The sequence below is a fragment of the Talpa europaea genome, assembly GCF_964194135.1.
Source record: "Talpa europaea genome assembly, chromosome: 9".
NCBI lineage: Eukaryota > Metazoa > Chordata > Mammalia > Eulipotyphla > Talpidae > Talpa > Talpa europaea.
This window is the reverse complement of record NC_140076.1, coordinates 8784155-8924010: the sequence shown is the minus strand read 5'-3', so window position 1 is coordinate 8924010 and position 139856 is coordinate 8784155. Positions and strand designations below refer to the sequence as shown.

The 139856-nt window shown below is 54.6% G+C and overlaps 5 protein-coding genes across 5 annotated transcripts in view; 1 reads left to right on the top strand and 4 right to left on the bottom strand.

Annotated features, from left to right (window-relative positions):
- RCC2 (regulator of chromosome condensation 2) overlaps nt 1-10780 on the top strand; it is a gene marked incomplete at both ends in the record, with an annotated part of 17573 nt that extends 6793 nt beyond the window's left edge. Inside the window, 10 exons of the mRNA XM_084242127.1 lie at nt 1065-1208; nt 3711-3842; nt 4140-4228; nt 5360-5474; nt 6982-7148; nt 8430-8610; nt 8853-8958; nt 9502-9574; nt 10058-10135; nt 10676-10780. Coding sequence (XP_084098253.1) covers nt 1065-1208; nt 3711-3842; nt 4140-4228; nt 5360-5474; nt 6982-7148; nt 8430-8610; nt 8853-8958; nt 9502-9574; nt 10058-10135; nt 10676-10780 — 1190 coding nt within the window. The remainder of the gene's footprint in view (nt 1-1064; nt 1209-3710; nt 3843-4139; nt 4229-5359; nt 5475-6981; nt 7149-8429; nt 8611-8852; nt 8959-9501; nt 9575-10057; nt 10136-10675) is intronic.
- Nucleotides 10781-15883: 5103 nt separating this feature from the next.
- On the bottom strand, nt 15884-31467 carry PADI6 (peptidyl arginine deiminase 6; the record flags this gene model as incomplete). The annotated part of the gene is made up of 16 exons (XM_084243414.1): nt 15884-16117; nt 16681-16842; nt 17884-17954; nt 19122-19245; nt 19373-19529; nt 19974-20128; nt 20330-20437; nt 21558-21669; nt 23038-23141; nt 23405-23598; nt 25414-25539; nt 26333-26447; nt 26905-26972; nt 28848-28920; nt 30499-30682; nt 31376-31467. The coding sequence occupies 16 exons, from the start codon at nt 31465-31467 to the stop codon at nt 15884-15886; spliced, it is 2079 nt and encodes a 692-aa protein (XP_084099540.1).
- Nucleotides 31468-33683: 2216 nt separating this feature from the next.
- Nucleotides 33684-55031, bottom strand: PADI4 (peptidyl arginine deiminase 4). Its single transcript, XM_084242875.1, has 16 exons — nt 54907-55031; nt 49018-49198; nt 48385-48451; nt 46752-46819; nt 45421-45538; nt 44415-44540; nt 43453-43631; nt 43209-43312; nt 42057-42168; nt 41317-41424; nt 38989-39143; nt 37582-37723; nt 37249-37351; nt 36381-36451; nt 35428-35565; nt 33684-34155 (listed from the first exon to the last, which is right to left on the bottom strand). Exons 1-16 carry the CDS (start codon nt 54996-54998, stop codon nt 33922-33924), a joined length of 1998 nt encoding a protein of 665 aa, XP_084099001.1. The 5' UTR covers nt 54999-55031; the 3' UTR covers nt 33684-33921.
- A 19614-nt stretch (nt 55032-74645) lies between these two features.
- Nucleotides 74646-100138, bottom strand: PADI3 (peptidyl arginine deiminase 3; the record flags this gene model as incomplete). Its single annotated transcript, XM_084243126.1, has 16 exons — nt 74646-74978; nt 76404-76529; nt 77724-77803; nt 80371-80470; nt 80577-80721; nt 82178-82329; nt 83428-83535; nt 84822-84933; nt 85032-85135; nt 85314-85492; nt 86769-86894; nt 87929-88046; nt 88941-89002; nt 91995-92067; nt 93376-93562; nt 100047-100138. 16 exons carry the CDS (start codon nt 100136-100138, stop codon nt 74745-74747), a joined length of 1998 nt encoding a protein of 665 aa, XP_084099252.1. The 3' UTR covers nt 74646-74744.
- Nucleotides 100139-104199: 4061 nt separating this feature from the next.
- PADI1 (peptidyl arginine deiminase 1) lies at nt 104200-136916 on the bottom strand (the record flags this gene model as incomplete). Its single annotated transcript, XM_084243127.1, has 16 exons — nt 104200-104433; nt 106148-106273; nt 107132-107211; nt 108170-108263; nt 109150-109294; nt 114246-114397; nt 115725-115832; nt 116445-116568; nt 117596-117699; nt 117848-118020; nt 119652-119777; nt 119906-120023; nt 121324-121385; nt 121893-121965; nt 123203-123383; nt 136825-136916. The coding sequence occupies 16 exons, from the start codon at nt 136914-136916 to the stop codon at nt 104200-104202; spliced, it is 1992 nt and encodes a 663-aa protein (XP_084099253.1).
- Nucleotides 136917-139856: the final 2940 nt, after the last annotated feature.

The following is a 139856-nucleotide window of genomic DNA, read 5'->3' as shown; positions in this document are numbered from 1 at the left end:
GCCCTCTGCTGGTGGGCGTCCCCAGGTGGGGTGGACCTTGAGCAGTTTCCCACTGGAGCTGGCAGGGCTGGGAGTCAGCTCGTGTGGAGATCAACTGCGCATGATCGATTGGGCAGCGGCCAGCATCTCATAGCAGGCCCTGCGGGCTGAGAAACACTCGCTCTGTCGTCGAGAAACCTGCTTTGAAAATCTTAAGTGAGAAATTTGCCATGCCCAGTCGACTGATAGGGTGGCATGGGATCTTGAAGGCGGCAGCTGTAGCTTTCCTCCCACACGCCTTCTTAACATCACTGGGTGCTAACTGTGCTGGGCAGTTGTGAGGCCCTAAGCTAAAGATGCAGGCTTCAAAGGCCCAGCTCTGATGCTCCAGCTCTGACGTACGGTGCTGTGAGGACTCCCTGGGTGCAGTGGCCAGGAGGACACAAGTTAACGGGGGAACGCAGGCAAGGAGGACTTCCCAGAGGAGGGGGTCCTTGACCGGAGAGTTGAAGAATAAGCAGGGGCCAGGCAAGGGTATTCTGGGGGAGCAAATAAATGGCCAAAGACAAGGGCCCATGACCTGGGCAACAATGGGACCCTGAGAAAGAGGCAGCAAAGTGGCTGGAAATGGGCCAGAGAGGTGAGGGCAGAGGGCCAGTGGCTCTGGAGGATGGTGAGGAGACCTCAGAATGGGGTGCGCAGAGAGGAGGCGGATGGGGCAGATACTGGGTCTGTTGCCAGCATTCCCGGCCTGGACCCTTCTTCCTTTGGGCCGCTTGCCTGTAGGCATGCTCAGTACTCGTGGGTCCGAGGTCCTCCTGGGTCAGGGCCAGAGATGGAGGTGGAACCACGTCGGTGTCCAGATGGCCACTGACTAGTTCTGTGCCAGCTCTGGGGGCAGTTTCTGAGCTGCGATTTTCTCTGGCAGCCTCCTGGCGCCGGGAGAAGAGGCACCCCCAGGACTTCTGTGGCTGCATCACCGCGTAGTGATCCCTTTGGGGCAGTGAGATTTTGGGGGTGCGGTGTGCTTCACCTGCCATCACTGGTCTGTGGGTGTTTGATTTGCATTCTTACTCTCTTTGCAGCTGCTTACCGCAATCTTGGTCAGAATTTGTGGGGGCCTCACAGGTATGGGTGCCTGTCGGGGGTCCGGGTGCGGACAGTGGTTTCGGGTTCGTGTGCTGCCCACAGCCTCCTCATCACCACAGAAGGGAAGCTGTGGAGCTGGGGTAAGTACCGCTCTCTGGCCAAGATGCTCGGTGACACTTGGAGCTGGTCCCAGGGCTGACTTCCTCTTCAAGAAGATGAGGCTGCACCCCGAGGAGGCAGTGCTCCCTGAGATTTGCAGCCCAGTTTCTTCCCAACATCCAGCTCGCTTCATCTGTAACCTGCATATAAATCACCTTCTCCCCCTTCCCTGCCTTTTCTTGTCTGTGTGTGGCTCCCTGACACTTGATTCCTCTTACAGAAAAGTAACCTCATGCTGGACATTCTGGCTGAATCTGGACCTGATATCCAGGTGCCTGGAACTGAATTCCTATTTTAGGTTTAGGCGTGCTGTCCCCCCATCAGAGTCCCCTTCCTTCTTGGCACCCCGGTGTGACGTAAGGCCTCTGTTCTTGCCGCTTCAAATGCCACGGGCTTTTACCAGGGCAGCATGGTGACGTCAGCCCTGCATCTGCAGCCCGGTTCCTGGGCATCGCAGGCTCTGGGTTCTGTGGTTCATTGCCTGTTCTGTCCGTTTCTTACAGTTTCCCAGAGAGTTGAGTTTACTTTTTCTGAGTTGATTGACTTTTTTCTCTTCTGCTGGGTTTCTGCCCTGGGGACTCAGGAGGCCCCCCCCATCCCTACCTTTGTAGTCCCCTGCAACAGGGCTTCCAGACATGGCCTCCCGGCCCTGTTCCCGATCATCAGCATGGGCATTGGCGAAGGCGCCGTTTATCCCCAAGCCCTTCTGGTAGCTCCTGGACTCTCCCCCAGCTGGGCAGCTTGGCATCTGTCCCCGCCCTTTGTTCTGGTCCTTTGGCTAGCTCTTAGTCCATATGACTGCGTTTTTATTTCGGTCTGTTTGAACCATTTTTTGCAGTTTCACGAGCTGCTCTACCAAAGTCCAAATATATTAACATCTGTTGTCTTCTCTGCACTCTGCTAATTTTGTAATTCCGTTGAAAAAAGCTAACAACTGTGTCTGGCCCAAATTTATACTTTATAGTCTCTTGATGACATGCTGACATTGCCATGAATTTCATTTTCCCCCGGTTGGCATAGAGGTGTGTCCCTCCCCCCAAACACCCCTCCTACTAATGTTCCAACGCTGAACAGGCATTCTGTGTCAGCTTCTGAGCTTCAAATATCTTATTTCTGATCTCTTTACTGGGTTTCACTTACGTGGTACTTCTAAAAATGTCCCCTGGGCTGACCCCACGGGCAGGGAGTGATTCTGAAGCCTTTGTGTCTGACCGGGCCCTGTGGCAGATGAACGCCCATGGGCAGACCTGGTGCTAGAGGGGTGCTGTGCTGGCAGGCATGTCACAAAGACACTCTTGGCCACTCTGAACGGCGGGGGCATTGTCCTGTCTGTAGCAGGAGTGTGTGGAGGGGCCTGCACTGCCGGCCAGTCAGGCCTCGAATGCGCTGAGACCCCACTTAGCACTGCCCTACGTTGTGAGTGCCGTTCCTAGGGGGTTGGGGCAGCTTCTGTTAGAAGCTGTGCCTGCCTCCTGCCAGTGTGCAGTAGCCATGGCCACCTCCAAGGACAGGTGCCCTGTGTCCCAGAGGCCCATTCCTTCCTGGCCTTCTCAAGGCCTCTCCCTGAGGCCTGATGCTTGTTCTGGTGCCACTCTCCACATTCTTTGGCCCAAAAGGTGAAAGCTTTCGCTTGGGGAAGGGGATGAAATGTCCCCAGAAGTTGCCCTGACCCTCTGGCCCCATAAAATTGCCTAAAATCTGCAGATGTTAGATTGTAGGTGAGGCTCTTCGCTAGAAGGGGGACCTGTTAAAGGCCATTGAGTTGTTCTGTTTCGGAACTCGTGTAGCCTATGGTGAAATCTAGGTGTGGTTTTGGGGAGTGCGGCCTCCTCAGCCCACCCTACTCTCCATGCCTGCTCAGGCGCGGAAGAGCTTTGCCAGGGCGGTCTGCCGTGTGCTCGCTGGGTGTGTGTGGCTCGGGGTCCCGTGAGGCTGGAGCGTAGGCGGTGGGTGGCACTGCTGTGTGAGTGCGGCTCAGTGGGCAGAGAAAGGAGAGGGGTGATGGCAGGTGCCAAATGGTCCACGATAGACACCCAGAGCACTGAGGTAATTAAACTCTTGTGAGGCAGGTGTCGAAAATGGTTACTGTCTTAAAATACCTCGGAGCGAAGGGAGTGAGGGAATCGTCTGGCAGGTGCTGAGAAGTGAGAGCAGAGCAGTGAGTTTCCACCTGTGCACCGTCCGGCGGCTCGGTGTCCCCCTGGTGGCAGAAGCTGCAGAAAGTGCTGCTGGCCCAGAAAAGAGGGCCAGGGCAGGTGAAGTGGGCAGTGCCTGCGCAGTGGGCTTGGCCCGGCGCCTGACACCTTGCCCTGGTGCGGCTGGGCAGGCCTCCAGAGCCTGCTGAGAACTTGGAAGCCTGAGCTGTCGCCCTGGGGAACACCTGCCTGCAGACCCATACCTTCCCCAGGCAGGGTGCCCCTACTGCCCCAAAGCTGCTCTGGCCACCTCTCTCTGTCCCACTGTTTCTTGCTTTTGATTTGCAGGTCGAAACGAGAAGGGACAGCTTGGTCACGGCGACACCAAGAGAGTGGAAGCCCCCAAGCCCATTGAGGGGCTCAGCCACGAGGTGATTGTGTCTGCCGCCTGTGGGCGGAACCACACTCTGGCCTTGACAGGTAAGGAATGGCTGGTATGTCCACATTTGGCCAGGGGGTGGGGTGGGCTGGCACCCCGTAACTAGGTCACCTCAGGAGGGATGTCTCTGAGAGCCCAGTGGGTGCTGCTGAGGCGCCTTATCCTGGCCAGGGAGCAGGTTGGGCTTGTGTGCGGTTTGTGCCGTGAAGTAGCTTTGCTTCCAGTTTTCCGCTGCCCCTCTTGCATCCTTCCTGGCAAAGAAGCTGTTTTTATTTTGGTGTCTTTAATTCCTAATCTCAGTATTATCTTCCTGTGTGATTTTGTTCTTTTCCTTCCAGAAACGGGCTCTGTGTTTGCGTTTGGAGAGAACAAGATGGGGCAGCTGGGCCTCGGCAATCAGACAGATGCCGTCCCGAGCCCCGCGCAGGTACCTGGTGCCCTGCTCTGGCTTGAGCCTCCTTCCTCTTTGCTTTCCTGTTGTGTTTTCTGGACTGAGCCTGTACTGCTCACTGTCTTGAGTTAGTCCTTGTGAAAAAGCCTCGATGCTGTCAATGGAGCACGTTGTGTGTGTGGTCACAGTTGGAGACTATCCTGAAAGTTTCTGACTGAATTAAGTTGTTAGGGAGGCCTTCTTTTAAACCTGTTCTATCCCATAGGAAGTGAGAAGTGTTATGGATGTGATTTGTCTTTGCAAATTCTTCAAGTGTTGACTTTGTATGAAATCACCTGCCAGGTGCTTTGAACACAAATCAGAGTTAGATAGACCCTGGAGTTCCTGAGAGCAGGGTGGGAGTTATCCCTACATGAGGAGCCACAAACAGAGCAGAGGGTGGCAGAAACCTGCAAGTAATTAGGTAATGGGGGGCGGTGCTGGGTCCCTTGGTCCTAAAGGAGACGGGGTTGAGGGCCTACTGCCAGCCGCATGCTCGCCGGACCTGTGTTGGCAGCAGGAGGGAGGCCTGGTTGCGTGCATTGGCAGGTTTTCTCAGCACTGAGGTTTGTTTCCAAATCTCATGTTCAGTTACGTGAGAAGGGCCTTTTCTGTCTTCCCGCTAACTTCCTAATTTTGAACTGTTTTATTTCTTGTTCACACCTCCCATTAAGACCAATTAGTCAGGCATCTCTACAGCAGTACAGGAGACTATAAAACAGTTTACTCTGCTATTTGGCAGTGACACTTACAAAAGCTTTTCTTCTGAAGGTGGGGCTAACATCAGCATTCATGAGTAAAGTGAGATTTGTCTAGTTTGTTTTCTTTCGCCCTAGGGCCCATGCCCGTCAAGTGGTCAGTGTCTGCTGGGCCCTAGCTAGCGTGGTGGTAGTCAGTGAAGACAGCTGCGACACCAAGAGCTTACCTGCCCTTGCGCTCCGCTTGGTACTGGAAGCCTGGGGTCCCAGGGCTGTGTCTTTACTGTATTCTGAGTTTTTGCCCTCAGAATCGTTGAGTCAGAGATTTCCTTTCTAACCTAGTAATTGTTTCACACTAATCTACAGGGAGGCAGAGACTTTCTATCAATCTTTTTAAAACGTCTGAAAGTCTGCTGTTTTTTCTTTTCAGATAATGTACAACGGCCAGCCAATTACCAAAATGGCCTGCGGGGCTGAATTCAGTATGATAATGGACTGCAAGGGGAACCTCTACTCCTTTGGGTGCCCTGAATATGGTCAGCTGGGTATGGAAATAGACTTTTTAAAAGCTCTGTGATCTTAACTGTGTGTTTAGAACCAGGAGTCAGTGTGGGGCCGCAGGCCTGAGAAGGGGGCCGGGGCTGATGGCAGGTACAGTGCTGGGGCCGCTGAGGGGGCCTCAGGGCCCAAGTCTGACAAAAGGGTCTTTCCTGATTTGGGAATTTATATAAAAGGATTTTAAAGTTAGCAAAAAATCAAACTATCTCCATTCACTTTGGCATTGGAGGACTTGCCGTCACTGGGGAGCTGCCGCGGCTCCTTCCCTGCCCCCACGCGGCCATCTGGGTGCAGACCAGCAGCGCCCGCGTAGGAAGGGAAAAGCCCCAAGGCCCTTCTCAGCCAGTGGAAAATGTCTCCCGATCAGATTTTACAAGGTCTCCATTTTCTTTTCCCATCTGACACCGAAGTGGTTTTTTCCTTCCTGGCGCCTGCCCACCAGCCAGCCCCTCTCGGGAGGCGGCGGCGCGGGGGCGCCCTCTGCTGGCGCGCGCGCCCGGATCCGGCCCCCGCATCTGGGCGGCGCGTCACGGGCGCAGATGGCGGCTGTATAAATAGCCGGGCACCTCCGGCCGGCCCGCGGGCGACGGTGACTCGGAGGCTAAATATACCTCCAGTCAGGAGCGAGCAAGGGAGAGCGGCCCCTTACGTGCGTGTGGCGCTGGTTGCCAGGGAGTTGCCAGACTGTTGCGGAAACCGTTGCCATAGCCACGGGCCAGGCCTCCCGGCCCCCCCGGCGGAAGTGCGTGCTGGCCCTTCCGGAGCAGCCGCGCCCCCAGCGCCCCCCGAGCTGCCGCCTCGGCCTCCCCGGGGGCGGCGAGCTTCCAGGTGCTCGCGGGCGCCGGCGCGGCTGCACCCCGCTCGCCGTTTAAGCACTTGCAGTTTGGTTTGCTTTTTCTCCAGTGTGGAGCAGCTGTTCCTGCCAGCTTGTCTTAAGACCTGCCTCAGCCTCGTCTACATCCAGAGACCCTTCAGCTTGGGGCGTGAATTGGGGGGGGGGGTGGGGGGAGGAGGGTCACGGCAGGGGGCAGCACCCCTCCCCCTGCTCCCGGCCCTCTGGGCCAGGCAGGGAGGGGGTGTGCTCTTTGAGTCTATGCTGCAGCAGCATTTAGGCGCTGTGAGTCATAAAAACGCAGGTCTGAGGTTGTGTTGCACTTTTCTGGGCCCATCCAGGGGCTCCTTGAGGCCCCCCAGGCAGGACGCAGACCCTCCTTTGATCAGTTGCTCGCGTGTAAGAAGTGCCTATACATGGTGACCCTGTTGGAACACAGACATTTGAATTTTGACAAGATATTTTTTGTATAGACCACCATGGGTGTTTGTCATCCTGTTTGTTTTTTAAAATAACTGGCTTCTACCCCCACCCTTGGTGTCCTGGCTCGTTGTGGGGTGGGCTCAGATTGGAGAGTGCTGCCTGGTGGATAGATTCCTGCCAGGCCTCATGGGCCTGGGGGCTCCCGTGCCGCTGCTGACCTGTGCCTTTGGTGGCTCTAGGACACAACTCGGATGGGAAGTTCATCGCCCGGGCACAGCGCATCGAGTATGACTGTGAGCTGGTGCCTCGGCGAGTGGCCATCTTCATCGAGAAGACAAAGGATGGGCAGATCCTGCCAGTCCCCAACGTGGTCGTGCGTGATGTGGCCTGTGGTGCTAACCACACGGTAAATGTGGGGACTCCTGACCTCTGCCCGCCTCCTGGGCCTCGCCTTACCCGGCTGGTGGGGGGCAGCAGGCTCCAGCGCCATAACCCTTGGCTTCCTCAGGAGTGGGCCCCGAGCCCCACTGAGTTGGCAGCCAGGCAGGGTTCTCAGGGTCACGGCTCTCTCCACGTAGCCAAGCGGACGGGCGAGTGGGGTCAGGATCACGTGGTGTCTGCTTCTGGCTTTTGTCCGGCACCATCATGGCGTCTCTCCAGGCAGAGACTCCATCCCATGCCAGGGGCTGAGTCACTCTTCACTGTTGATGTGGTTTCCTGAAAGGTCCCTTTCGATAAACAGCAGGACTCGAGCCGCTGTGTCTCCACTGGGGCATGCCCACATGTGCTGTGCCCTGAGAACAGTCGCACCAACCTGGGCTCACTTCTTGGTCCCAAGGACGATGGGCTGATGTGCGGCCCCACTCAGGCCGCCTGTTGACCTGGACTAGGACAGTGTGGTCAGGGGAGCGGTCAGGTGCTGCTTAGGACCCCCAGGCCGGTTGTTGACATCGGTTGTGCAGTCTCATGGTTCGTGTGTGAAACATCAAAGATGCCGAACAGATGTTCAGTTGTGGCAGCCACCAGCTGGAGGTGACCTGGGTCAGCCGAGCCTTCCAACCAGGCAGGCCTCCAGCCTTCCTGGGCCCCGTCAGTGTAGCTTGGGGCGAGGGAACGCTTTGCTCAGGTCTCTGGGCACATGATTCTCATTGGAGGGTCTTTTTTTTTTAATAGACTTTTTTGCATTTGTTTTATGCTGAATTTATTCCTGGCCATGTTTCTGTTTCTTTTGTGTATCTCCTCCCCTGGTTTAGGGACTCTGCTCTTCTCCAGTGAGGACCCCCTGTGTGCAGGGAGCGTGAGCAGGGTTTGGTGTTTGGCCTGATACTTCCACTCACTCCACCCGTGTACCTCGGGAGGGACGCACGTTGCCCCTGCACCGGGGCGTCCTGCAGACATGCCCTTGTTGGCCCTGAGCTCTTGCGTGTGTGCCTTTGGGTGAACTTGAAGGTTTTGAATTTTTCTGGGTCAAGTGAATAGCGAACCTTGTTAAGTGGCCACCTAGGGCCCCCGACAGGAGGCACAGCTCTTGCTTCTGATGAAGGAAGGGCCCAGGCATGACTTAAATGAACTAGTAGGGATAGAAGGTGGCATCCCTGGCGGCCTGTGTCATCTCCCAGGCTCCTGCCGTGTGTCTCGTGGGACCCAGTCGTCAGGCCTGTCCCAGCACTGTGTTCTGTCCCCACAGCTGGTCCTGGACTCCCAGAAACGTGTCTTCTCCTGGGGCTTCGGGGGCTATGGCCGGCTGGGCCACGCCGAGCAGAAGGACGAGATGGTACCCCGCCTGGTGAAGCTGTTCGACTTCCCAGGGCGCGGGGCATCGCAGATCTACGCTGGCTACACCTGCTCCTTTGCCGTCAGCGAAGTGGGTTAGTGTTCTCCCGTCCGGCCTTGGGAGAAAGGTATCCCTGGTGGGTGCCTGCTCACGATAGATAGCCCCCGGGATCTTGCTCCTGTGCCAAGACTAGGGCCTGGATTTGGCTGACTCCCCAGGCACCTCCTGGAAAGAGACCTGCACAGTGGGCTCGTCCTGCCTTCGTCGTCCATGATGCCGGAGGTGGAGCCAGCTCTTGAGGTGTCTGGTCACAGTGGGAACGTTTGTCTTTCCTAGGGGGTCTGTTTTTCTGGGGGGCCACCAACACATCCCGTGAATCTACCATGTACCCGAAGGCTGTCCAGGACCTCTGCGGTTGGAGAATCCGGAGCCTGGCTTGTGGGTATGTGGCTGAGACTTGGGGGTCAGGAGGGGCTGGTGGGCCCAGGAAGGCTTTTGTTCTTGGACACTCACGCTGTTGGTTCAAGTCCATACGCAGGCGGGAGCAGACACAGGGGAGAGACACTGTCTTTAAGTCAGTGATTTTCAATTTATATGAGGCCACCTATTGAGGTCTAGTACTTTCTGGGCAAGGAATTTGATTGTTAATTAGCTGCCTGGTTGTGGACGGGAGTGGGGCTTTAATCCGAATTTTTAGCCCTACCCCCTTTGGGAGGAACTTGTGTTCATCCTGGGATGGTCTTCTCCCAATGTGTGTTGACCTCAGGACCCCTAGATCCTAGTGGGTATGTGTGTGTGTGGGGGGGGGTGGGTCCTGGCCCTGCTGTGTTATTTGGAAATGAGAGCATCGAGGAGCCTGTAGTGGGATGTAGTTGACTTTAATAGCCAGTAAGTGGCTCTATGCTCCTTAGCAGGGAGCCCAGGTCATGAGGGGGGACAGGGCTGGGGCTGCTGGCCGTGGCCATGACCATTTGCCTGTTCGCAGGAAGAGCAGCATCATCGTGGCTGCAGATGAGAGCACCATCAGCTGGGGCCCATCACCCACCTTCGGGGAGCTGGTAAGCCTGCTCAGTGCGGAGAGGGTGGAACCCCACCGAACCCTCAGGGCCTGCCTCCTAGAAATACGCCCAAGGAAGATAGGGCCCCACCAGTGTCCTCCCACTCACCCCCGTTGCATTAAAGACCTATGTGCCTTAATCTTGAGTCACGTCAGCTTTCAAAGATAACTCTGTGCCCATCACGTGATGTGTGAGTCCTCTGTCCACGTTGCAAAATAAAGTTGCCCAGTTCAGATTCCCTGTTTTGCATCTGTAGACCATGATGGGAAAGGGGCTGTGTGTCCCTCCTCCCGGCTCCGCGGGGTTGAAGCAGGAACAGCCTGTCCCATGATACCATGTGGCCCGCGCTGAGGGTGCCAGAATCTTCCTCGCTCTTCTTGGCCCCGTCTGGTAGACGGTGTTCCCTCTGCTCCAGACTGGGGGAAGGGCTGTTGTCCCTTCTCAGCCTGCAGCACGGTGACCCTGCCTCCGCTTGCTTCCCAGGGTTATGGGGACCACAAGCCCAAGTCTTCCACCGCAGCCCAAGAGGTGAAGACGCTGGACGGCGTGTTCACGGAGCAGGTGAGCGGGGCTCTGGCCTGTGCCAGCCTCCTGAGCAGCTTTTCTGCCACCTCGTGCTGGACTTCTGGTAGGGGAGGTGGCAGGAGCAGGTGCTGAGGCGTGTGCAGGCGGGGCCCCACCCTGAGTGACCCTGGCCACTGAGTCCAGCCACGTGGGTTTACGTGTCGAGCGCCTTGCTCACACCTGCCTTGCAGGGCCTGCACACCACTAGGCCGCTAGGTGGGGTCCCTGCTGCTCCATCTACCAGGCTGCCAGCCCATCTGTGGTGGTGCAGACGGGGGTGGGTGCCCTCTGGCAGGCACCCACTGACCCTGTGGGGGAATCAGGGAACAGGCACCCCGCCCACCCCGCTACAGTGTGGGAGCTGGTGCGCTGGGCCTCCTTCCGTCTCTGCTCCCTGTGGCAGCCTGTGCGGGGCACATGGAGACCAGTGGTCTCAGTGAGGGGCTGAATACGCTTTGTAGGTCGGCCCCGTGCACACTCCACATTGGGCCAAAGCAGCAGTGCGCCCTGCATACCAGCACTGGTTTGTTTCCCCAGGTTGCCATGGGCTACTCGCACTCCTTGGTGATAGCGAGAGATGAGAGTGAGACCGAGAAGGAGAAGATCAAGAAACTGCCAGAGTATAACCCCCGAACCCTCTGACTCGCCTGGGTCTCCGCACTCCACCTCTGCGGCAGCTGTCATTCCATGCACTGGGACGGGAAATCGAGCGCGGAATCTAAAAAGCAAAGGTTGACCGAAGGTGCATTTTTGTTAGCCTCCCTGAGGTTCCGTTTTATAAGTGATCCAACATCAACTACCTTCTCTGTATGCTTTCCAAAGTGTTTTTTTTTTCTCTTAACTTTTCATTAAAATATTTGCTCATAGTCGACTTACCATTCCTACAAAAGAGGCAAAACTTTGAGCAATCTAGGCTTTTTAAAGTTGTTTTTCTTTTTTCCCTGCTCCCACACACACTTCTCAAAGCCCCTCTCTCCAGTTGTAATTAACGTCGTGATCCGAGTGGGTGTTACCTGGGATAGGAGCCACCGCTTTCTCAGAAAAGCAAGTGGCCCTTGGGTACCGGCAGCATCCAGGCAAAGACTCCATCCAGAATCACGCCCGCATGCTACGGAAGCATCTGGGGCCCTTCTCCCCGCTCTCTCCTGTGGCCGGCCGAGGCTGGCCAGCGTTCTTTCTCCCCTTGGCTGCGCGGAAGCCCTACTGCCTTTTGGCTGCAACATCAGTAGAATCTGCCGTTTCTCCCTGCCGGTGGGGGCTCTGGGGTCTGTGTTTAGCCGTTCACATCTACTTTAGCTGTCAAAGAAGTCCAAATGGAAATCAGGTGATCGTGGAACCAGTGGGCACCGGAGGAGTGAGCAGAGGTGGGGACGCTGTTTCTGGTGCAAGATCGGCTTTAAGGCTCCTCTGACCAGCCAGGGCCACCTCGCTGGCACCCGCCAGCAGAGATTGATCAGCCAGCAGCAAGAAGTGCATTCTGGAGTCCTTGCAGAGGAGGAGCAGCCCTTTCTGTACCAGCCTCTGTTGCCTTGTGCTTCTGTCTATTCCCTTCACCAGCTGGATCCTGCTCGAACGGCCTGTTCTGTTCCGAGACATGGGCTCCTGCTCCGTTCACCCAGCGTTCTAGTCGCATTTGCTTGGCTCTGGTACCAAATAGTTGGGATTACCGAAGACGTTCCCTTCCCCGCGCGTCAGCACAGACCATGTGACTGCCCCCCATCACCCCCAACAAGTGCCCTCTGCCCAGCTCGTCCCGGTCGCGCTGCTCTGCGTGAGTTATGAGGTGCCTTTCCCTCCTCTCACTTGGACCCAAGAGAGGGACAGCTCTGGCTGGGGCTCTTGGTTTCGAGAGGGTCTGGACTGGTTTGGGTGCTTTAAAATAGATTTTTTAGTTCCGTGGTGCTTACGGGGGAGATGGGGGTAGAACTTCAGTGTGAGATTTGGGTGGATGGGAAGGTTAAAGGTTAAATATTGGTCTTTTTTGCTTTGCTATTGTTACCACTTGTCACTGTCTCGATGTTAAAATGCCAAAAATGATCTAGTCGTTGCTTTTTCCCCTTACTCCCGTCACTCCTTGCAGTGGCTTCTGCCTTTGCAGAGCATTGAACAGGATCTGACCCGGCCAGTCCCGAGGCCGCATGTAAGGAGATTGGCCGAAGCTTTAGTCTGATGTCACGCTCATCTCTCCCGTTCAGTCAGTAGTCCAGGAAGGAAGCTTCTGCCAAACTAACCTGATTGGTCCAAATCACCCCCAAACCACCATCTCTGATTCAGTGTGGAGCCCCTCGGTTTCCCTGGCTGAGTCTCGTGGAAGGGAGCTTGGGCACACCCACCCCAGTGCCCTGGCCACCTGTCTCCTGGGCTCACAGGGGGTGGCGGGAGCTGCGGCTGAGTCCTGGCCCTCGCCAGAGCTGTCCTGGCCATCCACGGTCTGCCGTCTGCCTGGGGATTAGCCTGAAGCCCATGGCCAGCCAATTCTAGAAGCCCCTGGCCAGGGACTGGAGCAGGAAGGGAGCATCCTTCCAAGTGAGGCCTGTCCTCGCACAGCCATTCCTTTCGGCTTTGAATTTTAAATGACCTACAAGGGAGAGAACTCTAGGACAAGGAGTTGGGTGCTCCTGCACTCCGAGAGAAAGGTACAGAGTGGCCCCGGGCAGGATGGGTGTTTGCTGCTGACCCTCTGGGCAGCCGACGTCTTCCAGCTGAGGTAGAGGCTTGGAGGAAAGGGGATGGAAGAGGAGGAGGTGATTTGGTGAAGGTGCCTGGTTTAGTGCTGTAATTGTCTTATTTTTTTTTTATATATATATTCTTGGAGTAAACATTTTAAATAAACGACATCATTGTTTACTCTGTTTTGGCTTTGTTTCTTTTTCCATTGGAGGAATGACGGGCACACCCTGCCACTGGCTGCTCATGCACCCCAAAAAGGGCTGTTGAGAGAAGAATGGTTCCGGGGAGGAGGGCCAGTGGTATGTAACTGCTAGGGGGTGGGGTTGGTTGACCTCACTTGCCCAAGTCACGCTGGCTTTGAAGAGGATTCACCAGATCAGGCATGGGAGAGTCCAGACCAGTGGTGCGTATTCTCAGCCAGCCCAACTCTTCAAAGATCCCAGGGGTCACTGATGTGACTTCAGGCCAGCGCTGACCCTTATGGACAGTGTGGATGATTGACCACCAGGGGGTGCCAGAGGCCAGGCTTGTGTTGAGGCTCCCCAGGTGTGGGCTGCTGCTCCCCAGTGGCGCCTGTGAGCCCAGGCTGCTCTGCCCGCTTCCCTGAGCTTTAGCCCACACGGGCCACTGGCCATGTGAAGCCGCACACACCACATGGATCACTGCTTGGCAATGCCGGTAGCTTTGACACTCAGCCTCCTTCTAGAAGGAAACTGCTTCCCAGTCTAGAGCCTCCATAGCCACAGTCAAAATGTAAACTGCATCCTTGGAATTTCCCAAGAGCTGATGGCAAACCAGGTCCTGGCCTGAGTGCCCAGCTGGGTGGGGGACATCGAGTGCCAGCTGCCAGACTTGGCTGCATTTAGAGATGTGCCGTGGGCTCCCCGACACCGGGTGCCAGGAGGTAGAGGCCTTTAGGAAATAGGAAGAGAAGGCAAACGTCCAGTCATGGCCTTGGTGTGGCCGCGGTGGCAGGTCGATGGACTGTGTGCTTGGAACCACTCTGCCGGAGTCCCCAGGAATGAGGAACCCTTTCAGGAACTTGCTCCTGGTGCAGGGCAGACCCCCTGCTGGGGAGAGGGACCTTCGGGCTTGAAGCTGGCCCCCAGCCAGCCCCCCAACATGAGCTGCTTGGGCACCCAGTACAGCATAGGTAGGCAGGGCCGGAAGGGTGTCAGGCCTGCAGCCCAGGGGAAGCAGTGGCCGGTGTTGGGGTCCACTTCCTGGGAGACAGCCCCCCTCAGTATAACTTTGGGGAGTTATTTATTCGCAAGGCCATTGCTGTCCTGTGCTTGGCAGGCCTCTGAGCCAGCATTGCCAGCAGCACAGGCTTGCCCTGGAGAGGTGCGGGGGAACGGGGGCAGGGGAGCATGCAGCAGGGAGGTTCTTATGACAGTTGGAGAGGCTGAGAACAGAATGTGGTCACCTGGGGGAAAGGCAAGGGAGGGGTGTGAGCCAGGAGAAGTTTGGAACCTGAAACTCTCAACTGCCCAGAGTTGCCTCCATCCCACGCCACCCAACGGGGTCCACTGAGCGCCCTCAAGCCTGTACACTGGTCTTGGGGAAACAGTTTATAGTACTGCTATAAACATAGGGGTGCAGGTGCCCTTTTGAATTAATGATTCTATGTCCTTTGGGTAAATACCTAGGAGTGGAATTGCTGGATCATATGGAAGCTCCATCTTTAGCAGGCTGAGGAATCTCCACACAGCTCTCTATAGTGGTTGGACCAGTTATGAGTCTGCAATTCTTGATGCAGGGACTTGCTTGTGTCAATGAGGAAACAGGCCCAGAATCCTCATGATCTAGCCTGTTTTTCTTGATGGGTACAGGGACTATTTCCCTCTCCTGAAAGGCAGTAGAGCACATACGATGTCAAATGACCATTGGCCTTGGCACAGGAGAGACAGTGGGGTCAGCGGGGAGCTGGGAAGTGTGTGGCCAGAGTGGCTTCAGCTGAGCCCAGGTTGGGTAGAGCCGATGACTCAGCGGCAGGAACCACTTGTCACTGTCTCGATGTTAAAATGCCAAAAATGATCTAGTCGTTGCTTTTTCCCCTTACTCACCCCCCATCACTCCTTGCAGTGGCTTCTGCCTTTGCAGAGCGTTGAACAGGATCTGACCCGGCCAGTCCCGAGGCCGCATGTAAGGAGATTGGCCGAAGATTTAGTCTGATGTCACGCTCATCTCTCCCGTTCAGTCAGTAGTCCAGGAAGGAAGCTTCTGCCAAACTAACCTGATTGGTCCAAATCACCCCCAAACCACCATCTCTGATTCAGTGTGGAGCCCCTCGGTTTCCCTGGCTGAGTCTCGTGGAAGGGAGCTTGGGCACACCCACCCCAGTGCCCTGGCCACCTGTCTCCTGGGCTCACCGGGGGTGGCGGGAGCTGCGGCTGAGTCCTGGCCCTCGCCGGAGCCTCTCCAGCCATCTGCGATCTGTCACCTCAGCTGTTGGCGTCTAATTGGGAGAAATTTACACTGGGCGGACCAAGCAAACCCAACTGTGTCAGCTTACAACTCGACAAGCAGGGCTGTCTGCAGACCCCCGCGGCAGGTGCCCGCCGGCGTCACTGTCCCGAGGACAGCGGGGGAGAAGGGTCTCCAAGTGGTCAGGGCCCAGGGCTGGCCTGGATGCTAGTTAGGGCGCTAGTCTAGACCCAGCTTATCTCAGAGGCTTAGTCTAGAAAACCACTTCCTACTACAAAGTCCAAGATAAGGGGCAGAAAATCAGGTCAGCATGATCCCTGCCCTCCCCAGGGGACAGCCTGACCCCAGGAATCCCAGCGGCTCAACTTAGCCGTCGCGCCACCCCCCAAACAAGGACGCCGCCGCTTAAATGCACTCAGGACACTAGAGCTTTAATGGGTATTAGTGACCACTTCTCAGGGGAGGGCAGCTTTCCAGCTTTTTCCAAGGGGTTCAGGGAAGTCACATTTGCCACCCCCTGGCTGAGGGACAGTGTGGTGAAGGAGGTCAAGAAGGGTCTCTGGCACCCCCAAGCCGCAGGAGGGATCAGAACTCCCTTGCATGGTGTCACGGGCCATTCCTGCCGGGCGGGTGTGCCAGTGCCTGGCTCTAAGGCACCATCCGCCACCACTTGAAGGCAAAGGGCACCCGGCGGATGTTGGCACAGGCGCAGAAGTCCCCGATGTCGGTTAGGTAGCAGTCAAAGTCGTCGATGAAGGTGCACGTGAAGTCTAGGGGCTCCAGTAACTGGCAGATCTTCTCCTCCAAGCAGCAGGCACCCTTGATCTGGGGCCCAAAAGGCTTGGGGATGCCCAGGTTCTTGTCCAACACGATCATCTGCATCTGTCAGAACAGGGTGGGGGAGGCCAGGCTCCCAGAGCACGCCCAAGGGCCACACTGTCTGCAAGGGGGGTCCCTTGTACACTTACAACCCCCCACCCCAACATTCACCTGTTCCACCCCAACATTCACCTGTTCCAAATAGGCGTAAAATGTTTAAGTGAGCACCTCTATGTCCTGGGCAGGGAGCTTATGGACAAGACCCCCATCTCGGGGCTTGTCCCAAAGCCGCAAGGCCAGCAGATGGCCCAGCACGCTGGACTCTCATGCAGGGTGTCCCATCTGAGATGGGCCTTATATTTGGGCATGAGCTAGTGGAGGCCCCTCAAGCACCTGGCCCAGGCCCAGCCCACAGTGACTGGTATGTGCCCCCCGATCCTGGACAGCTCACCTGCTTTAGAGGGGTCCTCCCTCACTGAGTCGGGGAGGACCCCCCATCCCACCTACTCTCAGGCAGTGTTATCTGCCATATCCCTGCCTCTCCTGTCCACCATGTGGGTCGAGGGACCAGCCAGAGTTGGCGGAACAGCCCCCACCCCTGCCAGGGGACACCTTGTACCCCTCACCAGGTTGGGGAAATAGGGCCTGGCAAAGAGCTTCCCGGTCTGCTGGCTGGAGGGCACATTGGTCAGCTGCTCCAAGCAGAAGAGCTGCGGGATGTCCACGATGTCCCTTTCCACCAGGCCCAGCTCCCGCTTCAGCAGCTCCCGGTTCAGGTTGATGCACTTCTGTGGCGGGGAGAAGCGACCATCAGGCTGGGAGGGCGATGCCTTCCAGCTAAATAGGCAGCGGCGTGAGCATCTCCCAATCGCCCACCATGCGCCCAGAGTCACGTGCCATACCAGCCCCTGACAAAATGGGCACAAGACAAAGGCAGGTCTGAAAGGCCAAGACCAGCAAAGGCTTGTCAGGACCGGGGCAGCCACTGGCCTCAAGTCCACTGGAACACGTGGCCACTTTGCCCTCTGTCTGGCCAGGGTGGGGGAGCTGAACAGTTGCGTGGGGGCCAAGAAAAAGCCCTTAGCCCTGAGCGCTCGGCCTTCTGGGACCAGCTGGTGCCCCCAACATGCCTGTTTTCCTCAGGATCTTGACTAGGGTTCACAACCCCCACTCCCAGGACACCTGTCCCTGGGGATTGAGATGCCATTGGCCCGACGCCCAGTCGGCAAGCTGCCTGCCAGGCCCCCAGGCCTCCCTAGTTTTTGTAAAGGTCAGGACAGGACACCAGTGTCCTCAGCGAGGAGCCAAAGGGCCAGGGGGCAAAGGGTTTTGCATGGACCTTGCGACCTTGGGCAGGTCATTGCCTCCTGGGCCTCCTTTTCTAGAAGCTGAGAACCTTCTCTGGGAGCTTTTCTGCGTCTCAGCCAAGGGCTCTCAGCTTAAGAGCTTCCAGGGGATCCTGGAGCTGGGTGGTCCTGAGCCCCGAGCTGCCAGGTCCGGGTCTATTCTCAGCCTGGTGCTCAGAGCCTTTTAGGGACATCTGGATGGGGGGCTCCTGGGCCAGGAGGACACTAGACTGAGCCCCAGTTTCTGCTCATAGACCCCAGACAACTTGAGAAGCACAGCAAGTGCAAGCTTTGGAGTCACACAGTTCAAATGGACCCCACCTTGTTCTCAGTACTCATACAGGTATTTCGAGGACTCTGACAGGAGCTTTGCAGGATGCTTGGGCCTTTGCTTAGGCCATTTCTTAGACCGGTCAGGTGCTCAGTCTAGATGCTCTGCCTGCCCCGCTTTGTGGAGAAGGCCCCCATGTCCCTGGTCACTACCTCCACATAGTCGTTCTGCTTTCTCATGTCTTCATCAGCCAGAAGTTGATTGATGGTGTAGGCCTCCCTCCCTGCAGGAAGGAGAGGGCGGGCAGCTTGTAGGTCAGGGAGGCGGCAGTGTCCAAGGCTGGGCAGACAAGGCCCCTGGCCATGGTCCAATTGGTATATTCTGGAAGCATGACTGACAGGTGGTCTGGCCAGTCTCCAGGGACCCATGTGGGCCCATGACAACCCAGGCAGGACTTTTCACTGCCACTAGTCACTCTGTCCCTGGTACGAGGGGGGACAGGCTTGAGAGAGGCAGTTTGGAACAAGTTAGCAAAGTGGCTTCAGCCCCCGCTCACCTGGGCACCTTCACATCATATGTATCACCTGTGATCTTGATCAGCTTATTTAAACAAAATTTATTTGCATGCACTAATAAACAGAGCCAGAAAAACAAAAACAAAAACAGATGCCCGTAAAAGAAGGGGCAAACAGCAGTGTATTCAAGGAAAGATAACTAGGAAGTCATGGTTCTCGTAATTATGCGACATAAAACCTCTTGGGGTGTGGGGAGGGGTGTGAAAACAGATGACACCACAGACACAGGTTTGACCAGGTCATTGATTGTGCTGGTCAACTGTGACCCGGTCTGTAGCCCAGGGAGCCTGACTCAAGTCATCGGCCAAGGTAACAGGCAGATGTCGCCTTCCTAGTGTTTCCAGGACCCCAAGCATCCCATATCCCGGCCCTAAAGTTTAATTCAGGAGGGCCAGAGTGGGGCTGAAATTCTTCATTGCTAGAAGAAACTTGGTGAGCCAGAGCTGCTGGTCTTCTAGCCTCACTTTGAGTAGTGAAGGCCTAGAGAACACCCCTCCCTTTCTGGGTTCCCACAAGGTTTAGAACAAGACTGCGAAGTTTCGCTGTCCACATAGGTTTTCCTGAGAGGTGACCAGAAGATCCCTCGGGTGCTTAATCCAGCACCCCCCCCAAAAAAATCCAGACCCTAGGAATAGTGTGGAACTGACCATGTGCAAATTAGCTCCCCTTTGTACACATTCTAGCAGCTTCTGGGCCATCCCAGAACTTCTGGCCATTCTGCCTCTGCTGTCCCAGTGTGGCCCAGATAGCTCTGTTGTAAAACAAGACATTCTATGATCTTACCCTCCCCTGGGGTCCTTTGTATCAGGAGGAGGAAATAAGAACCCTTTCTAGAAAAGTCATCTGGCCTCTGCTCTCATGAGCGCTTCCCTTACCATTAGAAAGAAGCTGGTCATCTCGGACCTCTTCAAACAGGACTGTGTCTCCGTAGCCCTCCTTCTGTTTCTCCTGGAACAGTTTGTAGCAGGAGCTGGGGCTGGCCAGGAGCAGCCGGAAGCCCTGGGAAACAGAACTAAGGTGACCTGCTGACTTCTCATTCCTGGCCCCAGCCAGAGGCTCCTTTGCAGGTCTCCAAAGAAGGTGGGAGACAAACATGCTCCCCCCTCCTCCCCTCCCCCCCACAGACCTTCTCGCCCTCATGCTTGTCCCGCGTGGGGAGGAAGCACAGGAACTCGTCCACGTGGCCCACCATGAGCCAGTCTGAGAAGAGCTCCACCGGGGCCTGGACTCGCTGAGCGTACAGGAAGCCCCGGAGGGCCTTGCTCATGTCTCGGCCTTCTTTGCTGAAGGAAGGAAGGCGAGGACGGCCCCTGAGCCCGCAGGGCCCAGGCTGACCACCAGCCTCGGCCACTGTCCGATCACCTTCAAGGGACTGGCTGCTATAACTGCAGGGCTCAAGGGCCGGTCCATAGGGTCTGGGGCGGTTACTAAGAATCCCTCACTCTGGCCTGAACCCTGGGACACAAGTACTTCCGGGCTCTAGATGAATGGCCGCCAAGAAGTCCGGCCGCACGTCTTGTGACAATAGCACCTGGTGGGTCTGAAGACCAGATGAAGGGAGCGTGATTCCGCTGACCCTGGAGCCTTGTCTACCAGACAGGACAGCTGGCTGCAAGGTTCAGCTAGCCTTGCTTGAGGGTCCAGAGCAGGTGCCTCTGACAGGTGAGCTACTACGGGCCTTCCTTTAGTTTTAAGACATCTGGCCGCCACCTGGCCTCATGCCTCACCTGGGGTAAAAGCTGCTGCCAATCAGGATCCTGCCTAGGGGATACTCTTTCCCCTTCACCTTGACGGGTGGGGACACCATCAGGTTCCCAATGGAATCCATGCTGGCCACCCTGTGGTCCTTGGTGAGCCGGGTCACGTAGCCAACCCCAGGGCTCTGGAAGGAGACCCAGCCCAGGCAGGTATTGAGGGGGGCTGCAATTTCCAGTTTTACCCCTGATCCAGACTTTGAGGAGATTGCCAGCCCCCTGCCCCCAGAGGCCCCTTGGGCCTTCTCCCTTGGTGCCCCATCACGCCTGCCAGGCACCAGGCCCAGGAGGCTGGACCCAGTTCAAATCAGCCAAACCAAGCCCCACACCAGCGAGTATTTCATGGGGAAATCTTCCAGTTTGAGGACCCGAGGGGTGTCGAGGAGAAAGGAAATCGTCTTGTGGGGGGCCTGGGTATAGCAGAAGGCCATCTCGTCCTGGAGGGGACAGGAGAACACGCCATGATGTGATGTTTACTCGCTCCACCTGCCGCTCTCCCACCTGTGCCAGCCAGCCACCCTCCTGCACACACACCCCTCCCTCCTTCCTGCGGCTCCTGCTCGACCCCCAGCTCAGCTCAGGATCATCCCCTCTCTTGGGGGCTTTCTGTTCTACTTTTTAAGTCTTGAATCATTCGAATCCTTCCTGCTCTCTCTCCTGCACCTAATCTACGAGCAAAGCTTGCTGGGGTTCTCCCAGACACACTCGCAGTGGACGCCTCGCTGGTGCCATTCATGGGAAGCCCCCACAATTTCTTCCCCGACTACTGATACCCTCCAACTGGGTTTTCTTCTATGTTAGCCCCTCCCTAAGACCTGGTCTTTATTTCTCAACCAGAGGGATCTTTTTAAGAACTCAAACCAGAAAATTCCCCCAACCTTGATTTGTAGCTTCCAATGTCACCCCATCTTTAGATTCCATTCCTCATGGTGGCTGAACAGGTCCCTGGTTGATGACCTAGCTCTTGCCGCCTCTGACCTTGTTCACTCTGCCCTGGCCACCCCAGCAGCCCCCACTCCCTTCCACAGTCCAGTCTCCAGCCAGCGGTCCCTCTGCCCTGGGGCCCCTCCTAATATCACCCCTAATCTTTTTACCATCAGCTCTTTGTTTCCCTGAATTCGGAGACTTCCCTGACCACCCAAGACCACTGGTTTTGTCTAGTAACTCACAATACCACCTCATTGCTTGCTTTCCGCAAGAGTTCTGGGTCTCAGGATGGGAGCGGGGGTGGTGTCCATCCCTACTCTTATTGCTAACACTTAGAACGTGTCCAGTTGCAAGTATCACAGCTATTTGTGAAGCACTTAGTGCCTGCTGAGCTGGACCCTGGCAGGCCGGGCTGGGCCCTGGAGCAGATCCTGGGTGCTAACAGCTGACGCTGAAGGTACTGGGCCCTTGTGCACCTGGGGCCTGGCTTAGGCCTCTGGAACCCCTGTGCATTCCGGGATGGAAAGGAATTGGCAGGGAAGGCTGACCTGGAAGCCTGGGATGGTCAGTGTCCATGCTGCATCTCCTGCCCCTCCCCCCACACAGAGGGTTTCCCCTGATGGGTGTTACCTGGAGCCACCTGCCCAGGCGGCTGGTGTCCTCATAGACGGATGCCACCTGGCTGTTGCTTTTCTCGCTCAGGTCCATCACCGACTGGACAAAGCCCTGGAGCTGCAGCTCTCTGCCACGGAGACAAGCCAGCTCTGGGGAGGCCTTCCAGGCTCCCTGCTAACTGTACCAGGAAGGAGCACCTCCTTCTGGTCAGGAGATTATGCTTCATCCAGGCGCTCAGTGGAGTAGCCACCCCCCCCATCGCTGGCAGCTCAGAGCATCTTGCCCAGCACCATTCAGCTTAGATCATGGCTGAGTCCGGTCAATTGCTAGAGTCCCTGCATGGTGGTCTGGGACCCTGCACTGTCCCCACTCCGCAGTCACTTTCCATGAGAAGCCAAGAAGCTGGTCGACCCCTCCCCCACGAGATGGCCAACAGGGTCAGTCATCGTGTGCGGGTGTGTGGGCTTTCAACCCTGGAGTCAGTGTGCACAGCAGTAGGCCTCCGGGGCCCCGCTGTGCACCCAGGGGTGAGCAGAGCTGCTCGAGGCCGACTCTAAGACCACCCTTTATAAAGTCCTCATGAGTTGAATGTCAGCAAGCGCTTACTTTGGGGACACATCAAAATTGGGTTTCTAGTCTGGTTCCAAGTCCCTGCTTTTCTAGGCTCTGGGCCAAAGAGTCTATATCTCAGGTCTACACAGACTGGGCGCCAGAGAGCGGAGCAGCCAGACGAGGTCTGGCAGCATCTGAGGTATGTGCTAGGGAAGGTGTGGAGCCCCAGTCTTGTGGGTCAGTTGAGGCTAAGCTGGGTCAAGCCTCACCTGAATACCTCCCCTCTCGGAGACTCTTAGGAGACCAGTTTTCAAGGCCACCTCATGTGAGTGAACACATCTGTCTTCAGATACAAGAGCTAAAGTAGAAAGATCTTGTATTTGGATATTTATCAGCAAAATCCCTTGAGTTCTAGACCCTTCTCAGTCTGAAATCCTATGTTTTGAGGACCCTACTTCTTAGTGACTCTCTCACAGAATAGCTGTTTTTCCTGTTGCTGTTTCCCCCTTTTCAAGAAATAACATTCCTGTTTGGTATGATTTGATAATTCAGCTTTTGGGTCTGGGGATGCTCAATAATTTCCCCATAGAAATGAAAGAAGCAGTGCTACCAGACCCTGCAGGCTCCTAGGCCTCCTCAGTGTTCCTAGAACACACTCAAGTCCTCACCTTTCCACCTTGCTACCTGCTTTATGGCACCTGACCCTACCTGAAACCACACGGTTATTTGTCTACCTCCTCCTAAGAACAGGGAGGGCCCCTGCATCCTAGGATTCAAGCTCATGTGGGATCAGCCTCTGTGGGTAGGACCAGGCAGCCCAGAAAGAAGCATTTCACAGTCCTGGTGACAAGGTCTAGTTATCTCTGCTCCTCCCACTGCAGACAGACAGGTGAGAGTAGCAGTCATGGAAATGACCTGCATGGCAGCCTGAGGGCATTCGCACCTGCACAGGTACACCTCTAGAGGCATCTGGGTGCTGGGCATAAAGACGCAGGGAGCCACCCGGAACACCACCGTGTCTTTGTACACCAGCGTCTCTGGGATTGACTGTAACGAAAGACAAGGTCCCATGGGTGCTGTGGGGTTCCACGTCTACCCTCTTTCCCCAGCCCCCTTGCTTCCCGCGGTCCAGGCCAGCCCCCTTCTGGGATCTTACCCATCACTTGCAGCTCTTTCTCCCCAAGGTGGCATGAAACCCTAGCTCCACCCACAAAGTCTTGTCTTCCCCTATCTGTGGCCGACTGCGAGCGTTGTCTCCATCCCCGCACAGCCCCTGGCCCCACGGCCGCTAGTCTGCTTGGGGGGGTTACCAGGTCTTGAGACTCTTCCACCAGGGAGACCGAGTAGGATATCAGGCCTGAGAAGTCAGCGGACGGGAACTCGATAGCTTCAACATAGAAGGTCTCCTTCAGGTGGTCCTCCTTCAAGTGGTCCTCCAGCAGGGGGAAGGTGTAGGTGTGCTGGCCAGGCCCCAGCACCACCTGGAAGGTGCTGGAGCTGTCTTCTAGGAAGGAGAAGGGACAGAGCAGCTGCTGAAGTAGCCCAGTGCCCAGCACCACGGCTGACGGTCAAGGGCGTGGGCTGGCCTTCATGTCAGCAGCCAGGCTGGCAGCTCCACGACCGCAGGAGCCCAGCCGACCTTCCTGACCCTCCATTTCTAGCCTTTGTAGACGAGGGTCAGTTTTACACCAACGTGCTTTACATGCGGCCCACCAGGAGTCGGGCCTGGGAAAAGCCCCCTTTTGGGGGGGTTCAATACAGAGTAAAAACTCGTAGTCAGTGCTTCTACACATTGACCAGCTCTGGGGAGGAGACTGTCAGGGGTCTTCAAGGTGAGAAACTGCGCCAAGGTGGCTGGCAGCCCCAGTGAGAAGCCCGACATGGCTGGACCGAGTTCTGGGAAAGACAGTCCATGCGAACAGCCCGCCAGATGGATCGCGCCTCCACGGAGACTTCCGAAGAAGCCAGAAGGTGTCCCACGCGTCAACGCCGTTGTCCCAGGTGAAGGGGCCAGGATGAAGGGGCCTCAGGCTGTGGCCGTCTAGTGAACTGGAGCCAGGCCTGTCCAGCCCCTCTCTCCAGAGACCACCCTGACCCAGGCCACCAAGCTTCTCCCCCTGCACCACTGGCTTCTCCCCACCTGGCCTTCTGGACAGTCCTCATCCTTCCGACCACTCTCAGACCCGACGGCGGCGGCTCCCATGTAAACCCTCTGGAAAGAGCCCGAATCCTGGGCGGGGCTTCCCCTGGCCACAGATCCTTCACTGCACCCCCTAAGGCCTCAAGCACAGCAGGTGCCAGCTGCCCCGATCCTCCCAGGGCCAGCGGATGACTGCCACGGCTGTCCTTGGGTGCGGACCGGCTCCATTAATTGGCGTCAGCCCAGGTGCCCCTGCAGGCCTCGGGACAGGTAACCGCATGGATTGTGCTGGGGTCCTGCTTCCTGCTGTCCACGAACCCCTGAGCTAGAGGTGGGGCAGGCATCCCTTTTGCCGTTGGTCATTCTAGACCTTCTGGAACATTTCTTCATTCAAGGGACATGCTCTCCAATAGCGCTCCCTGCCCCCACGGCGCCGGCCTGCATCCTCACCCCCTCCCCGGAGTCTTCCCTGCTGGCTTCTCCACTGTGCAGCCATCGGCCCTTACAGGCCCCCCGACTGCTCGCTCCTGTGACCTTCCTGTGAAGCCACCTTCAGTGCTCCCGGCCCAGACACCCCCTCCACAGCAGATTCGACAGCCTCCAATCGTTCTAACGCAATGACACCCCCACCTCAGTGATTCTTCTCCAGCTCAGTCCCCAAACTTCTACTGCCAATTCCCACCTCCCACCCGTGCTCTCCCTGTTAGCCTCATCTTCCAAGACCTGCTTCTGCTTTCACTCAGTGCACACGCCGTAGCTCCCACACCTTCTCCGTTAACTTGCCCAGGGAGACCCCAGCTCTGCTTAAACCAACTCTGTAGAACTCTAGCACCGAGCGGAAAGATCTCATTTCATGACCCCCAGCCCAGCCCACCTGAGAGTCGTCGCTACACACTGGGCCTCTCGGCGCTAGAGCGGCCCTTGCCGCTGAACTTGCCCATGAGCCACAGGTCAGAGGACCACATCCAACCTGGGCTGCCTCTCTGGCCGGCCCCAGGTCCCTGCTGGCCCAGCCATGCCCGACGGTCCCCAGGGGAGACAAGTAGAGGACTTGGAGCTTCTGGCTGCAGACACAAGTCTCCAACCCTGATCTGTCATTCTAGGCCCCTGCCCTGCCAGGAGTGGGTGTGGCCACAGCCCGTGGAAGAGCAGACACAGGCAGAACCCAAGGATGCTCACCCAGGGGCCGGTAGACTCGCGCCTTCTCCGCCTCTTCCTCGGAGGTGTGGAGGAGCAGCTGGTATCTCTTTAGAAAGCAGCTGGGTCCTTCAACGGTGAGTGTCATCGGGGACAGACGCTTTATTTCTGGCCAAAAGACATGGCAGGGGTTAGGGCTTCTGTGGGTCGGTGCTCCAGGGACGGAGACAGGAGTGGTAGGGGTGCGGGGCTGGTGGACCTTTTGTCCCCCCCACTTGGTCCAGGCTGCTCAGCTTCCCTCGTGTCTCTGCTACCTGCTTCCCACATGGCCAGGGGCAGGACCTGGCCAACTTTATTTTGAGGATGGCATTTACCCATTCAGCTGCAAACACCTAGAACAGGGCCCGGCAAGGTTAGTTTGGCAAGGCCCTAGCCCCCCCTCAACCCTCCAGTCTTGGTGAGAAGCCCCCCAACCTTGGTGGGAAGCAGAACATCCTGTTCTACTGCTGAGACCTAGCACCCGGGCCCCAGGGCACTGGAGCCTTGAAGAGAGGTCTGCCTTTGCCAGTGTTCCTGCCCCGGGCTGCGCAAGGGTGGTGGGAAGCCTCTTGTACTGCTCTGGTGGCTTCCGATTCTTCTTCTCAACCACCTTGCAAGGGCAGCAAAATGGGTCAGCCCCATTTTATAAGTGGCAAGACAAGATCAGGGAATGAGCACGTTCAAGTTCAGGGCCTGGAAGTAACCGTTTGTTCCGACATCAGAGCTCACACTCTTCCCGGGGTGCCGGGGGTAGGGTCGCAGGGTGTCTCTTTCTCCCATTTCAAAGCTTCAAGCCACAACAAAGAGACTCAGCCATCCCAGAGCGGGAGCTCAGGCTGGCTCATGCTTGCTGACAGGTAAGCAGGCAGCCCCCAAGGCAGAGAGGTGGCCCCGGCCCCAGGCTGTGGCCAGGACTCCTTACCCTCTGGGGAGATCTCCTTTGTGGGTGCCTCCTCTACGAGGTGACCCACCTCATCAGGGCTGCAGTTCACAAGCAGGATGGCACCCCAACCGCTGGGGCCCCACATCCAGTTTCTCTGCAAAGACAGGAAAGTTGGTTCAGGAAAAAGCTAGGGAAACCCGCTCCTTCCCAGATAGGACCCCGCACTGGGGACAGACAGAGCCGGGCTTTTCTCCAGGGTCTGGATGGGGAATTTCCAACTCAGGTTACAAGGGGATGTCAGGCGAGCAGGCAGGAGGAAGGGAAAGCTAGAGAGAGGAGCAGCTTCCTCCTGGTGTCAGTATCGGGGCAGCAAGGCCTGCAGCAGCCTGGAGATCACACACGTCCTTGAGCAGGGCCAGCGGACCTTCTGTTCTAGCGAGTGTCCCCCCAGGCTGGACATGAGCCTAGTGTCACCAGACACTAGTTTTTTGAAGAGTCTAGAAATTGGCTTCATCAGTTCTGATTTGTAGTGTAGCAATTTGCCTTCAGAAATACTACAAAGGATGGAGAGAGTGTGTGGCCGGACCTGGCTCCTGGGCCCGCAGCCTCACCTTTGTCTCTTTGTCGCTCACCATGTGGACTTGCCCACAGCGATAGATGTCCACGTCCAGAGAGACCCCTAGAAATGGGAGGGAAAGTTCTCAGCCCCCCCACTTGCTGGACAGAGCCCCGGGGGTAGTCCTCCAGGGCTACCCCGGATTGGTTTGGGGGTTATCCTGCTTTTTGGGCAAGCTATAGACTTAGGAGCCTGCCTGGAGAGGCCAGGGACTCGCCACCTACCCCAACCCACCCATCTGGGAACTCACAGAGCAAGCCCACGGGGGCCCTGATGCCATTATCTACCACCTGGCTTCTGCCCAACCCATGCCTGAAAGATCCACTTCTCTAGCCTTCCGGAAGGGTCTCAGCACTCTAAGACGCGGGAAGGGCTGCATTACATGGCATTTCCAGCCCCTGTGAGAGCTTAGGGATCCAGGCTTCTGCCCAGCAGGCCTGAAAAGGCTTCTTCTTTACACCCCAATTTCCACCCCCACCCCCAGCTGACCACTGTGTGGCTTCGCCCTGCTATATTTTTGTTCTTAGCCTTTGTCATCTAGTTCTCAACTGGAACGTCAGAGCCATGAGCCCAGCCCTGCTTGCTGCTGTATAGCACAGATGGCACAGGTGCTTAGGGCCCAGGGGCCCGCTGTGAACCAGGTGAGGTGCTAGGGAGGCAGCGATGGGCAGGGCACCCTCCTTGGAGCTAAGTGCGCACATGTGTGGGGGCGGGGGGAGGGGAGGAGGTGAAGAAAAAGCTGGATCCACATTAAGCCCGATGGTACAAAGGCCAGGACACAAAGATGGGGCGGTGGTGGGGGGGGTTTTCAGTTTCAAGTGATCAGAGAATCTAAATGAAATGAGAACAAGACCTGCTGGAGGCGAGTAAATGCTCTGCTGGTGTCTGCAGGGAGCAGCGAGATGAAGTGCAGGTGGCAGGCTCGAGGGGCACCTGCGGCAGAATGGGCGTGCGAAAGGGAGGAACTGGCCACAGGTGAGAGGCAGCGTGGGCCGGGGCTTGGGGGCCGTGGAGACTCTGGCTTGGGCAGTGTGGGGAGGCGGTGGAGGCCTTGACTTGAGGACACAGCGTCTGACATCCTTTCTAAAATGTGCCTCTGCCAGCTGAATCAAGACTGGATCTCAGAGGGCAGAAACAGAAGCAGGGACCCCAACAGGGGACCAGGCGTGACCCAGGCGAGCAACGGCAGGGGCCCGGGCCAGGCGGAGCGCACCGGACATGGCACGTCCAGCTAAGTTTAAGGTAATGAGACAAGACTCCTGATGGGCGTGGGCTGGGAGAGGGGTGGTGAGGCTGAGGTTTGGCCTGAGCAGCTAGAAAGGTGGGGAGCGTTGGGGGCTAAGGATTCTACAGAGGGACCCGAGAATCCTCCCTGCTGGGGAGCAGGAGACTAAGGAGGGTCCCCGGAGTGTTTCAAGTGGGATGAAGCAGGTTGTGCTAAACACTGGCCACAAGTCAGGGTAGGGAGACGAGGGGGTGTCGGGATTCTCAGTGGGGACCGTGTTCGTGGCAGGTGTCTGATGTGAGTAGATCAGAGAAAGGGAGGAGAAAATGGTGCATACAGAGAGCGCTCCTGAGAAGGGAGTGGCGTTTGTAGGGAGTAGAGAATAAGGTTTAATGAATAGTCATTTTAGCTTGTTCCTCTTGTTCCTATTAAGGGAATAGGCATTCTAGTTTGTTCTGGAGTGATCCAGAAGAGAAGGGCTAGTGGTTTCCTACATCAGCAAGAAATGTTGAAAGACTGTTCTTGAATGAACAAGGGGCGAGGCTCTCGGATAAGATTAGCTTTGGACCAGGCATGTCAGTTATAACAGAGGCGGCAGGCAGAGAGCAGGACCCCACCCAGGGCTCCGGGAGGCATCCGGTCCAGGAGCACCCCTTTGGGCACCCCTTGCGTCTGCCAAGCCCACCCTCCCCGCAGGCTGGGACGGCACTCACCGATGCCCGTCAGGTAGAGCGCAGCTGTGGCCACGGGGGTTTCCTCGTCGGGTTGATAGTAGGAGACCAGAACCTGCGAAGACAGCACCCGGGGTCCACAGAGAGCAGAGGCAGACAGGACCCCAACCACGTACCCATGTCCTGGACCCTGGTCTAGACGAGCTCCGAGGTCCCGCTGTGAGCTGGTGCAGGGCGACCACACTGTCATCAGCACTGAGCACACGACTCCCCCTTTATGATATGCCAGACCCTCCCCCAGCACATCCACAGAGGCCCCCACAACTCAGCCAGATGGGCTCTGCCCCCAAAGGCAGAGTGGTGAAGGGACCTGCTCTGTGTTGTTCAGCCAGAGGGAGCTGGCACAGGACGTAAGATCCAGGCTGCCAGCCCTGGACGCCGAGCTTTAAACTCTGCCTTTCTGGGGTCCTGCCCATCATCCCACGCGGCAGGCAGCAAGATGTGGGCCTCCAGTGGGTTCTGTCTCCCCAGTATCCCCCACCAGCCGCTGCTTCCAGGCCTTTGTTGCCACAAACTGAGAACTATCAATGACCTGGGGCTGGGCTGGCACCCATGTCACTGCCACCTGCCCCTACAGGGCAGCTTCTGTCCTCCCAGGTCCAGCACCTCACTCCGTGGCCACTCCCAAGGGGGTGGCGGCTGAGGCCCCACAGAGAACACAGTGCAGGGGGCTGGGCTCAGCGGGGACGGTCAGAGCCTCACACCTGTGTGAGACACTCAATTCTTATCCAGGTGTCCAAGCTGTCTCCTCGGGACACCCTGCCCGGGCACAGTGGATCACGGACATGCGCCACCCCCAGCCGCCCCAGCTTGGCCCTCTGTCCTCTACTCTCAGACTTCCAGCAGGTTCTGTGGACATGAGTCCTCCAGTCCTGAAGGGGCTTCCTGAAGTTTCCTCACCTTCAGCCTCACATTGCAGTCACCTGAGCGCTGTGAGCCAGACCCAGGCCCTACCCCGAGGCTGACGAGATTGGTAGGGGGCGTGGGAGGATGTTGAGTCCCTGGTGGTTGCAATCACTTAGCAGGAGCCACCTGCTTCCCCTACAAAGCACCCCCCATGTCCCACCCAAGCTGAGCCTGTTCTACAAGGTGAAGTCCACCTCTCCTGGCTCAGGCGGCCCCTCAGGGAGACAGCTCCTCAGGAAGGATTCTGGATCCACCCCACCCAGTCACCCTATATTGCTTTAAGTCACTCCCTGCCTCAGTTTCCTAGTATGTCAGCCAGGGTAATGTTGGTCTCTGGTGCGTGACTCAAGGTAACTAGCAACGTGTGTGTTTAAAGTGTTGGCTCTCCACACCCAGAGGACCAGCCTCAGCCAGCAAGGCCGCTAGAGGGAAGCTGCTGAAACCTTTGAAGCCAGACTTTGAAGCCCAGTGTTGAGAGCCCAACACGCATGGAGACAGACACTGGGGCGTCAGTGCCCGTTCTGACAATTAGCAGCGCGGACAGGACACTTCCTTGCTCAGTGCCTTGGTTTCAACGTCTGTACAGTGGGGTCACGAGTCCTCATCTCACTGACTGCACGTATCCAGTCAGATCAGGCGCCCAGGACACTGGGCACCGCGTTTCTCAGACTCACGGCCTCGGCCACACCGGCTGCGGCCCAGGAGGCCGCCCTCCCCCGCGGCTGACCTTGTGCTCCTGGACGTCGGGGGTGGGGGATACCATCTTCACCAGCACATCCACAGGATCAGACAGGGGCCAGCGGGCAGTGGCTGCTTCCTCCCTGGACATCCCCGGGACGCGGCTGTGAATATCCACCGAGACCCCCAGGGAGCCCGTGACGGCGAAGGACTTGCACTGCCGCGGGGCGCACCTGGGTGGCCAACAAGAACAGACTCAGGCTGTGGCATCTCCTCTTCTCAGCCGGAGTGAAGCTGGCATGGCGGACTCGGCTCCACCCTCTCTCTCCTGAGGGTGTTGAGGCAGGGGCCGCGGGTGTGGACATTTTGGGGTCCCAACAACTTTTCCCTCCCTCCTGTCATCCTGGCTCCAGGGGCCCAATGTCTTTCCTCCAACAATCTCCACCAAGACCCCACCTCCCTGTCAGCACTCTGGAAGTTACCAAAGCTGCTTCTTGTTTCTAAGCTCCCATCACCCAAGGAGGGAGGAGCAGTTTGTCTGAGTCACAGGGGGGCTCAGGAGATTTGGGAAGGCCTGACCTCTGGCGATTGGCACAGCTCCCCCGAGGCGCCAATTTACAGGACGCCCCCTCACTCAATCCTCTCCAATACCTGGAGAACCAGCCTCACCCCCCAACCTTTTTCAGTTAAGGGGACAGAGAGGTGAGGCACTTGCTCTCCTGGGGCCATGCAGCCCATATACGCCAGGAGTAGGTTAGGGCAGGATTCGGCAGCATCGGGGCTAAGGAGCCTGGAGACCCAAGCCAGGCACCTCAAGATGAGGCAGAACCTGAAGATGCAGAGGAGGAAGGTAACCCCCACCCCCACATAATCCAGGGAGGGGCCAGGCACCAGCCACTCAGCCGTGGCGGCCCCCAGTTCCTCACCCATGGAGATCCAAGGAGATTTCCGTGCCCAGCATGCACGTGGCGTGGGTGGCGCTGTCCAGGGACAGGCGGATGATGCGCTGGAAGGACATGGCGCAGCTCTCCGACCTGAGGACCTTGCTCGGCACAGCAGCCTCGGATGATCCCGGGGCTCTGAGCCGCCCTCCCCTCTTACGGGCTCAGGGTCTCGCCTGCCCGCCCCCTTGTTGAGGCAGCAGAAGCTGCCCGGGTGTGCGTGATTTTCTCCATCCAAGGTGGCTGGGAAGAGAGGAGGTGCAGAGGAGCCCCTTCTCACTAATTTACTAGGCAGTTGGTGTGCGCAGACCCGAGGCAGCTGAGGCTGACTATTAGGTCTCTGACCTCGAGCAAGGGGGTTCTGGAAGCCGGTGCCTGGACTATTTGACCTGGTGCTGAAAGACTGCCTGGGCTGGACATTGTCAGGAGGAAATGCCCACGGGCGTGCATGGGGCAGTGGTCAGGATGGCAGCACCCAGGCTCTAGGGGCTCCATCTAGGGAGTGTGTTCCCTGGAAATTGACAGGGTGAGCCCTGCAAAGCGTGGAACCACTGGTTCTCAAAGTTCTGCTCGTTGCAAAAATGACCAACTGGGGCTTGTTAAAATTGCAAATTCCTGGGCCTGGAAAATTCTTGGGGTATGGTCTGGGACCTTGCACCCCAGTTTCAGGGGATTAGAGGGAACTCCTACATTTACTTGATGGGGGGGTTCACCTGCATTTACCTTGCTCGGGGCTCACCTGCTTTTACTCAGAGGGGAGGCCCACCTGCTACTATTTGATGCAAGGGCTGTTTAAGCCACCCACTTGTCTCCCAATCCTTCTGCAGGCCCAGGAGTTTTGAAAAAATCTTTGGTTTTTGTGTGCTGAGGCCATTTCTGCTCCAGGAAGCCATTTCTGCTCCTATGGCCAAGTTTGGAAGGCCCTCCTGTCAGCTTCCTTGCGCACATGGCCCCCTTCTGGGCCACAAGAATTTCTCTTGCATCTTTTGCCCCAGCAAATTCTGGGGGTGGGAAGAACAGCTGATGCTATTCTGACAGACTTTGGGGTCCATCTTTTCCACCAGCGTTTGCTCTCCACCCATGATTCCCATGAAATCAGTATCTCTGAGTATTTTCTCAGCCTCTCAGTCTCCATGGAGCCAAGGTCTGGTTTCAGTACTAAGATCTGGAGTCATCAGGTTTTATTTTCTCCAAAGGCGCCTAAGTTCCTGTGTCAGGGCCCTGAGAGGAGATACAGCTGACCCTTGAACACCAAGGGCCCACTTACCCGAGGATGGTTCTCAATCAACAGCCCCCCACGTCTGTGGGCTGGGCACCTGCACTTGGTTTCATCTGTGAGTGCAGAGCACCCCCAATACAGAGGGCCAATAAAAGGGACTTGAATTTCTGGGGATTTGGGTATCTGAAGGGAAGGGGGTAATTAGTGGCGCCCTGAAACCAATTCCCCACTGATAGCAAGGGATGATCCTAGTTAAGTCTGGGGGGCGTCAGAAGTTATACTTGGATTTTCAACCATGCAGGGAGGGGTTGGTGCCTCTAACCCCCACGTTGTTCAAAGATCAACTGTATGCATAAAGGACAAAAGGGGACTACTTCCCCCCGCAGAACCCCAAATTCCTACCATGCTCCACGCCCAGCTCTCGGGAGCCGCTGGCCCAGAGCACATGGCAGGGGCAAGAGTCTGCTTTGTGGGGCTTTCAAGCTAGCAGGATGGAAACAACAAACGTGGGGGGCAGAATTCACTGACATCTGGGTGTGGGTGACCTAACAGTCACATCCGTGGGTTCCCCTTGGGTTCCTGTCTCCCTTGTCTGTTGCCTCTTTCTCAAAAGACTCCAAAAATGGGGGTGCAATTCCTCGGCTCGCTGTTTCTCACAGGTGGGATTGTCTTCCTGCCTTTGTTTCCCTGTCCTCGGCCTATTTTCTGTAATTTTATTTTGTATCATGAAATATACATACACTGGAGTGCATTTCATACAGACACAGACATTAAAGCAGAACATGAACGTCTGTACAGCCCCGGCTGGCTGTCTGGAGCTGATTTCAACGGAGCTTTGAGGAGGGATGTGATACACCCTCAGGGGGGCTCAGCCCTCACCCTCTCTCAAAAGCTTAGAATCTACTAGGCTCAGATCACAGAGGCCTTTTTCGACCAAGCATATGCCTGGGAACAAGAGACACATGCAAGGACACTGGCCTTCAACATACCCTGCCAGGACCTTCAAGTTTGTCATTTCAATTCAGCCATGACAATGCGTGAGCGAATGAATGAATGAGAGTTTGACCTCACGTACAAAGTGACTTTAAAACTTTATTGCAGCTTCTTAACCGCAGAACTGAGTTTGCAATGTCGGGACCATCTTGGGATCTTCAAAGAGGGAGGAGCCCAGGTGCAGGGCCCCGGGGAAGGAAGCAGGCCACTGCCTGGCATGGGGTCACCCCCAGGGAGCCAGAATGTCCCCCAATAGCCCTGCTATGCCACACCGCAGGGGACCAGAGCTTCCCAAGGAGAGGATGGAGGGTGGGGGTCCTCAGGGCACCATGTTCCACCACTTGAAGGAGAAGGGCTGCCGGCGCACGTTGGTGCCGCAGTGCACCTCCCCGTGCTGGACGTGGTAGGTGTGGAAGTCATCGATGAAGGTGCAGTAGAGGCCCAGCGGCTCCAGCAGGGACCGCACCTTCTCCTCCAGGCAGCAGCGGCCGTTGATGATGGGTCCGAAGGGCTTGGGGATGCCCAGGTGCTTGCCCAGCACCAGCATGTTCACCTGTGAAGGAGTGGGAGCCCAGGTCGGGGGGGGGGGCGGCATCACCATCCGAGTGTCCTTCCTCTTCAGGCATTCAGCAATAGCAGCCCACTTCACAGATGAGGAAACAGACCCTCAAAGGCTGCCTAAGGCTACTGGCTAGTCTAGGATTCACGCTCCAGTCTGTGGGACTCCGAGGGTCATGCTCTAAGCATCACACTCTCCTTCCCCACCCGCCACCTTCGGGCACACTCTATTTCCCAGGGCCCAGCTCAAATGGCAGCTCTTCCGTGAGGCTGTCCACAAATCCCCCAGGCTCTTGGGGTGAGTTGTGGCTCTGGCTCAGGCTCCTGCTCCCGCCAGGGGCACTGAACAGAGAAGGCACAGACTGAGCCCTCAGGAGGCTGACTGCTTCACGTGAGACGCTGCATCCCCCAGCCCCCAGCACCAGGCTGGGAAACCCGGCTAGACTAACCCAGAGAGGAGACAAACGCTTGGGACCAAGACATTTTATCCAGCGGGTGAGAGGGGGGTGCCCCTTCTTGCATTGTTTTGGCCAAGTGACCCTTTATCTAAACAGAATGTTTTGCAGAATGAGGCACTTGGAACCCCAGAGCCCTGGGGAATCCAGTTGGAGAACCACTGTGCCAGGGACTCAGTCTCCCTCCTGAACGTAACCCCCCCCCCCCAGTAGGAGGGGGTGGCTGAGGGGCCCCAGCAAAACTGGGTCAAGTGTCTGGCCCTCAGGTATCCTTTGAGGAGACAGAGTAACGGGGCAGAGGGATGGTTAAAAACAAGATGACTTCACGATGGCGCTTGGGGGTCAGGGCTACACGTTCTTGACACAAGTGGGATCCCCTCAAGTTCATCCTTCTTAAGGGGGGACCCCACCCCACCCGCACAGGCAGTGCCAGCCTCACTGCTCAGACCACCACTCTGAAGAGGTGCCTTAGCTCCCTTCCAACCGCACCCCCGGAGCTGCCGGCTGGCGTTGGGGCGCCCGGGGGGCAGCGCGAGGGGGCCACGCTGCGCCCGCGCCCTGGCTCTGACCCCGCCCGCCTCGGGGTGCGCGTTGTGCCAGCGCCCCCACCTCTCCGCGAGCAGGAGTAAGTAAGCTCGCCCGTAAACAACCGTCTGACCCCGGGGCGGCCGGGAGGTGCCCGGAGGGGCGCGGGCTGGCCGGGCCTGGAACCCCGGGGGCGCAGACACCAAGCCTCCCCCTCCCGCGCCCCGCGCCCCGCCGGCCTCCGGGTTAAGGCCACTCGCAAACCGACCCGAACGCCATCTCCTCACCATGTTCGGGAAGAAGGCCTCGGCCTTCGCCCCTCTGCTGTCGCCCTGGAGCCTGAAGAGCTGCGGGATGTCCACGATGTCCTGCTCGCGCAGGCCCAGCTCGCGCTTCAGCACCTCGCGGTTCCAGTCGATGCAGCTCTGGGGGCGGGGCGGGGCGTGGGCATGGGCGGTGCCAAAGGGGGCGGGGCCCGATGTGGTGGGTGGGGACTGGACTGGGGCGGGGCCTACTGTGGGAGGGGCTTGGAACGGTGGGTGGGGCAGGGGAGGGGCTGCCGTGGGGCGTGGGCATGGGCGGGGCCAAATCGGGGCGGGGCCCAATGTAGTGGGTGGGGACTGGACCGAGGCGGGGCCTTCTGTGGGAGGGGCTTGGAGCAAAGGGCGGGGCAGGGGAGGGGCTGCCGTGGGGCGTGGGTATGGGCGGGGCCAAAGGGGGCGGGGCGGGGCCCGATGTAGTGGGTGGGGACTGGACTGGGGCGGGGCCTACTGTGGGAGGGGCTTGGGGCGGTGGGCGTGGCAGGGGAGGGGCGTGGACATAGGTAGGGCCAACTGGGGCAGGGCCTGGCGTAGGGGCGGAGCCTGGGGAATGGGCGGGGCCAGCGAGTGGCTGGCTGGCTGCAGGTGGCGGGACCAGCTCAGGCGCTGCAGGTGGGCCTGAGGCCCTGGCCAAGAGAAGGGACAGGGACCCCCTGAAGGACCTCCTTTTCTTGCCCGCAGCCCCCCTCGCTGTGCTCAGTCCCTCTGCCTCTGTGTCTGTCTTTCCAGTCCCACTGTGTCTGGGTTTTGCTTCTCTCTCTGCCTCCACCTGACATTCTTCTCCATCACTTGTGTGTATTCCTGTGGTAGTGCCAGGCCTCCCCCTGGAAGACTCTGCCTCCTGCTTCTATAACTGCCAGGGAGGTGACTGTAGTGGGGGTGAGGGGGTGTTGGGCCTTCCCGGGCACCCAAGCTAGTACCTCCACATAGGAATTATGTTCTCTCAATTTCTTGTTTGACAGGATGTCCTTTATTTTCTGTTGTTTCTTTCCTGTCATGGAGAAGAAAAGGGGGTAAGGAAGGCAGATGAACTCAGGTACAGTGGGGACCTACTTTCCCCACCTGTAAAATGGGGCAGCAATAACACCTGACATACTGATTTTCTGTGAGCATCTGGGAGGCAGGCCTTTAATAAAATATTTTATCTGAGTAAGTTCTCATTAAAAGTGCTGCTCTCGCTCCTTTAAGTTCTTTGATGTCCAAAGGGATCCAAGGGACGAGGGGGAAACAGAGGTCCTGTCCCATAGGACACATGATAGCTATAGATAAAAGAGCCATGGAGACTTCACAACCTCTGACCCTTGCCTAAATTTGTAGATGTTACTGAAAAAAAATGTTTCATTCAGTGCCCCAGCACTGACCATTTTTCAAGTCCTCAAGCACATCTTGCTTTCTCTTGCCTCTGAGTCTTTGTTGACCAGCATTCACTGTGCCCTGTTCCTGGAATGTCTCTCACCTCACTGTCCCATTTCCTTGGCCAGACCTTGCTCATTACTCATATGCTCCTGCTTGGTATTTGCTACCTCCAGGAAGCCTCCCTTGAGCGCCTCCCAGACACCATGAAAGCCTGGGTTTGTCATTGTTTTCTTGACTCCTCCTGGACGTGAGCCGAGGGGGCAAGGAGCTGTTCTGCCTAGGTCACTCAGTAGCCCCAGCACCTGCGCAGTGCCTGGTGCACAGTAGGTACTCAGAAGACATCTGTTGCCTGAATGATTCCATCAAGTAATAGGCCACACGAAGGTAGAGGAAGGTTCTAAATGGAAGACGTGGCCTTCATGGTCAACTTACTGGAGACCCCTTCAAACAGCACAGCCTCCCCGTGGCCCTCCTTCAGCTGCTCCTGGAACAGTTTGTAGCAGGACCTGGGGCTGGCCAGGAGCAGCCGGAAGCCCTGGAGGCAGAAACACTGGGATCAGACATCATCTTTGCCCAAGGGACTCCCAAGGAGGAGGCCGTGGGAGTATGGGAAAGGACCAGGCTACCTCCTCCTCCACACCTCCTCCTGGGGGTGAGGGAACAGTCGGACATGAGAGATGGGGCCTACCAGGCAGGGTACAGAGCTGTGCTTGGGAACCCAGGAAGGAGATGGGGGGCTTCTTTCAGGCAGCCCCCAGACTGTACCTTCTTATGTGCTGGAACGAAGCTCAGGAACTCGTCCACATGGCCCACAAACAGCCAGTCGGAGTAGAGCTTCACAGGGGCCTGCACCTGCTGGGCACCCAGAAAGTCCTGCAGGGCCTGGTGCATCTCCTGGCTCTCGGTGCTGCCCACACAGAATTAAGAGTGTTATGGGAGGGGCCTCCCCTGGTGGCGCAGGGCTGAACGCCACACTGTGAAGCTGTCCGCAGCCTCTGCAGTGTGGGTTCCATCCCGGCCGGCTGGCGAGAGTCCCACATGGCTCGGCAGACCTCTCCTGTCTCCCCACTGCTCCCCTCAGCAGTGTTTTGCAGTCCATCTGCTTGTTCTGTTTCCCGCTCTGTCTCTGGTGAATCCGCTTACCCTCCCACGAATCTGGCCTGTACCCCGGTTCTTGTATAATAAATAAATAAATGTTTTTTAAAAAAGAGTGTTATGGGAGGAGTGAGGGGTACAGGGTGGGCACGGAAAGGTCTCTGAGGGACTGAGGCCCCTGGCAACGAGTCAGGGTTCTCCTTCAACCAGGGAATGGTTCCAGGAGTCTATATTAAAGGAACTTAGGAATTGTCATCCTAGTTTTATTGGGGGAAACTGAGGCCCAGAGCTGTCAAGTAAATGGGACCAGAGCTCAGCTTCAGAAAGACTGTTGACTCAGCCTGGATGCTGGTGTTGCAGATAAACATGGGGTTTGGAGCGCCTCCCACCTCATGAGCAATGCATCGCTAGCTGTATGGCCTTGGGGATATTCCTTCACCTTCCAAACCTCAGGTTTCTCCTGGCTCTAGCCTCCAAGGTCCCTCCTGATCTTGCCCCTCTGCTTTTCCACTTATTCAATCTGTTTTATCACTCTGTCCTTCTGAACCCATGCTCATCCCTGCCTCAGGGCTTGGCACACGTCCCTTCATCTGCCTTTCACCCCATGTCTCTGTGCAGCTTTGTTCTCCTTTTCATCAGATTTCAACTCAAGGTCCCCCTTCCCAGTGATGCCCTTCCCTGGTCACCCTAACATAGTCCCCACCCCTCCTCTGCCCCTTTCTTTGCTGTTTTCTTCACCATTTGAAATTATCTTGTTTGTTTATTTTGTCTACTCTGTGTCTCCCCCATAGGATAGTGGCAGGGACTTATCTGTCAAGTTCATGGCTATATGTCTTCCAACTGCAGCACGGTACCCAGCACATAGTAGGTGCTCAGTAGATATTCACTGACCACAAGTGTGTACGTGCAGAGCTGGAATTTGAACTTGGGCCTGCTGGGCTCCAAAGGCCATAGCCTCGAGCTGCACTTCGATTCCTCCCACACGCTGACCATGTGATGAGGCCTCTTGGGACGGGTGCGAGAGATCTCTGCTTCCCCACAGCATCCCTGGGTCTACCCCTCTCTTCCCCTGCTCACCTGGGGAAGCTGCTGTCGCCGATGAGAATCCTACCCAATGGGTATTTCTTCTTCCCAACTTTGACTGGAGGGCTCACTTCCAGGTTCCCAAAGGCATCGAGGTTGGTAACCCCCCCTGTTTGGGGTCCTCGAGTCACGTAGCCAAAATCTGGGCCCTGAAGTAGGAGAAGCATGTGCCAAGAATGAGTGAAACTAGGCCCCTGGAAGAAAGGGCAGGTCCAAGTTTAAAGAGGAACGGGGCAGGATCTGTCAGCGGCTGGCACATGGTGGGCACTGTTATTGTTTGGGGCATGTTGAAGGGAAGCTGAATCAGGTTGGCAAGGAAAGGGGCCAGCACTCGAGGGGCCCCTAATTCATGCCAGCTGCTTGACAGACCTTAACTTGGGTGGCCTAAGGACTCCACCAAATAACATTTTTTATTTTTATTTGGCAGAAAAGAAATTAAGCTCAGAGGGGAGTGTGGTTTCCTCAGTCCCCAGAGCCAGTTTGCTGCAGGACCAGGATTTGAGTTGTCTCCACAGCAAGCCCTCCTGGTCTACACCGTGTGCATCCTGATGTCAGGCCAGAACAGGCTTTGCTGAATGGTGGTGACTTCCCCCAGAGACTTTCATGAGAAGAACAGGGTCTCCCTAAGTCCACTGCACAGGCTGAGCCTTCAACTCAATGGTCTGCACCCGGGGCCTCCCGGAGACCCCGGACTCCCTGAAAGTGGGTTCCAGCTTGTAAGCTCAGGTCCATTTTTCTGGGAGGATGAGTCTCAAGGAGGTCTGGGGCTCCACGAGGTTAAAACCATCATGTCTAATCCTTCCCCCTTGCTCCTAAAGCCCAGCCAACCCGACAGCCACCCCCTGTGCCGGCAAACTGCTCCCGTCCGGCTCTGTGACCGCACAGCTCAAGCCGGCGGCCGCGCCCAGGCCTTGTCTTCCTCGCCACGGGCCGTGTCTCGGGCAGCTGGTCGCCACGTCCCCCTCAGGTTCCCTGTGCTTCCTTCCTTCAACGTGTGCGTTTGCTTCCTGCTCACTGCTGCTCCCGCTCAATCTTCTTTGCATCAGGGGGCCCAGGCCCCGTCTGTGGTTCTCTCTTCTTCTCTAGTTTCACCCCCTCTTTCGGTGGCGAGTCCCTGGATTCTGCTCTTTCTTTTTCTATAGCACTTGGTATCACCTTCCAATGTATGACATGATTTATTTATTCCCTTTATTTTTTATTGCTGGTCCCTCCGGGCTATGAGGGCAGAGGCATTGGCATTGTTCACGGATGTATTCCAAGTGCCCAGAACAGGCCTGGCACTGAGTTTGCCAGGCCTGGCAAACCGGTGTGTTTGATGAATGACTGTCAAGTCACTCACACAGCCGCTGCCCTCACCATCTCCTTTCGATGCCCCCTGCCTGGGTAGGGCCACCTCCCCTTTCCTGGGGGGTGCAGAGCGCTCCTGAGAAAGCCATTCATCACAGCACACCTTGCACCCCAGACTCTTTGCTCTGTTTTCCCTGGCTCCTAGAATTGGGGGGCTGCCAGGGCTTGGAGCATGGGCCTGGGGTCTTTCTGGGAAGGCATGCCTGGTGGTTCAGAGCATGCTCACAGAGCCAACCCCGACTTGGTTTGAGCTCCAAGTCCTCCACCCTTTTCCTGAGTGACCTCAGGAAAGCTGCTTCACCTCGCTGAGCCTCCATTCCTTGGTCTATAAAACGGGCCCAGTAATAGTGTCTCCATTAAAGGCTGTCGGTTCCATGCAATGACTCAGTGCACATAAAGAACACAGCGCTGCGACCCACAGGCTGCAGCTCACAAAGGTAACCAGGGTCATGATCGCCTGTGCTGAGTCTGCACGGACCTGCCAGGCTAGTAACACTGACTCACCAATGTCACCCCCCATCCCCCCAAATGCACGTAGACACTCTGGCTGATAAAGCCACAGCTGGGAAATGACTACACTGATCCTGAAACCTGCTCCTACCCCTGATGCCCCCCTCGCCCCCCACCACCTCGGCCAAGACCAGACCCCACCAGAGGCAGAGCCTCCAGTTGAAACTTGAGAAAGCTTCTGGTCCTGGCCCCACCTCAAAGCAAGAGCATCTTCTGGGGAACAGGATTACCCAAGCCCAACCGACTTCCCCGGCAGGGTCATGTTGAGGACGAGGTGAACTCAGGGCTGGGAAGGGCTTTGGGGAAGGAAGGGCCAGAGCTCATCACAGTAATAGAAATAACAGGGCCACCTGCATGATTGCTGCACTAGGGGAGCCGGGGCCTGGGGGTGGCTTGGAAGGGACAGGCGATGAGGAAGAAGCCTCAAGGCAAAGGGGTGCAGCAGCGGGTGCCCCCAGCACGTACCAGCAAGCATTTGACGGGGAACTCCTTCAGGCCTCTGTTCCTGGGAGAGTCAAAGACCACAGGCAGCGTCTTGTGCGGGGCTTGCACGTAGCCGATCTCCATCTCATCCTGTGGCAGCGAGTGGGAGGGAGGTTGTCACGCAAGGCCTGGGCGTTGGCCCCCAGGCCAGGGGTGGGGACGTGGAATCAGCCACGCTCCTTGCCCACTGTGGTCAAGGCCAAATCCATGTGTTGAGGACAGATCCCAGAGAAGGGCTCTGAGAAAGCAGCTTCCTGCCTGGAGCTGCACAGTTGTGTTACGACAGCCTGTGTGTCCCTCGCTCCCACCCCCGAAGGGTGTCCAGCCAGGAGCTGGGTGAACGAGACTCGGGCCCTGTCCTCATGGAGAGATCCAGGGAGCTGGCTGCCTGCCCCCAGTGTTAGGAGGTGATGAGAGGGGAAGTGAGGGGTCTCAGGAGCAGAGAGGAGGGCTCTCCATGCACTGGGGTAGGGCAGAGAAGACTTCTCGAGGGCGCCCAGCTAAGCTGAGGCCTGGGGAGAGTAAGAGCACCCTTCCCCCAATGTCACTGAATCACTGGCCTGAGGATGCTGCTCAGTCGAGGATCCTCAGGGATTTCTAACTATCTGCAAGGGTGACCACAAGGCGCTAGGGTGAGACGCAGGAGCCCAAGGGCCCCAGTGTCCCAGCCTCAGGGACGCTCATCTATAAGCCCTGGCCCACCCCCTGGCAGGGCCATGTACCTGCATCCACCGATCCTCCATGTTATCCTCCATGGAAGAGATGGTCAGCTTGACCTTGGCTTTCTTGGTCAGAGCTGTCACTGACTTCAGGAAGTCCTCGTTTTCAAACATGCTAGAAAGAGCAGGCAAGAAGCTCCGTAGTGCTCTGGATTCAGTGGCCTTGGCAGAGCTCTGAGGAGCAAGATGGACTTCTGGGGGTCCCTAGGGTAGAGGAAGAGCGTAGGCCTGGACAGACCGGGGATATACAGGGCCTAAGGCCTGGACAGAGATGCCTGGCTCATCCTGTCTGGCTTAACAAGCGTTATCTCGCGGCACCATCATGCCCATCCATGCAGGGAGCCTGCGGGAGCCCCTCCAACGAGGGGGAAGGCAGAGCAGGAGGTCCAAGCTCAAGGTCACAGCGCCGGGAGAGGCCTGGGACTCAACCCCAGGTCTCGTTGGCCTCACCTGTGTCCTGAGCACCAGGTTATACTCTCCCTGGCCCTGAAGCAATCAGAAGAGGCGAGGGGAAGGTCCCCCTGAAACTTAATGAGAGCTCTCGATGGCAGGATGCTGCCGGGGCTCCCCAGAGCAGCTTGTTAGAATGCAGTTGGTCCCCACCCCCAGAGACAAATCCCAGAAGCCTCGGTGGGCCAGGAATGAGCATTTTTAGGGGGTCCCCAGGGCCTTTGGAACTCTCGGAAGTCCACCCCAGGCAGCCCTGGAGGCCTGGCCCACGGCTTGTGGGTTCTGCTCTCCCAGGTCTAACAAACTCTCTCAGGCCCCAGGAGCAAAAGCAGCTGAATCCTCCCAGGCAGGGTCCCCACAACGAAAGCAATGATTTCTCTGCCTTTGAATGGTTTAAACAAGCCACGAGTCCTCCGCAAATCACAGCAGAGATTCAATTTTTTTTCTCATTCACACAGAAAGTGGCTGGTGGGGGTCTCCCCTGGTGGCGCAGCGGTTGAACCCTGGGCTGCAAGGCTGCCCGCAGTCTCTGCAGCGCTGGTTCGTTCCCCGGCCATCGGCGAGGGTCCCACAAAAAAAAAAAAAAAGAAAAAGAAAAAGAAAAGAAAAGAAAAAAAAAACAAAAGAAAGTGGCTGGTGGCTAGAACAGCCTTCTGGACCAGGGAGCCTCTTGGCGAGTCCGTACCGTGCACTCTGGGCCCTCACCTGCACACGTACACCTCCTCTGGGGGCTGAGTGTTGGGGGTCATGATCCAGGGGGCCACACGGAAGGTCACACTGTCTTGGAAAATCGGGACCTTGGGGAGCTCCTGCGGGTGCGGGGCAGGGCAGGGGCTGTCACAGCGGGCAGGCCCATGCCCACCGCCCGCAGACCAGCTGGGCTCACCCCCCGATCAATGGCCACTGCCCAGGAGCCCAGGCCCCCCTCTGGGTCACCATCTTGGCCTACCGGGTTGGACATGTCCAGCAGCAAGATGGTGAGGGAAATGAGGCCGGGGAAGTTGGCGTCGGGGAAAGCAAGGCCTTCCACATAGAAGCGTGCGCTGTGCTGGCCGCCCGGGACTGAGAGGGAGTGAGAGGGCTGCTCGGGCCCCAGGATCACCCTGTATCGGGAGGACTTCTTGTCCCCTAGGAGACGGGGCGGGGGGGCAGCACTCAGGTCAGCTTTCCCACCTCTGACGACCCACCTTGGTTGGCCCTGTCTTCTCCCCATTGCTGTGGTTCCTTCTGGGGGGTCCCTCCCAGATAATCAGGCTGGAGTCTCCCCGAGTAGGAAGGGACAAAGCCTCAGCTGGACATCGACCCCTGGCTGGGGCTTCATGAGTGGCCTCCATGGGATATGCCTAAGCCCTTCCCAACTTACAAGAAGTTAAACATACATTATGGTTCATTCGTTCATTCACTCATTCACATTTCATTCATTTCCACACCCCCGTTCTTCTGGGGAGACCAGGGAGACAGTGACTATGCTGGTCCCCGGGAAGTGCACAGTCACATGGAGGGGGAGAAAGGCGTAAAAACAGTCATAATAAGAGGTGGTGATAACTGCTGTGATGGAGGGAAGCCAGAGGATTAGGGAAGACTTCCTGGAGGAGGTGATGCCTCAGCAGAGGCTAGGAGTGACCAATTCCATGTCTGTCCAGTCCCTTTGGTCTAGAATGGGAGCGAGTCAGATCAGGTTGCACTTTAGACTAGGAGCCAAGGTCACCTACTCCTGACCTGGCCCCTTCCTGTCTGCCCTTTCCCCCTCACCTTCATCTCCTTTAACCCTTCACACTGACTCCCACTGCACAGGCTGGCACCTGACACCACAGGGTGCTCTGGAGTTACTCCCTGAAGGGGGTGTGGAGGGTGCACCCCCTGGGCCAGGACAGTAAAGGTACACCAAGATGACGGCCACGGTCAACTCACAGTGGGTGTGAAACACCCTGACTTTGTCCATCTCTGATTTGGCCACGTGGAGCACCAGCTGATGCCTGGTGAAGAAGTCCTTGGGGGTCTTCGTGCTCAGGGTCACCAGGGACATGTCCTGCAGGTCTGGAGGAGAAGGATGTGGCCTGAGACACAGGCCGCTGAGGCCCTCCTGGCGGGGTCCAGCTCCCCCAACTGCCCTTTGGACCGCCTTTACTGTGCTGTCTGCTTTTATTTACTTTATGCGCTTTCCGGTATTTAAATGAGGGTTTCATTCTGGGGTGACAGCAAATCAAGTCTGTGGTCTTTTCCTACTGGGTCCTCCTTAGGATGTAAACTTGGTGAGCAGGGACCACATTTTCTGTGTGTTGCTCCATCCCCAACTCCTCAGACCTAGGAGACCTGGAAGCATCTAGCACATGGCACGGGAAGCGCTCAGCAACTATTTGTGGGATGAATGAGCAGAAAGATTTCTCCCCTGGGCCTGAGAAGGAAGTGTAGCTCGTGACAAAGGTGTGGGGAGAGCAAAGCTGGTCCTGGGCTAGACAGTAGTCAGAGGCCTGGGGGGCTGGAGTCCTGGAATGTGAGGGCTGGGGGGCGTCCTGGAATGTGGGAGCTGGGAGGGGGGGCGTCCTTTCCACTTGTCAGTGAACAGGGCTGAGGAATGGCCATGGACAGCGCTGCTTGAAGGAAGATGGAGGTGGTGTGTGTAAAATGCTATTACAGAGCCCCTCTCCCGGGGGTGCCCGCAGAGGCTGCTGGCTGCTGGTCGCTGTGTGTTGGCCTAGAAGCAGGCTGGGGCCTGGAGGATGTGCTGGGAGATCGTGTCGGGCCAGCTCTTTCCTGACTGTGGCGTGACCTTGGGTGGGTCTCTTGTCCTCTGGGGACCCTTGTCCATCCCTTCCAGTCACCCCTTTTCCTGAGGGTTGTTTCAGCTCAGGCTGCGTGAATGAAGGGCTTTATAGAAAGACAAAACCCCACTCCCACTACCTCTTGGGGTCTTTACCATTGCTGTCAAGCACTTTGTCGTCCGCGAAGTCCATGCTGGAAGATTTGGGGTTGTCTTTGTCACAGTTCACCAGCAGGATGGCGCCTCGCCCTCGAGGGCCCCAGGTCCAAGTGCTCTGTGAACCCCAGCAGAGATGGGGGGCACTGAGAAGCCCACACAGGTCCCTCATCCCCGGGAAGCAGGGCCGCCTTCCCCGGCACGTCATCAGCCTCACTCACCTCACACATCTAATTTTTCAGTCCCAAGGGGAGATTTCTACCCAAAGTGATAAACAAATTCACCCAAAATGCAATTTCATTGACTTAACACAAGAAGCCCAAGCCGGTAAAACAGATTTTTAGCAGCTTTAAAGAGCATTGGATTGGCAAGCTGAACTGAGCTACACGTCTGTGTCAAAGTGCTGATCTGACTAGTTACCCTCTGTGAACGCTTAGAAACTGGGCAACCAAGGAGTCCACACAGCTCCCAGCAGCCCTCCCTGCCCATCCGGAGATGAAGCAAGACGAGCTCCCCTCCCTCAGGTTGCTCACAGTGGTGAGGCTTCTATTTGTAGGAGGGCACAGCTCCCCAACCCAGGAATGACTGCACTCTGGGTGGGCCATAGATGGATTCCGCTTCCAGTGTGTAATGCTCCTCCCACTTTTGACTAACCCGCCACCAATGGATCCTACTAATCTTTTGACAGGTCACGGCTTCCCGAAGTATGTACCAGCATGAAATTGAGCAGGCAATTTAGGGGCACCCTGAGTTTGTCCACGGACCCCAGTTGAGACTACTCATCACCTGCATACCACACTTCTGCATGCCCCACCTCTGTACACCCCACCTCTGCATGCCCCACCTCTGCATGCCCCACCTCCATGTACCCCACTATTCTATCTTTCCACAACCACATTTCCTGCACCCTGCACTGGCTCCTTCCTCCCTACCCCTCCCGCCATTTCTTCCCTTCTCTAGTATTCACCCAGGCGGGTAGCACTAGGACAATCTCTCCCACCAGTGGATAATGTCCCTGGTGGGGGATTTCTGAGCCAGAGTCAAAATCTGCTGCAGATTTTCCTTCTGTTCTGCATTAACTTGGTGACTCTGCAGTTTCCAGTTTGTACGACAACACATTCTCTGAGAATCCCATCAGCGGTGAAAATCTAGTTTTGTACCGAGATGAGGAATGTTAAACCCGGGTGGCAACAGTGACTTCAATGTTCTTTTTCTTCTTCCCAAACGGTCTCTTTTCCCCTTAACTTAGGATGCTGTGAAAGGATGCTATTCGCCCCAACACCACCAGAGGGGGCCCGAGGAGAACCCAGCGCGTCAAAGTTGAGGGGTACCTGGTCCTTGCAGGCTCTGGTCGGCTGCACTTTGCCCGAGCGAGTGATGTCCGCGCTCAAGGAGATTTCTGAAATCCCACCAAGTAAGAGGAGAGGGCTGGTGAAGATATAGGCTGGGGGCATCCAGCTTAGCCCCAAAGGACCATCCTTCCCCCCAGGAGACTGTCTGCCCGGGACTCCTCTCCTTCCCCTTCAGAGAAGAGGCGTTCAGGTTCAGACACTCCTGTGCCCCCCAAGAAATCTGGCTGTAATTCAGACAATAGAGCCAGCACTTCTAACCAAATCCTTGCAGGGAGGGGTTGGGGGCAGGGGAAGCAATGCCAATGTCTGTGATACCAAACAGACCCAGCAAGTCTGGGCATCCCAGGAGTTCCAGAAAGAATCCCCAGCCACCCTCCGGGGCTGTCCAGGGAGACACCACAAGTCCACCTTCCCAGGAGCTTGATGCCTCTGGTCCCGACTGCAGCCCCCTGGGACCTTGGGAGGGGAGTACAGTGGTCATGCTCCCAGCTGGCTCGTCATCGTGCACTGAGACTGTCCTGGGGACACATCATGACCCCAACCAGGCCCCACTGACTAAATGGCATGACTGACAAAGCACCTGTTGGCTGTGAGGTCTCCCCCACCATCAGAATATGTGGCGCCACTGTCATTCCAGTGACAAGACCACGTGCCCAAGGGTGATACGTGACCTTGGGGGTCATGGTGTGAGATTGAGCTGTGACTTTTAGCTACACTCACAGCATGTATAGTGGAGGGCCAGGGCAGCATGGGGCTTCCTGGTCTGGACTTCCTGCTTCTTCACTGACCAGGTACCTGACCTTGTTTACCTTTTGTGCCCCAGTTTCCTCACCTGTAAAATGAGATAGTAATAGTACCTGCTTCATTGTTTGGGCTGTTGTAAGGTTTAAAGGTAAAGTCTTAGCACAGTATCTGGCACAGAGTAAGGGCTATTTAATGAAGTAAATTAATTAAATGGTGACTTAAGTCACCATTAATGAAATATATTTTATTAAATTAAATTAATTCATTAAAGTAATTAATGAATTAATTCATACATGAAATGAAACTCATTTATGAAATGAAGCCTAAGTTGTCACATGCTGTTCCTATATTTAGTGGCCATTTAAAGGATAATAATATTGTGATATTACTCAAGAGGAGCTCAAGTTTAAAATGTACTTTAAAGAAGAATATTCAATAAGTATGAGTAATAGTTGATGGATGTGGCAAAAATGGTGATATAAATAATAGAATTTGGGGTACACTGGTCTATATTATTACATCAGACAGCAGCACCATCTATTTTTTCTTATAAATATTTGAAGTGCCAAAAAGGCGTAGAAGCTTATTTATTGCAAAGCCAAGTATCATTTTCTAAATTGAGAAATAAAATACTAAAATGTAATTAAAATTCCCTGAAAACATCATCACTTCCCAGTTGTATTTCTTTGTGTTTCACTGACTGGAAAAGGAATATTTGTGGATTACCAGATTTGTGACTGGCTACACATCCTTTTTCTCTGCTCAGTCTAAAGTAAGCTCCAGAGTATAGTTTCTTCTAGAGAAATGCCTTACAGTGTGTTTATGTGTGTGTGTGTGTGTGTGTCCCAGGATCCTGGTCATCACTTACCAATGCCAGTGATGTAGAGCAGGGCTTGCACAGGGGCAGTTTGGTCTCCATAGTATGAGATCCGAACCTAATAGACACCAGCAAAGCATAAATGACTTTTTTCAGTCATTCAACAAACACTAACTGGATCCCTGCTAGGTGCCAGCTCACAGCAGGGTGCTGAAGGGATGAATATGGGCCAAGGTAGTCCCAGCCTATTAAGGAGGATCCTAACTTGAGGGAATGGAGGGATACCACACCCCCAGATGACTATGGGGAATAGAAGAGGACCTATGAGGAATCCAAGAGTGAGCAGCTTACTCTGCCTGCCCCGTGCCAGGGAGTGAAGTAGGGGTTCTACAGTTACAGACATGGCAGAAGAGGCATCAAAGGGAGACTGAGACTGTTGGTTATAAGACACAAAACCTGCCTCTAGCAAGCAGGAAGGATGGAGGAGACCTGCAGAACCAGAAAATGGACAGGCCTCCATAACCAGCATCCCTCTATTATCCATGCAGAGGCCATGGCTTTCCAGAGAGGAGGCTCTACCAGGGCTGAGATGGTGGGTTGAAGCAGGACAGACTGTGAGTAGCTGATCTGCTTGGACCCGCTCACCCCTTCCCCTGCTTCCCACCTCGCTGCTGCCCTGCTTACCTTCTGGTCACTGGTGCTGCTGCTGGCAGCCCTCATCATCAGGCTCACCTCCAGCCCAGGATCCAGCGGCCACTTGAAGAGACCTGTGGGTTTCTTCTTGACTGGAGGGCTGTGGGCAACGCGCACGACCACTGCCGTAGAGGCACTGATGCTGAAGGATGTGCAGCCCTTGGGGGCAGAGCTGTGGAGGAGACAGGTGGGGGGATGGAGAGATGTGGTGAGGACAGGCTTCTTTTCCCCAGTAAGTGTGAGCACCCGATGGCAGCCTGTGGGACCCTGACTGTGGTAGTGAGTCCTGGCAGTGGTCGTCAGGTAGTGCAAGGCAGAGCAAATCCCCTGACCTGGAGAGTTTACCCTTGAACTAGAAGGACTGCAGGGATGTGTACACAACCCCCCCCCACACACACACACAAACATGGATGTATGCATAGAGCGATGCACACACGTAGGGGCTTATATCCTGTAAGTGTGTACACACATGGTTGTATATCTAGAACACACAAACTTCTTCTGGAATTAAGGCAGAACATTACTCTTGGTAATCTTCCTTCCATAAAAGAATTGGATCATGATTAAAATATATTGTTGAGATCTTGAGGGTGAGGAAAATCTCCAAGCACTACTCACTGCCTGTGCTTGCATGCGCGTGCGCGCGCGTGCACACACACACACACACACACAATAGTGGTTCAGTTGCAGAATACCAAAGACAGAGAGCTCTTAAATAATTCCTGAAAGAAAACTCTAGAGGAATAACACATGAGAAGAAGACTTCTTAACAGCAGCAATGAAAATCCAGAGGATAGTTGAGTAACATTGTCAAGTATTTTGAAAAGAAAAAAACTATTGCTTTAGAATTGTGCACCCAATGAAATTATTATTAATAAAGTCATTTTCAGATGAAGACATATTCTTTAAAAAACACACTTTCACCCAATCAACTTCTGAAGACATATTGTAAGAAGATATCTACCCTTACTTATATGTGGAATCTAAGACCAAAACCAACAAAAAACGGAACTTACGGATTCAGGGAATAGATGGGTGGGTGCCAAAGGGGTGGCAGATGGGTGAAGTGGGTTAAGGGGTTTAAAAGACAAAAAATTCCAGTAAGAAAGTAATTAAGTTCTGGGAATATAAGGCATAGCATGATAACTATAGTTAATAATGCTGTTTCCTATTTAAAAAGTTCCTGAGAGAGTAGATACCACAAATTCTCACCATACAAGCACACACACACACACACACACACAATTTTGTAACTATGAATGGTGGTAGATAGTAGACCTATTGTCAAATTCTGTGACCCACATCTGGTGAATATACTTTTACCCAAGCTCAAGAACACATGGCTGGCTCGCTGAAGTAAAAATTGATCACGTAATTGAGTGTGAAGCTAGTTGGAGCAGGTGTTAATGCATAGGTAGCATACAGTATCGGTAGCCAAGTCTTTGATCACAGCGTAACTAAGTTAGGCGTCACTAATACACAGTCCATTTTTAAAAGGATAATTAATGGAAATGAAATAATAACGCTTCGGATTGAGCAATAATAAAAATACCAAATTCCAAATTTTGGGGGGAGTTAAGCGTGTCACTTTGAGCCTTAAATGCCTATACCTTTATTTTTTTTTTTTTTTGAAGATTTATTTATTTATTTATACAAGCACTGGGCACAGTCAGAAGTGAAGGAGGGTGAGAGAATTCACCACAGTCGGGGCGGGGGCAGGAGATCAGAACAGGCTGACTGAGGAAGTACACTGCTGAGGGGAGCAGCGGGCAGCAGGGGAGGTCTGCACGCCATGTGGGACCCTCGCCCGTTGGCCGGGGATTGAACTGGCACTGCAGAGGCTGCGGGCAGCTTCTCAACCCAGCGTGCAACCGCTGCGCCACTGGGGAGGCCCTAAATGCCTATACCTTTAAAAAGAAGAGAAAGGATGAAAAACAGTTGCTAAGTTACTGCCGCTGTGCTGGGTGCCGAGATGTCTCCATGACGGCACTGCAGGTGGGTACTTTCATTGTCCCCCTTTTACAGAGTGAGCAGTGAGGCTGGAGAGGAGAACCTGCTGTTGGCTCAGGGCCGCCTGGTGCTGGGCCGCATCCACAGGCTCCATGGACATTCGGGGTAGGGCTGGCTCTCCCCACTTTACAGAGGAGACACTCAGGCTCTGCCCCGGCCACACAGATGCACCACCCTGGGGTCCTGCCCAGAACCCTGCTTCTGCCACAAAGGCACCAACAGTCAGGGGCCCAGAGCCAGGGCAGTGGGCTCGGTGTGAAAATGGGCGGCAGGCTGGAGCGGAGTGCAGAACAGAAGGTGGGCGGCCTGGCATTGAGCCACCAGGTGGAGGCAGCTGAGAGTAGGGGTCAGGGTGGAGCTCCGCCCAGGCGTCCCGGGGCCAGGTAACAGGAGCAGCCCTGGAGGGCGGTGAGGTCACCCGCAGGAGTGTGGGCTGAGGACAGGAACGGGGGAAGGTGCCCTGATGGGACCCTGCTTCGCCTGGACCTTTCTCTATCACCAAGCAGGGTGTGGCTGGCAGCAGGAACCGATTTTGGAAAGTGCCCTCTTCTTCCTCTTCCTCTTCCTCTTCCTTCTCACCACAGTCTGCTTCAGGGGTGTTGACCAAAGGTCCTTCCTGAAGGACCAAGGAAGGGCCCCAGTGGCCTGAGATGGGGGCCCCTACCCTGGCAAAGGATGGCAATGGCCAACAGCCAGCGGGCAGCTGCTTCTGAGCACATGTCGCTCCATCCCCACGCCCCCCCCACACCCCCATGCTCTCCTGCTGCACAGGGTCAGGTAGTGAGTGCTTGCTGGCTCCAGCACCGCAGGGGCAGGAATATGAACAAAACCCTGCCCTGTCTCAACCTTTCATTCATTCAGCACTTCAAGGGCACCTACTATGTGCCGGCACAGCTCTTTAAACACACATTCATTCATTCATTTAGTCAATATACACACTGCAAGACCAGCCTTAACAGGGGACCAAAGTAGGTGGGGCAAGTTTCGTGGCCCCAGGGTCTCCTGGCTTGGAGGATGGTAATTTGCTCAGTTGGAGGTTCTGGGGTTTGATTGTGGGGTCCCCCGGTCCACCTTGACAAGGACACCATCCCAAGTATCTCAACTCTTAGCAGGTGTCCGTGCCTGTGTCTTTAGCGCAGACACTGCCTTTGCTACCTGGTACCCATGTGTTGGGGTGGGGAGCAGGATGGTTGGGGTGTCGTCCAGGGAGCACTGCCCTGGGTCTGGGCACACAGACTCTCTGGGTGGGGAGACAGCCAGGACAGGCATAGAGAGGATGATCTCCGCCTGCATAGCCCAGAGGTCAGCCTGTGTCACGCCCTCTAGCAGGGCACAGCAAGTGCTGGAGCTTTTGTGCTGAAATGTTGAAATTGTTTCTGATGTGACACTTGCCTGCAGACCAGCAGGGGTGCCGGGGCTCAGCTGTCCATGGAAAACTTCTCCTGGGCAGTCCACAAGCTTCAGGCAGCCTCAAACGGCTGGAAAGAGGGGCCGAGCCTGGGCCACTTCTGCTAGGCTGTGTGACCTCGGCCTAGGCACTGACCCTCTCTGCAACCAGTTTTCTCCTCTATAAATGGGAATGAGGCTCACTTGCTTCCCTTATGAGGTTTGAAGGGCCCATGTTGGGGAACTGCTCAGTGTGTGATTATTAGATAATAATCATGGACAATTAGGGACGCTGGGCAGATGCTGCAGGAGACTTCACGGCAAGGGAGGCCCTGCAGAACTGAGCCTTTCTGCCTGAGCGCCTCGCTTGATTACACACCTACGTGGCCAACCCGGAACTTAATAAGGGCCCTTGTTTCTCTGCCAAAGCCCAGAGGCTCTTCCCTACTCCATGTGGGGTGGTCTTCCTCGATACCCACAAAGCGGTGAGAAGCCAGGCCCCCCGCTGCCTGGGTGCTGTGCCAGGTCAGGGACACGCTGGGTGTCAGTATAACAGGAAAATGAACAATGGCAAGACCCTGTCTTGGGGCCCAGGAGTACCAGCCTGCACCTGGCCTGCAGGGCTGCCATCTAGGCTCACTCTGCCCACGTGGCTTTATCATCAGGGGCAGGGAGGAGCCACCTGCTAGGGCTTTATACCACCCTCTCTGCCAGGCGGGGAAACTGAGGCTCTGAGATGAGGCCGAGCTGAGAAGCGGCACCACTGGGATGGGCTTTCTTCCCCTCTCCAGGCCCTCTCAGGCCTTAAACAAGAAGTTTCTGTGAACACGTGGGTTACACTGTGTGTGCATGTGTTTCTGTGTGTGGGGGTGGGGGAGGGCTCCATGTGTTATTTGTCACCCGGGAAGCAGAAGACTTACAAAGCAAACCAGAGTTATCAGGAAAGACCCTTATTATTGTCCCCCTCACCCTAGGAAAGACATTAAAGCTAGTTGGGGCTGTTAAGAGACCTTCATTTAGGTCCAAACTGGTTAGGCCCCTAAGCAACCTGCGCAGAGGACCCTCCATGACCAACAGCACCTTAAGTCCATTTGCATAATAAAAAGGGGAATCGTGGCCCATTTTTCCTGAGCATGTGACCCATGCAGAGGCGTGACCCTGGAACTACACTGATCCTGCCCAACCCTGCCCCATCCTGGCCACCACCACCAATCCTGGGAAAATCCGAACTTCCTCTAGGAAGCCCAGGCGGTGCTTCTGAGGGACATTCCTCTCCTACTTGATTCGAGTCGCTGATCTCTTTGCCACGATCCTTGACTTGTTCTGATCACTCGACCGATGCAGGCCAAGCCACGGACCCTGTGTGTCGGGTGACAGCGCCACAGAGCGGGATGCAGGGCAGTGTCCTTGTACCGCCGGACAGCAGCACTGACACTGACCTGCACGAGTGACCCCAGCCCTCCGGCTCCTGCATCCACTTCCTTCCCAACCCCCCACCTGGCAGCGGGGCACCTGCATCAGGGCTGGGAAGGGGCCGTGTGCATTATAGTCTTCAATCCTCACCTCCACCCACTAGGGCGGGCATCAGTTTTCCCATTTTACAGGTGGGTAAACCAAGGCTCAGAGACATTTATGGACTCAGAGACTCCATGCTCCCTGGGGTCCCACTGGGTGGCCTCCTGCTGAAAAGGAGACCCTGGAGGAAGGAGAGAAGCCTGCAGATGACAACTTAAGAACATCCGTGCACACTGGCCAAGAGTGTCCCTAGGCCACCTCGCTTAACCAGAGCCCGGCACAGAGCTTGGCCCATAATAGACATTCAACTGGTATGTGTTGAATGAAAAAATTAATGGATAAATGAATGAATGATAGAATGAATGAACGAATGAACAAACAACCACCAGGCTAGGCCCAGCACTGTGCTGAGTACTTACACAATTTCATGCTTATTCACATTGGATCCCTACAGTCGCCCTATGGAGTGAGTATTATCCCCATTTCACAGATGAGGAAACAGAGGCTCATTGCCTTAGCCTGCCTGGCCAGACCACAGTAGGGCCAGGTTTCCTACTGGGGCCTCTCTCATACTGAAGGTGGGACATCACACCCACGGAGGGCAGCTTGCTGAGAGGCAAGGGTCTAGCTTTGCTCCCTGGTCACCATGCTGTGGGACCTTAGGCAAGTCACAGGCCTTCTCTGAACTTCCATTGGTTCAATGATGAAAGGAGACGGTGCTATTTGTACTGCAATACTTCATTGTGGTAGGGCCTCAGGAGCCCCCTCTTGAACACAGCAAAGAAGCCACTGCCCCGAGTCTGGGCGTACCCCAGTGCCACTCCCACCTTGGGTCTCCAGCTTCTCCCCAGGCAGGGGCTCAGAGGCTGGACCCTGCAGCCTGATCCAACCGCACAGCCTGTGTCGGCAGAACCTGCTCGTCCAGCAGCTCCAGACCTGCCCCCCGCCCCCAGAGTGTCCCCTCCTCACCCACAGACATCCAGCTGAGTCTCGGTGCCCAGCACACACACGGCATGGGTGGGCTGCTCTGGGGTGACATGGATCACCGTTCCCTGGGCCATTGTCCAGCCAGCTGGTCCTTCCGGCTGCAGGATGCCCCTGGGCTGTTTCCTTTATACTGCCCAGCAGAGGCTGTGAGTCAGCATCTGTGGTTTGTGGCCCAGTGGTTCAGCCACTCAGGTCCAAGGTGTGGACACTCAGCGCTCCTCTGCCCTGCAGCTGGCCCAGACCCCTGAACGGACATTAGTACAGAGTCATTGGCAAGCCGCCTGCTCGGTTTCCTGGGGAGGCCACGCACTCAGAAAGCCTGGGGGTAGGGAGATGCCCAGAGCCCCACCCCTGCCTGGGGCCACAAACACCTGGATCCACCCCACCTTGCCTAACCTTGCCAAACAGGGGTGGAGGAGGAGAAGGCGGGTGGTGGGGGCAGGGAGGCTGAGGGATTGTAGGCAAGAGGTCACAGCCCAGGCCATACACTCAAAGACAGACCCGACTTGGGACAAGCCTCCCGGGCTGGGTCACCCACATGACAGGTTTCCCTTTTTAAGGGCTGAGTCCCGGGCATCTTTCTCTGCACGTCATGTAGAGACCACGTTAAGACAACCCTACAGAGTTAGTCCTTTATTACTCCCTCATTGTGTTCTCACAGCAGCTCTCTGGGGTCAGTTATTCCCATTTCACAGAAGAGGAAACTGAGGCCTAGGAGGTTACACAGAGAAAGTGGAGGAGCCAGGATTTAAAGCAGAGACATCCAGTTCCAGAGGATGAGGCATATTAGCTGCCTGTCCATGTGACGTGCGTGTTTCAGACCGTATCACCTCTCCTCTCACCGCAATGCAAGGTCCACACAGACTTGCTCTCACTGCCCACTTTCTAGAAAGGGAAATCAAGGCTCAGAGAAGAAAGGTAACTTGCCCCGGGTGCTGCGGCTGGTGTGTGGTAGAGCAGGAAGGGCAAGAGGAGCTTTGGGACCTGGAAACTGAGGTCCTCTGACACCCTGAGGTGCCTGCCTCTTGCCAGGGCTCCTGAGCATCAGACTAGGCATTTCAGGTGAGGCCACACCTGCCAAGGGGACGCTCACATGGCCACAGAGCTGTGGTCACCCCTGAGCCATTGGATAAGGGGGTTGGGAGGGCAAGTCCCAACAGGGAGCACACAGAGGAGGCATGTGTGGGGATCTGGGGTGAGCAGAGTAAGTTTTGGGCCTGCCTTTTGTTTCTTTTGGTTTTGAAACCACTTGCCTTGTTAACCAAGAGGCTGGCTGTGCGTCCAGGCAAGCCCGAGGTGCAATCCTGCCCACATTACAGATGGGGCTGTTAGGGGGAAATGATGTCCTGAGCTAATCCCATACAGGCTTTGTGGACCCCACCCCCACTCCAGACCAAAGTCATCAGGACATTGGGAAAGACAAATCCCATCACCACCAAAGGGAGGGTGGCTGGGACCTGAGGGTGGAGTTGGGCAGCCAGGTTGGATATAAAAACCAAACACGTGGGCCTTGGGCTGGCTCGCTGTCGCTCGCCTCCTGGCTTCACGGCTCCTGGCTGGCGGCCAGCTCTCAGAGGGCCATTTTGGGATTCCTGATCGGCGGATCGGGTAGGACGCATTTAAAACTTTGTCTCCCACTTTTCTCCCTGAGCTGTACATTTCCCCATTTCCCCTTCCCTTGTCAATAAACCTTTTATGAACCTTTCGCGTGCGCCTGCAGTAGAGCATTGATAAGTCCTTTTAAGCGCGCGGGTGAGGACCCACAGTCAGGCACCCCGTTTTGTATCTGGGTTGCTCTACAACAGGGCCACTGAGGCTCAAACAGGCTAGTTAATCCTCCCAATTTCCCACAACCCACAGCCCAGGACCCAAACCTCCTCCTCTAGGCTCAGAGTCCATTTTCTGTGCCAGCAGATGAAGCGGCTGGACCTGAGGTCTGATAAACCCACACAACCATTTGCACAGTAGGGCTTAACCCAATTTCTCTGGCTGGTCCTATGATCAGGACTGTTTAAACTTCCAATGGAAAATGGCAAGAGGGAGCTGTCAATTTATCACAGTCGCGCAGGCCCTCGAGACTACCAGGTCACCCCTGTTCTGTAGATGGGAGACTGAATCACCGAGGAGAGTGACGTGTTCACGGTCACGCAGCAAGGCAGCAGGAGGGCTGGGCTCCACCCAAGTCTTAGATCTCCAGGGGTATTTTTCTTTTTTGCCTCTCCCTGTTTTTTCTTCGGCAATTTGGAGCTTGTATCTTATCTGAATTAGACTCCGTAAGGGCTCAAGGGCACACAAGGGCAACACGATGACTCCAACATGTGCCAGCCCCACCCTGCGCCATGTTTATTGCCCCCACTCACGTGAACTCCGCAGCAACCTGATGTGGTCATTGTCCTTGAGAGGGGAGTGTGACATAGGGCAGAGGTGGAGGGTGGAATGCAGATCCGAGGGCCTGAAAGCTGCTGCTGTCCACTGTGCCAAATTTTTTAAAATAATTTATTTATTTGTATATAGTTCACATCATTGTTTTTTTTTTTTTTTGTATAATGTTTGCTTTCTTGTCTCAGGTGTAGTCCCCATAGAATTCCCACCACCACGTCACCCGTGCACCATCACCATAGTCCCTTGTGCTCTTCCTGCCCTTGTTTTGATCTCTCCCTCTCCCCTCCCTTGCAGAATGTCTCTGATTTATAGTTGTCTGTTTATTTTTGTTTTGTTTTATTGTGGTTTTTTGGGTTAATTTTTCCCCCTTGATCTCTTGGATCCTCTATATTCCTCCTATAAGAGAAACCATCCCATATTTTCTTCCTTCTGACTTATTTCACTGAGCTTAATCCCTTCTAGTCCATCCATGTTGCTGCAAATGGTGCTAGTTTACCTTTTTGATTGCTGAATAGTATTCCATTGTATAGATATACCGCATCCTTTCGATGCAGTCATCTATTTGATGGGGCAGGAGCCGACTTGAGTCATCTATTGATGACTTTGAGAAAAGGAAGGGGACTGGGGGAGATGAAAGTCGATGTCCCTGTGTTCCTTCTCCACTTGGCTGCTGCCCCATCTTTGACCTCCATTGTCCACATTCTGTTCCAGCAGGCATCCAAACACTTTTTTTAAAAATATTTATTTATTTATGCATACAAGTACCGGGGTACAGCCAGACCTGTGGGTGGGGGGGCGAGAGGATTCACCAGAGACAGAGTGGGGAGAAGAACAGGCAGACTGACCGAAATACACTGCTGAGGGGAGCAGCGGATGAGTAAGGAGAGGTCTGCTGCGCCATGTGGGTAACTCCCTGACCGGGGATCGAACTTGTGCTGCAGAGGCTGCGGATTGCTTCATAGGTTGCATCTTAACCCCTTGCGCCACCAGGGAGGCCCAAAAGTCCAAACACTTATGCCCTCTGCATCTCAGTGTCAGAATCTCCAAGAAAAACAGTCAAGCTCTGGCTGGAACTTCTACCCACATAGATGAGAGAGAGAACCATTAGCTCCTGGAGAGTGTGGAGTCCCTCCCGGCCCGGCTGGTGCTTCCACAACTGTCCCAGACAAATGGCCGACAGGCTCCCCTTTCACGCCACAGAAGGACCTGCCCCCTCCTCAGTGAGTCTGAAATACTAGAAGCTGGGTGCAGGCCGGAGGGCCATTGACAAGCAGAACAAAGGAGCCCTCAAAGGCCCTGGAGTAGGAAAGGTCTGTCCAGGCTGAGGGGAGTGTTCATCTCCTGTGAGGTTCATTCTGATGCAGCCTAATAAAGTGAAGGACTGACACATGCTACCACCTTGAAATCAACCTCATTTGGTCTTAGTCTAGAATTCTTTTTCTTTATTGTTGAGAATTTAGTCTGTGTTTGTAAGGAATATTGTAGTACTCTGTATTTATAAGGAATATTTTTGTATTCCTGAAAAATCTGGTTTTGGTATCAGGGTATAACGCTTGTCTCACTAAATGAGTAGGTGTCTTCCACTTCTTCAATTTTTCTGGAAGGGACTGTGCAGAATCAATGTTCATTCATCCTGAAATCTTTAGTAGAATCCGCCACTGAAATCATTTGGACTTGAGATTTCTTTTTTAGGAGTCTTTAAATTATGAATTCAATTTTCTTCCTAGAAAAGGGGATATTCCAATGATCACTTTATATGACGTGAGTTGTGTTAGTTTATGCTTTTCAAGGAGCTGTTCCATCTCATCTAAGTTGTCAAATGCATGTGTGTAGAGTTGTTTGTGGAATTCCCTTATAATCTTATAATAGTACAATATAATATCCCTTATTATGTCTGCAGGGTCTGTATTGATCTTTCCTGTTACATTCCTGATAGTGGGAAACTGTGCCTTCCCTCTTTATTAAGAATTCAGTCTGTATTTATAAGTTATTGTAGTTATTTTTATTAAGTTGTAGTTATTTTTGTGCTCTTGAAAAATCTGGTTTTGGTATCGGGGTATAACGCTTGCTTCATTAAATGAGTAGGCGTCTTCTCACTAATCTCTCTCTCCCCCCTCTCAGTCTTGTGTGATGTTTGTCAATTTTATCGATACCTTCAAATAACCAGATTTTTGTTTCATTGATTGTCTGTATTGTTTCTGTTTTCAATTTCATTAATTTTCGCTTTGGTCTTATCTCCTTCATTATGCTTGTTTGAGTTTCTTGGGTTTTTCTCTTTCTGGTTTCTTCTGGAAGGATCTGAGTTTCCTGATTTGAGATGTTCTCTTGCGCAGGTGTCTAGGGCTGCGAGCCTTCCTCTCGACACTGCTGACTGTCACCTGCTGTCTTTGCATCAGCTGTTTCAGATGCATCAGGCATCTAGGGGGAGCCTTAGCCATGAAGTGACTCTCTCCGGGCCATGGAAGATCTTACTACTGGGCTCATGATCTTTAGTCACCATGAAAACAAAGGCTGGTCTGGCCAGGTGTCTAGTCCCAGCTTGAAGTCCGGGGCCATTTAGAGGACGATGGCTTGTCCAGGTTCAAGTAATACCTTTAGGTAATTCTTTCATTTGCTTTTAGCTTGGAATCCTCCCCGGGCTGAGATGAACTTCTTTCAACTAATTGCTTTCCTGCCTGGGTGAATTCTGAATTCTTTTTATTCTCTTCCTCTCTGGTTTATAGTTATTTCATCTGGTTAGATAACCCATAGCTCAGGCACTATCTGGCACTTCCAAGGATTTGGACCCCAGCAGGTTCAGTACCCAAACCTTTTCTCTCCACTACCGGACTGTTTGATGCAAAGGCCACAGAGGACACTCGAAACGCTTGCTGCTGGCAACAGCCATGTACCTGACCTGGCTGGTGGACAGCAAGGACCCAGGATCTGCTTCCCTCTTTAGAGGGAGGAGGGTATGCCACTTCGGCAGGGATTCAGTCAAAGGATCCATTCTTTCCATCCTTGGGGCAAACAACCAGCTCATTAGCTGAGAGCTTAAAGAAACCTATCCCTGTTGTTTTGACCCATCTGCTAGGAGAAACTCAAAATACCACCAGGACCGGCACTCTCTCTGCTGCGGCTGATACTCTCACATGAGTTCCAAAGTCTTTAAACAAGTCTATGGGATGTTTTCCCATCTTGCTACAAGTGGGTGATAACAAATTTGCGGGGGTAGGAAGCTAGTTGGAGGAAGCACAAAAGAAAAATATTCCCTGATTCCATCCAATAGTCATTCCTAGCAAATTATTTTATTTCTTTCCATTTTTTTCATAGATAGGATTTGAAATTTTGTATCTTATGGGTTCTTTCTTTGTATAACTTTGTAAAGGCAGGAACAGGACACAGTGCAGGTTTTCTGATCCCATGCAGACCGGGTAAAGGAGGAGTCAGAGTCCTCAGTGGTTTTGCAGGTTTTTATTGGGGTTCAGCGGGTACGTGGCAGGCAGGCGTGCTGGGGGGCTGGCAGCAAGTCTTCACTCTATCTGGGCTCTCTGGTGTTCGTTCTGCTGCTTCTCGGCTTCTCTTTTGGCTTCTGCTTCGGCTTCTTGGCTTCTGCTGGCGTCCCCATGACACCGCCCTTAAAAAGCCCAGTCTCAGCCCAGGTGAATCCCATCTACCTATGCCCACACCCTACTTCAGGTGCCCGCCATCAGGCATGCATTCAGGACCTCAAGGATCCATCATCTATCCTGATGGCGGGAGGGCAGAAAAGCCTGATACCTTTTACCTTACCCTACAAACTTTTAAATATTTTTATATTTTTCTGGTTATTATTCCAAAAGTAATGTCATTTTTAGAATAGAAAGATGAAGTCCTTCCCACCCACTTCACTTATTCTACTCCCACTGGTAACCTCTGTTATCAATTCAGTATGGATCCTTCTAGAATTTCTTCTGGATCATTATAAATGATGGAATTATGCCAAACCCAAATTTTTCACTTTATGGATCTCAGACAACTTTCTATCTTGTGGGCCAATCTGAATTCTTTTTCCTTTTTTTTTTATACCTTTAAATTTTTTTTAAGATTTATTTATGCATTCAAGAACTGGGGTACAGGCCAGAGCTGTTGGGGGTGGTGGTGAGAGGATTCACCAGAGACAGAATGGGGAACAGAACAGGCAGATCTACTGAAATACACAGCTGAGGGGAGCAGCAGGCGAGTGAGGAGAGGTCTGCCGCGCCAGGTGGGTATCTCCCTGGCCAGGGATCGAACTCATGCTGCAGCTGCTGCGGGGAGCATCATAGGTTGCGTCTTAACCCCTTGCATCACAAGGGAGGCCCCATACATTTAAATTTTAAAAGATGTATTCAAGGCAAACTGCACCTAATTTAATACATCTCCATCGGTAATGATTACAAAAACCACCTGCGCTTATTCATTTAGCATTTTGTCTTCTCACAGATTCTTTTGGCAGCCAAATTTTTTCATTGCAAATGAAAGGTTATTTGTCATCTTGTCACAAGGAGGTGTCATACACAACATCAAATTCTGGGGCCTCCATTTTTCTACCCATTCCCAAGTGCTTTTATATCTTCACCAAGCATGATTCATTTTTTTCTTTCTTTTTTCTATTGTGAATCCCAAGTAAATCTTATTTGTCTCTGAATAGCTTGATGTCCTTGTTTATTTTCCTGGCGATAACACCCCTAATACTTAAAACTGCTTTCCAAAGGATTACATCACACCTCACCTGTATAAGCAATTCACAAGACTGCTTTGGCCTTTTTTTTTTTTTCCACTTTGTTGTTTTTGTTTCTGCTGTTTTGATCATGGTATTCTGTGTTTATTTAGTTCCTAAGGAGATGGATAAATCTTCCAAATGTTTGCACCCAGCTGCTGATGATGTTGTTTCAGGGCAACTTTGATGGGGAGTGATGTTAGGGAGGGAAAGGCCCAGAGCCAGGAGCCGGATGCCTGCAGGCCATTTATGACCTCACTTTGCTTTTTCCGGTTAGACTGTAATTGCGTCTCTCCAACAGCAATGTAAAGGCTGAACCTGGAGCTACGTTAAAATAACATCACCATACAAACTTGCACCTAGCACAGGTTTAAAAAAACAGTGACGCCTCCCATCCTCCTCTGCCAGGCTTGGGTGATGCTCTTTTCCAGGATTTGTTTGCTCAGAGGCCTCACACCCAGCCAGGAAGCTGAAAGGTGGGGCTGGGCAACCCTCTCACCGCAGAGGACTCAGCCGAGGCTTCTCCTGGCTTGTGGTTCTCCCAGCGCCCTTTTCTTGGGGGCTCCAGACCTCACTTTGTGTCCATCCTTATCAAGGAGGTCGGCCCAGGCATCTTCAGCTGCCACTTAAGGGCCCTGTGGGTCTCCCATGACCATGTCTCCTGGTCCTATGACGTCCTGGGCCCAGAAGCCACAAGGCCTTACACTTTTGTGTGTTCACTGTTTTCACTATTTAATTTACTGGGCATTTGTGTGCCAGCCCCCATGCCTACCCCACCCTGCAGTCTTAAGAAATCCAGGACTTCATTTTTCTGGAATGTTCTGTTTTCAGCTATGCCATCCCAGCACGTGCTTCCTCAACTCCCTCTGCAGAGTATGTCACTGTCCTGCTGTCTGTGTCCCAACAAGTGACACTGTCTCTGGGGCACTGGCCTCCAGGCAGGCTCCAGCCTCAGCCCTTGACTTGCAGCACCTCGCAGGAGCCTCAAATCAAGCCCTCAAGGAAGGGGCTCTCCCCTGGGGCTTTCCCCTGAGGCCAGGGATTTGAGGCCCAGAGAGGTTCAAATACAATCATGCAACTGGTAGTAGAAGAATCAGGAGTGAACCCAGACTGAGCTGACTGCAGAGCCTTAACCCAAAGTCTTTGCTGGCGAAATGGAGGTGCCCTTAGCTTTCCTGTCCCTGCAGATGGAGAAATTGAGACCCAGGAATTGCTCGAACTAGCCCAAGGCCACAGGCGAGTTGATGTAGAACCAAAACACGAGTCTCATCTCCTACTCCCCGTGAGTGTTCATCTTCTGGGGGATTCTTAGTTTGGGTTCCTCCAGAAGGAGACTCTGAGACGAGGATTTGAGATTAAGTGGCATTTTGGGGACACAGAGAGAGAGAGACAGGAAAGAGAAGAAGCCATTAAAGGGTGTGTGGTGACCTGGTTGCCATAGTTACCACCTGTGGGCAGCTGGAGCTTAACCCACCGAGGACCTCTGGAGAGTGCTATGGAGCTCGTGCCCAGAGCTAGCCCCACCAGGAGCAGGGCGCTGGGGCATGTGCACATCTACTCCCATGGGTCATTGCTTGACGGCTGCTCCCAAGGGACACTGGTCTCCTGACACTTTGGTCAATGGCTCTGGTGGCCAGATAAAGCCCTGGGCTAAGGGTGCAGGTGCCAATACTTGGAAGTCAATGCAAAAGGAGCGTCCCCACCACTTCAAAGACCAGAGAGCAGCTGGGGACACAAACCCCTCTGAAAAATGCACCTAGAACATTCTGCCTACAGTTTGATGGGTTCACCCCTGGAGCCCATCTGGGGACCCCATTTAAGACCTATGAGGAAGCTTGAATCTCCCTCCATCAAGTGATCCTTCACACCCACACACTCACCCCACCAGGAAATGGTCACGGCTTTATGGACACAGCTGGTCTCCACCCACAGGTCCTCTGGGACAGTTCTGGAGAGATTAGCAATGGCAGGGGGTCTGGTCTCCAGTGCGCGAGCTCCTCTCTCTTCTCTGAACTTTGCGGGTCTACAGCAGCTGGCGCTCTGGGAGTCCACCTGCAGCAACCCTCCCTGAGGGATGATAAGTCCTCTGCTGTCTGCCCGCTGGAGGAGGTGGCCTGCTCTTGTTCCCACCAGCACGATCCATGTGGATTAGCTTGATCCCCTCACGATGTGTGTGCTTTTATCAGTGTGCTTTTCTTCAAATTGCAAGACATACGGTGTACACAGAAGAGTGTGTAAACTTACAATGGTTTAAAGGAAGAATAACAAAGTGAACACCACTCAGGGTAAGAAAGAGAAAGTCTTCAGTACCTTTGAAGCTGTTTGGGGACACTTCTCTCACTACAACCCCCTCCGAACTAATAATTATTCAAACTTTCATGGTCATCATTCCCATGTTTTCCTTTGTTTTTACCTTATTGTTTAGCGTTGCCTGTCTGGGGACTTTACATAATGGAAGCACATTGAATTCCTCTGTGCCTTTCTTCTTTCACTTAATGCTCTGTTTGTAAAATTCATTCATGTTCACATGTGAGTCATAAAGGGTTCATCTTCATAGCTCTCTAATATTCCATCATGTAAATATACAACAATTTAGTTACCTATCCTACTGGCGATAGGTATTGTTAGATAATTTGAATAATGCTGCTATGAATATTCATGTCTCTTGGGACACAAGAATTTTTCTAAGCCTATACCTAGGAGTCCAATCTGGCCAAGGGTATGGGCATTTTTAACTTACTGGGTGATAACAAATGATTTTTCAAAGTGGTTGTACAAATTTCATCCTCATTAGCAATTTATGAGGGTTCCAATTGTGTCATATGCTTGTTAACAGTCCTCTGTTAGGTATTCATTTATTTTTGCCTACCTGGTGCATATGTAATAGCAAACCATTGGTTTTTCATTTGAATTCCCTGAATATTAATGAGGTTGAATATAGTTTCATCTGTTAATTGGAAATGTGTATTTTCTATTTTGTGAAAGACCTATTTGTAGCTTTATCTTATTTTTCTATGAAAATTTTTTTGTTTTTTATTTTTATTGAGTTTTGGGGGCTGTTTATCATAGATACTGGTCCACAAAGAACAAAATAAGAAAGAGACAGAATGATAAACTTCACTACATGATAATTAAGAACTTCTATTTATTAAAAGACAGATTAAGAGAGTAAAAGGAGGGCCTCCCCGATGGCACAGCGGTTGAGCGCTGGGTTGTGAAGCTGCCCGCAGCCTCTGCAGCGCCGGTTCGATCCCCGGCTGCTCCCCGGCCACCCAGAGGAGGGTCCCACTGCTGCCCACTGCTCCCCTCAGCAGTGTAATTCGTCAGCCTGCCTGTTCTGTTCCCTCTCTGGCTCTGGTGAATTCTCTCACCCTCCTGCGCTTCTGACTGTACCCAGTGCTTGTATAAATAAATAAATAATTTTTTTTTTTTTAAAAAAAAGAGTAAAAGGAAGGCCACAGACTGGGGAGAAAACATTGTCATTCATGTAAATGGTGACAAACCCACATATAGGGCTTATGAACAGTTCCAACCATGAGGTTATGAAATGTGGGGCCCTCTGTCCTGTGTAATTGGTCTATTTGTCTATTTCTGCATAAGTTCTACGTGGACTTAATTACAAAACTTTATAATAAGTCTTACTATCTGGGAGAGCAGGTTCTCTCACCTTTTCATCTTCAAGGGTGACTTAACTATTCTTGGCTCTTTGAGCGACTAAATGGATTTTAGAATCAGCTTGTAAATTACACACACACACACACAACCTATATTGATTCTGATTGGGTTGGAGTTAATTTTAGATCTTAGGGAGGAACTTTTCCTCTTTTCAAGTTTGAGCTTTGCATTCTATCAACATGGTATCGCCATTAACTGAGAAACTCTTTAATGTTTTTTCAGAGGGGTTATGTAAGATGGAGGTCTTACACATCTGTTAGATTTGGAGGAGAAGATTAAACGTTTTTATTGCTATTACAAATATATTTAAAATTTTTCATTTTCTATTTGCTGTTGATCTTCTAGAAATAACATTAATTTTTTGTGCATTGGTTTTATTGTAACAGTCTCACTAAACACTCATTAATTCTTAGAGCCTGTCAATTCTGTTGAATTTTCCATTTATATAATCATTTCTTTTCACTCCTTTGAGCTTTTATTTTTCTTGCCTTATAACACAGGCGTGACCTTTCTGTGCAAAGTGGTGACAGTCAGGACTCTTGTCTTATCCTAGCCCTAGAAGGGATGGTTAGACAGTCCATCATTAAGGATCATTTTTGAGATGGGTTCCTTATACATCAGTGGTCATCAATTTCTAGCAGCACTGGAGTTGCTTGAAGGGATTTTTGGGGGAGGGGCACCCTGCCCCCATCCTTGATATTTCTTATTGAGTAGGTCTGGGGAAGATAGGAGGGTTTTCATTTCCAACAAGATCCCTGGCAATGATGCATCTTGAGAACCACTATTGTAGATGTCCTCTCTCAGGTTAAAGAGGCTCCTGTCCATTCTTAGCTTAGGTTTTTATTTAAATCCTAAATGGAAGTTTAATCAACTGGTTTTTTTTCCTAATGTGTTGATATGAGTGTATATTTTGTCTTTGCTCTATTAATCTATCAAAATGATTTCCTAAGATGAAATGTGCATTCCAAGGGTCAATTTAATTTGATCCAATGTTGTATAATCCAATATTGTGTCCTTTTTGAATATTGTCTGTTGAGTATTTGGCTTAGAGTTTTTGTATTTATGGCTAATTGCTCTGCCTGTTGACTTCCTTTCTCATATGGCTCTTGTCAAGCACGGGGCCTTACTCAGAAAAAGTGCAAAAATATATAGTTTTTGTTATGCCCTTAGCAGTATACACATCATGCCATGGTCTCTACTAATCTATAAGCTTCTTTTTTTTTTCTTTTTTTATAGAGGCATGTTTTATTTATTTGTTTGTTTGTTCGTTTGTTTCGTTTATACATGCACTGGGTACAGTCAGAAGCACGGGAGGGTGAGAGAATTCACCAGAGCCAGAGCCAGGAGCAGAGCAGGCAGAAGGACCGAGGTACACTGCTGAGGGGAGCAGCGGGCGGCAGGAGAGGTCTGCGCGCCATGTGGGACCCTCCTCTGGTGGCCGGGGAGCAGCCGGGGATCGAACCAGCGCCGCAAAGGCTGCGGGCAGCTTCGCAACCCAGCGCTCAACCGCTGCGCCACCGGGGAGGCCCTAATCTATAAGCTTCTTAAAGCTGGGTCCTCATCTGCTCATTCACTGCTGTGTCCCCAAATCTATCACTGAGCTGGACACATGCTCTTGCAAAATACATGTGAGCATTAAATAGCTCTATAACAAGGCACTAATCTTGGGGGGGTGGGAGATGATGGGGAATAGAAAGTAAAGAAAATCTGTTGGGTGCTTATTGTCTGCCAGGCAGCGTTCTAGTCCTCAAACAATCTGAAAGGTAAACACTGTTCATGTTAAAAGATGAACAAGAGACTCAGCACCAGGCAGTCTCTCATCAGATTTGCTGCTGCCAAGGTGGTTAGCTGTTCCCTGTCCTTCCATAAATGTCCATGGTGGTGGGATCATTTGGTATGCTGCCTTCCTTTGGTAATGAGAACCATTTGGCTGATTTGGGTTCCCTTTTTGCATGGACTGCTAGGAAGCTCAGATCCTACTTCTGAGCTTAACCACACTAGCTAGTTTGGTCGTCACGGTCATCCATATGTTCAGCCTTTCCTATGGCCTTATTTTCTAGATATTTCCTTCTTCACTTCAGAGACGATAGTCCATTCTTCTCTACTTTTTAATCGTCCGTTTGCTGAATGTTTCCTTATTAGAAGTGGTCTGGAATCCCTTGAAGCATACATCAAGGGAATAAAAAAATTAAAAAATAAAAAATAAATAAAAGTAATGACCGAGCTGTCCGGTACGCTCTTGGGTAGTGTTACTCACATGAAAGCTCATTTCTGAATAAAACCCGACCCAGCCGTGCTCAGGTCCCTGCTTGCCAGAGCCCTGGGAACTGCCCGCAGCGGCTATAATTTCTGTGATTGAGATGTTTCAGATTCAGTTAATTAACATTGACAAGTAGTTTCTCAGGCTGCTTAGGCTCATTTAAAGACCAAAGAAGGGTTCAAAAAAGAAACTACGGGATCCTTTTAATGTTGGCCTTAAGCTCTTCAAAGACAGCTTTGGCTCAGACAGTCAGCTGAGCTGAGTGGCAGCTTCCTTTCATCCGCTGGCTCCTAAAGCACAGCTGCTGAGCGCCCCCATCCACCATGCTTCCCCGGGGGGGTTTCTGGATGCACATTCCTTTCTAGGGACTCCCAAAGTGGTTCCTGCCCCCTGACATGCTATCAGCAACCAAGTCCTTGCCACCAACTTAGCAAGAAAATGCTGGGACCCAGAGACCCAGGTTTGGGGCTGAGAACTGGGGTGAAGGACCTGGGGATATAGGGAGCCCAGCTCCTTTCCCTCCCTGGGCCTTGTGAAAATTTGCCCACTGCTTGTTTCAGCTTCAAGTGGTGAGGGTGGCTGCTGGTGTCTGTGGTAGGCAAAGGGGCGACACCACTCCCTACCTCCCAGTGGGCAGAGGAACGTGAACCTGTTCATGTTAATCAAAACTTCGCTGTACAAAAAATGCATGAAATGCCTTAGATGGCAGTGCAGAAAAATCAGTGCATCTGTCTTTTTAGCTTACCCGAGCATGTTGCTTCAAGTTATGCCCTTGCTAGCTGCTGTCTACTGAGTGCCAAGCTCCTACCTGGACAACTTCATACACTGTCCACAACACCAGACTGAGGTAGGTACTGCTACGACCATTTTTCCACTAGGAAAGTTCAGAGAGGTTGAGCAACCGTCCCAAGATCACACAGCAGACAAGAGGCAAAGTTAGGAAACACAGCCTGGTAGCTGGCCCTAGAGCCCATGCTCTGAACTCTGCCACAGCCATGGCCACTTACTGTCTGGGTACATATAATGTGCCTGACAAATAGCTAGTGAATCCCTCCAAGTCAGATGAAAACATGTTTGAGAGCTGACTCCTGGTTTCTCTCTCATCTGCAAAGCTCTCACTTATGAGCAACAGCAGGTGCAGGTTTGCAGATAAACCTCAACCTGCCTCCTTGCTGGCATACCAGTTACTTCTTGGCTGCCAGCAGGGAAGCAGGAAATCAGAGACACTTCCCCACACACCCTCATCTGTCAACAGGCCCTTAATGAGGGCCTTTTGTCAGCATCAGTTTACACTGAAGAAGCCCTTGACTCATTGTCCTCTTTCCAGGATACTTCTTTTCTGGGGCAGGGTGGGGCCCAGACTACAGCACAAATGGGCCTGGGGGTGGGGAGAGGGATCAGGCAGAGAGGAACCTGCAGGGGTGGACCCAGTGCGCACGGTCACAGCTGTGGGGAGAAGGCCAATTCTACATCCCTAAGGGTAGGACAGCATGATGTGACCAGTAGTGACGCATGAGCTGAAAGGTAAAGCCAGGGAGCTGTGATGCCTCCTTGGTGAAAGAGATTATTCTTTCGATCCACTCTCTTCTCTGGGTTTGAGGTGCCAACTGGTCAAGAAGAAATTACTAATCCTTAGTCTACAAAATAAGCTCGACTCTAGGAGGCGGCTGCCCAGCCAAGGACTACATTTCCCAGAGCTCCTTGCAACCCCGTGTGCCCCCTGCATTCTCTCGGCTGGACTGTAAACGCACACACATTCGTTGGAGGTTTTGTCCACACTACTTTGTGTCTCATCTTCCTCACTCGACAACACCCTTGGGAATCCCTCCAAGTCAAGTGGGCTGTCTCCCACTCATTCTCATTAAGTGACAGTATCGTCATTCAAGGGGTGCAATGTACCCCAATGTGTTCACAGACGCCCTCTGGGTGAAGATGCTCTTTGTGTCCAGGTGTTTTGCATGATAAACAGGAAATAGTTGGGATGTTTAATCCAGGTGTGCATCAGACCACCTGGGAAGCTTCACCAACCACTGATGCCAGGCTCGGGAGGCCTGGCTGGAGGGGGCCCAGGAGTTGGTATTTTAAATAATCTGTGAAATCTTGCGTGTGCTCTGTTTAAGAACCATGGGCCCAGCAAGAAAATTGGAATGTAGCACAAACCGCCTGGTCGTCGTTCTGCCACCACAGCCCAAGTGGCTGCCTCAAAAGGAGGCCCTGAAATTGCTGATTCTAGATGAAGTGGGGAGGAAGGACATGGGGTTGGGGGGGCTAGGGCTGCCTCAGAGAACTAGACAGGGGGGTGGCTGATGTGCCTGCCAGGTGTGTGCCAAGGGCCAGGCAGCTTTGCACATCTCAAGGTCCAGATGGAATCTCTGAGGGCGGGAGTTGCCCCGGCTAGTTTAAAAAGCCGTCCAGGTGATGCTAATGTGCAGACAGTTTGAGACCCTCTGGGGGGGCTGGTTAAGAACCCAGCTAGGAAGGTCACCTGCTCCCCACTTGACACCTCAGTGACTTGGGAGTTTTCTTCATTTCTCTCTGCCTCAGTTTACTCATCTGTAAATTGAGGGTAATAACGGTCGCTACCCATTAGCCTGCTGTGAAGAGAATGAGACGATGCGGGTGAAATGTCCAGCACTCGCCCCGCACATGGCTCACGCTCCCTTCCGCAGTGCGGATGTGGGATGACATTGACTTTGTAGGAAACGCTGGTTCCTACGGACTCTGCCCAGTCTGGATTCCTCTCTGACCAGCCTCCCCTGGAGCCCTAGCCGTTCCGGCTGCCACTCCTGCCCTCCCGGGCTGCCGGGAAATACAGACCATGGGGTTGGGCAACCTCCTGCCGTTACTTGTTCCTGGAACTGAACGAAGCATGACTCAGGTGGGCCCAGCGCTGCCCGGAGCCGCACATCCCCTCAAGAGAGATGGGCCCTCGCTCCTGGTCTAGACGATCCTCCTTCTGGGTCAGCACCACACAGCTGAGCCCAGCAGGACCCGACCTGACAGTTGCCAGGACCCCCTCTTTTCCCTCCCTCCCAGATCTGACCTCTGGTCCCAAAGCACCTTTGAATGCAGGAGTCAGGAGCGTGTCCACACAGCGGAGCTGAGGAGGAAAGTCATTTATTGGGCACTGTCCATGCGCCCGGCACCCCGATGCTAAGCGCCTGGATTAGACCCCATGCAACTCTCTGAGCTCTATGCGCTTGTTAAGTCTCACAGAGGAGGAGACAGAGGAGGACACAGACTTGGATTCAGCGCAGGGAAATAACACTAGATGGTCCAGTTTCCAGGCCCAAACTCTTTCCACCGAGCCACGTTATTTGACCCGAGACTATGGTATGTGGGTGCAGGCCTAGCACAGACTCTGCTCTTACCCTGCCCACCACCAAGTCCGACCCTGGAAAGGGGTTGCAACCTGCTTGAAGGTGGGCCTGCTGGGGCTACGGAACACCTCCTCCCCGTTTACCCGCCCCCCAACCCTCCTGGCCTTCCTTTCATCCTGGCTGCGCTGTGAGCACGCTCCCCCTCTGCGCCCTTGCACCGCAGCTCCCACACCTGGCAGCTTGTGCCCTGCCTGCCCACAGCTTGGTGTCCCCCGTCAGCCTCAGCCCAAGCATCCCCTCCTGAGAGGGAAGGCCGTGTTGCTGACGCAGCTCCCCGTTGCCTGCGTTCCGGGGCCAGGGCCCTGCTCCTTTTTCCAGTGCATGCCATTTATCTTAAGTTTTAGTTATGTGTGTTCCTCCACTTGCTAGACGTAAACATCTGCGGTTAGAGATTTCGCCTGGCGAGCAGCACTCACTGAATGTTTTTAATGAGTGAATGAAGAGAGAATAGAGGGCGTTGAACAGGCTTCTCCGGGTTATAAGTAACTGGCTCTTCAAGTAGTGTTCAGGTTCCCCTCAGACCCCGCCCTGACCTTCCCAGTGTCAAGGCTGGCCTCTGTGTGGGAGGAAGCCCTGTGTGCAGAGGAGGGAGGGAGGGAGCTCTCACATGAGAACCCAGGCCTCTCCTGGTCTCCTGGGGTTTCCAGGCCTGGGACCCGGCCCTGGAAGGGACCCCACGGGCCGCGTCTGGGAAGACAGTGGACACTTAGGTTTGGTGAGGCAGCCCCCGTGTTCGTAGGGCCACCAGCCTGCACTCAGGGGACCCCAGGTCTCAGCCCATGTCACTGAAGGCCAGGACTGAGTGCAGGGCCTGGAGGAAGAGCCCACCAAGGGAATCTTTCTTCTGCCAACTCTGACGTTTGTTAAAGACCAAGGCTGGCTTTCAGAGAGGGCCCTGTGGCCCAGCTCATGGAGGCCAGAAAGCCTCGCCAGGGCCTAGCTGGTTGAGGAAGGCAGAATAATGATCTCCCCATGATGTCCATGCCCTAGTTCCCAAAATTGGTGATTTGACCTTACACACAAAGGGGGATCAATGTTGACATGGAATGGAGGTTGCACATCAGGGGGCCCAGAGATAGTAGAACACCTTGAGTTATTCAGGTGGGCCCAAGGCAATCACAGGGCCCTTTACATGGAAAGAGAGCGAAGAGTCAGAGAAGTATTTAAAAATACTCAAAATCAGCAAAATACTGCTGACTTTGAAGGAAAGGTGCATGAGCCAAGGAATGAAGGAGGCTTCTAGATGCGGGAAAAGGCAAGAGAGCAGATCTCCCCAGAGCTTCCATAAGAAATGCAGCCCTTCTACACCTGGACATTAGTCCACGAGGCCCAGTTCTGACCTCCAGAACTGTAAGATAATGTGTGTTGTTTTAAGCCACTAAGTTTGTGGTCATTTGATACACGGCAGCACACGCACCAACCCCTTTGCAGTGTGGAGAGGTGAGCACCGTTTCCAGTGGCTCACTGGAGGATTTATTTTGTTTCCTCATTGGCGTTAGAGTCTTCAGGATGCCCACCCACACCAACCCAGAAGGTAGGAGTCAAGTTCGAGACATGAGAATTTTCCAGAACTTACTGCCTGCTCCACTCAGAGCCCAGTGGCTGGTTTGAGGGCATCTAAGATAGAAAAATCTGCTTGGTAACTCACCTAACTTCTCCCAGTTTTAGGCTCTTGCTTTCTAGAGAGTCACATTCCCCAATCCAAAAGCTTTCCACAAACATGAATTTCTCAGCATCCTCGTTTGCCTCAGCCTCCCTCGAGGGGGCCTTATTCTATGCAAGTATGGCTACATGAGAGGCCTTGGGGGTCTGTTCCAGAGACTGTAAGCAGAGCGGGCATTGGGGAAAGGGTGTAACATCTTCTCTAACCAGTCAGAAGCAATTCAGCCTGGGGCCAGTTTGAGGAGTGTGTGATCTGTGCCTCTAGGAGGAGGGTTTGATAAAGGGAAGGCCCTCCCCTGGCTCTGTAGCAAATCACTCATGGGGCACCCGTGGCCTCCGTGTAAGCAGGAAGGAGGGTGCCCGAGGGCACACAGCCAGCCTCCCCATGCTGAACACTCAGGTTGCCCCCATAGCTGCTCACGGTGCAACTTTATGGCCACAGCCAGGACCCTTGCCTGCCACGCCCGCTAGGTCCTGGCAGCCTGGCATCTGACCCCCGGGCTCACATGTATGTGTCCATATCATTCAGACTCTCCATGGTGGCCCCATCTCAGCCTGCACATCTGACCAAAATCTGGGCTTGTCAGCCCCAAGTTCTTTGGGGATCAGGCAAGCGAATGCATCAGCTGCAACATACTCCTCTATTCTTGCTGGCATGTTATATACCCCAAGAAGGCCAACATTAGACTCAAACCATTTGAGTTCCTGTGGCTTTATTAACTATGATGGAAGCACATATGTAACTGACAAGCATCTGGAGAAAACCGCCCACCCACCTCGCTCACATTCCTGGCTTTGGCAGTTCACTCCCAGAGTTGTCCATTGCGAGCTGTCTCAGTGGGTCTGGCCCCGCTCAGCCCCTCCCCAGGATACAAGCAGGACTGAAACACTGACCAGGGGGAAATTTTCTAGAAAGCCTACAACTAATACTACTCTTCGGTGGCAAGGCCCAGGGCCAAGGAAGCACCTGTGCTTTAGGAAGGATATTTCCCGCCCTTACCTCCACAGGTTTCCCAGTCTCCAGGAATTCCCCAGATATTTTCATCTCCAAGAAATTCCAGAAAGTTCTGGAACAAAGCCAGGGTTTTGAATGTCAGATAATGGGAGGTTTATTAGGCTAAGGGACAACTATCATTCCTTCAACAGGCATCTAGAAGCACCTACTATGTGAAGGGGGCGTACAGAGTTCAACATCTGGTTAGGAGCTCGGTAGTTGGAGCACAGGAGGGCCCCACCCTTCCCAGCAGGTGGGGCTGTGGGTGAATGCCCCTGTGCTGTGCAGAGATCTGACTGTAGGGCTGTGGCCCTGCACAGCAAGAAGCATCCGGACCACAGCAGCATCATGGGTCCTTCTTCCATCAGGACACACTGGCCAAGCTGGCAGAGGAGAAGCACAGATGTTTCTAGACCCCCAAAGTCAATCAGGTCCAAACGGATGATTTGGGAGTAGAACAAGGGATGTTAGGAGGGGTCCCCATGCATCAAGTTGATCCGCATGAGAGGTCACAAAAAGTGAGGTCCTTCTTCTTGGGAGGCCAAGAGGAACCAAGTCTGAGAACCCAACGGGTTGCAGGGGAGAGTGAATATTTCTAGGGAAAAGGCTTCTGAGAGGGCCCGTCATGCTCAGTGATCCATCTGGAACCTTGGGGTCTCTTGATGCTTACTGTTCAGGGACCTGTCTCAGTCTCCATCACCAGGCTGATGTCCCACCCCAGGGGGAGAGGATGGAGGGTGGGGGTCCTCAGGGCACCATGTTCCACCACTTGAAGGAGAAGGGCTGCCGGCGCACGTTGGTGCCGCAGTGCACCTCCCCGTGCAGCAGGTGGTACGGGGTGAAGTCGTCGATGAAGGTGCAGTGGAGGCCCAGTGGCTCCAGCAGGGACCGCACCTTCTCCTCCAGGCAGCAGCGGCCGTTGATGATGGGTCCGAAGGGCTTGGGGATGCCCAGGTGCTTGCCCAGCACCAGCATGTTCACCTGCCAAGAGAGGAAGCCCAGGTGAGGGGCCGCACCTCCTCCTCATCCTACCCACTACCTCCACTGTACTGGGCAGGACCTGGGCTTGTCTTTTTGGCAGCCTTGAGAAGAGCTACTCACGCAGTGGGGGCTCAGAACGCCAGCCAGGTGTGCACTCCTGCGGGAACACCTGCGCTTGGGACCTGCCCTCCTTATTGGCAGATTGTGGCGGCGGCTGTGGTTTGTGCTATAAAAGCCCAATCTCTTTGGCTGTGGCTGATGGGACCAGGGCAGCCATCTGACCCAACTGGACCAATCAAATTCTCTCTTGGGTATTGGAAATGGACATGACGGGAGAGCCAGTCAAGCTCTGCCAGGGTTGGTCTTGCTGCGTGTTGTGGTCATATTCGTGCCCGGGGACAGGGAAGAAAAAGAAAACAAGCTGGAGAAGAGGGAAGGCTTGAATGTTGTGGATACAGTGACAGGAGATGGTTCCAGGTCCTTCAGTTGCCCCACTGCAGCCACCCCGCCCTCAGTTTCATGTGTCCTTATGGTACAGCTCTTGCTTAGGTGGGCCTCTGCTTCTTGCAAACGTCAGGACCTGGACCAGCTCATAAGCTCGGGGCACATACATAATAGCAGCTCACAAGCCGGGGCCAAATACATAATTGCAAGGCCTCCTTACAGATGCAGGAAGGAAAGGGAGTGATGAGGCTTTGCAAGAGAGGAAGTGGAGAAGGCAATAAATTAAAAAAGAGAAGGAAAACGTGGGGCGGGCGGAGTGAAGTAACAGTGGTGTGGACAGACGCCCTGCAAGGCTCTGATGATGGGTGCGTTGCGGCACAGAGGTGGGGAGGGGCTGGAGGACCAGGGGGTCCCTAGGCAAGCTGCAGTTTTAGAAGTACCAGTGGCAAAGCCCGCGGGGCTCAATCAAAGGCCACTTCTTCCATGAAGACTTCTTGGGTCTCCTGTCCTACCTCTTAGGCTGGAAGTGCTTTCTCCCTCACCAGATTTGACTGGAAGCTCTTGAGGAATGGGGAGCCTCTTTAATCATCTCTGTATTCCCCCATAGGTACCCTCAGTCTGGGGGGTGGGTGAATAGCTGGGAGAAGGGAACAGAAATGGCATCTAAGTTGCCAACCGAGTCTGTGTCCTTCACACACACAACCTCATGCAATCACCTGCTCACGCCCCAATATCAAGAGTGTCTCTGGGAGGAGGGAAAGGCCCTTCCTGGATGACCCCCGAGCAAGGACTTGGCCAAGGAGCCTTCCAACAACAAGCAGGCAACAAACAGCCCTTCCACAAGCCACCTGCCCCATGCCCCCCCTCCCCCAGCCACGGCAGTCCCAAGATGGCAGCAACACGATGCCCTGCTCCTCTGGAAAGCAGAAGCTTGGTGAAAGTTTCATTTGGTGAAAGCTGAAGTCGCGGGAGGTGGCTCACCAAGTCAGGAAAGTAGGCCATTGCCTTCTTCCTCTCGGTCTTAAAGAGCTGCGGGATGTCGATGATGTCCTGCTCCATCAGGCCCAGCTCCCGCTTCAGCAGCTCCCGGTTCCAGTCGATGCAGCTCTGGGGGCAGGGGAGGCGGAGTTGGGAGACCCCGTCAGTGTGGCTCAACTACAAGGGCAGGACTAACATGCTGGAAATGACCGAGCCTTGCTGTCCGCTCTAGCTCTGAAACGCCGCCTGTGTTTGCACCAGAGCCCGCACCTCCCAGAGCCAGTGGCTGAGTGTGGCGGGGAAGCTAAGACAGACAGACTCCTCTCTGGGAGACAGGCCTCCTCTGAGAACTGGCTCTGGCTGGGGGCACCCCACCCCGGCACACACGCAGCTCTGCTGAGCTGCCTCGGACCTGCATGTCGGCTGACAGGATGAATCCCCCAACCTGCCCTTCCTCGGGTCAGCTCTCACCTCCTGCTCCCTCCTGACTTCCCTCTGACAGGTGCGGTCTAAAAAGATCCTGCATGTTTCACCATCGTGGCATTTGCTTCCTGAAGGACCTTATGCTGGAAATTCTGTTTGTCCTTCGGGTCTCACTGTGCACCTTCTCCTTAGTGATGTGCCCTGGGAGGCTGACCCCAGGGATCAGCAGGAGGTGGGGGGCTGGCAGGGGAGCCGTTCCCTCAGTGCCAGCGACTGTGGGTTGACTGTGAAGGTCACAGCCCCAGGTTCCAGCACCAGCTGACTTCCCTAATCCCTTCAGGCCTGGGAAAGGGGCTACAGCACCCCTCTTCCTAGCCTGGGGCTACTACGGGATCCTTTGTTGATTTCCTCAAGTGCTCCTCGTGCCTTTGTAAATATCCCCTTGTGGAACCTTACCTACCGCTTTCTAGCATGGGGTACCCTGTGTTTGGTGCTGAGAACGTGATACACTGGTAGATTCTCAACACAGCAGCAGCAAGATGGTTTCCAAACCATCTGGTTTTCATAATTCAGAGCAGATCCCTGCTCTGCTCAGACAGTACCCCAGTGGCCTCGAATATCACTCAGGGCCATGGCCAAAGGCCTAGTGATGCCGGGAAGTCTTGTGGGATCAGCCTCCCTCACCCCACATCAGCCTCCTGGCTCTTCCTCAACCACTTCAGTTTCATTCCGCCTCAGGGTCACTGCCTGTGCGGTTCCCTCTGCCTAGAATGCTGATCCTCCTCATAGCACTTCTCTCGAGTCAAAGCTGGGGTACAGACCCCCTCCACCTGGGTCAGAGCATCAGACTTCAGTCTCTAGCCATGCCCACCCCCCAGGTGTAGCTCGTGGCCCGTGTACCTGCACAAACTTGTTGTAGCTGATGAGGTTTCTATTGGAGAGGATCTGGTTGATGGAGACGGTTTTGACCTTTTGGTTGTCTGTGGGGGAGAGAGCGACATGGAGGTCGGGCAGGAGCATCGCCACGGGAAGCAGCCATGTTCCCAGCTACTGTTCTCGCTGAGTCAGCAGCTCGCGAGCCTTCTGGGCAGCAGGGAGGTACCACCCAGCTGTGGTCAGTTTGACCCCTGTGCAGTCTGGGTGTGGGGGAGTGGGAGGGGCGGTTGCCACAGTGCTGTGGCCTTTAGGCCTTTATCTGAGTGCCCAGAAAATGGAGACGCCTTTTACTGGAAACGTACAAGCCCCTCTCCTCCGAGGCACTGGGTGATGGTGTCTTGGCTACAGGGGGAGAAACTGGGCGAGCCACCCTCCCACCAGTGCCAGCCCGAATGGACACTATTGGACCCTTTCCGTGCCCTCTAAAAGGTGGAACACGGCAAAGGCGCTCCCCCTGAGGCCCAGCTTTCCTGCCTGCTCCATGTGGTGCCCGTGGGGCCGGGCTGCACAGGTGGACGGAGGGGGAGGTGGTGTGGAGGTTGGGGGGTTAGCCCCATGACTCCAATCCTCATGGCTGCCGTCTCTGCAGCCCTGGTCTACACCTACACTCAGCGCCTCACCAGCCCTCACTGCAACCCCACAAGATGCTCATCATTAATGCCACGTCACAGAGGCCAAAACGGAGGCTCAGAGAGGTTAAAAAAAATCGGCTCTAGGTGTTACCACTAGGAAATAGGTGTAGCAGTTGTGAGTCAAGCCCAGGTCCAGTGCTCACAAAGGGCCTGACACTTTGACCAGAGGAAAAGAACAGGCTCCCGGGACCTCCTGGCCACGAGTGGGCACCACAAACCCTCACCCCAGTTACAGCTGGACGGCCGGGGTCCAGTCCCAACCCCTCGCATTCTTGCTGAGACCTCTGGGCCAGGGACGTCACCGCTGAGCCTGGCATTCTTGGGCATGAAGGGGCTGGTAGCAATCCTTGGGGGCTCCCCCAAGGTCAGATGGGATCACATGGGGTGCACACGGCCTCGCACCTGGTGCACGGGGTACTGCTGAGTGCGCTGGGCCCCATGGTCACCCCGTGTGTCAACTGTCCAGGACAGTATGGTGGCTGTGAACCCCGCTTTCCTTCCCAGCCTGTTCTGGGCCTTGTTTTATAACTCTAAACGGTACCCCCAGGAAAGCCGAGGATGGCCTTCCCTCTGCCTGGTAAGGAAAATTTGGGTCTGAGGATTTTTAAGGTTTAATCTAGGTTCAGATTAAATCTAGGTTCAAAGGAGCCAGTGAAGACCTCTGAAGGAATGGGGTTGGGGAAGCCTGCTCTTTTCCCTCTTTACAGCTGGGGCTCCTGTTGGGAAGGGGGTAGCATGAACAGAGAGAAGGGGGACGTGGGAAGTGAGACTTGGGGACCTCTATGTTCTGCAGAAGCTCTTCTGGGGGTGGGAGGTTTGGTCCAGGGCGTGATCAAACTCCCACAAGGCCGGGCACCAGCCAAGCTAGATCCAGCTGGCTAAAGGGTCTTTTCCCTTAGGGCTCAGGGGTCCTGGGAGAGAGGAAGGATTCTGGGATTTATGCAGCATTCAGGTTGGGGCGGGAGGGAGTGGATCTGAGAGCCCTTCCAGCAGGCTGATCTGCCCTCCAGCCCCAGCCAGCAGCCCCCCTCTCGGAATTCCTCCCCTGCAAATAAAAATACGAGGCCCTTTTTTCAAAGTACAGGAAAAGTGCCATTAAAGGTACTAAAATATAAGGCTTTTTCTCTTTTCCATGGTCTTTCTCTGGTCCTGTCATGGTGATTTTTACTTGCAATTTGATGCTGCAGTCCCTCAGACAAAGGGACACGGGCCGGGCAGGTATAGGCTCCTGGCCAGGACTTGGTGCGTGGGCTCAGCCACCAGGTGCCAGGCATCCCCACCCACAGGCACAACACCCCAATGAATGGGTGAGCGGGTGATGTCCAAGATATTGCAGCCTGTGCATGGAGGTGAGCTCGGCACCTGCATCAGGGGCGAGGGAGAAGGCTCACCTCCACCATTGCCCACCATGCGCCCCACAGTACTGCCAGTTAAGGGCTCCCCAGAGGTGGAGGGCTGCCAAAGTTGCTGGGCAGAGGCAATCAGGGGGTCTGAAGAGCTGAGGCTCCAAGGGGCGGCAAGAGTAGGTGGAGGAGAGTCAATCAGGGAAGACTGCAGAAGGCTGACTGGTCATGGAAATGGAGCTCCTGGCCCCCAACAGATGCTCCATCGATTAATCAGATTTCACCACAAAATGCAAATTACTAAGATTTTCAAGACAATGATGGCAGAGCATTGAACCCCAAGACTGGACTCTTCTGAGCAGAGGGGGTCACATGTCCAGAAGCTGACCAGGTCTCCACTCAACCTATGCCCACCCCAAGCCCACAGTCCACCACTGTGCTCCCTGTGGCTCTGTTTCAGCCACATGTATCAGCAGCTGGTGGAGCAAGGTGTGCAGTGGCAGGAGTGGGGACCCCCAAATTTGGGGGCACAGTCCCTGCTTAAATAGTTGCATCATTCTGTCAAGCCACACTGTGTCTTGATTTAGGTGAGGGGTGCGGGAAAGCTGTGCTAAGGGACACAGCACTGGTACTCACCAACCCCTTCGAACAGGAGGGCCCTGCCATGGCCCCAATTCTGCTTTTCCTGGAAGAGCTTGAAGCAGGCGTTGGGGCTGGCCAGGAGCATCCGGAAGCCCTGCGTGTAGACAGCAGACTCAGCTGACCGCCAGGCCTCAGTGTGGCCCCTGAAGCTCATCTCCTGACCCAGACGCCAGGGGCAGGCACATCAGCCCAGTCCTTACCTTCCCATTGGGGGCAGGGACGAAGCTCAGGAACTCGTCCACGTGGCCCACGGACAGCCAGTCCACGAAGAGCTCCACGGGGGGCTGCACGCCCTGCGCATGAAGAAAGTTCCGCACCACCTGGGTGACCCTGCGGCCTCTCGACCTGGGGCCCGAGGGGTTAAAAAAAAATTGCTTAACTCAAAAAAATCTCTATGCAAATATGGAATGGCAAGAGTTCAAGATTCCACAGAAGCTGCAAAAAACAAGCAGACTTTTGTAAGCAGGAAACACAATGAACGTATGTGCATGTATTTAAACTCCCCAGGTGAGCTCTTGGCGAGGCTGAAGGTTAAGCACATGGCCCAGTGACCTGTCCAGGTCTCACACCCGTGCAAGTATTCAGAACCGCAGTTCCCAGGACACTGGTGTCACCCCTATTTCATCCCCCATGGCCAGGTGGGTTTTCCTGGAATGTAAGTTACATCCCTCTTGTTGCAGCCTCCCCTTGCTGCACATCCGTGGGAGAGAGGTGGACAAGGTCACCCCAAATGTTTTATAGTCCCAACATTTGCAATTGAGTATGTAAAGGCATGACCTCAGCTTCCTCGTTCTGTGGGATCGTGTGTTTGAGGACAGTTAGTCTCCCTGCCCCCAGAGTTGCTTATTGACCTGATATTTGATCATAAATCTGTCTAACTGCTTTGCTGAATTTGGTTGGCTCTATGTCCTGGTCTATTCCACAGCAGACAGCCATCACCTGTAGCTCCTTTCTTTTCCAGCAGTACCCCTGTGTCACATGTTGAAAAGCCATCATCTGGGGCCTCCCCGGTGGCGCAGCGGTTGAGTGTTGGGTTGCGAAGCTGCCTGCAGCCTCTGCAGCGCCAGTTCGATCCCCGGCTGCTCCCCGGCCACCAGAGGAGGGTCCCACATGGTGCAGCAGACCTCTCCTGCCGCCTGCTGCTCCCCTCAGCAGTGTACTTCGGTCCTTCTGCCTGCTCTGCTCCCCGCTCTGGCTCTGGTGAATTCTCTCACCCTTCCGCGCTTCTGACTGTACCCAGTGCTTGTATAAATAAATAAATAAATCTTAAAAAAAAGAAAAGCCATCATCTGTCATTCATTCATTCCTTCACCCTGCCTCTCTCACTCCCATCATACTTTTCATATCTGTCCTGTATCTCCCTTCTCTTACTCCAGAAAAAGATCTGATATTAGTCATTGACATTATAGTATAAATCAGTTTTCACTTAAATGCATTTTCTCCCAGGACAGTTAGACTACAGCCTTTTCTTCCATCACTAGTAATTGATAGCAATCGGAAAGGCTAACTCCAACCATAATGTCGAAATCCATGTGATCTTCTCAGATCTTGCCTTCTGAGTGCACTTGTAAGATGAAATGGTTGGACTGAACGACCTCTTAGGTCCCTGCTTATTCCTGAGGTGAGGTGGACCATGCCTGGTGAACAGCACAGCTCTCCCCACCACCACATCCAGGACTATACCTTCATCACTCCTTTTTGGTTGTCTTTGAGGAAAGGAATGTCCCCCCGCACTCCCAGCCACCATCACCCTCCGCCCTCAGCCTTACCCCAGGAACACCTCCCGCTGTCCCTTGCTCACCCAGGCAGGTTGCCCCCAATGAGGATCCTCCCCAGTGGATACTCTTTCCCGTTGGCCACCACTGGGGGGCTGACCTCCAGGTTCCCAAAGGAGTCCAGGCCACACACAGAGTTGTCCCGTGGCTCCCGAGTCACGTAGCCAAAATCTGGACCCTGGTAGGGGAAACTGAGTCAGGCTGGGTTGGGGGCTCACTGGGGAGAGCATGAACAAGCTTTCTGACTCTGAGCTCCCTTAAGATGGGGTGGAAGGGACCTCCTATTCTTCAAATAGAAATACTGAGTCAAAGATGAGGCTCTAGCTAGTCAGCGCTTCCTGCGTGCACAGGCCAACGTCGGGACGCATGGCCTTGGCCCTGCTGCCGTATGGGGCACGTCATGCCCATGGCCACTGGGACAGCAGGAGGGCCCTGGTGCACCTAGACGCCCCCATCAGAGAGCCCAAGGCCATGGCCACCCCTGACCCTCCACACGGCCTGCCTGGAAGTCCAGGAGCAGGTATCTGGCTGCACTGGGGTGACCTGCCCCTGGGGGCCAAGGCTGGTAGTGACCCCTTGAGCCTCAGTCTTTTGCCCCTGGAGAAGGAGAGAACTCCCCATGCCATCTCTTGGTTGCAACTTAGATAACGTTGAGGTGCAGGAGAGAGCTCCTGCGCCCTGTGATCCAGTGGGGGGTTGGAGAGACCTCCCATTCTCTATGGCACCAGGAGAGTCCACCCTCTTTCCTCTAGAAGGTCCATTGAGACACCCTCTTTATTTTATTAGGAATAATTATACCAGTAACAGTGTCGTGTGCCCCTTCTGTGTAGACATGGCGAAACCTCACATGGACTAACACATGTTCTCTACTGACAAGGAAACTGAGGCTCAGAGGGGGAAGTGACTCGTGCAAGAGCACACAGCATATGAGTGACAAAGCCAGGTGGTCCCGACTCCAAACCTATGTACTCAGCAGTGCACTGTCCTGCCCCCATCTTGGGGCTGCAGACCCAGTAATAAAAAGTACAGGATGCCCTGTTCATTAGAGTTTCAGGTAAATACCAATATGTATTTAGTATAAATGTGTCCCACACACTGTCTGGGACATACTTTTGCCGAGAAGTTACTCATTGCATATGTGAAATTCAAATTTAACTGGGCATCACCAGCATTTCACCTGGTACCTCTGTTGCTGTCCCTAAAGTAGGAGGTTGTAGGGACGGCCCTCCAGGTAAGGCCCCTCAGCTAGGAGCCCAGCTGCAGGCCGGACACTCACCAGGATTCTCTTGTAGGGGAAGTCCTGCAGTTCCCCATTCCTGGGGGAGTCAAAGACCACTGGGAAGGTCTTGTGTGGCGCCTGCACGTAGCCCAGTTCCATCTCGTCCTGCAAAGGAAGAGAGAGATGCCCAACGTGGACAGCCTGCAGCCTCTCCTCCAGCTGGACACTAAGCATATTGGGCAGACTGTTCACAGGGTCCCCTGCCTTGCTCCTGGGGAGGGGGTCACCATGTCTGCCGGCTAGAGGAAGGGTTAGGAGCTCAGAGAGGGGGTCTGCCTTGGGGTCACACAATAAGATGGGTTGGGAATAAACACGCATGAACCTTGGGCATGTCCCCACATCAGGCCAGGGCCGAGAGGACACAGGGGGAGACTTAGGGGCCAGCACCTTTGGCCCTCACATGTGGTCACAAGGGACTGACAGCCGTTCATTCTAGACCCAGCGCTCTCCTCCTCACCTCAGGGGTGAACCTCCAGCCAAAACAAAAGCTCCTGAGCTTGGGATTCAATCTCTCCCACCCTGACTCTTGCCCTTCCCAGAAACTTGGCCCTGGCCAAAGAGAGCAGGAAGCATCCCTTCTCAGGCCTCCACCCCTGGGCCTTTGCACATGCTTTCCTCTGCTAGGACCACCAGGCACTGAGTCCCTCTCTGTGCCCCGACCCATTTCCTAAGGGGTAACAACAGGGAGCTGTCTTGTCAAAAAGATGAAATGAAGCTGTATGAACCTTCGACTCGATAAAGGATAGAAATCACTATCTATCCATTTGCCACATCTGCTCTGGCTCCCTCCTGGCACTCTGCCCTGGCCCCAAAGGTGATGCCACCTCCTCCAGACCCTGCTATGCCAGCTCCATCTGAGATGGTCGGGCTGGGAATTTTTACTGCCATCTATCAGTCATCACCTCTGGGTGACTCAGTCTTGGGCACTTAGGATATTTGGGGCCAGATCATCCTTTGTGCACTGTCGGATACTGAGCAGCATCCCCAGAGCTCACCCGAGAAGCGCCAGTTGCAGCTTCTAGCATGATGGCCAAAGATGTCTCCAGGTACTTCCCAATGTCCCTTGGGGAACAACATCCTGTTCCTTTGAGAACCACTGGCCCAGACCATCGACAGCAGGGAGAAGGCCCTGCCTTCAGCCCCAGCCCAGTGCCCAGCCCAGATCCTGTGAGTAAATGTGTGTTGAATCCAATGTCCACGTGTGCCTGGGTCCCTAGAAAGTTCTGGAGGTGAGGAGGAGAGCTCTAGGTCTAGAATGAGAAGGAGCAGTGCCAAGGGTGGGGGCGGGTGGACATCACAGCCCCAGCAGCACCCACACCCCCACCACTGGGACAGGCCAGCCTCTCCCTTCACCGGGGTCCCAGCCAGGCCTTGCCTGGTCACTGTATTACCTGGATCCAGCGGTCATTGCGGTTCTCGGCCTGAGGGCAGATGGTCAGCTTGCAGCCAGCCTTCTCGGCGAGCTCCGCCACCGCATCCACAAAACACGTGTTGTTTCTCACACTGCAGACAAGCCCAGGGAGAGGGGCTGAGGACAGAGCCAGCCTGGGGGCCAGAGGGGCCAGCAGGGTCAGAAGACACCCAGTGCCCTCCAGACTCACCGGCACACATACACCTCCAGGGGCGGCAGGGTGCTGGGCGTCATGATCCAGGGCGCCACACGGAACACCACCGTGTCGGTGAAGATCGGGGACTGGGAGAAATCCTGCAGGGAAGACGAGAGGGGGGGGCGGTGGCCTCGGAGTCCAGAGACCTGTGTGAGGCGAGGCCCCTGGACAGGCACCAGTGGGTGGTGGAGAAGTCTGGGGTCTCTGGCCAGCGACGCCCGTCTCTGCCGGGAACAGAGCCCCCCGTTCTCCCCCTCTGCCCCGGCTGCCCCCTACCTCGTTGGAGTCATCCAGGAGGGTGATGTGGAAGGAGATGAGCCCCGTGAAGCCGGAGTCAGGGAAGGAGAGACCCTCCACAAAGAAGCGCTCCTCATCCCCATGGAAGCGGGGAACCTCGTAAGACACCTTGTCCTGCCCCAGCACGTGCTTATAGGCCTCACATGAGTCCTCAGGACCTGGAGGGAGACGGAGGAGGTCGTTGTGACTCCCCAGCAGGACTAGGGAGTGTGAGGGATGCAGAAAGAGCTGCACCTAAAAAATGCAGTCCTGATAACAACTCCCAGCTCTCAGCCCCCACAGGCCAGGAGAGAAGAATGCTCACCACCAGCGGGGGCGAGGCAGGGGGAAGAGCATTCTTTTCTGAGACAGTGTGCAGACATTTTGGAGAGCAATTTGCAGGCACCTAACAAGTAATGTTTATCCCCATTCAGAAATTCCACTTCACGGTATCTCTCTTAGAATGCATATGGACAAGAGCATTCATGGGTCTTCACCCACTCGTGAACAAATATTTACTGAGCACCTACTATGCACATACAAAGCATGGTTCTAGACTCAGGATTCAGCTATGACTAATGTCCCTGCCCTCCAAGAATCTGTACTGTTGTAAAATCAAAACACTGCAAGCAACTTTATGTCGTAGGAACCAAATAAGTCACAGCACCAGCTGGCTTTGGAATACTATACAGCTGGGTAAAAGAATGAAGAAGAGTTAAACATATATGCAGAGAGATGTGTAGGATACATGACTCAACAAAAGATACAGTGTGGACAGCAGAATATGTACGTGCCACGCACACACATTTAGCATATATAGAAAAAATTCAGAAAGAACATATATTGAATGATGAACAGTGAATACATTTTAAGAGTCAGGTTTGGGAGTAGGGATTGAGGACTCATTTTTTTACTTTATGTGCGTCTATATTTTTGATCTTTTAAAACATGATTATCTTATTACACGTGTAGAAATAGATTTTTTAAAGCTATTGTACATCCTTTTCTGTAGTGGGATAATGGCCTGGTGGCCTCATGAAGCTCACTGAGTCACAATGGATCAATGGCCGTGGCGTCTGTGACAGGCTTTAAATCACCTCAGCAAGCAGAAAGTGTCAGATGCGTCAAGAAAGGTGACAGTGATGACTAACGTGAGCGGCTAGCTATGAGGGTTGGTTTCACTGTTCTCTCTGCTTCTGTGTATGTTTGAGAGTTTCAATAATAACAATTTCTAATTGTACTTAAAATATATTTTAAAAATCCATTTATCCAATAAGATGAGCTTGCGCCATGGTTGTTGGGGGACACCAGCTGACCAGTTCCAGAGATCCCACATCTGACTGTTCTACCTAGGAGCCCCAGATCAGCTCAGGGGCCAGAGCAGAGCCTGCCCCCCAGCTCTATTGGGGAACCCGAGGCCCCCCTACAAGCAGTGGGGGACAGGCACGTACTCACCACAGGCGTGGTAGACGCGTGCCCGCTTGGCATCATAGCTGGAGGTGTGGAGGACAAGTTTGTGGTCGTCAAAGAGGGCGGCGGGGCCTTGTGTCCGCAGGACCATGATGGACATGTCTTCCAGGTCTGTGGGGCCAGACAGGGCGGCACCTCAGGGGACCTCCAAACTCCAGCACGTCCTCCTGCTGCTCGCTGCCCTCCCCAGGGCAGTCAGGGCCAAGAACTGGTCTTGGAGCCCCAGCTCTGCCCTGTGAACACACTGGAAGCCATCAAGAGCAGACCAGGAAGCCGCCTGGAAGTGGGTAATGCAGAAGCATAACACTCTCTCCGGGCCTCTGTGTCCTCATCTGCCCAGAGAAACAGGAAGTGCAGAGGGCCAGCTGGGTGCCTGGCACAGAAGGGGTGCTGGAGAGGGCCGGGAGGTCACTTGAGTGTTATAGGTGAGGATTCTGGCCTCAGTCCCAGCATCACTCAGGCTGACCCTGGGCAATCCCTGCCCTCCCTGAGCCTCAGCATTCCTGCCTCTGAAATGAGGGACAATTATGCCCATGTTTGAGTGGCTGGGAGTGTCTTGTGTATAAAGCATCTGGCCCATGCCCTGGGACATTGCTTCAACCTTCTTCACAGGACTGGGGTACATTAACAGAATGTGGGGCGTCCCTGAAACGCACACCAGAGGTGCTTGGGGCGGAGGCTGGATTCAGGGTTGGAAAAGGAAGCATTCATCAGCCACAGACCAAGTGATTTCAGGCATCTCCGGGCCTCTGAGCCTCAACAGCCTCATCTCTCAATTGGGGTGATGCTACCCTCCCACTTAGAAAATTACATGAGAGTTAAGGAAAGGGTCCAGCACACAGAACATGCTCAAACACGGCTGGCATCCCCTGAGAAGGTGAGCCAACCCCAGACCCTTCCCTCTCACCCTTCCCTGTAAGGATAGGTCCTTTCCAGGTTCAGCCCCTCAGGTGAGTGCCCGCTGGCCCCGGAGGGTGGGAGGATGGCCACCAGCCTGAGGCTGGTCAGGATGTCAAGGTGTGCTGGGGAGATGGAACTCAGGCTGAACTCTGCTGTCAGAGCCCCCCCCGGGGGGCGGGGTCCCTACAGGCTAACTGAGCAGTGACCCTGGATACCCTGGGGCATGGGCTGCCCACTCCCCTCACCTTGCAGGCAGTGCACGTGCTGGTCAGAGTTGTCCTGGTCATTACAGGTCACGTCATCCCTGTCACAGTTCACCAGCAGGATGGCTCCGTATCCACCGGGTCCCCAGACCCACTGTCTCTGCCAAGAGCAAACCATAGCTGGCGATGGGACTTGGACCCAAACTGGGCACCACCGCCCCGGCCTCCTTCACTCTCCCCTGTGAGGACAGGTCCCCTCTCCTGCTCAAGAATCTGCCATGCCTCCCTACTGCCCACACCATCAAGTCCAGATCACACAGCTGCCTCCCCTAACTGTGCGCAGTCTGTGTCCTCCTACCCCAAGAGGCAACCTTCCCATGATGAATCCATCCTTCCCTCCAGCCTTGGGTCTGCTGTGCCCTCCACTAGGAGTGCCCTCTTTTGCTTGGCTTTGAACCCCAGTTCAAGTAGACTTGGAAAAGAAGTCTTCCTTGCTCAGCCCTCTTCCACCTTCTCTGAATTCCCAATGCATTTAATGTAACCACAATTCAGCCCAAGGCTCTTTATGTTTCAAACTTGGTAGGTTTCTCTTTTCACCTAGATCAGAGGGTCAGCACACAAAGGCCTGTTCTTGTCAATAAAGTTTTATTGGAACACAGTCGCTACCATGGACTTCCTTATTGACTATAGCTCTTCCACACCTACCATGTCAGAATGGAGTAATTGGAACAGAGACAGTAGAGCTCCAAAGTCTAAAAATTTACTCTCCTGCTTTCATAGAAAAATTCTGCTGACCCCCGACCTAGATTGTAAACAGAGAATGACTGCTCCCCACAAAGCAAGGCCTAACCCAGGACTGGGCACATTGGGGCCTGATAATTCTTGGTGATGATTTTTCTCCTGGTGAAAGGAGATCCCCAGCTGTGCCTGGTTCCTGACCTCAACATCAACGAGGAGGCAGAGGGATACCTGTAATGGACTCATCCCTCCTAACCCGGCCTAGCGCAGCTGCGCGCGCCACACCCCTTTCTGGGCCCAGGCTGAGATGCCCTACCTTGTCCACAAAGCTCCTGTCCTGCCTGCCCTCACAGTTCACGTCACAATCCAGAGTGATGTCTGCAACGGGAGGGCAGAGGGTAAGTCACTAGGTTCCCAGGAGCCCAACACAGGCCTGAGCCTCCACAGGTGGCTCCACCTCATGAACCATCTGGGGCTAGGAAATGGAAGTCAATTCCAAGGAGACACTGCCAGATTGGGGGGCATGTGGAGCCCCCCTTTCTGAACTGGGGAAGAGGCTTAGGGAAGAAGCAGCAGGCCCAGGCCCAGGTCCAGGCCCAGGTCAAGTCTGCTCCCTTTGAGGAAGCCTTCCCTGACCCCTCCCTCTTCTGCATCCTGACAGCCCTGCTGACTGGGGCCTGCCCTTCCCCCAGCACAGGTTGCCCTGGACTTTCTCGGTCTGGATGAAACTTTCTGAGCCTGGACTGGGGATCAGACAGATGTAGACGTGAATCCAGCCTCTGCTACCTGCTGGCTGGGTGGCACCTCTGAGCCTCAACTTCATCTCACACTCCCAAGTCCAACCCCCGCCCCCATTCCACCCTCTCAACTCTTCTCCCTAGAAATAAGGTTTTACAACACAGATAGAAGCGTTCCAGGGGGGAGGAGGGTGGAAGAGCACGGAGAGAGAGAAAGCATTTGAAATGACTTTTAGACATGCAAAAAGATACCCACCCACCACGTGACAGGTGGGTAAATATCACAGCCATAAGGAGCAAAAGAAAGTCGGTGCCAAAGAAGACGTACGGGATGGTCCAGCCACAGAAAATTCAGAGATTGGCAGAAGGAGACGGTATTATTTGGGAATGTATATTCAGATGATAAAACCATGAAGAAAATCATAAGATTTCTACTGATGACAAGAGAGTAGTTAGCTTAGGGGAAAGAGGGGGGTGTTTATGATCAGAGAGCAGCACGGAAGAGGGATACAGCGGGGGCATGTTGGTCATGTTCTATTTCTGAACCGGCGATGGCTGCTTTATCACTGTTTGTGAGTGAGTGTGCGTGAGTGTGGGTGTGTGTGTATGTGTACACATCAGTGAAGCTTAATATACTTTGAACAGGGGGTGTGTGTTGGGGTAGGGGATGGGAGATAGAGAGCCAATCTTAGTCCTAACTAAAGAAAGGCAAATGAAAGCAACGTCTCAGGAGGTTGGCAGAAACAGAAAAGCTTGGTAGCGAATGTTGCCAACGTGCTCCCAAACACGGCAGGTGTGTAAACCACGCGCTCTTTTTGGAGAACAATCTGGCAATAGGTATCAAACATTTCAATGGACATTCTCTATAACTCTGCAGCCCTGCTTTTAAAAATGTGAAAATGAGTATTTTTCCCCTTTCTTGCTAAGTGCTTGCCAAGTGCCTGTGCCCACGCAAACTCCTACCCGTAGTACAGGGAGCGCCCCAGTTCCACGCTCTTGGCCACGCTAAGTGAGTTAAGCATTCTGATCACTGGGACTTTCTCTGCTATGAATTGCTTGTTCATATTTTCTGCTCATAACTATGAACTGGGGTTGTGGGGGGGTCTGGAGCTCCCCATAACTTATATGTACGGAGTCAACTAAATGAATTGCTAATTTCTTCTCCCAGGCCATCATTTGACTTTTTCACCTGTCCTCTGTCATATACAAATTTCAAATTTGAATACAGTCTAATGTATTAGTCTTTCCCCTCTATATGGGCTGCATTTTTCTTTTACCTTATTAAAGAAAATCTTTGCCACTTTTAAGTTACAGATAGTATCTTCTAAAAGCTTTAAGATATTGATTTTAAGATTTTTACCTTATCTGAAGTTTATTTTTGAGGAGGTGTGAAAATCTTTCATTCTGATATGATAAACACCTGAATGAGGGTCGTTGTCCAGGTCTTTCTTTGCCCCATGGTCTCCATGGAGACCGATTTCACACGGCCTCAAGCATTGTAGCTTGAAAACAGAGGTCTTGAATCCCCTCACCTGCCTCTCCTTCAAAAGAGGTTTGGCTCTTCTCACTCTGCTTTTGCATATGAGTTTTAGGATCAGATCTAGAAAGTTTTAATTTTTTTTTTTAAGATTTATTTATTTATGCATACAAGAGCTGGGGCACAGGTCAGAGGTTTGAGAGGTAAGAGGATTCCCCAGAGACAGAGTGGAGAACAGAACAGGCGGACTGACTGAAATACACTGCTGAGGGGAGCAGCGGGAGACAGGAGAGGTCTGCGCGCCATGTGGGTAGCTCCCTGGCCGGCTGGGGATCGAATTTGTACTGCAGAGGCTGCAGATTGCCTCATAGTGCTGTACTTAACCCCTTTTGCCACCAGGGAGGCCCCTGGTTCTAGAAAGTTTTATAACAGAGCCAGTTGGGACTTGGCTAAGAATGTCAGTGAGTGTGACTGGCACTGCCCCAGAGGTCTTGGATCTTGGCTCTGGCATTTTTGTTCATTGCACTTCCCTTCTCTCTTCGTGTCTCATCGGGGTGGCTTCTGCTGCCCCATCTTCAAGGTCACCAATTCTCCAGCTCAGGTGAGTCTACCTGTGAAGCCATCAAAGGCATTTTTCTCTCTCTAATTGCGAATTTTATTTCTAGTGCTTCCATTCGGCTCCTTCTTGCTCTCATCATGCTGACATGCCATCTGTTCATGCATGCAATTCATCTTTTCCTCTAGCGCCTTTAACTTACTAATCACGTCGCCTACATTTCCTTTCTGATGGTGCCAACATCTGAGTCATCTTGCATGCAGTTTACAAACCGTCAATTAGTGGGGAATTGGCAGACAAAATTCAAGTTAGAAAAAGCAAGGTCCAGCTCCATGTCTATAGAATGCTTCCGTTTGCTTACAAAGGGGGGAAATAGACAGGTAGGCATGTGTCTCCTTGTATAAGCACGGCCTATTTCTAGAAGGATGCTGGGCTGGGAGAACTGTCTTAGGTTAGAGGAAGGAAGGTTTGCTTTTGACTGTATACTCTTTTACGATGTGATATTTTAAATATGCACTTGTTCAATGTCATTACTAACCAGTCCCCACCCTGCCCTTGGCTGGGGCCCCTGGCCAGGCCCTCAGCACACCCCTAACTTACCAATACATGTGAGGTAGAGCACCGCGTAGGCCAGGGGCCTGGGCTTGTGGTTGGAGTGGTAGGAGATCTGAATCTGTGGACAGATGGGCCCAGGATCAAACCAGCTGAAGCCAAGAGTCCCTACCCCAAAAGACAGATCTTGGGGGATCAGGTGAGGAAGGAAAGAGGTCTCAAGAATCTCTGGCTACTAATAGTTTATCAACCTAAGTCTTCCTTTAACCTTCTTTGTGCTATCTTTTTCCATGCCCTCCTCAACCGCTGTCATCCTTGGGGCAAGGATGAGTCACCCACACAGCAGGGCACCCACACAGCAGGGCACCCAGGAGGGGCCCCTCCCAGGCTGGCTGGTTCTCTTTCCTGCTGTGGGAATCATCACCAACTCCACTGCTCACTGACCACGTGATTCGGGTAAACTACCCCCACCTCTGTAGCAGTTTATACTTCTGTAAAATGGGTTCATTGAGAACCCCCCTCACCAGCCTCAGCAGAGAGGCTTAGTCTAGACGCATAGACAGGATGGGTGATGGGGTGATGGAGGACGTGTACCCCTATGTGTCAGGCAGGCCTACTAAATTCTAGCTTTCCTGGTCAGCTGTGTGGCCCTGGAGACAGTTACTCCGAACCTCAGGGGCCCCACCTGTGCAGTGGGGATCAGATGTGGCCTCTCAAGGCTGCTGTGAGGGCTGGATGAGGTTAGGGCCCTGGGGTGCCTCCGCCTGCTCAGTGCTCCTTAAAGGGCCAGTTTCCCAAATGTCACTCCTGAGCAGAGAGGGAAGCTGCTGCTCCCACACAGGCGGCTTCCCATCACCCCAATAAGGGGGCTCTCCTGTGCCCGGCTCAAGGACCACCCCATTTCTCTATTAAATGCCCCTGCTCTGGGGCTGGAATATTGCTTACATCTGGGGCCTCTGAGACTCACCCCTGCTCACTGGATGAGCAGGAGGCCAGGAGGGGAAGTGATGGTGCCTCTGAGAGGGCTGGGGTGGGGCAGAGCACAGAAGAACCAAGGGGAAGCGAGGCAGCTTGGGGAAGGGGTCCCTCCCCCAGCCGTTTCCTCTTTCACTGAGAGTGGCAGAGACCACCTAATCAACCCCCATTACAGATGGGGAAACTGAGGTCCCATATAGAACAGGAAGGGGTCTTGGGAAGCAAGAGAAGGCGCCAACGCTGCTCAGGCCCCTCCCCGTGGTAACACTGGAAGGAAGGAGCCGTGACTCTCCCCACTTTACAGATGAGGAAACGGGCGATGTGACGGCTGGTGGCATGCAGTGTGCAGAACATACCCGTTGGCTACCCCCATCCCGGGGCAAAGAAAGGGCCTGGCCCTGTGGTGCTGGATACTGCCCCCCCATCCCAGCCACAGACCAGGGGACCTGCTCACATGGCTGTCATTGACATCGTTGCTGGGAGAGTTCATGATCACAATGATCTCCGAGCCTGAATTAAAGTGCCAGCGCCTGGTGTCGGCGCGCTCCCGCTCCCCGCGCCTGGTCACACCGGGAGAGATGTAGATGTCCACGCCGGGGGTCCCGTAGACCTCAAACATCTCCGTGCCCTCAGGTACCGACCTGGGGAGAAACAAGCCATAAAAGTGCTAGAAGGGACAGCCCTGGTACCGACGCTTGAGCTTTGGTGTAAACATCACTTCCTCCAGGAAGCCTTCCCTGACCACTCCAGGCCTCTCTCAGTTCCTCCCTGCAAGCCTCTGTACCCACATTATTCACATTCAGGAGTTTTGCATTCATTAACACATCCCTTGTGGCTTTCCCAGACATTAATTGTAGGGTTCAAAGTCCCTGATGTCATCTGGTCCTGGCTCTGCCTTCCCCTCTCCAGTGGGGACTCTGGGAGTCCTATTTGAAATCAGTCCATTCACCTTATTTCTGTGGACCCACTGTGCACACAGGCAGATACACACACTGCCCCAGAGCCTTTGATCCTGCTGGGGCGCGGAGGACAGAGCCCTGCCCAGGACAGCCAAATGAATTTAAGGCCTAGGAGTCAGGGGCCACTGGGAGTCCATGTAAGAAGAAGCCACTGTGAACCAAAGGGACCAGAGGCTTTCTGGAGGAAGGGCACACACGCTCCAGAGGGACAACCGCAGGGACGCTTCCTGAGCTCTTGCTCTGGGCGCCCCCGGAGTTTCTTGGTCTGTCTTATGTCGTGTAACCTGCTCACTAACCCTAAGAGGTGGTGCTACTACTGTCTCCCATGTCACAGATGGGGACTCTGAGGTGCAAGGACTTGGAGAAGGGATCCTAACCAAGGACATCCGGCTCCTGAGTAATAACAAGAGTACTAACAATAACCGTGACCCCGAAGCCCCCACCCCCAGCACACTTACCCCCGCAGCCTTTCTAGCACCAGTCCGGGAGGCCGGGATTATTATTATTGCCGTTTGCATGTTGGGAACTGACGCTCAGGACAGGCAAGAGCCTTCCAGAGGGGCCACAGCTGGCCAGTTCACCCGAGACACCACCCCACTCCGCTGGGAGGGGAGCAACTGCCTTCAAAACACCCTCCTCGCTCCTCCACCATGTGGCCTCCCAAGCAAGGCTCCTGGATTCAGCACATAAAAATGCAGGACACACAGTTGGACTTGAATTTTAGAGAAGCAACAAATAATTCAGGATATGCCTGTACTGAAAACTATGAATTATCTGGATTTCAAATTTAACTCAGCATCCTGGGTGTTATCTGGTGACCCTACCCCCAAAGTCTACAGCTAACCTGTAGAGGGTGCTTCCCCCTGTCCTTGGTGACCCCATCAGGGAACAGCGGAGGAGCTGGGTAGAGGCGCACGGACAGAGAGACAGACATGGAGAACCAGACAGAGAGACACATGGAGGCAGTTGGGTCACAGCCTCCTCCCTCCCCAGGGAGCACTCTCAGCACTTCCTTAGCCCCATCCCCTGAGGTGCCCAACCTCCAGCTCCCCAGGAAGCTTGTAAACTTTATATGGAGCTCTCCCCAACCCCAAGTTGCTCCGTGGATGCCAGGCACCCCCTGAGCACCCTTGATGACCCCATGGGTGTGAAGCCCCACCCAGTTTTCCTGAGTTTGGGGTATTTCAGCCCGGCAACCCTACACCTCCCTGGCTCAGCATGGAGCTCTAGGGGACCCTGATAAGGTAGCATACCTGCCTAGGAGGAGCCAAAGAAGTAGGGAGCTTGTGGGTGCTGGCACCAGAGTTAAGGTGCTAGATGGGCTGCGTGGCACACCTGTCAGGTGACCTTGAATAGCCTACCTTGCCTCCCTGGGCTCAGTAACCTCACCAATAAAAGGGGCCAATAGGGGCCTCCCTGGTGGCGCAAGGGGTTAAGATGCAACCTGTGAAGCTGTCCACAGCCATTGCAGCATGAGTTCAATCCCCGGCCAGGGAGATACCCACATGGCACAGCAGACCGCTCCCGTCTCGCCCGCTGCTCCCCTCAGCAGTGTATTTCAGTCAACCTGCCTGTTCTGCTCCCCACTCTGTCTCTGGTGAATCCTCTCACCCTCCCATGCCTCTGGCCTGTACCCCAGTTCTTCTGTGCAAAAATAAATCTTTAAAACAAAAAGGGGAGACAATGACACCCATTTGGCCAAACCTACCAGCAAATGTGAGGCGCAAATGCAATAACAGGGAAGACTCGGAAACCACCCTCCCAGGACCGGGAGCGCTCAGGCCAATGAGGGGCAGGAAATGGGTGCGGAGACAGTGGAGAGGGTGGGCTGGGTGTCCGGGAAGGTTCCCAGAGGCAGGCAGGCGAGCCAAGGACAAGGGAGGAGGCACATCTGGGGAAGGCGTTTTCACCGTGGAGTCTTAGGAGGTTAAGTAGAACTCGCCCTTAACTTTCGTCCCTCTATTACGAGGAGACCAAGACGGCACTGATTCTCCATCGGGAGGGGCAAGACAAGAAGCTGTGGCGAGATGGCCAGGCCTGGGGACACCAGGCCCAAGCAGCCAGGGTTCAAATCCAGCCCCACCTCTCAAGGTGTGTGACCTCGAGGGAATGACGTGGCCGCCCTCTGCCTCAGTTTCCCTGTCTATAAAGGGGGATGATGAGAGGATTAAAAGAGTAGGTGTGCGTAAACATCCAGAGAGAGTGAAAGTCAGAGGCACCCATGCCCACGCCTGCCCTCATTTCACTGCTGGGGAAACTGAGTTCGGGAAGGAGAGATTAGAAGGTAGATCTCGACTCCCAGCCCTGTGCTGGGAAGCTGTCATGGAGACTGTGTGTGGTTTTTAGTGGGTTTTTTTGTTTGGTTTTTTTTTTTTAAGACGGTGTGGAATGGGAGGACAGCCTGCATCGGGCCCAGGAGAAGATGGATTTCCCATTTCCCAGAGGACAGGGGAAGTGGCCAGAGGCAAAATCCTTCCTCTGACCAGGTCACCCTGAGCTGCCATCTGCTCTAGACCATGCTCCCCGCCCAGCCCTGGCAGGGGGCACTTGTGGCTTGGGGCCTGGCTTCTCCCACCTGAGGCTGTCCAGGCACAGCACAGTCTAAGCCCCTCTGACCCCTGGCCTGAGCCCTCTGATCTGCCCAAGGGCCCAGCTTCCACTACACTGGCACTGGCACCTAGGAAATGGTGGATGGGGGTGGCTGGCAGTTCCAGTTTGCAAAGGGAGAGGGTGTTTCCAGGGGCAGGACTTGCAGTGCTAAAACCTAGAAGGGCTTAGGCATCCCCACAGCAGCAACCCTCAGGCCTGCCAGCTGAAAATGCAAATTTTAGGGCCAGACGTGCTGCAGGGCTGGAGTCTGCACTTTAAACTAGGCTGATGCCCAGGGAAGTCTGAGAACCACGGCTTGGGGACACTGCCCCAGGAATCCAGGACCCAGGTCCCCCAGGAAGTGTGGGGACGACCCAAGGTGAGCCCCCCTCCTCCTGGGAGCCAAGACAAGTCAGGTCTCCTGTCTGGTCTTGGGTCACCCCCTCAACGACGGGGAGGGTGATGAAGGTCTCCGCCATGTGAAGTCGGTACATTACCCCCACCTTACAGGTGAGGCTCAGATGGCAGGTGACTTGCCCACAGTCACACAGCTGATGACAGAGCCAGGACTCACCCTCCGTTCTGTCCTCACACGCTTGTGAAGCCACCCCACCCTCTCCCTACAGGGCTCGGGGCCTCAGACTCCGGGAGAACAAAACCAGACATTTCAGACCCAAGAAACAGAGGGTTGATGAGATCAGCCCCCACTCAGCCGGCCCCCTGGGCAGAGGAGACCAAGGCCTGGATGGCAGGTGGCTGCCCCTTCCCACCCTGCAGACTCCCAGACCCTAAGTCTGCCAGCCTCCCAAACAGAAACAGGGCCAGGAAATTGCTGCGTTCTTCCGTGCCTGGAAAATGGCAGCCATACAAACTCTTTCTCCAAAACCCTGAGAGTTTAGAGAGTAGACAATGCATCAGCCTCCCAGGCCCAGTTCCCCACCTGGCGGGGCAGACCTCTTATGTGGAACAAAAGCCAGACAGAAGGGTGTTGCTTTGTCAGTCAGGAACTCAAAGGCCTCTAGAGCAGAGCTTGAAATTCACTGTTCAATGCCAAACTCTTCAGGGCCATGTGGGGAAAGGCAGAAAATTGTTCAAGATGACACAGCAACGGATGACAGGGTGCCCAGGCCTTTCACACATTTAGACACGCTGCAGAGCAAGGGGTGACATTTGCCCTTCCCATTGGGGCAGCACATCCTCCTGAATGCATGGCTCAGCACGTTCCTGTATTACCCTACTTTTCCTTTCCCTCTACGAGGCCCTGCTCCATAAAGCAAAGGCCACTGAGCTAGTCTGGGCTAGCAACAGAAGGCAGGAAGACAGGGTTTAATCCATTGCCACAGACAGAGAGTCCTAGTGGTCTTGCCTGTGTGCATCCTTCAAGGCTCTGGTAGTGCCCTTCCTCAGGAAGCCTGCCCTGACTGCTCAGTCTGTGCCAATTTCTCTTTTCTCATCTCTTCCTTCTGATATGGTTGAGAGATTGTGCTTCTGGTAGTTTTGGGGATACATGAAGCTATCCAGAGGGCCAGGACAGAGCCTTAAAGTGATGTGATGATGAGAGAGTGGTGGTGGCAGTAGCCTCAATCATTGACCATTTGCCCCATTTAGGCATCACCTACAGGCTGTACTCGCACAACCTCATTCAGTCTTCCCAACAGCTGTGAGAAGTAAAGGCCAAATTTTGCTCTGCCATTCCTCACTGGCTGTGTGACATGGGGTAAGTTACCTAACCTCTCTGTGCCTCAGTTTCCTCACCTATGAAGAGGGGGTGACAATAGTCCCGCCTTATAGAATTGTTGTGAGAATTACATCTGCCAATCGCTAAGGGCAGTGACTGGTATGGAACAGGCCCTAAGTACCAGCGCTGGTATTATTACTATCTCCATTCTGCAGATGAGGAAACAGACTCAGATGTTAAGCGACCTTCCCAAGGTCACACAGCTGCTAAGTCACAGAGCCAGGGGGAGACATGTGCCCGCTGTCTTTTCTCTGGCTGTCTCACAGTCTGAGCACCCCGGATTGTAAACTTAGCACCTCTAAGTTGGAAAGGACCTTAGAGTTAACCCTTGCTGCACCCTCATAAGGGGGTCCAGCCTCTGCTCCAACTCCAAGGACAGGGTTCTCGGAGGTCAGGGACTAACCCGCCTGCTCACCATTGTGTCCCCATGCCTGGCACATACTAGATCCCCCAAAATACTTGATGAATGTGTGAATGAACCAACTAGGATCCCCTCCATCCCCCCTCCAAAGGTGGTCCCGTCACAGAGGCCCAAGCATCCCTCCTCTGTTGGTGCCAGAGGTTCTGCTGCCCACCCCGTGACTGTGCCACCCACTAACTCTTCTGCGACCCCCAACATGGCCCATCCATTCATGCTACCCCCCAAATACTGCTGCCTCTGCCTGTTGTCACCCCAATCCATCTTCCACCCGCTAAGGAAGTCCTGTGGGGGAGGGCGGCCTGGGCTTCCCAGGCAGGTCAGAGTGCAGACACATCTGCCCGAGGGGTATGAAGCAGCCAGAGCGGGTGAGTCACCCCCATGGGCAGGCAGCAATGGAGGAGGCGGTGGCGCCAGGCGGCACAGAACCCCTCCTTCCGCTTGAGCCCTCCTGACACTGCCTTGAGGCTGCCCCCCTCTTTCAGGAGCCACCAAATCCCCTTCCCACCCTGCAGGTCGCCACCCACTCTCCACCAGGCTTCAGCCCAGACTTGATCCCCTCCAGTGGCCAGCTCCTCACCCCCTCGTCTGATGCCCTGGAGCCAACCCCCTCTCTTCTTCCAGCTAAGTTCACTCCAGTTTTAGGAATAGCCTGCTCCTGTCCCAGTCCTGGCCACGTTTGTCCTCTGGAGACTCCTCAGGCCTGTTGTGGTTCCCAGCTGCTGAGACCCTGCCCAAACTCTCCTTCCTGGGGGAGAGAGAAGGTGGGCCCTCACCTCCAGCCACCAGAGTGAGGGACAAGTTCACGGCACAGTCGGTCATAAGACACTTGACCACAAATGGGTTTAAAGCCACTTAGTAACTGTGTGACTCAAGCAAATGGTCTGCCCTCACTGTGTCTCAGCTTGTGAAAGTTGTGAAAGTTAAATTCAAGAGTTAAAGTCCAAGAGGCTAATTCAAGAGGCCTTCCAAGCTCTCAGGCCAGGCCGGGCACAGGAAAGTGCTGTGTACGTCGAAGTGATTTGTTCAACGACTGACGCTGTTTCAGAGCTCACAGGCTGGGGCTGGGGAAGGACATATCTCTTCTTATTCTTGTGTTTCCAACCAGACCTCCAGCCCAATCTGAACAGAAAAAAGTGCCAAACCCATGTGGCACCAGAATCCTCCAAAACCCTAGATGGGAACACAGCCATTCTGAGCCTCTCTGTCCCGGTCAGTGTCCTCGACTTCAAGTCCCCTGGCTGAGGTCTTCAAGATGCCCAGATGAGAAAGGGGAGGACCCAGTGTTTCCAGAAATGGCTGCTGTTCCAAGGCCAAGGCTTGAGAGAGGTCTGTCAGGCCAGGCCTGGGCCCCAGGAAGCCCTGCACGGCCTGCCGAGAGAGCCCCAATGCCTGCACCCCCCTAGGCTGCTGCCACTCACCCATAAATGTCCACGAGGGTTTCCACGCCAGCCACACACACAGCGCTAGTGGGGTGCTCCAGGGACACGCGCACCATCCTCTGCATGGACATGCCGGCCACGGACTGGGCCTGAGCCTCCAAACCTGATGCTACCCCACAGGCCCTTGGCAGATGGTTTAAAAGCCCCTGGCCCCACCCCGGCAGCCCAGGCCACTACCTCACTGGCTCCAGTCCTGGAAGCCCGGCCCCTTCCCAGAGCAGGAGCTCAGGACTGACTAGGAGGAACCTAGTATTTGCATATGAACCTGTTGCTCCCATCAGGGCACCGAGGGAGTTAATTTCTCCCCCTGAGCAGGACAAGTCCCCACAGGTACTGACCTGGCCTGGGCACTGGGGGTAGGGGCAGGGTGGAGGGGTATGGAGATGTGGAGTGTTGATCTGGCCCTTGTTCTTGCTTTCCACAAGTATCCTACTCACCCCGTTTTCCTGCGTTTCCAGAGGCGGCATATTTAGTGGGGAGATTCTCGATTCTGCCTCCTACCCAAGGAGCTGGTGAAACTGCATACTCCCAGATCCTGCCTCTAGTCTGATGCAGCAGGTTTAGGGGAGCAGTCTGCCATCCTGATACTTTATAAGCACCCCCAAAGCATTCTGACGCATGTTGAGAAATGCCAGGCATTTTTCTTCCTTTCTCAAAGAGCACAGATTTTAAAGGCAGGGCCGGTTGGCTGCCCCCTCAGCCACATTGGACTGGGTGATGTCACTTTGATGGCGCCTGCCTCACTTTTGCCTCTCGAAAATGGTGGTTGTGAGGCCTTGGCGGACAATGTGAGCTGAGCCCTGGTGTGGAACTTGGGGATTTTCATTTTGGGTGTTGCTGGTATCGTTACTAGATGCCAAAGCCTCTGGATGGTGAGGCTGAAAGCCCTTCCAGCCAGAGGAGCTTAGGATGTCAAAGGAAAGAGGTTCTCTTGTCAGCTGGGGAAACTGAGGCCAGCAAAGGCTCTGGGCAGGGGAGACTTGGGTCCAGCCTCCACCATGGTTATACGGCGCAGGGGCTCATGTCCCCTCCCTCGGAACCTTGGTTTCCCCACCGTAGAAAAGGTGGCTAATCACTGACCCTGGCAGAGATAATGGCGGAACACGCCCTGCCCCTCGAGCTCAAAAGGTGCTGAATAGAGGTTTCCTCCTTTCTCCTCGGTGACACTGACAGTCTGACTAGGGTGGGGGCCCGTACCTGCTCCCCAGAGCCTCCAGCTAGTACACTTCACCAATTCAGGGATCTCTAGACTCTAGGACAGATGCTCTTATCTCCCAAGTTTCTAGGAAGGAGAGTGGCTGGGCTGTGGCTCCAATAACAGCTTCACTAAAAGGCTGTGTAATGGCCTGGTGGTGACTCTGCTCTGGGTAAGAGTTAAAGCTCTTGCCTCTGACCATCTCCCCAGCTGTTTGTAGGTACAGTTGGAGAATGAATGCAGAAAGCGGGAGCTCCCTCTGGGTTCTGGTCCACTTTTCTGTGCAGAACCAGCCTCCCCTTTGAAGTAGACCCATACCTTTACTTCCCCAGTTAATGCCAGCATTTAGAAACAGATCTATGGTTTGTTCAGACTAAAGTGTTAATGACTGATGGGAGGCAACTTCTCGCCTCTTAGTCAACAATAAAAGCTAAGATAAAAAAGTGAGCATCGGGCCTCCCTGGTGGCATAGCGGTTGAGTGCTGGGCTGCAAAGCTGCCTGCGGCCTCTGCAGCCCCGGTTCGATCCCTGACCACCGGTGAGGGTCCCACATGGCGCGCAGACCCCTCCTGCCACGCCCGCTGCTCCCCTCAGCAGTGTCCTCCGTCTGTCTGCCTGTTCTGTTCCCCACTCTGGCTCTGGTGAATTCTCTCACCCTTCCGTGCTTCTGACTGTACCCAGTGCTTGTATAAATAAATAAATAAATCTTTAAAAAAAAAAAAGTGAGCATCACAGATGCGATCTGAAGCAGCAGCAAATACATCGGGTGAGAAGGGTGATGTTTTTAGGCCCCTGAACTCAGAATGCTGAGACTGGGTAACTTTGTAACTTTAGAGGCAGGAACCCGACCCACAGTGTCCTGTTTCTCTAGGAACCAGTCCTGCTGGGAATTTTCCACCTCTGCCAATAGGCCCCAACTCGCCCCTCCCCTGAGAGATGAGGGAGATAGGCCGGAGAAGGGAGAAGAGATGAAGAGGTAGGACTCATCCCTCCCCAGATAGCCATCTGAGCAGGGCCGTCAGCCCCAGGACACTGGGCATGTGCCAGCCATCCTGCTGAATCAGACTGCCAGCCTGGGGGCTCTCCCAGCCTGGTGGGAGCTGCCTCTGGCCCCCGGAAGTTGAGCCAAGGAGCTGGTGGCGTGGTGGGTAGAATGGAGACAGGGTCTTCCTTGCTTTCCTCCCTCTTTCCCACAACCCAACAAACAGAAGCTAAGAAGGCAGCCATTTGGAGAAATGTATGTTGACATTTTATTAATCAGGAAAGAGGGGATATCAGGGCCCCCCCAACAGCCCCAGCAGCAATTCCAGAGCGTCCCATCTTAGTCCACTCCAGATGGCTTGCTCTCTCTGCCTGCCCCTCCCCACCCTTCCCTGGGGACCCTCAACCCCAACTGCACCCCCTTGACTCCTGAAGAGCTGCTTTCTCCTCTTGGGTCAGTCAGGGGCTGGCAGATGGGGTCCCACAGAGCCTGCTGGAAGGGGGGATCCAGGTGCCCTCTCCCACACATATACTTTAAATAAGAACAGTTCAGGATGCTTGCTTCTGCGTGTTCGGCTTCCAGGCAAGCCTCGGATGGCTAAGTGCTCCGCGGTTAAGCACCTAAGAGCAGCAGCAGGTCTCACCCTAGCTACTCAAAACCCCGAAGGTGGATCCCGGGGCTGAAGAGCCCCTGAGACGGCCCCACAGGCTGTGGGAAGGAGGGCCAGCTGGCTCCTTCCTGCCCATACCTCTCTGGGTCAGGGACTACCTCTGTCCCTGCCAGGCCAAGCCCGCCTGCCTGTGCCTGGCCCCGTGACCTCACCGGGCCAGGCTGTTAACCCCCACGGCAGCCCTGTCTTTCCTTCTATGGGAGGGACACAGCCTGCCTGGAGGGTTTACTCACAGGCGAAACCCAAGCTACCTGCAGGGTCTCTAGGTGGCTGGGAGAGGCCTGGCGAGCCTTCCCTCCCACTGCCTGCAGAAGGAAGGGGGGTAATTAAAGACTATTAAAGGAAATTAAGCCCCACCTTCAGAGATAACCTAATGCCCCCCACCCTCTCCTAACATCTGGGTCCCTACCCCCATGACATCTGGAACAGCCAGCCCCTTCACAGCCAGAGCCCGACCTCCAAAGCCCCCGCTCGAGGACCTAGAAGCGGGATGGGGTTTTTCCCGGGGCTCAGCGTCCCCTGCTGCCCTGGCCTCCCGCTCCCGGCCGCCTTTGCGTGTCCTCCGCGGCCTCACTTTGGCTTCTCAGCAGTTTATCAGCCGGAAGCAGCCAGCACTTGTAATTAAAGGCTTTCCAAACAGCTAACGAGCATCCTTCTGGGGACCGAGTCGGGTATTAAAGGGTTTCTGTTGCGTTTTCTTTTAAAAACAGGCCCTCGGAAGCTGGGTTTTCCTGTCCTATTTACCTATGTAAAGTAAATATGGCTGAGGTCACAGCCTGGGGGTCCCCTGGGGGAGAAGACAGCTGGCCCAGGAAAGAGGGTTACTCACCCCCTTCCTCATCTTACAAGAGCCACAGGTACCCCACCCCCAGGCCTCTCACTGGAGGCCCAGCTTCTGAGCCTATTCTTGGTGCAACCCAAAGGGAATGTTAGGTGGGCGGGGGTGGGGGGGACAGCTAGAAGTGGGTGCCTGCCAAGGCCACCCACAGCCACCCTCAAACGTGCTAAGGCTGCTGATGTTTTCAAAACCCCTGGGAGTTGTGGACTGCAAAGAGGAAAGGGAAGGAGACTTTCTCTCGGGCCGGGCAGGCTGCTCCCGAGGCAAGGATGTATGGTGGCCATTCCTGCGTCCCGGTGCCAACCGTGGCCAGCACATTGGCAGGCACCCAGGGAGGAGGTGCCCATCACTTGCCCAAGAGGAAGGAGGCCAGGTGGAGACTCCGTGCCTTCACCCTGCTGGGCTTCCCTGGAGGTGGGCAGGGAGGATGGCAGGTGGGGAGCAGGCTCAAGGCACCATGTGCCACCACTTGAAGGGGAAGGGCTTCCGGCGCACGTTGGTGCCGCAGTGGATCTCCCCGAGCAGCTGGTGGTAGGACAAGTAGTCATCGATGAAGGTGCAGTGGAGGCCCAGCGGCTCCAGCAGGGATCGCACCTTCTCCTCCAGGCAGCAGCGGCCGTTGATGATGGGTCCGAAGGGCTTGGGGATGCCCAGGTGCTTGCCCAGCACCACCATGTTGACCTGCAAAAGACAGAAGGCGAGAGGGAGGCCCGGCTGCACATGGGGGATCCTCTGGGGGGCTGACAGTGCCAGGGCCTGCTCATCCTTGTCAGCCTCCCTGGGCCGCCAGGGCTGGGGCTCCCTCAAGAACTAAGGTCTCAGGAAACAGAGAAGAAATAGGTCCGGTGGACCTCCCTGGTGGTGCAAGGGGTTAGGACGCAACCGATGAAGCTGTCCACAGCCTCTGCAACACAAGTTCGATCTCCCGCCAGGGAGCTACCCACATGGCGCAGCAGACCTCTCCTGACTTGCCCGCTGCTCCCCTCAGCAGTGTATTTCAGTTGGTCTTCCTATTCTGTTCCCCACTCTGTCTCTGGTGAATCGTCTCACCACCACCCCCACCTCTGGCCTGTACCCCAGTTCTTGTGTGCAAAAATAAATAAATCTTAAAAAAAAAAAAAAAAAGAAATAGGTCCATGGTTGGAAGAAAGGAGGCGTCCCAGGTAGGGCTTCTTCAGAAAATTGTCCCAACAACTCCGTTAGAACCAGATCTTCCACCATCTGCGAGAAGCGTGTACAACGCACCTACACATGTACAAGGTCGATATTGTGAAGGCCTGATGGGGTGCGCTTGTGCAGTGTGCAGCGTGCTCAACTGTGCCTGGAAGCCAGGATCACTGCTACCATTTAGTGAGCATCTTTTAAGTGCCAGATAGATCATCACTATAACCCCACAGCCTCCTCGGAGCCTGTGACTTGGACAGCTTAAGTAACACACTCAAGGCCACGCAGTCAGAAAACAGGGAGACGAAAATTTGACTTTGGTCTGACTCATGCTGAGAACTTCGTAGATGGGGGTGCTGCTGGGAGCCCTTGGGGACACATGAGTCTATCTCTCGTGGCACCTCTGCTTCCCTGGGCAGGGGATCTTTCCAGGGGGCCCTAACACTGAGGAAGGGAAGTCTCGCCAAGGCAGGATGTGGAGTTTTCTTAGAGGAAACCTCAGCCCCAGACTGACAGTCAGGACTTTGTGCTTGGTGTGGCCTCCAATCAGCTCCAGGCTTGTGCCCCATCTTGGCTTGTCCAATGACAGGGATTTGAGTGAAAGGTCCCAGGAGGGTCTCCCATCCTGGCAGCCCCCCTCACAGCTGCTAACACGCTGACATCCTTTCCCAAGAGGTTAATGGGCACTTCAACCAGAACCGCTCTGATAGCATCGCTGGGCCCACCCCCGGGGCCCCTCTGGTGAGATCACATCTGTTCATCTGCGTGTCAGCTCCCTGAGCTAATGACAGCCACCACCTACCCCACCTACCCGACTCAGGGGCCCCACAGGGGAGCAGCCAGCAGGGTACCAGGGTGGGGAACAGAGCAGCCACTGAGGCCCAGAAAAGGAAGCCCAAAAGATTTGGAACCCAACCATATTTCCTTCCCCCATTTTGGAGAAAAAAACCTGAGTGGTGGGGGTGGCCCTGCGCACCCTAGGGTGTCTATCAGCACCCCTGACATCTGCACACTAGATGCCAGTAACACTCTCGCTATGGCAAAGATGCCTTGGGACAAAATCACCCTGACTGAGAACCTCTGATGGGGGAGTTTCAGATCCGCACAAAGAGCAAACACAGGCCAGGCTGCCCAGCTCTGTGCCAGGGAACCCGCCAGGTCCCCAGGTCCCCGCCAGAACCCGCAGGCCCCAGGGCCAGGAGATGGCCCGACCTCCCCCTGCAGCGCTCACCATGTCTGGGAAGAAGGCTTCCGCATAGGAGTCGCTCAGGGAGAAGAGCTGCGGGATGTCGATGATGTCCTGCTCCGTCAGGCCCAGCTCCCGCTTCAGCACCTCCCGGTTCCGGTCGATGCATTTCTGGGACAGAGGAGAGGCAGCAGGCACCCAGGGAGCCAGGAAGGAGCCAGCACTCTCTGGGCACCCACTGAGTGCCCCGTAGCTAATGCCTCTGATCCTCACTAAAGCTTTGTGTTTCGCTGTCCCGGATGGGGAAACTGAGGCTCCGGTGACTAGCCCAAGGGCACAGAGCTAGGCAGCAGCAGAGCCGGGGTTTGAACCCAGGCAGTTTGCGGTTCCCAAAGTGCTGTCGCTGCACCTCACTGTCCCAGCCACAGCGGCTTACGGTCCTGCCCACCTCAGCACTTTGGGGAACTGTTGGCACTGCTAGAGAGAAGCAAGGGGCGCCTCCCCACCAGGCAGGGACTCCCAGGCTCGTGGGTAACACCTGTCCTGCCCCTTCCTAAGCCCTCCGTCTGTCACTCAGACTCCTTGACTCCCACCCACCCAGCCCTCACTCCCACCGGACCCCATTTCTGCAGCACAACTCTCTCATCTCACCAGACTTCTCAGGCGAGAACTCAGCTCTGTGCCCATGCCAACCATCACTTCCCCAGAGCAGGGCCAGGTCTCCCTTATCTTCCCGGGAGCTCCCTGAGGGCATGGCGGTGTCTCCTCCAGCAGACTGTGTGTCTCTCCCACCGACAGGTCTCAGCAGCCCTCAGGACTGGCAGAGGCCCAGAGCCCCTCGCCCCACCCCAGCAGCTCCTGGGGTGCTTCTCTGTGGAGGTAGGAGACCCCCAAGAGCAGACAGCAGGCCTGCCCCTCACCCATGCATGGTGGCTGTCCACCCCTCACCTGTGCATGGAGACTGTCCTCCCTCACCTGAGCAGGAGAATGTCCTCCCCTTACCTGTGCAGGGGAATGTCCGCCCCTCACCTGTGCATAGACGCTGTCGCTCTTGAGGTTTCTGTCCGCCAGCATCTCGTTGATGCTTTTCTTCTCCTGGTGCTTTAATCCTGCAAGAGAAAGAAATAGTCGGGTCTCAGGGAGCCCTGCGTGATCCAGACTAGGATTTTCCTCCCGCCCCGGGACCACCTGGGGAAGCTGGGAGGGCGTGTGGGAAGTGGAGACCTTCCTGGCTCCCCACCCTCAGGATTTGGCTGCAAGTAAACCCTGGCGATGGTTCACAGACCCCTTAGGAAGGGGCCCCTGGCTCAGGGCCCCCTAGTTATCGTGCAGTATTGAATGCCTACCATGCCCTGGGCATCCCACTGCATTCATTCCTAGCCTTTAAACAATGCTAGGTGGGGTTAATTTTCACCCCCAATTCAGAGAAGAGAAACTGAGGCACTGAGAGGTTCAGAACACATTCTTGATCCCAGTGCAAGTAGCAAAAGCATAATTTGAGTTTGCGCTATCAATATGGAATCTGTGCCCCATTCCTCGCTGAGGACATCATGTGGGGATGGGGTGACGTGGCCAGGGGACCACCAGGCTGTTGGAGAGTCTGTCAATACACAGAGGAGGGTCCAGAGGGACTTGACAACCCCCCATTCCTCACCCCTCCCACTCTTGGTCCCTCTTCCTGGTGCTGCTGCTGCAGAGGCCTGAGCAACCCACTTCAGTGTGGGCCTGTCTCCTCCTACGAGCAGGCTGGGGAGAAGGGACAGGGCCCGGGCACTGACAGGCATGTGCCCCCTGCTTCCTGTTCCCTTCCTCTCCTGGGGCGTGACCAGGACTGCAGGGGAGGTCACCCTCTCGCACTAGCCTGGGGCCATCCGCTGGCGTCTTGCTGGCCCCATCCCATGCCTGGCCCAGAAAAGGGAGAGCCCCGCGCGCAGGTCCCACACGATGGACTCTGAACCGAGAGGTCACAGAAGACGGGCCTGGGGACACGCAGCCGTGGAAGGCACCGCTGTTGCCTGGGGCCAGCGATGAAGGCAGGTCCCTGGGGAGGAGGCCGTGGGCACTCACCATCAAACTGGGCTGCCTCCCCGTAGCCTTCCTCTTTCTTCTCTTGGAACAGTTTGAGGCAAGCGCTGGGGCTGGCCAGGAGCAGCCGGAAGCCCTGGCACAAGAGAGAGCTATGTATGGCTCAGTGGACAGGTTTCCCCCCACCAGATGCAGAAGACCCTAAACTCAGGAGGACCTGAGTTCAGAGGTCACACAGAGCTAGGGGTCCTCCCTCCCCATCAAACCCACCCACCAGCCACAAAGAGCGGCCTGCAATTCCCCCAGACCTCCAAGCTGGTTCACACTCCAGGCCTTTGCCCTTGATCTTCTCCCTGCCTACAGGTTTGTCCTCATTTTGTTGACTGGGGAGCTCAGCTCCCCCTCCCAGACACTGGTCCCTGAGCGCTGTGCCCTCCCTGGTCACTGCTGTGAGGCGACGCAGCCCAGCGGGTGACACGCTGGTCCAGAACCCACAGTCTGGACTTCAATCTTACCCTACCGCCTATGTGACCTTGGGAGAGCTAACCGACCTTCTGATCCCCAGTTTTCTTACCTGTAAAATGGGGGTAACGACAAGAGCACCCATCTCATGCAGTAGTTGCAGAACCACATGGATTAAAACAAGTGCACATGCAGGTGCTTAGTAAATGTGACCAGATATTATCAGTGTCAACCCTGGGTCTTGGCTAAGGGGGTTGGATCCGAACAAACACCCGGAAGTGTGAGAATAAGTCCATAAGTAGTGAATCAATGACTGTCCTGACCTGAGCTCTGACCTCCTTCAGGAAGCCCCCCTGATTAACACCTCCACTTGCCAAAGGGAACTGAAGATCCTCGTCTTACATCCTGGGACCCTATGAGGTTGACTCATTCCCAAGATGCCCCGGCTCGCAGCCACTGTGGACACAGTGGCTGAGCTGGTTCTGGTTGGCATCGTCCTATCCCGTCCCATCAGACCAGGCAAGTGCAGAGGCGATTCCAGCAGGAGGAGAGGAATGCACCTTCTGGTCGGAGGTGGGCACAAAGCTCAGGAACTCGTCCACATGGCCCACGGAGAGCCAGTCTGAGTAGAGCTCCACGGGTGCCTGCACCTGCTGGGCCTGTAGGAAGTTCCGCACCACCTTGGCCATTCGCCGCCCACCGGACCTGCGGGGAGGAGAGGGCACAGTCACCTCCTGCCTGCGTGCGTGGCTCAGCAATTCCCAGGCATCCCAGCCCTACTGAGGCCTCCTGACAGCTCGCTGCATGGCTCTTCTTTTATCTGCATTGCCCAGCCCCAGCGCCCAGGTGCTCCCCCAAATCAGCATCCACCCTACCACCCCAGAGAGTCTGCCTTCCCCAAGGCCAGGAAGGTCCTGCCAGCCCCTCCCCACCTCCACTTGCCAAAGGGAACTGAAGACCCTCGTCTTACATCCTGGGACCCTGAGAGGTTGACTCATTCCCAAGATGCCCAGCTTCTTGTTCAAAACCTGCCCAGGACCTAGTGAGCCCCTCCCTCCGCCCAGAGTCTCCCAGAGTGGCGCCTGGACCACCTGGGGGGCAGGCTCTGGGGGACAGGGAGGGTGCCAGTTTAAACTGGGCCTTCATGTCCCACCCGTCTCAGCACCTTCCAGGATACAGCCCATCTGGTGTGTGCAGCCCGCCCGTGGACAAGCATCTTGGCTGACGCCTGAGCAAGAGGCCCATGGTCGTATTTGTTCGAATGGACCTCTAGTCCCCTGTGGTTCTGAAATGAGGTCTGAGCATTTTCAAACCACCCTTTATTAGCAGAGGAGGGTGGAGGTGGCCTAGTTTGGAGAAAAAAGCAGGAGCTGGAGTCAGAGGGTGGAGACAGCCCCCTGCATGCAGGGACAAGGGCTCTGCCTTAGGCAAGGGGCGCGTACCCATTTCGCAGGTTAGGCAGCTGAGCCTAGAAAGTTCAAGGGGAAAGACACTTCCTGACTTTCCCTGGCACAGTGACCCGTGCAAACACACAGGTACTATTGATATAGAAATGTTTGTTTCCAGTCTGTTACAAAAAAGGGATCCTATGTCTTGCCTTTGCTTGTCTGGTTTAAGGACATAGGGGTTTCCCCTGTTACCCGAAAGTAGCACATTCCTATTCGGTGTGCTTTGGGAAGTTATTTCTGGGGTCTGGGAATGCTCAGGTTGTTTGCCATATGAACCAGTGATAAAAGCATTCCCAAACCCAAAAACAGCCAACCAAATCATGCCAAGCAGGACGTTCTGCTTTCCCGCACACATCCGGGAAACTCGCATCATGAATAAGTTCTTGGCCCACATGCAATCTGATGGTTCTTCCCCCTCCCCTCCTCTGCCACCACTTGGCCAGTGCCACCTCCTTCACCTACATAACTGCTTGCCCCTGCGCCTGGTCTCTCTGCGGTCTCTGTTTCTCTGTAATCTAGCCCGAGAGAGGATGTCGGATCATGTCCCTCTTAGGTTCACGTCATCTCCCTCACGGCAACCATCAGGTCCCCACGGTGGCTGCAGGGTCACCCCCCCACCACCACGCCCCTCTTGATTTGCTCGGTGCCAGTCAGACAGGCCTCCTGTCCTGCCCGCCTCGGGACCATGGCACCTGCAGTCCTCTCTGCCAGGAACTGTCCCCTCCTCCTGTCTCCGGGGCTCATCCCTCCTCCCTTCGGTTTGACTCAAACGTCACCATCTTTCTCTACGAGGCCCTCACCATGGGAGCAACTCCTCGGCCCCTCATCAGCTTTATTTGACTTGACAGTAGTTGGTACAAGTTTTGCACTTAGCATCTCATGCACTGCCTGATGGCTCAGGAGAATGTACACGTCTCGCTAGAACGGAGGCCCGGGAGGCTGGGATTTCTGTCTGTGCTCACTGGGGATCCCCACCCCCTCGCATGTAATAGATACGCAGTCTATGTGTAACAGGGTGGTCCCCAGGAAAGGGGGAGGTTGCAGGTTTCCTGGGGACCACCCTGTTATACATGGTGAGCGATGCCGGTGCCACGGCCCGTGTGGCCCGACTCTTTCGTAGACAAAGACTGCAGGTGGCCCCAGCCGGCAGCCACCCACGACAACTCTGATTTGGTTTTGGGGGGGGGCGGAAAATATTTTTCATGTATTCTGTTATTTTAACTCCAGTGCTGGAAATTTTTAAAAAATTCTTAAAAAAACAACAGTGAGATGAGGGAGAAGAGTTAGCCCTGGGAGGCCTCAGACCTGGCCCGTGGGGTGCATCAAAGCCACCACCAGGGGGCAGAATTGGTCAAAGATGGTTCTAAGTAGGGAACCAGAGCTTGGACCCAAAGTAGCCGGGTCTGGACCCTGCATTGGTCGAGCATCTGCTGTGTGCCTGCCTGGGGCTCCTCACACCGTGTGCTGCTCAGCCCCCATGATAACCCTAAGGTGATACAGTAGCGCCCCCCTCCTTTTCTGCAGTTTTTCTTGTGATTTCAGTTACCCTCAGTCAATTGTGTTATGAAAAGAATAAGCACAGCAAGATACTGTAAGAGGGACAGAGAAATCACATGCACATAACTCATTACAGTATATTCTTATAATTGTTCTAAATTGTTATTACTATTGTTCATCTCTCAGGGTGCCTATTTCATAAATTCAACTTTAGCATAGGTGTTATGTATAGGAAAAAATATAATGTGTATAGGGTCCGGTGATAGCCATGGTTTCAGGCATCCACTGGGGGTCTTGGATACCTTGGATAACGGGGGTTACTGTATGTGCAAATGACAGGCCCAGATCATAATCTCTGCCTCCCAGACTCTGACTTCATGTCCCACTAGAGCCTTCACGCATTCTGCTCTTACCCAAAGGTCTCCTTGATGTTCCGGAATGTCTCTAGCATAGTCCTGCCTCAGGGCCTTTGCACTCACTGTTTCCACTCCTTGGCACTTTCTCTTCCCACATAGCAATATCTTTAATACCTTCATTTCCTTCAGGGTTTTGTTTAAATGTCAGCTTTTCAAGGAGGATTCCTTCATGTAATAAACCATATGCTTTACTGATTTATTATGTTTGCTTCTTGTCTGTTTCTCCTTGCTAGAATGTAGGTAAGTTGTCTGTTTGGCTCACTGCTGGGGTCAGAAGACAAGACAAGGACTTAAGACAACAGCCTGGGTGTTCAATCCAAGGAGACCTGGATTCTGGCTATAGCACTAACTTTCTGCTTGGTCCTAGGCAGTGATCCTTGAGCCCCAGGGCCACCTTGTTGCCTGTTTTTGACACAATGGCCAATGGGATTGGAACACAGATCACTGGAGACCCCACACCTTCTCATCTGGACTCCTTGTTCTGAGCTTGAAAATTTCCAGAACATTTTTTTTTATCCCCAGCACTAGACCCCACACCCAGCATACAGGACATGTCAAGAAATAGTTATTGGATGGGTAACGAAAGCATGAATGAGTACATCCATTTCACTTTTCTGAACCTTATTTCTTCATCTGTAAAATAGGGATGATAATCATCCCAACCTCACAAGATTTTGTATGAACGAATTAAATGAGGTGCTGGGTAAATCTCTGTGTTCATGGCAGATTGGTGATTGATTACTTTGTCCAGTGAATTCCTACCTGCTTTAAAGCAGACCCACTGCCAGAGGACCAACTCCATAAGCCTACAGTAGGTGGCTAACACTGATCCTTTATCCCCACTAAGGCCAATTAGATAGCTAGGACACAGATTTTTGATAGGGCCATTTTACATATGAGGAAATAGGCATAGAGTATAATAAAATAATCTGTTCATTTAATAATTGTTCACTCATATACCCCCAGGACCTTCAACAGTGCCGGACACATAGTAGGTGTACAATAAATATTTTTAAATGAATTAATCAAGCTTCTACTACATGCCAGGGACTGTGATAAACACTGGCTAGGAGCTGTACCCCAAATCACATGGCCAGGAAGTGGCAGAGCTAGGACTCAAACCCAAGTCCATCTGACTCCAAAGCCTGAGTTCCCTCCCTCCAAGACCGTCCATGAAACACAGACTGACTGCCCAGAGGCCCTGAGACTGTGGCCAATCTGGCCTAGAGAGGTGTCTTGATATGAGTCACCAGCCTCAGCCCAGACATTGGGTCTAAGCAGCCACCTGTGTGCCTGGGGTTGGCGGCAGGAAGCCTCACATCATCTGTTCCAGAAACCGAAGGCCACCAGAGCCTCCCCAGAACAGCCTGGTTGGGCGACCTCCCCAGAACTGCCTGGTTACTCTGGGCCCAAGACCAGAGAGTTAGCCAGGGGGCTGGGGGCAGGCTGGGGGTACCCTGGATTCCATGCCAGCTCCACACATATGGGAAGGTGACTCCAGAGCCTTCGAGGGCTTCACCTTTAGGTGGGAAACAGGGGATCCACCAGGATTCCTGCTGCACACCCCATTCTTCAGCTGCCTGCAGGTGGGGTGGGACCCAGTCAGCAGCATTTAGCAGGTATTGTCACCTGTCTGAGCACAAATTATAAATACCTCGTTTCCTGCCTGGTGACAGCTGTCCAGGGCGGGACCACAGAGTCACCTCTGTCACCCTGCTATCCTGACCAGCCACTCCCCACCTGCAGCCACGTGGTGACCACTGAGTGCTTCCAAATGTAGGACAAAGGCTATCTGGGGGGAGGTCAACAGACCCCCTCTCCTCTCTCTGCATTAGAGCACAGAACCTTCCAGCTCTTTCCATCTTTCCAAAGACACCAGAACTCTGACTTTGCATGTGAGCCCTCCTGAAACACCTATCTCTACCTCTATCTCATCTGAATTAGTATGGACGTGGATGTTATTTAATGTTGGTGACTAACTAAGCTTGTAAAATACCAGGCAGACTAGCAGACTGTGGGTCACTGGATCTTGAGTTCTCCCCTAAGAATCTGTGACCTTCAAACCTAAGATTCTGGAATTAATTGAGCTCTGACTATAGGCCAGGCACTGTGATGGGCATTGATTAGGTGGTGTGCCGCAAATACAGGAGTCCCTGATGCCAGGAGTCCATGCGGGGAGTGAAGACCACGTCTCAGACCAGAGAGCTGTGTTCACCATGGGGGAGCTGGAGTGCGGATGCTGCAGTTGGTCCCCTGGGCCCCCCACCAGCCCCTGGCCTGGCCCTGGCCTCTCACTTGAGCAAGCTGCTGCCGATGAGGATTCGGCCCAGGGGGTACTCTTTGCCGTTGACCGTGACCGGCGGGCTGACGTCCAGGTTGCCAAAGGAGTCGAGGCCGGAGGGGCCAGAGAAAGGGATCTCCCGGGTCACATATCCGAAGTCAGGACCCTAGGAGAGGATCAACAATACACCCCCCCCCCCCAGCAAAGGAGGGGTCAATTAGGGCAGGAAGTTGGGATAGGGAACAGGGGGCGACCCTGGAGCCTCCCACTTCCTGAAGAACAACCTCTAACCATTTTGCACAAACCCCCCCTCTTGCTCCCCAAGTGTGATGCAATTAAAGCCAGAGGCAACTGGACGCTAACTAGAAAGTTCCCCCATGTCTGGAAATTGGGTGGCACACTTTTAAAGAACCCACAGGTCCAAGAAGAATTTAAAGTGCAAATTAGACAATATTTGGAAGTGAGAGGTAGGAAAACACAGCACATTAAAGCTTGCGGGCGCTGTGAAGCTGTGCTCGGGGGAAATGCTGTTCCTCTTCCTCTAACACGTAGGTTAGAAAGGAAAAGGGCTGGAAAGCTTCGCTTCCCGTTTCCAGCTAGGACAGAAGGGCAAATGAAACCCAAATGAAGCAGAAGGAAGGAAATGATAAAGATGAGAGAGAAATTGGCACAAAATGTCCTCGCAAAGTCCACTCACCCACAGGGCACATTGCCACCTCCGTGGGGACTGGCCCCGACCCCTCCCGGGTGGTGCGTGTCCCTGCTCTAAGTGTCCTGGACTTCCCCAGCCCTGCCCCCACCAGGCCCTGGTGCTGTCCGGCACGACCATGTGGAGCGGAGAAGCAGGCAGAGGCCGTGAGCTTCGGGCTCTGGGCCACCTCGAAGGGCCGTTTGACCTAACGGTCCAGCACAGGCTGTGGAGGGCACCCCGTGGTTTTCCATCATGGTGCCAACTCAATAGCTGTGTGACCTCGGGAGGTTGCTTAACCTCTGCAAGCTCAGTAAAGAGGAGAAAGAATAGCAATTGCACTTATCCACAGAAGAGTTGTGTAGATTAAATGGGTAACCATGCGATGCAGGGGGGAGGGGGCATGGGGTCCACACAAGGTTTCTGGGGCCGTTGTGGTTGCCATTCTGGGCATGGCAGGTGGCACAGTGCCTGGCACACAGTAGGTGTTCAGAAAACATTTGTTACCTGGAGAGAGGCCCAGCCTATAAAAGCGATAGCCCTGAGGCTTCACAAAGGATACATTGACCCCAAAAGGCAATTTGGTCTCCCCTAGACAGACCCTTCTGGTGACTCCCTTTGGAGGGAGAAGAACCTGCCCACCCAGAACAGGGGCAATTTGCATATTATTTGCATATTACGCATTCTGCCTCAAACTCCCACTGACTCTCCATTTTCCAGAGCCCACCCCTGTGTCCTGACGGCCCCCCTCAAAGGACCAGGCAGGACTGGGAAGAGGAACCGCCCTCTGCTCCTTGTCACATACCAGGATCCTCTTATAGGGGAAATCCCTCAAGCCTCTGTTTCGGGGGGAGTCGAAGACCACTGGGAAGGATTTGTGAGGCGCCTCGATGTAACCAAACTCCATCTCGTCCTGGGAAGAGGAGAGGAAAAGACCCCAGTGGCCTCCTCAATGTGGTTTTCAGGATGGGGTGATCACCCCAGGCCTGGGGCAGGACGCTCCAGCAGATCTAACCCAAGGCCTGGGGACGAGGGTCAGGTTCAGGGGTTCAAGGGAAGCCTCCTGGGACCCCAGGTGGGAAGACTCTGGGACCAGAGTAGATGGAGGGAGGCAGGAGAGCCCGGACAATACCGGCAGCAGGGAGGCTTTCCCCTAAGCCACATGCCCCCCACCTTGCATCCTGGCACACAGGCCAGCCTGCTTCTCTAAGGAGACCAAGGCCAGTTAGAAACCAAAGCGGGCAATTGGCACCACCAGGGGAGAGAGGAATAGGGAGCAAACAGGGGAGAGGATCCCAAAGGCCTACGGTGGGTGGTTAGGGGGGCTTCAGTAGTGGGCACGTGTGGCGACACGCATCGAAAGAGGTGTGAACCTGTACCCCCTGGTTATATACAGTGTTGTTAGCCAACATGACCTCACAAAATAATAATGATACAGTTCTTAAAATGCCAGGGCAGGCCCTTTTTCCCCAAAACCAGGGTGACAGGGGAGGCTCAGGGCCCAGGCCCCCTGCTCTGCACCCACCTGGATCCAGCGGTCGTTTCGATTTTCAACCCAAGGACAGACGATCAGCTTGCAATTGGCCTTCAGCACCAGGCCAGACAAGTCTTGCAGAAATTTCTCATTTGGACCGTGGGGGTCAACCACGCTGCAAAAGACAGGGACAGGGTGCATAACAAACAGGATCGACTCTGCCTTGACCTCAGGGTCAGGAGGCCAAGGACAGGTGGGCTGGCCTTGACCCGGCCTGTGCTAGGACCTGTGTGGTGCCCCGATACAGGGTTTGAACACAATCCCTGTGCTGGAGAGACACCTGGTGGGGGGGTGGGGGCGGGGAGTAATATCTCCAGACCACAACAGGGTAGGGGCCAGCTGAGCAGCAAGCCTGGGGTGCTGGCTCCCAGGGGCAGGGCCCTGAAACCGGCAGGTGCGGCCAGGAGAAGGTGACCAGGAACTGCATCTCACTGGTTAAGGTTGGCGAGGGGGGGGGGGGGGGGGGAGACAGGCAGCCCCATCTGCTCCTGTTCCACAGAATTGGCTTAAACAAAGGAGTCAGGGTGGAGTTGGTGAGCAAATGGAGGAAAGAACTTCCCTCCTGAACACCTGCACGCACCTGGACCCAGGTAAGCAGAGCAAACCTGTTTGGACACATCCTTCTTGGTCTTTTGACTTACATTCTAAATCAGTGGTGACTTCTCCACTGGTCCGCCTCTGACAGCAGGAGCCTGGACTGGCCTGCCAGCGAGGCTCACCGCCATCAAGGGGCCCGGTTAGGATTCTGAGCGATGGCAGAAGGGCCCGGGCCGCGGTTGCCCCCGGGCTCCCGGCAGATCTCAGAGACCGGGTTCTCATGTTCTCTGCGGCACACCCATGTGGGAGCAAGCAAGGTCTCCCACACCGCCAGCCGGCTAAGCAGGGCTGCCTTGGCTACAGCTGAGATAATCTCTCCTCTGCCAGCAGGCTCGGGGCAGGGGCACCGGAGTGTGAACCAGTGACCTCCAGTCTTGGTGGCTCAGGCAGGATGGGGCTGACTGCCAGGCCAGCCTGCTGCTGCGTGTGCCCAGCCCATGCCCTCAGAGAAGTGTCTGGTCCCAGCGAGGCCTGACCCAGCTACAGCACCCTGCTCCTCTCTCTGCGAGTCCAGACAAGGGGAGAGTGCAGGGGTGAGGCCTTACCTGCACACGTATAACTCCAGGGGGGGCCGGGTGTTGGGGGTCATGATCCAGGGGGCCATGCGGAAGGCCACGGTGTCTGTGAAGAGGGGCACTTCGGGCAGGGTCTGGGGGGTGGGAATGAGGACTCAGTGGGCCCTGCAGTGTACCCCATCAGGCCTCCAGATCCCACAGCCAGGTGCCTGCCCAGCTCAGAGCCTCCGAACTGGTCCCCCCAAACTTCAGACCCTCTCTAACCCTCAAGGCCGCACATACCTCCGTGTCCACCAGGCTGGCGCTGAGGGAGACCAGGCCCGAGAAATCAGTGTCAGGGAAGGCGAGTCCCTCCACGTAGAAGTCAATCTTCTGCTCCCCCGGCTGCCGCTCCACCTTGTAGGACAGGTGCTGAGGGCCCAGCACCTGCTTGTAGTCTGAGAGGGAGTTCCCACCTGTGGAACCAGAGTCAGGGGCCAGTGCTGGGAAGGGCAGCGGGGCGTGAGGACAGAGGAATCCAGGGGCAGGACCCTGGTCGTGATTTAGAGCCACTCGGCTCCTCTAGGTCTGCCACTTGAGAGCTGTGTGGCCTTGGGTCAGTCGCTCTGCCTCTCGGAGCCTCAGTTCCTCATCCATAAAGCGAGGTAACGTTATGTATCTCATGAGGTCTGAGTAAGCTTTAAAGTAAGGAGATCAAAGCATCTGGCACAAGTGTGAAAAAAACCCGCAAATGCCATAAACGGAGAAGGAAATTGCAGCACATCCACTGGAGGGGCTAGCGTCCACTCATAGGAAATGTCCTAAATAGAGAAATCCATGGAGAAAGCAGAGTGGCTGCCAGGGCCTGGAGGGATGTGGGGGGTAGGGGGGAAGGCAGGCGAATGGCTGCTAATGAGATTTACCCAGGGTGGTGAAAATGTCTTGGAATTTGGAATAGTTCTCACCACACTGAGAATGTACCCTATGCCACCGAATGTTTTACTTTAAGATGGTTCATTTTCTATTATGTGAGCCTCATCTTCATTTTTTTTAAGATTTTAAAAATTTATTTATGCATACAAGAACTGGGGTACAGGCCAGAGGGGCAGGGCGGGGGGGTGAGAGGATTCACCAGAGACAGAGTGGGGAGCAGAACAGGCCGACTGACTGAAATACACTGCTGAGGGGAGCAGCGGGCGAGACAGGAGAGGTCTGCTGTGCCATGTGGGTAGCTCCCTGGCCATAGGTGTGGGACTTAACCCCTAGGCCCCCAAGGAGGCCCCTCATCTTAATTTTTTATAAAAGCGTCAGGGTTGTCTGGGAGATGTCACCCCGACAGGTTCTCGATCACACAGGCAAGGTTATCAGTTCACTTCTGGATGTCCTGACATCACAGAAAGAGCCGTCAGCCGCGCGTCTGCCTAAACCTCGCCTCCAGGGCGAGCAAAGGAACATTCTGGTCCTGCCAGGCTCTTGGAGTCAGAACAGCAAGTCCCGGGTCATTAGGAAGAGAAGAGGGTGAAAAGGTAGCAGGAAGGAGTAAGTGAGGCTTCTTGCAATTTATGAAAATGAGTAAAGGCGCCTCGGGGTGAAGGATTAGGACATGATTTGAAGCCACAGGCTTTGATATAAAATCTCTGGCAGAACAGTTCGCTTCTGAGCACAGGTCTGGGCCTCGGCTTTGCTAATTTCTGCTCCGTGGCATGCCCTCCCCACCCACTGCCCTCCAGCCTGGAGGGTGCTGGGGAAGCATCCAGAGCTCATTAACCCAAGGAGAGTGGGGGTGGGGGGGGAAGGGGAGCAGTAGAAAGAGGAGGACTTTGCAGCCTAGAAGACTGGTCAGATGCCTGCCCCACTCCCATTCATTGTGTGACTTTAACACTGCGACTTCGAGCATCTGAGCCTCAGTTTTCCCCCTCTGTGAAATGGGACCAGTTTCCAAGCCTCCCTGGGGAAGGTGTTCGGTGTTAGTGGAGTGGCTGCTTGTAAGCTGCAGTGAGTTACCCAAAAAAGGTGATGGCAGGAAGGGAGGGAGGTGGAGAAGAGAAGAAAGTTTGAGAAGCAGAAGCCTGAGCAAGGAGGAAAGGGGCCCCACCAGGCCACTCACCCCTAGCACAGAAGACCCCCACTCTTTTGGAATCAGAAGACGGCACATTCAAGACCAGCTTGTGGCTGTCGAAGAGCTTGTCGGGGCCGTCACAGGTCAGCACCATTGGGGACATGTCCTGCAGGTCTGGGGAGCAGGACACCCTTGAGACCACGCTCCCTCTACTCCACCCCCAGGCTTTCCTCCGGTCCCCCCAAACCTTCTGCACCCCCACCATGACCCTAGACAACGCATATTCCCTTTCTATCACTCACCATCCAGGGAGGTCAGCTGACTGCTGGCCAGGTCGACCCCCTGGAACTTGACATTATCCCGGTCACAGTTCACCAGCAGGACAGCCCCGTAGCCCTCGGGGCCCCAGCGCCAGGTTTTCTGTGGCAAAATAAGAGAGCTTGGGGTTGGCGGGAGCCAGGGGGCTCTGGGAAGGGGTTCTGCTGGTGGCTAGTGCTGGCTGCTCTGTTACCTTGGAAACTTTCTTATTTGAGGTTTGCTTAAAGATTTAAAGAAGGTTCCTAGATTAGGGAACTGGTGCTCCAGGTCTCCAAATCCAGAGTCACCCCATCCTTGAGCAGTGAACAACCTGCACAACCACACACAGTGGCCCCAACTAGCCATCATGCTGCAGGAGGAAGGGTGATGTCACCCAGAAAGGGCCTTCACCAACCTGCTGAATTTTGACCCTGCCTGGGGAGCAGCAGCCGCCTCACCCTGACCTTGATGGGGCTGGAGAATCCCCAGGATGCTCTTTCCATCCCAGTTCCCTGGGCCTGTCCTGCAGAAGACTCAATGTCCACCCGCTGTCCTCCGCAGGCCTACGGGAAGGCCTGAGCCGAAGAGGGAAAGAAGGCTGAGGCCCTGCTCTGTGACCTCAGCGCCCCCCAAGGTGCCTCCGCTCTGTCTCCACCAGGTGCCCCAAGGCAAGTCTCACTTTCCTTATTTCACACAAGAGGGAAGAAAAATTCTGGGAAGTGAGCTCCAAATCACAAAGCTAGAGGGCCACCACCAGCCTGTGTGACACTCTTGTCCGCCCCTCTGGGTAAATAGGCTCTGAGCCAGGGCCCAAGACATGACTGGCACCATAACCCCCACCCAGCACCTGTGTCCAGCAACCTTGTGCAGTGAACAACCTGCACAACCATCCGCAACAGCCCTGCCTCATCTTGTCCTCAAAGCCTTCCGACCCAGGCTTCCTGCCTAGACTCTTTCTCTGCAAACCACCCAGCCTCTGGCATGGCTTCCAGCTACTTCACTCCACCTTGCTTCTCACGCTTCCGGGTCTCACTGGGGCTGACCCCCTGGCCTCCTCTACCAGGCCTGGCCTTGTCTTCTCGTTGCCTTCACTCGGTCACCCAGGAACCTTTCATGATTTGCCACCTTGTTTAGGGATCCAAGTACAGCCCAGGAAATAGAAAGGCAGCGAGCAGAGGAAACAATCCCAATTCCAAGGTGACACAAGAGAGGCTCAGAGAGGGTAAGCTGTTCTCCGGGAGTCACACAGCAGCAAGTAGGTCACAAGGTAGATGCTAATGCCCATTTATGCCAATTGGGAAGTCCTCAGATGGGTTCCCTGCACTGTTGGGAACCATGTCCTTCTGGAGGGAAGGCCATCCCACCCAGGACCAGCCCCAAGCTGGCTTAACCCTGCCATCTTGGGGCAGCCAAAGAGCATCACCTTGTCACCGCGGCTCCTCGTCACCTTGCCCGTGCGCCTGGTGTCAACATCAAGGGAGATGTCTGAAAAGGGATGGAAAGAAGCTGGCAGGGCTCACCTCGCCCCATCTTCACACCTGCAAGCTTTGCCCCCTCCCCAAGCCCAGGAGAACCAGGAATCCTGTTCTGTGGACTGTGCCCTACACCTGGGAAGCAGCCCCCTGCTGTTCTTGAATTTCTGGGTCATCCGTGCCTGCTGAGGGGCTCACGAGGCTGGCCCTGCCTCTGACAGTGGTTCCAGAACTGTCCTGGAGCAGTTCCTGGGCCTCTGGCTCAGTGCTGGGTCTTGTCATCCAGGGGTGTGCAACAGGTGGGACTGGGGAGGTCTGGAATAGCTCTAGCAGGGACAGGGCAGTTTCTAGATTCCTGCAGCCCTCAAGTATTACTGGGCCTCCATCCTGAGGTTTCACAAACCCAGCTCCTCCAAGGTGGAGGAAGAGGGCACCGCCCTGCACTCAGGGCCCCTATGGCCCTTAGACAGCCTACGTGGGGGGACGAGGAAACATACGGAACCATGGAGGTGGCACTTACCAACGCCTGTGAGGTAGAGCACGCTGTGGCCCAAGGCGCTGCCCTCTCGCTGCCCGAAGTAGGAGACCTTCACCTGTGGGGACACCGTCAGCCCTAAGCCAGCATGGCTGCCCCTTCAGAGATGGGGGTGGCAAGCGGAGTGAGGGTTCACCCACGAGCCTGCTGACAGGCGGGTAGTCATTGGAGTGCCCAGCTCCCTAGCCCCCCACCTCCACTCCCACAGCCGCAGGTCAAGATTCACAGGCTCCTGGCTGGGATTCAGAACTGCCTTCTCCGCGAGAGAGGAGGACAGGTCCTGAACTGGGGACAGACGGGGGACAGATCCTAAAGGGAGTAGTTGGAGCCTAGGGAATTTGTAGAGATCGCAGAGAGAAAAAACGAGGGAAGGGGCAGCTGTCATCCTCGACATTGAGAAGTTTCTCCATCTCTCTAGACCTGTTTCTTCACCTGGAAAATGGGGTCAATGTAATTCCTCCCCCCACCACCCTGTTACTGTGGCCAGGAGCGCCCCATCTCCACGAGCCCCTGGGACACTCGGCAGGAGGCTCCATCCTGGGAGGCCCTCAGGGCCCTGTCTGCAGCTCATAAGCAGAGAAGGTGGGGTTCCAGCCCCCTCTCGGTGGCCACACTCTGCCTTTTCCTTGTCTGGGGAGAAAGGGCCCTGAGCGCGAGCCAGTGGGTCCCTGCTGAGGTGGGTGCGTAGGGCCGAGTGAGGAGGTGGCATCTGTGGAAGAGGCAGCGTCTTTCTTCCTTAGGTGTGGGAGACACACACGCATCCAGATGGGGGCCTGTGCATGTGTGCAAGCATGGGGGGGTGTGTGCACGCACACAGGTGTGTTCAAGCATATATTCAAGCACCGGGGTGTGCATGCATGTGTGTGAGCACGGGGTGTGTGTGCATTGCATGAGCATGGTGTATGTGTGCTTGCACACATGCATGCACACAGGGTGTTGCTACGGAGTCCTGCCTGCACGAGAGTTGGGGGCTTGTCTTGGTGGTCTGAGTCTATGTGTTGAGTCCAGGGGCTAATGAGGGAATGTCTGTGAGTGTGAGGGGTGACTGTGCAGACTGTGTTTTATGGGAGTATGTGTGTGGGGGTGGGGGGCGCACACACCCAGTGTTTCAGCTTTGGAGTGGGTTTGTGTATTTTTGGTGTCTATGGAGTTGTAGCAGGAAGCGTGTTGGTGTCAAAAACTCTGTGGGCATCGGTTGAGTGCTGGTGATATGTGAACGGGGGTACTCTTTGGGAGCTCCCACCTCGGGTGGGTGGGGAGCTGCAGCCCCTCCCTGTGGGGCAGTGGCCTCTTACCTTGAGATCATTTAGGTCCTTGCTGGCTGTGTCCACGGACACCACCACGTCCACGCTGGCACTCAGGGGCCACAGGGCCTTACCTGTGGGTTCTGTCACCCGTGCAGGGTCATAAACCATGAAGATCTCCACCCCGGAGCTCCCAGAGACCCCAAAGTTCTCGGCACCCTTGGGTACATCACTGATGGAGAGAGGAGAGAGGAAAGGGTCCAGGCGCTCAGGAGATTGACCGTAACAGTGTGGTTGGCTGGGGCTGCCACGCTGCAGAAACAGCACCCCGAGTAGCTGGGCGCAGGGTCAAGCCCTGGGAGTGATGCGGCTGGGAGATCAGCCTGGCTGAGCACCAGGCTCCGTCCTGGCTCTGTGCAGATTCCCACGTGACTCACCCAGGCACCAGTCCCCTGGCTGCAGTCACGCTGACCTACTGTGGCTCCATGAAGCTGCAGGCTGTCCTGCCCAGGGCCTTGGCACTGGTTCTTTCCTTTGCATAGAATATTCTTCCCTGAATAGATCCATTTTCCCTACTCTACAGGGGAATTCAAGTACCCAGTGCAACTTCTCCCCATCCACCTGATACACCACATCCACAGGATACCCCAAAGCTCTGGGCTCCAGAAGAGGATGGAGAAGCCCTCAGTCTGCCAGGTGCCAGGCCAGGCCACTGTCTCCAGACCTGAGCACTGCTCCTCAGGCTGCTTCCAGCCACAGCAGGCAGGGGCCAGCCTTCCTGGACCAGGGGCTCAGAGGGGGGCTCTCCAGAAGGAGCTGTAGGCCACCTGGAGCTCAGCCAACAGTGCCTGGAGAGACCTTCTTGCCCATCTCTATCCCCTGAATAAACTTGAAACTTGTGCGTCTCTGGGCGAGGCACTAAGCCAGGCCATGGGTCTTAGCCACATGGAGCTCATACGCTGGAGGCAAAGCTGGACAAGGAAGCTGCCCTCCACTCCGGGGCTCTCCACTGCTGCCCCCCAGAGCCCAGCCATTAGCTACCACCCAAGGTCATTTTCAATGATAGATGGCCCTTGACTGCAAGATGCTGGGGCCAGAGGAGACCTTGGATATATCCTCTTGTCTCTACCCTCTCTGGACCTCTGAGAACCCACCCAAATAGTAAACCCCCGGGAAAACCCAGACGCCCCTCACCAAGGCCCTCCCCCACGGTCTCACTGTCACAGCAGCCTCTGTTGACAACAGTCATGATGGTCGTAGTAGCAACAACTCAAGTCCTACACAGTGCCTGGCTCTCCGTGGCTCCCCAGGGCACCCCTCACTTTACAGATAGGCTGTGTGGAGAGGGGCCCACTTAGATTCGCGACTACTGACTTCCAGGGTTCCTTGACACCGAACGCCAGTCTCACGACATTCTAGGGGCTCTTTGCTCCGCCACATCCTAGAAAACCCTTGCATACCTGGGACCTCCCTCGCCTCCTCCCTCTCCTCTCCCCACCGCTTCATCTGCCTGCCCGCCTGCTCCTGGGACAGCAGCTGCCCTGCCCCAACTCTCGCTGGGAGCCCTGTGCCTCTCCAGGGCATACCCCGTCCTCACCTCTCCTCCGTCTGCACCGCTGAGCAGACAGGTGTGCCGCAGGGGTCACCCATCCTAAAAATCACCCTCCCTCACCACCTACCCCCGCATTTCTCCAGCTCCCCGGGTGTTGTGCGTACCTTGCACGCTTCTCTCCCCCCATTGTCCCTGCAGCCTGCCTCTAGGGGCGCTCACTTCCCGCCACGCCATCAAGAGCACGTGGACACCAAACCCAAGTCCTTTCTCTGCTTCCTCTTGAGGATCCTTCAGCCATGTGTGATCCAGGTGTCAGCCATCCTCCTCGAACTCTCTCCAGAGGGCCTCTGAGAGAGACGCACAATCTCTTCATTTCTTTCTCCTCTCTGGCTGTCCCTGCCTCCTCTGCGGCTTCCTTCTCACGCCCTGACCTCCTCGCTCCAAGCCCCCCAGGCAGTGGTGGCTGACAAATACTTAACAACCAACACAAGGGGTGGGGTATTTATGCACATATGTTTATTGTGAATGCTGCTGATATAAATGATGTGTAATGCACAACACACAAATAATAGCACATTACATATTACTCTTTAAAATTGTTGTAAATTCTGTAGTCACGTGTCACTTAAGGACAGTGTGGCCAATGGTGGGCAGCATATATGACAGTGGTCCCAATAGGCTGCACCACATGACCTAGGTGTGCGGTAGGCCGGACCACCTCGGCTTGTGTGATTCCGCACTGAATGTTTGCCTAATGGCCAAATCCCTGAAGGACACATTTCTCAGAACGTGTATGTCCTTACAGATGGTGTCTCCAGTAACTGTAGCCAACTCACAGCTGCAGCTCAACCAAAGCCACAAACGGAGGTGCATCCCACTCTGTTAATTCTCTCCCAGATAAATGTGTTGCCATCACATCTGATTTGGGACATGAACGTGGACGGATATTTTCATTTGTGTTCAAGAATCAAATGAAGGTGAAATGATCAACTTCATCAAGGACATGGGTAACAACTTCTTTGTGCCAAAAACCCTTCCTAACTTTCTGAGCTCATCACAATGTAACAACTATCGCAGGCTTTTAAGGTTCATTTGCATTGTCAACAGTGAATGGAGTCCTGGTTTGCAGCCCATGCCAATTCCACTGGTATAAACATTTCCATTATGGCCGATTCCGAGATACTAACGCAACCTCATGGAACTCAGCCTTGCAGAGATGCACAACAGAAGGACCCCACCACACAAACCACTTCTACCATACAGAGGCAGACAGTCTCTGGAGCACAGATAAAGGTGGAATCGAGTCAAATAATTAGGAATCAATACACTTTGACTATCTATTAGCTTTGTTTTTAATATGATTTATTTAATTGTAAGTGTATAACGTTTACTCTTAAATAATGGTTGTATTTCGCAAAAGGCTCATAAACTTCCTTAAAAATGAACAATTGCTTCCCCGTGGGGAAGGACCCTGCGAACTCCTAAAAGTTTGTACTGGTCATCCTTCTCCAAGCCTTCCCTGCAGGACTTACAGCCTTTTCCCAGGAGACCACACTAGGGGAAAAGGAAAGAGTCAGAACTTTCCAGTTTTACTGGATGCTGGCTCTGAACTGACACTGACTCCAGGAGAGCCAGACATGGCTGTCAGCCAGAGTCCAGGCTCGTGGTGATTAGGTGATGAGTGAACTTTTGCCCAGGTCCATCATACGGCAGGCCCCGTGGGCCACCAAACCCATCTTGGTTTTCCCGCTAGTTCTGGAAGATAATCGGGATAGACACACTCCAAAACAGGCAGAATCTCCTGCTTGGAAGCACATGGCCTCAGGTGTGGGTAACCAGGTCCTCTGCTCTGTCGACACCCAGAGGTGATCCCCCACCTGCCCATAATCCCCACTTTCTCATCTCCTGACTCTTACAGCTTTTTAGGAATGTCTTTTGAGCAGTCTCCTTGGGTTTCTAACAGGCATCTTAAATTTAACATGTCCAAAACCAAGCTCCTTCCCCCCACTCCTGCCCCCAGCAGCCCCCAGCTGCTCCATCCTCAGAGTCCTGGTCCTCTCTCCTTCCCTCACTCTCACCCCCTGGCCATTGCAAACCCTGTCCGTGACTCACACCCTCTCAGGGAGCTGACACTCTCACCCCCCATGCTGACACCCTGGCACACACAGGCTGCTCCCCACTCCCTCTCCTACTGCCCCCCATTCATTCAAACACAGCTGGCAGAGGGACCCTTTTCAAACAAAAGTTACATGGTGTCCCTTCACCTCACAACTTTTGCACAGAGCCTCTGGCTTCCTACCCTAGTGTTCCCCCTTGATCTTCCTCCAGTTCACCAAGCTTCTGGCCCTGTGGCCTGCAGGTTGGTGGGGAAGGCTCAGGTATCAGACATCGCTGTACGCACACATCCTCATTTCCATCCCAGAGAGGCCACATATTATGATGGTGTGGCATAAGTGACACCATGAACCCCGCCCTCTAAACCCATGGCTCACCGGCGCTCCAGCCCTGGGCACCTGGCACCGGAAATATTTGACATATTTTCTTATTGTCCATCTCACTTGTTTCTCCCCCCAGAATTCAGGGGCTTTTCCCAATTCATTCTCACTAAGCTGTCGTCTCAGCACCTGTGGGCCTGGAGTGCACCTGAGCTAAGTAAACCCTTGCTTTATGGATGTGGTTGGGGCAACCCAGCAAGTGAGGGGGCCTTTCCGGGCCTGCCTGACTGAACTGGCATTTGAACCAAACTGGCTGGCCGCAGACCCCTTGCTCATGCATCAGGAGAGCGAGTAAACACAACACCAGGGCACCCAGCTGGCAGCACAAGGGTTTCCGGTGCGTGGGAAACTTGGGCTCCACCCCTCCCAGGGACTGCCATTGCCAGGCACAGCCCTTCCTAGGGAGGCAGGGGCCCATGGAGCCCGTCCCCAACTTGGGCCCAAAACTGACATCTCCAAGACAGTTCTGGCCACACAACACCCTGCTTTGGAGCCTTGGTAGAAAATGATAATAATAACTGTGGCGGGGCAGGGGTGAGGGGGTGGGGGTGGGGGACGGGTAGGACGGTGACAATGGCGATGATGAAGTAACTCCTCAGGGACTGTCAAGATCTTCTGAGCTCAACCTGTCTTCCTGAAGTTATGAAATCCTTGCTCCCTACTTTTTTTTTAGCAGCTCATGTCTCAGTTCAGCACCCTGAGGTGCCAGGATCCTGGGCTCAGCTTCTTTCTCCCCTGCAGGTGCCAGGTGAGTCTCTGAAGGGCACTTAGAGAAAGGGATGCCTTCCCAGGCTCACCTGCCCTCTGGAGTCCTAGCCCCACTGCCTTTGAGGCTGGCACCCATCACCCCCACCCAGGTGATCTGCCCGGTGCTGCTATCAGGGTGAAAAAGCACAGGACAGCTGGTGGCCACGTGGAGAGAAGGGGCTGTGGCTGCTGGCTGGTGTCCACAATTGGCAGCTTATGCCAGGCAGGCACCTGGCCACCTCAGATTCTCATTCCCTTGGTATCCTACCCCCACCCCTGCCCCAGGCCTTGGAGATGGGGTTCACAGTGCACTGCCTTTCTCTCAGATCCCAGGTCTATGGACGGGACTGTAGATAAATGGCTGTTCTGGTGGGGATGGGGAGGGGGTAATAGATGGATGTAATGGGGAGTGTGGGAACTTGGGGTGAGCTCCAGTGCCCTATAGTGCGTTGTGCCTCACCAGTTGCTCCACAAGAGCCTCCCCAGGCTGCTTCCCTTTGGTCACCTCTCACAGTGCTGCCTCCAGATCCAGCCAAACCCCAGTAGGCAACTCTGGTGTGTCCCCAAATTCAGTCAGGCCAGGTAATGGATTTGAAAGCACCTCTTTAAATAAGAAGGACCGCAGTCATTACCATACAGGAGACACCCATGGGAGCAGTCATTGTTGTTGTCTTTACCTTCATTTCCATTGTTATGCTGATGAGCCTGCTACACTGCCTGGCTCTCTAACCTGGTGGGGGTCCTTCACCCCTGGGGCAGAGGGAGCTTGGGGAAGTGGGGGATCTTTTTAAAAGTTGACAATAAGTGGGATTCTTGAATACCCACTTCAAAGGCCACCTCTTTCCTATCCTCTTCCCTGGATAACATGTGGACCAGGTGGAGGGGCTTCAAATGGGGTGGGGTCACTAGGCTGCTCCAGTCATGGCTCCCCTCCTCTGTGATACAGAGAACTCCTTCCCAGGGCTGTGGAGGTGAGGAGACTCCAGGAGGATGCACTTGAAGTGCTTTGCACACAGTAGGTGCTTGGTAAATGTTCAGGGCCATCTCCTGTTACTCTTGGTAAGAATTTACCTACTGTACAGAACCCCTACTTCATCGCGGGCAGGAGACAGGAGGGAGCCCCGCACATGTGCACACAGCAAACGACAGGCCCCAACTAGCCCGCATCACCAATGGGAGGTGATGCCGCCTCAACCCCAGCAGAAGGAAGAAAGGGGTGTTCTCCCCCAGCAGCAGCCCCTCCAAAGGCCACACAGGGGTGCGGGCCTGGGCTCTGAGGTGTCAGATGTCTCAGCAGGACACCACGCTTTGCAAATTACCTTTCCAAGTAAACCCATTTTGTTGGTGAGACGACTGGCTGCGTTCTGTTTGAGCCCACATGTCCCCAGAGCCCCCAACAGCCCTGCCCATTGAGGCCAGAAGCCCGTGTCCTTTCCTCTGTCCCCCCACAGCCCCGACCTTCCTCAGGGCGCCTTCCCAGCTCCTCTGGGCCACGCAGCACAGCTTCCTGCCTGACTCGCCTGCCACATCCCTGACCCTGTGCCCAGAGCAGGGCGAGCTGCACCAGCCACTAGAGAAGCTTCGAGAGACAAGTGGGTCCTGCGACAGCCACATGAGGCTTGGGAGGGTTGGTAGTGGCCTCCCAGCCATGCCCACTTGCTTTGGCTGGGTGTGCTCACCGACCTGGCACAGGACGGTGTGTCTCAGGGATCATACCAGAGGCAGGTAAGATCGGGGTGATGATTTCCAGCAGCTACTATGTGCCAGGCTCACACTGAGCTTCTGATACCTGTGATCTCACTCCCAGGTGCGGAGGCTGTCCTTGTTTAACAGAGCTGGCACGGGGAGCGCTGGCACAGGGAGAGCTGGCATGGGCGGAGGGAGCAGCCAGCCTGTTTTCTATCTGCTGCTGCTCCATTTGACACCAGAATGAAGGAGTGTGTGCCCTGAGCATGCCCCGTGGGCACTGGGGGTGGAGATGGTGGGGAAACAGGGAGGAAATGGAGAGGGCTGAAACTGCAGTACAGGGTTCTCACTGTAGTTCCCTGGGAGCTGGCAGGGGAACCCCTAAGCAGAATGTGGGGGACAGAGGTAGAAAAGTCATCTCCCCTCCCCCCACACACATATGAACCTTGCAGGGACGAAGTTGGTGCAGACCAGGACGATGGCACCCGTGACCTCTGGCCTCTTCCTGCCCTAGACAGCGAGACTGTGGAGCCTCTGCGTGGGCCTTGGACAGAGAGGGGACTTGGAGGTCATTGGTCAGCCCCTACCCCACGCGGGCTCCAGCTGGAGTACTTCCCATGACCGACAGCTCACTGCTCACCTCCTCTGTGCTTTGACAGCTCAGGTAATTAGAAAGCTTTTTCCCTTTGCTTGGTTGTGACCTACCTCCCAGGAGCTTCCACCCAATGGGGCTCTGCAGGTCACACCCCATCTCAACTGTTAGGAAGTTTGCCACGGGTTGCTAGGGAGAGGAGACACAGTCACAGAGAAGTCCCTCCCCTGCCTCCCATCCTGTTGCTGCCTGGACAGCGCGAGCCAGCATCGGGCCCAGAGCTTGAGCCCCCACTCATCTCGGGTCTGGGCGGGAAGACAGAATGGCGCTGAGCCAGCCTCCAGCAGGGTGGGTGGAAGAGGCAGCTGGTGGCAAAGGACGAGTGTGCCTTGCAGGACTGTCCAGGGCACTGCTGGGGGAGGGTAGAGGGGGCAATGTGGAGTTGGGCAGAAAGGCTGAAAGAAACAGTCAAGCCTGCGGCCCTCCTTCATACCTGGTAGCCACCTGTCCACCAGGACCCCCGAAGGGCCACCTCCCAGGTGCCCTGGACTTGACATTCCCTGAATTAAAGCTGCAAGCAATGCCGTGGGGGCAGCCAGCAGGAGCTGGCAAATCTTGGATGCGGCCAGTTGCTTGGGCATTTCTGCCTGGAGCCCAGACCCACCATGGCCACAGGGCTTGTGGGCTCCGGGGACTCCCCAGGGCCTCTTGAGGCTCACATTAGTGCTGTCGGCTACTCTGCCTCAACATGGGCTTCCTGAGCACCTATTGTATGCCAGACACCACGCTGGGCACACCCCAGGAAGCAGAGATGAATCACCCCTGGTCCTGCCTCCAGCCCCATAGTAGCCCCTGCCCGCTGAGCAGGGGAGTGAGTCCTCTCCCCGGTTTACAGAAGATGAACTGAAATTCAGAGGCAGGTGACACACAGGGCAATGGCGGCCGGGCTGGGACTTGATCCCACTTGGGTCTGACTCCAAAGCGCATCCTCTCCCCTGCCCCCGCTCTACCCCTCACACTGATCCAGCAGCATGGAAGACTCCCAGATGATGGGCTCTCTCGGGGATCAGGAGACCGGGGTTCAAATCCCAGCAAGGCAACTGCAGGCTGTGCGACTTTGAGAGAGTCTCTCCAACTCTGGCTCAGTTTCTTTGCAGAATGGAGGTCATGAGAGGTCGGGCCGATAGACTTGTGAGATCTCATTGAGATGATGTGGCGAGACCTAAGGATGCTGCTGTCCTCACTGTCCTCACTGTCACAAAGGTACAGGGCTTAGGTCCACCTGGGCCAGAGGGTCACGGAGAAGAGAATTCTAGCCCTTCCCTTTGCTCTCAGATCTGGCCAAGAAACCTGATCAGCTATACCGCAGTGATCATCACCCGCTGAAGCCTTTACAGTTCCGGCCTAAGATGGAGGCCCTGACAGGTGTGGCCACATCATCTCTGGGTGTCCAGCAGGGAGCTGGACAAGGAATAGGAGAGCAGTGACGTTTGCTAAATGACCACAGCGGGGGCCACATCGGTTCAGAGCCCCCTTGCTGTGGCTTCCTCTTTGGCCTCCCCAGAGCCCGCTGTGGCTGGCTGAGTTCGGGGAGGGTGGGTTCCCATCTCTCCAGCTGGCATTTTCTCCAAAGTCTAGAACCACACAGGGCGTGGCTGAAACCTCTTTCCCTCCTTCCTGAGATAGGGATCTTGGATGCTCCTGCCCTGTCATTGCCTAGGGACCGGTGAAGCAGGGAGCCTGGAATGAGGGCCCAGCCTAGCCTGACCTTCTTCCCAGTGCCGGGGCCCAGGGGGAGGGGTGGCGGGCTCACTGCGGGTCTTCCCAGCCGAGGCAGTTGGGATGGGGAGCAGAGCATCCCTGAAGGAAGAGCCCCGCATGGAATGTCGGAGTCATGAGCCACCGCTCTACTCAACCGCAGTTTCCCCATCTGCCAGCTGAAGCATGCCATGCTCTGCGGGTTATGAAATTCCTCCCCTGCAGAACAGGCTGAATTCACAGGCACAAACAACAGGCAAGATTTATCTCCAGCTAGCATGGGAGAAAACAGGCTCAGAGAGGCTAGGTGACTGGCCCAAAGTCACACAGCCTACAAGGACCCGCCTGGCCCCAGGCAGCTGTCCAGTTCTCAGCAGTCATTTATTGACTCTCAGATGGCTCCACCCCATGGAACTCCCTCCTCTGGGGCCCAGTCAGAGTGCAGGATGGCGACCAGCCTTCCTCCTGCCTTACCCGAGTCTAGAAGCCCCAGCCCCTCCTCCCCTGTGCCCAGCAGCCTCGGCACTCAGCCTGGCTCAGGCCACACAATTCACCCTCTGCCGAATCTTACTCCAGACTGCTGATTCCCCTTTGCCCACCCCTTCCACCGTGGGGCCTGAGACCCAGGCAGGGGCGAGGAAGGTGGGGGGGCCACGAATGTGGGGAAGCATGATGGAGGTGTGCTTAGCCGGCTTTCAAATGGCTTGGGATTTAAAAACAGGGTGACTGGATACCCCCACTCTGCCTGGATGCATCATTTGGGATTCCCCCACCTCTCCGGCCCACAGTTAAGGTCCACTTCCCAGGTTCCCTGGGTGACTGTGTCCTCCACCGGCTGTGGATCTGCGGTTGCTCCCAGCCCACACCCCACACTCCTCCTGTTGAGCCTCAGGACCCCCTGGGAGCACAGAACAGACTCTTAGAAGCCACTGAGAAGGGCGTGGAAGTGTCTCTGAGCAGAGCAAAGGAGAGGGCAACTCTTCACAGGCAAAGAGTTTGGGGGCTGAGAAGGAATCAACACTGTGAGGGAGGCCATTCCTGGCCTCTGGAATCTTCTCTCAAGTCCACCAACTCAGGGAAGCAGTTTTCCCCTCCTGAGCCCTCCCAGTGACACTGGCCCAGCCCCTCCGTGAGAGGAAGGGCAGGGGCCGGGTTGGAGAGAGAACCGGGCCTGAAGTGATGAGGGCTGCGCAGGGAAGAGGCGGCAAATAACAAGGGGAGATTCCAAGGCAGAAATCTGAGAAACGCTCGGAAAGCAGCAAAGGGCCCGGGGAGGGGAGACAAGGGGAAATTCTCGGCAGGTCTCAAAAGGCAGGTGGCAAGTGAGACCAGGCAGGATGGCTGTAGAATGAAGGTGCTGACCTCTGAGGCCCTTCCTGACGCCAGCGTTCACATTTCCAAAACATTTATCTGAAACCTTTAAAGAGTTTAGAGTCCTCCTCCAGATTCTGCCAGTCCCGGTTCCTCAGGCCGAGACTGGGCTTACAGAGGACCCGGCTCCAACACTACTTCCAGCAGAGGAATACAACGCAACCACAGGGTGGCGAGCAGGAGAGACGGTCCTTGGTCACCCTAAAGTCACAGCCCGTCCAGTCCCTGGAAACTGTCAGTCTTTGTGAATGAGTGTCGGCATTAATCCTGTAATTATCCCGTGAAGAGCACAATTATGCTTCATTGTACTTCTGTGCAAGCTAAAAGCATTAATTTACTTAATGTAAACACGAAGAATAGCAACACCACACATTTTATAACTCTGTTTTGGCATTTTCCTTTTTTGAAGTACAGAGAGCACCCCCCACCCAAAAAAAAAAAAAAAATCACAAGACGACACCCCTGCTGGGTCCAGGGAATTCTACCAACCTTTGACCCAGAGTCTAATTTGCTTTGATGCTTTTGTGGGGTTGAAGGAGCCTCAGGAAAAATCAGCAGACAGGCCCTGTCTCCCACCCCGCCAGCCTTCTCCGCCATCCCCAAGAATAAATGCCCACTGTGGCCTCCAGTGTGGGGCTCAGATGCCAGTCTCCAGGCAGACATGGAGGGTCAGGCTGACCCCTGATGGATTCCCCACGCTGCCCACCCCTCTCCTTTGGCATGAGTCCTGTGGGGACCCCCAAGTCCCAAATGGACAGATAACAAAGGCAATCTGGCCAGACCCAAAGGTGGGGAGCTAGCCCCCTGGGGTGAGGGGCAGGATTTGTAGCACAGTTGAGTTAGGAAATTTCTAAGCTCCCTTGGGCTGGGATGCCTGGGACACACAATTACCCCAAACATAAATATTTCTCCAAATAACCAATCCACGCAGCACCTGGGGGGATTAATCACTTCCCGTGATGTCACCCCCACATGCTCATCTCTACTAGCTCTCCCGGAGGGCTCAGGCTCAGGGCAGCTCAGGTGCCCCGCATGGTCTTCTTCTGGGGAGCGTCCCCCTTCTACCAGCAAAGCCAAACAGAAACCCCTTTTTTGACCTCAACTGGAGCCAGGCAGTGGTAAAGGGATGGAAGCCCCCAGTGCAGCATCAAGTGTAGCCCCTGTCTCCCAGCATCCCAGCCCCTGGGGGGAGCTTCAGGCTCTTAAAAACCTTCCCAGGCTGACAATTCCCTGCCCTCCGTTTCTCCACCTCCCAAAGACCCCACCGGCAGGAAGTTCTTAGGTCTATTTTTAAACAGAATAAAGTTCTCCCTTCCCAGTGGCCATGACCCCAGTCCCCACCTAGGCCCTGGTGAAAGTTCCTCAAACGTTCGTGGGAGCCTCTCCCACGATCACTCGGGGGCCCAAAGCTGTCCCCCTTCCAGAGTCGACCAGAGCACAGCAACTATGGACACCCAGGCAGCTTTTCTGTGCCCCTCAACTGGGCTGGGAACCTCAAACCACAAGTGAGGAGGCTAAAGTACTTGGTGACCCCAAGGGGGTTCCCTCGTGGGGTTCCCACCACACATCCTGATCTGCCTTCTGCTCCTCCCTCCCTCTGAAACATGAGGGGAAGAACAGGTGCCAAGAAAAGGAACCCACGGAGCCATCAGAGCTATAAGCACATCCCTCTTCCAGCACACCCAGCGCCCAAGGGTGCTCTGTGCACCCTGAGCCTATTAAAGTGACTGCTATTTTTTCACTATTTGTCAGACGAGGGAACTGAAGCTCAGAGAAGTGCTGCAGCTCACCTGGGCTCACACAGCCACAAACGGACACAGAAAGTGTGTCCAGCTCCAGCGTCCACGTGCTTTGCCTCCCCACTAAGTGAAGAGGGGACTCAGTTCATCGTTTCAGGGCTTGGATGGGGGACCCCAGAGGCCAGCGGCTTGGCCCAGGCCAGACAGACAGGTAGCAGCAGAGCCAGGACCAGAATCCAGGCCCCGGACCTGGTTACAAGCTCTGGCCTGAGTGAGAAGCACCACCAGGACCTCCGGGGCTGAAATTATCTTCCAGACATAGCCGTGGGATGAGGGAAGGGTCAGGAAGGTGGGGACCCCTTCCTGCTCTTACGTGAAAGCAACGTCATATAAAGGACAGGAAGCTTAATGAACTGGGGTTTCAGCTGTAGACTTGGCTGTAGAGCCTGGGAGGGAGGGACTAGGGTCAGGTCTACCCCGAGCTCTGGCTCTGGGCCCGGGGATCAGGTCTTTGGCCTCGGGCCCTTGGGTGAGGGTTCCCGCTCTGAGCCTTGGGGCCAGACTTTGGAGTCTGGGCTCTGTGATCTGACATCTGAGTGGAACTGGAGCGGCTTTTTTATTTTAATACAAGTTGGCCATGTAATATACTAAAAAACATCTATTGTTTATCTGAAAATCAAACTTAACTGGGTAGCCTGGATTGTCATTGGCTGAATCTGGCAGCCCCATGTTACAAGGCTGGGAGAAGATGGCCTCTCTGCTGGCCAGATGGAGAGCCAGGTTCCACACCGGGACCCCCCACAACCTGCTCTCCCTCCTAGCTCATCCCTGCAGCCCCCTGAGGGGGGCAGGAGGGCTTCTGAGACAGAGGTTCACCAGGGACCAGGTAGCAGCTCAGACCCCACTTCAAGCTGACCCTCACTTTCTACCTCCTCTTACACAGGGGACCCCCACCCTCAGCAGCCCCCCATTTGCAGGGGCTCCAGCCCAATCTGACTCCACAGGGATGGAGTTCAGACCACCAGCCCCCATGTCCAACTCCCTCCATGGCCAGGTAGGGAAACTGAGGCTGGGCCAGGACCCTGAATCACCATCTTGGTAGAGCCGAGACAGTGAGGACATGGGCCTTCTGCTGCCCCTCAGCTGTCGTCACTGCCACCTCCCCCATCCCCGCCGTCAACCCCACCATCATCACCGTCACCACGTCACAACAAGCACAAGTCCCAGCTCTCGTTCCAGGTTCTTTTCCTTTTTCAACTCACTGAATCCTCCCCTCACAACTCCCTCAGTCACCCTGGCTGGCACCCAGGGATCAGGCTGCCACACGCCCCACCCCTCGATCTTGATCTTGGCAAGTTTTGGGGGAGGCCCAGTTCCATCCCTGTATTAAGCAACAGTTCATTCTGACGCGCTGCTCCAGTTCCACTCAGATGTCAGATCACAGAGCCCAGACTCCTAAGTCTGGCCCCGAGGCTCAGAGCGGGAACCCTCACCCAAGGGCCCGAGGCCAAAGACCTGATCCCCGGGCCCAGAGCCAAAGCTCGGGGTAGACCTGACCCTAGTCCCTCCCTCCCAGGCTCTACAGCCAAGTCTACCCTCCTGGCTGTCAAAACAGCCTCCTGCCAGCATCCTGCAACCTGCCCAGATTGCCCCCCAACGCCTGCCTCGCCACCGCAGGGTCCTCTGCGCTAGCCCCGGCCTCTGCGGCCAGGTGGGCGCCTCCCGGTTCTCACCTGTGAACATCCACATACGTCTCCACTCCCACCACACACACGATGGAGGTTGGCTTCTTCAGAGACAGCTGCACGGTTCTCCGTGGGGCCATCCTGGCCCCCACTGCCAGCCTCCGAGCACGGGCTCCCCGGCTCCCCTCCTGGGCACCTTGTCACCAGGAAGGAGCGTGAGTTCTGATGGGTCGGTGCTTTCGTCCTCCCTTTTAATTTCACCCTGTGACCTGATTAGCCTGGCTGAGCTGAGTCCCCACCTCCTGGCTCCACGCCCAACCCTCCTCACTCAGGGCTGTCAATCCAGGAGGCGGGGGGGGGGGGGGGGGGGGGGGGGGGAGGCACCCTCAGCCTCTCCGGGGGGTAGTGAAGGGGGGCTGCAGCTGAGGGTCTTAGACCAGGGCTTAGCTGCCAGCAGGTGCCTACCAAGCTCCCAGCAGCTCCCAGCCCCTTTGTTTAGTTTTGCCTCTTTCCTCAGAGTCCTTGGTGCCCAAACTCACGTAGTGGTGTCAGCTTTTCCTGAGGGTTGACTGTGCCGGGAGCCATAGATCTTATCTCATTGGCTTAGCAGAGTTGTTCTTGTCTGCAAAGAGATCTGGTAGCATATACAGCATGGTGCAGTCAGACTATCTGGGTTCAAATCCCAGCTCTGCCTCTTACCACCCTGATCTCGGTACATTTTGAAACTCTCCATGACTCAGTTTCCCTGTATGTAAGATGGCAGTTGGAACAGTTCTTGCTGTTGACTTGACGTGAACGTTACATGAGCCATAGGTGGGAAGTTTAGCACAATACTTGACACCTAATATTCTGTAAAAGAAATGCTGGCCATTGCTACTCTACCCTCATCGTAGGAAAGAGAATCGGGGGGCAGGTCACACTGCTGGTAAGTGGGAAATCCATAGCTCACAACCACATTCCCCTGACTCACTGCACTGTACCATACCCCAAAAGGTGAAGTTATACCCTTGTATAAGTTATACCTTTGCATAGCACAGATGGCGGAAGTCACCCCGGGTGAGTTATCTTGGCCAGTAAGTAGGCAGGGTCCTTGAAAAGAAATCCAGAAGATTACGTTGCGGGGGTGGGGGGGGTCCTGATTCATTTCTGAAACTGCCCACCTCCTTTTAGCTCTGACAAGTTCTGGCCTGTTGTCAGGATGTTTGTAGAATTTCACTTATTCATTTGACAAATATTTTTTGACCACCCGCACTGCGTTAGACACTCCTTTAGGTTTTTGGGAGATAACCAAACAGACCAGTGTCTGGGGAGCCAGGTGATAAGAAAAGTCCATACACAAAGTGTGGGTGCCACTTCATGGCACAGCGAGGTTCGGCCCATCAGCAGGAGGGTGATCCTGTAGGTAACGTGAAGGTGGCTGGATCCCGAACATATCTTAAAGGTGAGGCTAAGACAGTTTGCTGGTGGATTGAAAGTTGTCAAGAGAGAAAGAGGAGTCATGGGTCACTGGAATGTTCTCGGCCCCAGCAACTGGAAGGACAGAATTGTCCTCAAAGGGACGGGAAGCACTAAGGAGGGCAAACTGGGCAGGGTGTGGAAGATTCCATGCTGGACTTATCAGATATGACATGTCTGCCAGACCTCTGAGTGGAGACAACGAATTTCAGGTCATAAGTTCCTCCATAGTAGATATCAGGAGTGATAAGGAGACTTCCCTCAGGATTCAAGGGATGCCCCTCTCCTCAGCCACAGGATCTTCTCACCCCAGGCATCCATTGCAAAGTGTGGAAGAACCAGAACTCCCAGGTCCACACTCCTGGGGAGCAGGGAGAGGATGGCAAAGAGGGAATTGGAGAGACAAGAAACACCCTGAGTCTCATGGGGCAGGACAGGGATACGTCTCTCTCCAGGAACCCCCAGTTTGATTGAGGTTGGGAAACATAAAAATGGCTTAAACCTTTAGTTGTTTACTTTTGATTTTGGAGAGCTTTCTGGAATGATCTTTCTTGCTGCCAGTATATCTCACCCCAAATGTTCTTGATCTGCAAAGTTCATGACACTCAAAGACACCAAGGCAAAGTCGAGGTTTACCCCCTGGATACAGATCCCAGCAAAACAGCCCTTCAGGGATGAGTGGTCTCCAGCACCCCACTTCTACCCCTCATTAACCAGGACCTGAGCCACTGGTCATATGCAATATGAGGTGGAATGTCAAGAGTAGTTTCCCGAAGAGCACATGGGTCTGTCTCCATTAGAGGTAAATGGATGGATGGATGGATGGATGGATGGATGGATGGATGGATGGATGGGTGGATGGGTGGATGGATGGGTGGATGGATGGATGAATGAGTGGATGAATGAGTGGATGGATGGGAAAGAGGGAAGAAAACAGGTTGGCGCAAAGACAACGATGATAAAGGTGATGAAGGTGATGATGATGGTGGTGGCAATAATGAGGAGGAGGAGGAGATACTAGCCAACACATGTACGGCCCTCGCCCTGCATGGGTGTTGTTGTAAGTCCCTTGCGTGTACTCACTTTTCTAGCCCTCACAACAATCCTAAGTGAAGCCTGGAACCCCAAGTTCAAACAGACCACAGCATGAGTGGACAGGATGAGCTTTTTGTGGGTCATGGGCTGAACCAGGGCCGGGGAAAGTCATGGCGTGCTAAAAGTCCTGCTCTTAGAGCCGGAGGAAAGCGGGAGGGAAGAGCAGGGAGGCTGAAGGGACGCCCGAGCATCCCCTTTACAGACGAGGAAACTGCCTCTCAGACAAGTTAAGGGACCCTCTCAAGGTCCACAGCTGGAAAGTAGCCGAGCCAGGATTTGAACCCTGGTCATCTGATCTTGGATGGGCTTGTAATTGTCAAGTAGATCCCCAGGAGGTAAATTATCAGGCCCTTTTGACCTTCTTCCTCATACTTTTGTATATTGTTTGACGAGTTTGTGTATAAATCTTGTCACTGCTGGAGAAAAAAAAGTAAAGTCTCTCTTTGAGGAAAAATAAGAAGAGTTTCCTCCTCTCAGCTTCACTGCACTTCTCCCGCCCAAAAATACTCTGTTATTTGCTCCCTACCTCC

Bases quoted from the DNA above. Each gene is read 5' to 3' on its own strand.
- PADI4 (XM_084242875.1), bottom strand. From the start codon at position 54,998: ATGGCCCAGGGAACGGTGATCCATGTCACCCCAGAGCAGCCCACCCAT. The intron at 49,199-54,906 runs GTGAGGAGGGGA...TCTCCTCCACAG, and splicing joins ACTCAGCTGGATGTCTGTGG to CTCTGCCCCCAAGGGCTGCA. The intron at 36,452-37,248 runs GTAAGTTGACCA...TCTCCATGACAG, and splicing joins GCTGTTTGAAGGGGTCTCCA to GAAAGAAACAACAGAAAATA.